Below are 121,954 nucleotides of genomic sequence, written 5' to 3' on the forward strand. Positions count from 1 at the left end.
ACTCGCTAGTCCTATGTCCCCCACTCCAAGTGCATATAATGGAGAGGGAAAATCACATATTTCTCCTCTTTTGCCTTTGATTCCTCTTTTCTTCCTCTACATTAACTTTTTAAACTGTAAGTTCCACAGAAGAGAGACTGTTTATATCCAACAGAAAGCCATATGCATTGAAGGAATGAGGTACAATCTGTTTTAAAAGAAGGAAAAAGGGGGATCTGCAAGTGTTGTAGCATCCAGATTCTGTTACAATATTCTATACACCATTCCTAGTCATTCTGTAGACATTGAGAATGGCTAGTCTGCTTTGCATTGGTTTTCTGGGCCCAGCTTCTGCCAACCTAGCTGTTTGAAAACATGCAAATGTGAGTAGATCAATAGACACCACTCCAGCAGGAAGGTAACAGCACTCCATGCAGTTTTGCTGGACACATAACCCTGGAGGTGTCTACGGACAATGCCGGCTCTTTGGCTTAGAAATGTATATGAGTATCAACCTCCAGAGTTGGACATGACTGGACTTAATGTCAGGGGAAAACCTTTACCTTTACCAAAATTATTTTTTACCCTGGATTAGTTGTTTCCTGCTCCTATGTTACACAAGAGATACATTTTCAGTCGTTCAAGGTTCATGTCTATGTTTTTCACATCAATAGGCCAGAGATTTGAGGAAGCTAATTTATTGGATCACAATTTCCAGAATGCCCCATTGTGCCTGCTTAATTTTTTTTTGAAAGCTGAAAAATGATTCTTACAACAATTCAGGTTCTTAATTGGCAAACCTTGGGTGGAAATATAGTATCTGGGTAAAGAGGAAGTTCAGCTGTAGGTCTGAGGAAACCCTGATCAGACTACTCCCTAATACTTCCCATAATTGTCCAAATGGTTCCCTGTTGATCTCAGGTAATGGTAGCACACTGCCACACCGTGACAGTAGACCACAAGATTTCTTCAGAGAGAGTTTGCCTTTGCCCTCACCTGTGGCTGGCACAAGAGTATGTGACTGGCACAAGGTCACCCAGTGGGGTTTGTTTGTGTGTGTGTGTGTGTGTGTGTGTCAGAAGCGACTTGAGAAACTGCAAGTTGCTTCTGGTGTGAGAGAATTGGTCATCTTCAAGGATGTTGCCCAGATGTTTTGATGTTTTATCATCCTTGTGGCAGGCTTCTCTCATGTCCCTACATGGGGAGCTGGTTTAACCCATTTGAGTAGTTGATCAGAGATTCAAATCTTTAACTCAGTGGTTCTCAACCTGGGGTCCCCAGATGTTTTTGACCTACAATTCCCAGAAATCCTAACGCCTGGTAAACTGACTCGGATTTCTGGGAATTGTAGGCCAAAAACATCTGGGGACCCCAGGTTGAGAACCACTGCTTTTAACTCCTGAGTCGTAGTCAAATACTCTGCCCATATGCTGGCTCTTACACATATTTCATGTAGAATAGCATTGATCCAGGAAACCTGTCTTTGTTTGTCTAATATGAACTAAAAGGAGTTGAGCAAAGCTGGTTTACCAGTATACTTGGCTAGAAATTGCCTGCCACTACTCATCTCAGATGTTAAATAGTTAAAGGTGGCAAACCGAATCCTTACTCACCAAAGAGAGCTCCAATGATAGATGTCTATTGCCACCTACTGGAGCCAACTTCTCACAGCTGATAACAAAGGTCAGAATGCAAACTTCCAAGTTTGCATCCTGACTATTCACTCCTCCTTACTGTTTGTTCAGACATTGAATATGCCCATCTTCTTTTGTTAAGAAGGGTAGTGACTCCAGGAGGACAGAACTGGAGATATTGAGCCCTGGGATCAGTCAAGAAAACATGGACACTCTGAAGCATATAGACTTGCCAGCTAACTTTGGTAGGGTACCCCAGACCATCTCCCTGGCCAGAGCAAAATGGTGAGGATAGAATGACTTAGAAAGTCTCTTGTTCATAAGATCATCATAAATCAAAGTCGACTTGCTGACTATTAACAACCTCAACACCAGCAATTGAGAATTCACAAAGAGTTCTGGTGGCTCACAAAACTACAAACTTAGGTAAAGTGGACTCATATAACAGGGAACTGGGAAAGAGGTCAAGAACTGGTCATAATGGCTTGAGGATCCTGGGTCCTTTCATCCAAAAACCTAATTTTTCAGCCCCTGAAACTGAGTGGGTGTGATGGTGTCACCCTTACAATCCAAACCAATGTATTGTTGAAGGTTTTCATGGCCAGAATCACTGGGATTTTGTAGGTTTTTCGGGCTATATGGCCATGCTCTAGAAGCATTCTCTCCTGATGTTTCGCCTGCATCAATGGCAAGCATCCTCAGAGGTTGTAAGGTTGTGAGGTCCTGAGGATTCTTGCCTTAGATGCAGGTGAAATGTCAGGAGAGAATGCTTCTAGAACATGGCCATATAGCCCAGAAAACCTACAACAACCCCAGTCCAAACCAAGATTTGTAATCCTTGAGGAGTCTGAGGAGTTTGGCTTCAGATGTTTAAGAGCTTAAGATATTTCTCATTGAAAAGGACCAGTAGATATTGAGAGATCCACCTTAGGGCACACCAGGTCCCTTCTGCATTGTTCCATAATCCAAATGATCAAGTCGGATAATCTACATTATCCAGTTTGATTATTTGAGTTTACACTAGCATATATTCCAGTTCAAAGCGGATAAATTGCATTTTATATGGAAGCACAGAAGGAAACCTCACTATCCTGACACCTTCTACTGGGATGGATGACAACCCTCATTGGCCCCATTAGCATGAACACTAGCCTTACTGGCTGGCTGGCATAGTGGCATTTGTAGTCAAGATGTCATCTTCGGATGGGTAGTTTAATATATTCCAGTAGCATGGCTGGCTGAGAACAATTGGCTGCCAATGGCAAAGCAGCATATAGCACTGCACTAAAATTATGGCACTGCCCCCAATAGCTATGGAATTTATTTATTTATTTATTTGCTGCATTTGTAGCCCGCCTTTTTCAGCCTTACAACGGTTCAAGGCTGCTTACAGAATTGGCAGAATTTGATGCCATGCATTCATAAAAATACAGTTAAAACATTCAGCCTAATATTAAAATCATAATCAACATTAAAAACATATCATCACCAGTGTCATCCTGTTAAAATCATTATCCAGCAGCATTGTCTTGCCATTCCGTGTTCATTCTTCCTATTTCATAATTATTTATTCCACTGTATTTCCAAACGCTTGTTCAAAAAGCCAAGTTTTTACTCTTTTCTGAAGGTCAGGAGGGAGGGGCCAATCTAATATCCCTAGGGAGGGAGTTCCACAGCTGAGAGGCCACCACTGAGAAGGTCCTGTCTCTCATCCCTTTCAGACGCACTTGCGAGGAAGGCGGGATTGAGAGCAGGGCTTCCCTAGACGACCTTAAATTCCTATATGGTTCATAAGGAGAAATAGACTTGGACAGGTAAGCTGGGCCGGAACCGTTTAGAGCTTTATAGTTAAAGCCAGCACTTTGGCCCGAGGTCAACAAAACCAGTCTAGAGAAGTGAAGAAAGGGATCATTCCTACTGACATCTCTCTTTCTGTCTCTCCTGCCATCTGTCTATGTCTTGCATTACAAATAAACAAATAAATTCAGGGATATTGAAAAATTATTCATAAATAGTTACATTTTACCTTTTCTTGAAATTAAAATATCTGCTTCCTGAGGCTGGAATTGTGGCTAGAGCCAGTCCTGGCCATTTGGAAATCTAGTGCATTCCTTGGGTTATTCAGTAGTAACCAGTGGATTTACATGGCCCTTCTCCCATCATTTGAAATATGTCTCTGCCTTGTGTACTTCTGCCATCAACGTTTTTTGTGTGTCAGGAGCAACTTGAGAAACTGCAAATTGCTTCTGGTGTGAGAGAATTAGCCGTCAGCAAGGAGGTTGCCCAGGGGGACACCAAGATGTTTTGATGTTTTACCATCCTTGTGGGAGGCTTCTCTCATGTCCCCGCATGGGGAGCTGGAGCTGACAGAGGGAGCTCATCTGCACTCTCCCTGGATTCGAACCTCTGACCTGTCAGTCTTCAGTCCTGCCGGAACAAGAGTTTAATCCATTGCACCACCTGGGGCTCCCTGAATACCTGAATAATGCAAGAATCTTGCCATCTCTTCCTCAACCCATCCTGTGAATTATTTCAGCTTGATTACATATTACCTCCCTCCGCCCTTTGGGTCCTCCAGTTCTCCCCTGCCTTTCCTTTGGATGCTGTCACTTCTCTAAATGTGACAAGGTATACTTCCTGCTTCCCTCTGTGACAGTCAGTAGGAGGGAAAAGTAAAGAAGCTAAAAGTGGATTTAATTATAGAGTGCTCCCCCCCCCCCCTAAAAAAACAAAATTGTAGCTTCAGTGCCTTCAGGTTCCTTGTGTTCCCTGTATTATCTAAATGAGTTATGATTGGTCATATATTCGAGATGGACATCAAGCTTCCTCTGATCTAAATATTATAATGTAGCCAAAAGCATTCCCACTGTTTCCCTTTCTGCTTGATGTGTAGGTGCAGGGAACTATAACTCACTGGCAGGGCCGTAGCCAGAAAAAAAATTCGAGGAGGGTTGACAATTTTTTTTGGGGGGGAGTGAAAAAATTTGGGGGGGGGTTGAAAATTTCGGGGGGGGGGGGGGTTGAAAATTTTGGGGTGGGTGGGGTTGAAACCTGCCTCCTAGCTCATGCTGAAGCAAAGAGCACAGCAGGGGGCAGAGCAACCTTCAATAGCCTGCAGCTCCACCCCTGTCAACCACCTCCACCAAGTCTGGCCTCCTTAATGAGAGCATTCAACACCCCCCCCCCCCAACTTGGTTGCTTCACTACATCGGCTATTGCTGCAAGTAATGACAGTGTGAATAAATTGTCAATATTTGCTTGAGATAGTGCTTACAGTTCTGGAGGGATTCTTATTTTTTTGCATCTCATAGACTTAGCATGGGGATTTGGTTAACCAGTTAAAATTCATGAGTAAACCGGGTTTTTTTTAAAAAAAATCTGAAACATTTCGGGGGGGGGTTGAACCCCTAAAACCACCCCCTCGCTACAGGCCTGCTCACTGGCAAAGTGTTTGTTCTGCATGTAGATGGCATTGGATTCAAATCCCAGCATCTCTGAAACCTGAGAAAGCTACTCTCGGGCCCTTTCTACATTGCCATACAAAATCCAAATTATCTGCTTCGAACTGGATTATGTGGCAGTGTAGACTCATGCAATCCAGTTCAAAGCAGATAATCAGATAATCAAAGCAGATAAAGGGGCCTCAGTCAGTGTTAAAAATAATGGGCTGGATTAGCAAAAGGTCTGAATTAATGTTAATTTTTTTAAAATCACAGGATTATAGAGTATGGCGGAACCTAAGGGCCATCTAGTCAAACCCCCACCATTCAGGAATATAACTAAAGCATTCTTGAGCAATGGCTGAGTAATCTCTGATTAAAAACATCTAAAGCAGTGGTTCTGAACCTTCCTAATGCCACAACCTCTTAATTCAGTTCCTCATGTTGTGGTGACCCCCAACCATAACATTATTTTCATTGCTACTTTATAACAGTAATCTTGCTACTATTATGAATCGTAATGTAAATATCTGATATGCAGGATGTATTTTCATTCACTGACTAAATTTGACACAAATACCCGATACACCTGAATTTGAATACTGGTGGGGTTGTGGGGGGAGGGGGGTTATTTTGTCATTTGGAAGTTGTAGTTGCTGGGATGTATAGTTCACCTACAATCAAAGAGCATTCGGAACTCCACCAACAATGGAATTGAACCAAACTTCCCTCACAGAACTCCCATGACCAACAGAAGATACTGGGAGGGTTTAGTGGGCATTGACCTTGAGTTTTGGAGTTGTAGTCCACCTATATCCAGAGAGCACTGCAGATTCAAACAATGATAGATCTGGACCAGACTTGGCATGAATACTCAATATGCCCAAATGTGAACACTTGTGGAGTTTTGGGAAAATAGACCTTGGCATTTGGAAGTTGTGGTTGCTGGGATTTATAGTTCACATACAATCAAAAAACATCAAGTCCACCAACAATGGAACTGAACCAAACTTGGCACACAGAACTCCCATGACCAACAGAAAATACTGGAAGGGTTTGGTGGGCATTGACCTTGAGTTTGAGAGTTGTAGTTCACCTACATCCATAGAGCACTCAAACAATGATGGATATGGGTCAAACTTTTCATGAATACTCAACATGCCAAAATGTGAATACTGGTGGAGTTTGGGGGAAATAGACCTTGACATTTGAGAGTTGTGGTTGCTGGGATTTATAGTTCACCTACAATCAAAGAGCATTCTAAACTCCACCAATGATGGAATTGAACCAAACTTGGCACACAGAACTCCCATGACCAACAAAAAATACTGGAAGGGTTTGGTGGGCATTGACCTTGAGTTTTGGAGTTGTAGTCCACCTACATCCAGAGAGCACTGCAGATTCAAACAATGATAGATCTGGATCAATTGGCACAAATACTCAATATGCCCAAATGTGAACACTGGTGGAGTTTGGGGAAAATAGACCTTGACATTTGGAAGTTGTGGTCGCTGGGATTTATAGTTCACATACAATCAAAGAGCATCAACTCCACCAACAATGGAATTGAACCAAACTTGGCACACAGAACTCTTATGACCAACAGAAAATACTGGAAGGGTTTGGTGGGCATTGACCTTGAGTTTGAGAGTTGTAGTTCACCTACATCCATAGAGCACTCAAACAATGATGGATATGCAGGGGCGGCTCAACCCATTACGCAAAGTAAGCATTTGCAGTATAGTTGATTTTGCCCAGGGGCACTCTTGAGGCGCTCTTGGGGGAAAATAGACCGTGGCATATGCAAGTTGTAGTTACTGGGATCAAAGAGCATTCTGAACTCCACAAATGATGGAATTGAACCAAATATGGCACACAGAACTCCCACGACGAACAGAACATATATATATATATATATATATATATATATATATATATATAAGTGATTGGTTGGGGGGGGGGGGGCAAAATACTGTTTGCTTACCATTGAAAATTACCTTAGGGCTGCCTCTGTGGATATGGGCCAAACTTGGATTGAATACTCAATATGCTGAAATGTGAATTCTGGTGGAGTTTGGGGAAAATAGACCTTGACATTTGGGAGTTGTGGTTGATGGGATTTATAGTTCACCTACAATCAAAGAGCTTTCTGACCCCCACCAATGATAGAAATAGACCAAACTTCCCACACAGAACCCCATGACCAACAGAAAATCCCCTCACAACCCCCACAAGGATCCTGACCCCCAGGTTGATAAACACTGGAGGGAATTCTGCTTAGCTTCCAAGATTGGATGAGCTCTATGGCAGGAAGCTGCTTTACTGTAAGGTTATGGCATCCATCCCAAATAAGGCCAAAGTCATATGAGGTGGAAGAGTAGCATCAGAACTGAAAAGCACCACAGTGGTGATAGGAATGATTGAACTTGATCCAATGCCGACTGTTCTGCCTGGCTTCAAAGCCAACAAACTGATCAGACCTGACATGTACAAAACATGCAGTTCATTGGCAGAGATGGGATCTCAAAGAAACGCATATCAAGGTAATTATACTGTGCTGTTCTTCGGGCAAAGTTTAGGTTCTTATTCCCTCCATCTATCTCTTTGCAATCTGCATTTTTGACAGTCTAGAGGGAGTGAAGATATATACCTTCTGGGCAAAAGAAGTGCAATCCAGAAGAAATGTTCACCTGATGGAAAAGAGAGAGGAGAGGAAATGGAAATTTTGGGTTATCTGATTTTAAAGGCCTGAATACAGACAGCCAATATCACTTGGAACAAATGTATGACATTTTCTTGAAGCCTCTCCAAACTTTGCAGAGATCTTAAGAACAGAGTTATTCTGCCAGTAATAGAAAAAGGTGTCTGTTTGCCTCATGCAGCAGTCAATTCTTGGATGGGAAAGCATTTCATTCCTTCAACTAGTCTGATGATTCAGGATTATGAACTTTCCATTGGTTTGGGTGCTGCGGAGGATGGTTGCCCCATCCTCAATACTGAAAAAGATTCAGCAGTCAACCCAGTTGATTTTTCTGCATAGATTTGGTGAAGATGCCAATTGACTCACCACTTAATAACAAATTCCATGAATCAACTGTAGGCGGGATTACCAACAGGGTTTAGGACCATTAATGTCCCTCATGAGATTCATTTTTTAGAAAAGCTTGCTGAATATTTCCTATCCACCATCTTCCCCAACATCTCAACAAGATAAAAGATTTTTATCTAGGCTTCTTATTTCAAACTTGTCCCCTCTTGATATTTTGGACGTCATCTCTCATGTTCCCGCACCATTGGCCATGTCAGCTTGAGCCCAAAACAGCTAGTGAAGACTGCTTTATTGTGATGCAAGAATCATCATCAGCCATATTGGCCCATTCAAAACAAAACAAAGCGAAAAATTTAAAAACATAAAATAAAAATAAAGCACAATGGGACAATAAGTTTATTAAGATCAAAATATCCCAAAATAATGTACAAGGCTTTGAGTTCATCTCACCCAACACTCAAATTCTATACTGTACTAGCCATCCCCTGGCATGCATTGCTATGGCCCAGTCTGTGTATATGTGCTTTGTGTGTTTATATGTGTGTGTATATAGAATCATAGAATCAAAGAGTTGGGAGAGATCTCATGAGCCATCCAGTCCAACCCCCTGCCAAGAAGCAGGAATATTGCATTCAAATCACCCCTGACAGATGGCCATCCAGCCTCTGTTTAAAAGCTTCCAAAGAAGGAGCCTCCACCACACTCCGGGGCAGAGAGTTCCACTGCTGAACGGCTCTCACAATCAGGAAGTTCTTCCTCATGTTCAGATGGAATCTCCTCTCTTGTAGTTTGAAGCCATTGTTCCGCATCCTAGTCTCCAGGGCAGCAGAAAACAAGCTTGGTCCCTCCTCCCTGTGGCTTCCTCTCACATATTTATACATGGCTATCATATCTCCTCTCAGCCTTCTCTTCTTCAGGCTTAACATGCCCAGCATGTGTGTATGTGTGTATATATGTGTGTTTGTGTTTTTGCACATGCGTTGTAATGTATTTTTTAAATTTTTGGCTTTTAAAGTCTCTTCCATTGGATTTTCTAGTGTTTTATGAGTGATAGTCACTCGTTGGCCTGATATGTGTATTGTGTCCATATTTGGTATCTATTCGTCCAGTGGTTTTTGAGTTATGTTAATCCCACAAATGAACATTACATTTTTATTTATATACTGTAGATTAGCGGTCTACTCTCAAAGTGACAGATCAGTAGTGTTTTGGTATCATAATATATTTGAAAAATGCACAAAAAAAGAAAAAATTGGACTATTGTACTAGTTTTAAAAATCTAGAATCAGGACAGTAAATAAAGAGGAACACTCAAAAATAGCTAGCACCTCCCAACAGCTAACACTTGCCCATAAATCTTGTACTCCAAGAGTTTGCCTTCCATAATTATTTTACTATTTGATCACTTTAGCATACTATTGTTGTCTCTTTTGTAGTAAGTCTATACTTTTTATGTATTATTCCACCAGGCAGGAAGCAGCCAGGCTTTGAAGCTGCAACGCTCTTCATTGCTATTCAAGGTGACCAATTGCAACATTCACACTTGCCTTATCTGTGGACATTCCACCCTGGACATTCCATAAACCTCACATGCCTAGTTTCCAACAGACCCGTCAACCTCTGAGGATGCCTGCCATAGATGTGGGTGAAACATCAGGGGAGAATGCTTCTGGAACATGGCCATACAGCCCAGCACATTGTACTAGTTGATCACCACTTTTTCAAATGTTTCCAAAACATTTGTGATCATCTATTCTGTACCTATAAACACATAGGCAAAAGCAGAGTGTTTGGCATGAGTGAGAATCGAGTTAGTGGATCTTTCTGCCAAGTGCCCAGCTGGTATTGTCCAAGGCTATTTCACTGTCATCCATCATAAAAATAACATACACAAAAATGAATCTTTGATCTTGTTGAGAAGTGAAGGAAACACATCAAGTTTTACCGAACAATAGATGCTGACAAAGTTTTCAGATTGTTGACATTGTGAGAGCTGAGATACAGTGGAACAAATAAATAATATTGTGTGGGTGGGTTAGATTAGTGTGTGCTTGTAAACATGCACACATCCTGCAACAAAAGTTTTTTTTCCCGTTATGCAATTATAGCCTTTTGAACCCACTGCCATAGCTACACCCTACAGATTGCTACGATTTGTAGTTTTAGAAGGCACTAATAGATCTCTCCATTAACATCACAGAATATTACAGAATTCAGCCATTGCAAGTTAAAGTAGGCTCAAAGTGAAGATAACTGTACAATGCTAAAATCTTGAAACCCATTCAGAACCATATAAGGTGCATTTATACTATAGAATTAATGCAAACGGACACTTTAACTACCATGGATCAATGCTATGGAGTAATGTGAGTTGTAGTTTGGTGAAGCACCAGCACTTTTTCGCAGAGAAAGCTATAGAACTCATAAAATTACAACTCCCATGATTCCATAGCATTGATCAATGACAACTAAAGTGGCAGCACATTGTATTTATTTCCACAGTGTAGATCAGTAGTTCTCCACCTGTGGGTCCTCAGGTGTTTTGGCCTACAACTCCCAGACATCCCAACCAGTTTTCCAGCTGTTAGGATTTCTGGGAGTTGAAGGCCAAAACATCTGAGGATCCACAGATTGAGAACTTTACTTACTTAAGCAATCCCTTGTTGTCCGAGTAGGAATGTCTTCCAGGATCGGTGTACTGGTGGTGGGTCCGTAGGTGACTGATAGCCTTGATATTTGGGAGTTGTGGTTACTGGGATTTATACTTCATCTACAATCAAAGAGCATTCTGAATCCCTACTTACTTACTTACTTAGGCGATCCCTCATTGTCCAAGTAGGATAATCCTCCAGGGTGGTTCGTAGGTGACTGTGGAGCCCTATTCTTGATCTGCATGTTTTCCCGCAGTAAGGGCATTGGTTTCCAGGTGGAAGGCGGCTCCCGTCAGGGTTGGCTTGATGTGCCTTCCTCTTGGCACGTTTCTCTCTTTCGCCCTCCATTCTCTTTCACCCTCCATTCGTGCCTCTTCAAATTCTGCAGCACTGCTGGTCACAGCTGACCTCCAGCTGGAGCACTCAAGGGCCAGGGTTTCCCAGTTCTCAGTGTCTATGCCAGAGTTTTTAAGGTTGGCTTTGAGCCCATCTTTAAATCTCTTTTCCTGCCCACCAACATTCTGTTTTCCATTCTTGAGTTCGGAGTAGAGCAACTGTTTGGGAGACGGTGGTCGGGCATCCGGACAACATGGCCAGTCCAGCGGAGTTGATGGCGGAGGACCATCGCTTCAGTGCTGATGGTCTTTGTTTCTTCCAGCACACTGGCATTTGTCCACTTGTCTTCCAAGAGATTTGCAGGATTTTTCGGGGGCAACGCTGATGGAATCGTTCTAGGAGTTGCATGTGACATCTGTAGATAGTTCACGCCTCACAGGTGTATAGCAGGGTTGGGAGTACAATAGCTTTATAAACAAGCACCTTGGTATCCCTACGGATGTCCTGGTCCTCAAACACTCTCTGCTTCATTCGGAAAAATGCCACATTTGCAGAACTCAGGCGGTGTTGTATTTCATTGTCAATGTTGACTTTTGTGGTTGAGAACCACTAGTGTAGATGTATCCACAATTACAGTGTTATATTCCACTTTAATTGCCACAACAGCAACCTGAGATTTTCAGTTTATGGAGTACTTAAAAGTTAAAATGTTAGTGGGGTCACCAAAGACCATCAGAAAACACAATTTTTGCTGGGATTTATAGTTCACCAACAATCAAAGAGCATTCCAAACCCACCAATGATATAATTGGGTCAAACTTCCCACATACAACCCCCATGACCAACAAAGAATACTGTGTTTACTGATGATCTTTGGCGACCCCTCTGACACCGCCCTCATGACCCCCCCCACCCCCCACAGGTCCCAAACACTATATTGAGAAACACTAGTACAGTGTTCCCTCTCTACTTTGCGGTTCGCTTTTCGCAAACTCGCTGTTTCGCAGTTTTTCAAAATATATGAATTTAAAATATATATCCAATATCTGTGAGGACACCCATGTGGATTTGGTGGTTGTGGTTGGTTAAAATCATCCCCTCCGATGCCATGTTCCCCAGTGCAGCCCCCGGAAGGCAAAAAAGACGCTTGCAAACAGGGAATGAGGAGGGGAGGGGGAGCTAATGGTCTCTAGCAACCCCTCTGACACCCCCTTCGTGACCCCCCCCCCCCAGGAGTCCTGACCACTAGGTTGAGAAACACTGGTATAGGTGCACGAGGAGGAGCCAGTGGGAAGTGTGGTGTGCGAGGGGAGGAGGGAGGGAGGGGGAAAGAGGAGAGGAAACAGAAGGTGAAGGGATTGAGTGAGAGAGGGGGGGAGGAGAGAGGAGTGGGCGGTCTTATACCTCATGTATGCTAAGGCAGTACATATATAGCATTCCTACTTTGCGGATTTTCACTTATCGCGGGTGGTCCTGGAATGTAACACCTGTGGTAAGTGAGGGAACACTGTGTAGGCATTGACACACTGCCTTTTGAAAGATCAGAGTAGTTATATTACACTCCCACTTGCAAACTCTAGATGTCACCGTTGTCATGAGCTTATGTTTTTAATTGAAAAGCTCCTTTAATAATATTTTGTTTTAAGATACAGGTGCATCCTGGCGCATTGATTCTAATATGCTTAATTTAGCTACAGCGGTACAAACAGATCAATGAACTGTTGATTTTGAGCCGTTTCCTAGAGATGGGCTAGAAAGCAAGTGATTAGATTAAAAGCAACAGCAAAAATATTGAAAAAAACAGCAAAGAACACAATGTTCTTGCAGGATAACTTACTTAATTAGCACCCAGTTCCCAAAGCAATTCTTAGAATCACAGTACTGGAAGGCATTCCAAGGGTCATCTGGTGCTATCCCTTTGCCAATGCACGAATCCAGAAGTTGCTCTCTAAACTCTGCTTAAAAGTTTCTATCATCATCCAAAGAAGTCTATTTTAAGGCTTCTCACATTTTCCATTTATGACCATTTGGCCCAAGAAATTTGTTTATGAGCTTATATATATGGGTATGTAAAATAGGCATTGAAGCAAACATTTACTGATAACAAATCAACATTTGCAAGCTTGCTAAACAGGCTGATTTTCCTTTTATGAAGCACAGCTGAAGCATCTTCTGCAGAGTCCACCATAAACACTGCTCAACAGATTCATGTACATGTCTAAAACAGCCATAATGTAACATTTGGAAAACTTACTCTTGCCAATTTTTTCAGGAACCTAACATGAAGGTTTTGGGATTGGGATCCAGAGTTTAAAAAGTAGTGATCGATTTCACTGTTGAACAGTGCTTACCAGTAGAAAGTTCTTTCCCATTTTTACTCAGCCTCCCTTTTTTGGTAATTTGTCTCTATCTTAGAACTCAAAGAGTTTTCCAAAATGAAATTATTCACTACATACACACATTTCTGATTATGTGAATACACATTTCATCTGACAATTGAAGGTGCTACAGTCTAACAGGCCTTGGTGCAGTATGTTCAGAAATCACAATTGTTTCTGCCATCCTACTTCCTCTACTGCTTTTAAAAAGTCCCATTTTCTCTCTCCTCTTTTCTCGTTCATCTCCAGCTTCTTCAATTGCTGCTAACAAAGGCCGGGATTTAGCACAGCAGGTTAACCACCAACTGCAATAAATCTTGCCAATCAAAAGATTGGAAATTCAAAGTCCAGGTTGGGGATGAGCACCCAACCTTCAGCCTAGCTCACTGCACACCTAGCAGGTCAAAAACAGTTGTGAGTAGATCATAGAATTATAGAATCATAGAGTTGGAAGAGACCTCGTGGGCCATCCAGTCCAAACCCCTGCCAAGAAGCAGGACAATCGCGTTCAAGGCACCCCCAACAGATGGCCATCCAGCCTCTGTTTAAAAGCCTCTATAGAAGGAGCTTGCACCACACTTCAGGGTAGAGTGTTCCACTGCTGAACAGCTCTAACAGTTAGGAAGTTCTTCCTAATGTTCAGGTGGAATCTCCTAGATAAATACGTACCACTTAATGCAGGGAGGTATTTTAATTGCACCATAAGGAAATACAGTGTTCCCTCGCGACTTACTGCGGACTCACGGTTTTGTGGTTATATATATATTTATAACATAGCGAGGAACACTGTAGCAAGGAGGGAAGAGGAGCCACCCCCTCGCCCTCTTTACCTTCCTCTTCCTCCTCCTCATCGCCACCTGGGCCTCTTGCTGCTACTGGGCACCGAGCTGCCTCCACAGCAAGAAGCCCTGGTGGTAACAAGGAGGAGGAAGAGAAAGGTAAAGAGGACGAGGGGGCGGCTCTTCTTCCCTCCTTGCACTCTTTACCTTCCTCTTCCTCCCCCTTGTCAGCACCAGGGCCTCTTGCTGCCAAGGAAGCAAGAGGCCCCCGCGACAATGAGGAAGAGGAAGGTAAAGAGGGCAAGGGGGCAGCTCTTCTTCCCTCCTCGCCCTCTTTGCCTTCTTCTTCCTTCTCCTCCTCGCTGCCGCCGTGGCCCTGCTTCCTCGATTGCAGGGCCCAAGCAGCGGCAAGAGGCCCAGGCAGCGACGAGGAGGAGGAAGTGGAAGGAGGGAAGGGGAGGGGGTGTCCCTACTTTTCACTTATCACAGTTGGTCCTGGAACGTAACCCCAGCGATAAGTGAGGGAACACTGTACCAGAAAAATGTCAGTGATTTGATCAAAAGAAGGATGTCGGTGAACAGGACTCTTCGTCAGGGCAGATAGAGCGACAGCACCCCCTGTGGCCAGAATTGAGCATAACCTCAAAGACGCCGAAAATGGGAAAAGCTTAGATACTTCTATCTATATGATGTGCCTGTCCTGTCAGCATGCAACGGCATTGACTGTTTGCCGTATATGTGTTCTGTGATCTGGCCTGAGTCCCCTTTGGATTGAGAAGGGTGAAATATAAATACTGTAAATAAATAAATAACAAGGTTTAAGTGAAGCTGTGAAATGCTGGAAGGTATACTGCAGCTGGCCGCTGGGGCCAGAAGTGTATCCCCTTGAAAACTCCCCGATGCCCCCCAAGGCCCAAAAAGTTAAAAATTAAAAATGGGTGGGTTTTTTTTTCAGACTAAAGCCAGGGTGCCGGTTATCCTCATCTGATATGAGCCCCACAGTGATATAACTGTCCATTTAGAGCAGCAGCTTGAATATTGTGTTCCACCAATACAGCCAAAGAAATATGCCTTTTTTTATTAAAGCCTTTGGGGATGAATTGATTCAGCCAATTTGCACATGTGCTCTGGTTTATATTATAACTGCCTCCCAACTAGAGCCTAGAAAATGTTTCATATTGATTGGTTGGTTGATTGGACAATAACTCCCAGAATAGTGAAGCATTATGGGAGCTACAGCCAAGTTGCAACATCTGGTGAATCTATTAACTTCGCAGGGGGAAAATATAGAAGTAATGTTGACTTTCTTCATATATTTAGACTTAGAGAAAAACGTATTGATGCAATCGGTGTGCTCTTCCTCAATAACTTCTCATCTTGGCCACATTCTAATGTCATTTGGCCACGTGTCCCATGTTACTGCTCGAATAGACTACTGCAACATGCTCTACGTGGGGTTGCCTTTGAAGACTGTTTGGAAGCTTTAAGTGCTCCAACGGGCAGTAGTCAGATTCTTCACCTGTGCGGCATAAAGGGAGCACACAACCCCCGTTATGCTAGCTCCACTGGCTGCCAGTCTGCTACCAAGCACAATTCAAAGTGCTGGCTTTAGCCTATAAAGCCCTAAACAGTTCTAGCCAGCTTACCGGTCCAAACATATATCACTCTATGAACCACCTCATAGGTTAAGATCTTCTGGGGAGGCTCTGCTCTTTATCCCACCTTCTTCACAGGTGTGACTGGTGGGGACAAGAGTCAAGGCATTCTCAGTGGTGGCCCCTCAGCTGTGGAACTCCCTCCTCAGTTAAATCAGATTACCTCCCTTCCTCCTGATCTTTAGAAATAAATTAACTTGGCTGTGGGACCAAGCCTTTACAGAGTAACTCATTGCAATAAGTGGATATGAAGTAAGTACAATCACGACTGGAATGGCTCCTTGGCTGTGGCTTTGGATTTGTGTGGTTTTTAACAATTAGTTTTTTATAAATTGATGTTTTTTCTTTAAAAAGCTGTAAATCACCAGCAATGATAAGATCTACCAACAGGTTCGGATTCAGGGAGAGGCGTGAGTTCCCACTGTTCGCCCAGCTTCTGCCAACCTAGCAGTTCAAAAACATGTAAATGTGAGTAGATCAATAGGTACTGCTCCAGTGGGAAGGTAACGGCGCTCCATACCAGCCACATGTCTATGGACAACAATTCAAGAGAAATATTGACAAGCTGGAATGTGTCCAGAGGAGGGTGACTAAAATGATCAAGGGTCTGGAGAGCAAGCCCTATGAGGAGCAGCTTAAGGAGCTGGGCATGTTTAGCCTGAAGAAGAGAAGGATGAGAGGAGATATGATAGCCATGTATAAAAATGAGAGGAAGCCACAGGGAGAAGGGAGCAAGCTTGTTTTCTACTTCCTTGGAGACTAGGACGCGGAACAATGGCCTCAAACTACAAGACAGGCGATTCCATCTGAACATGAGGAAGAACTTCCTGACTGTGAGAGCCGTTCAGCAGTGGAACTCTCTGCCCCGGAGTGTGGTGGAGGCTCCTTCTTTGGAAGCTTTTAAGCAGAGGCTGGATGGCCATCTGTCAGGGGTGATTTGAATGCAATATTCCTGCTTCTTGGCAGGGGGTTGGACTGGATGGCCCATGAGGTCTCTTCCAACTCTTTGATTCTATGATTCTATGAACACCAGCTCTCTCAGCTTAGAAATGGAGATGAGCACCACCCCCCAGAGTCGGACAGGACTGGACTTAATGTCAGGGGAAAATCTTTACCTAGCCTATATGCTTATTGTTTTTACATCTTTGTTTATATGGCATTGAATCATTGCCAATTTGAAGGGTAGGATATAAATATAGTAAGTAAATAAATAAATGTCTTATTTGTAAAATGTTGGATGAGTGAGGTTGACTATATTTCAGAAGAACCTAACAGCAAACCACTTCTGGATATTTCTTAGCAGAGAAAACCCCACAAAATTCACGAGGTTACCAGACATTGACAGGCAACTTGAAGGCATAAACACACAATTTTGCATCCAATTTTGCTATGGTACTTGGGGAATTCTGGGAGTTTTTTTTTAAAGTAACTTTTTTTATGCTCTGTCTTAGACTTCACATAGCAGCAGATATAATTAACATGGTCTCAGAACTACAATCAGGGTACAATCAATATATTTATCTTTTTGTTGTGTCAGGAGCGACTTGAGAAACTTCAAGTCGCTTCTGGTGTGAGAGAATTGGCCATCTGCAAGGATGTTGCCCAGGGGCTGCCCGGATGTTTTGATGTTTTACCATCCTTGTGGGAGGCTTCTCTCATGTCCCCGCATGGGGAGCTGGAGCTGACAGAGGGAGCTCATCCGTACTCTGTCCCGGGATTCAAACCCGCAACCTGTCGGTCTTCAGTCCTGCTGGCACAAGGGTTCAACCCACTGCGCCACCAATACAGTCAAATTTAATTTTTCACATGTTTAATGAGCACTGATTGTATACCATTCCGTAAACTTGTTTGCTCTTTTGTGTATATATATATATATATATATATATATATATTCCCCTTTTTTCTGCTCTTGTTTTTGTTTTTCTGTTGTTTACTTTGTTTCTGGTTTATACTATAAAACAATCAAAAAATTAAAAAGAACTACAATCAGGTACTTCAGCAATGCATCGAAGTGTAAGAGTAAAGGTGGGCACAAGTCTTGTATGACTCTATCTTGTTCTGGTTCCAAAAGAAACAAAAGGAAAGGAAATAACTTCTGTATATCGTGATGCCAGCATTACAATCCATAGAGATTATCTGGAATGGAGAGGGAGGGGAAACTGATTTGGAGATGATAAACATAACAGGCAGATGAGTGTGTAGATCCAAATTTGGGGATACGATCAAAAATAGCAGGGTCATTGATAAGACTGGGTGGAGCAAAGAAGGCAGCAGAAGACATAAATCGATGCACTTTGCGCTCTGTGGTTGTTAAGCAGAAATAACAGAGATCAAAAGGGAGTGGATAAGGAGAACATCCCTGAAAACCTTTTTATAAAGTGCTCTTGCTCTTTTGATATTCCCCAAAAGCCAGTTCTAATACAGGGCTTCTCTTTAAAGAAATAATGAGTGCTTTGAAACTTCTCTTTGTGATGGCCTTTCTGTGCTTGCAGGTGTTGCGTTTTGAAGGCGAAGCAACTGTCATTCCTGCACTGGAAGAAGAGTCCGCTGGGACAGACCTGGCCCTGAAGGTAACGCTTTGGTTTACTGTTTGCTTTTGAAATTGAAGATGCTTGACTGGGTCTGATAGAGCATGGTGACGGAAACAGAGATGGAAGGAAAAGTGTGACAGTTATTTGTTTAATGCCTCTCTTTTGTTATGCATGTCAGCACCACAGGTTGTTGACAACGGGATTCAGATAGAGCCTTCTCACAAAGTCTACTTTCCTGCTTTGTGAATGTTTGTTTATTTATTACTATGTATTTAACGGAGTCCCCAGTGGTGCAGTGGGTTAAACCGCTGAGCTGCTAAACTTGCTAATGGAAAGGTCGCAGGTTCAAATTCGGGGAGTGGCATGAGCTCCCGCTGTTAGCCCCAGCTTCTGCCAACCTAGCAGTTCAAAAACATGCAAATCTGAGTAGATCAATAGGTACCGCTGTGGCGGGAAGGTAACGGTGCTCCATGCAGTCATGCCGGTCACATGACCTTGGAGGTGTCTACAGACAACGCCGGCTCTTCGGCTTAGAAATGGAGATGAGCACTACCCCCCAGAGTCGGGCACGACTGGACTTAATGTCAGGGGAAACGTTTACATTTACTTTACTATGTATTTAATACCTCCCTTTTTAGAAATAGCTCTTTACAAGGCAGTTGTTGTTTTTGGTCGTGTCAGGAGCGACTTGAGAAACTGCAAGTCGCTTCTGGTGTTTACTAGGCAGTTTACTTAAAACTGTTACTTCTACATAATCACTGAAAAATGTGTGTGCTATAAATAGTTTAGCATGACAATGGGGAAACACTCCCAACAAACCGTTGCAAGATACACAGGTGTAGTTTTGCTTTAAATGATTGTTGATTGAGTTAGTCTTATATGTGGTGTTTATTTGAAAGTCCTCTGAATGAAAAGCAGGACTGTTAGTAAACAAACAAATGCATAGTGTGCTGTGGTGCTATTTTTGTACAGCCACTTATAAAATAATCTTATGTGAAGGAGTACTGAAAGCTCAGAGCAGCTTGAAAAATACCTGGCTTTAGTGATTTTTTATGAAATAGGAAGATGCATACTTTCAGTATATATGTTGGGGTGTATATGTATGTATGTATAATATATATAAGTGTATGTGTGCATATGCATCAATATATATTTAGATGGTCACACACACACATACACACATATATAGATGGTCACACACACACACACACACATATATATACATATATACATATATATATGTGGCGACGGCCTACAGGGAGCTCTGGTGTTGGCTGGTCCACAAAGTCATGAAGAATTGGAAGCGAATAAATAATAACATAAACATATATACACACATACACATACATATATATATATAAATTGCTGTATGGCTCAAAAGTTTACATACTTTGTGTTGAACCACAAAACCCAGCAATAAGCAGATGTATTGCTGTGCCTGTGTTGATTATCAACTAACATGTAAGTGTACGTTGCACAAGAGGGTTTTATTCACCATTTCACAAAAAATGTGTTTTCTTCTTAATTCAATTGACTTTTTCATCTATTTGTTGTTTTGAGTTAGCTACAATGAATCTTCCAATGAAGATCTGATATGCTGAGAGATATTTCTGAGCTGTATGAATGGGAAAACCCTAGAGGTGCAACCCACCTAGCCAGAATTGTTAAATATTTGTGCTTCAAATTTTTATATGCCTCATCCAATAGATTGGTGGTTCAAATCCACGACACAGGGTCAGCTCCCATCAGTCAGCTCCAGCTTCCCATGCGAAGACATGAGAGAAACTCCCATAGGATGGTAACACATCTGGACATCCCCTGAGCAGCATCTCTGCAGATGGCCAATTCTCTCACACCAGAAGCAACACAGTTTCTCAAGTCGCTTCTGACACAATAAAAAAATATCCGATAGATCTACCTGCATAAATCAGTTTCCATGCAAGCCAGTGTTATCTTTTCCCATGAGGACTCAGAAATTGTTTGAAAAATGATATTTTCATTTCTAAATTTTCTAGGAACACTCTCCAATCACAGCTGACAGAGTGCAATATTTGAAAAGATTTTCCTGAATGTAACTCCCTTGAAACATTTATTTACTTCCCTTGTTAAATTGCCATTCAAGACATCCATCACTCAAACTTCTTGGGTTTTCTAGGATGAAGCTCCGCAAAGGAAAGCCTTCCAACGCTTTGTTGATTTGGTGAAGAGAGGGAAGTTCCACCAGTTCTATGGCTTAATGGGGAAACGTGCAAGAGGCAAGTGAAAAGAAGATCAGTTTGTAGAAATCTCTTGCTTTTTGGAATGGAAGTGGCAGTGGCAGTTAATAAAATGGCAGAATAGAACAGACCAAAGCTCTTAGTCTAGAAGAGAAGGTGTGTTGCACATCTCAGTTTTTATTCTTTCCCCAATTTTAATGTCTAATTTACCCAGTTTTCTTTGCAGGAACTACTTGTTGTTCCAAGTTTCCCCAATATTTCATTACTGGGTGTATGTGCCTTCAAGTTTTCTGTTGACAGGTATAGATCTCACACATTTCTTTGGGTTTTCTTAGGCAAGGAATAGTTAGATGTTTTTGCTAGTGCCTTCCTGTGAAAACCTGATATTCATTAGCAACCACAAAATGTGCTAACCAGGGCTGATCCTGCTTAGTTTCCAAAATCAAATTGAATCCTGTGGCTTTAGAGCAGTGAACATTACCTAAGCATCGAGATTCTAGCTGGAATGTGATCCCTAAATGTTCAGGCTTGCTGTTCAGGTAAAGAACCTCTAGATATAGATATTGTCCCCTTCAAACGGTCAGTCTCTGCATGAGTAGCGCAATTATATTGGAGGTATTGGAGGTAATGGTTAATGGGCTCCACTCCTTGTTTATTAACTTAAAATAAATAAATATCTGGGTAATGGAGTTCATTATTTCTGTTCTGGTGTCTTCTATTAGGCCTACCAGAGATCCTTCCAGATAGCTTAATAACATGTGTTGCTTAAGGTGGCACAATGAGCAAAAGCATGTTTTCCCATCAGAACGTCAGCTAAATCTTATATGTATTTACGGAGGTATTCAGTGGGAGAAGTCACATTGAACTGAAGCCTTAGACCAGCAGAAGGCCAAATTTCAAATTCCTGCTGAGCAGGTCTACCTCAAGACCTTTTACTACCAGAGGCAAAGTAGCAAATGGTGATTCCCCCAATCCATCCCCCGAGAACATACGGCAATATCCAACTTCAGCCAAATTATTTTTGGCACATGGGAAGGAAATCCCATAATCTCCCATATCCTTTTTGTTGAAGATACAGTAATAAACCACTGATTGCCCTTTCATCCCTGGAAACGTTGTCTGCCTCAGGCCACAGTTTTACTTTGCCTAATGCTGGGCATAGTGAGTAAATGAATCAATTAATCAATAAATAATGTCTTCTATGGGATGTGAGGCATGTCTGTCATGTTTGGGGGTCCAACCCAGCTCAAATAAGTGTGCAATTTTTGAAAAATGTCCAGAAGTGTCCTCTAAATGGTTGAGAAGGGCATGCAGTTGTTCCATAATGGTTAAGATAAATCACATGCTTTTTCAGTTAGTTTTGACTTCAGATTTCTTTTCCTCACAGAGCCAACAGAGAACTGGACAAGTGGGCAACTCCTTCCATCATGGACATCATAGAAGGATCCATATCACTTCCACTTCAGCTCTACAAATTCAGCTTACATTTTACAACCTGTTTCTTATCACCAGCCATTCCTCTATAAACACTATTATTTGCTTAGTGCTCTCATCACATTGTGTCATTCCTTTGCTAAGCCACCCACCTAAAATATAAATGTATTTGTGAAGCTTTCAGACTGTCTTCTGGTTTGTTTGTTTTTTCGTATCACATTCTTCTGAAACAAAATCAAGATAGAGTAGCAGACGTTTTAATTTTTAAAAGCCCTACCATGACATCTTTCTGTGACTTGGAAGAGAATTTGGGGGGGGGGGGGTATTTTCACCTCTTAAACACTCAAATCCATGACTTTATGCTTAAGCTTATGGAAACCTCCTTTCCTCACACATGGTTGATGTTTTACTGTGTCCATTACTAGATCGCAGCTTCTATCATCCCTCACTTTTGCCTATATTGGCTAGGTTTGAGGATGAGGAGAGGTACTATTTAATAGCAAATGGAGAAGTGCATGCTGTTTACCTTTTCCATAAGTTTGAGAAGAGAGTGCATTAAAGGACATTTGATTGCCACAAGGGCTGTGTCTACCCCAGGCATGGGCAAACTTTTTCACATTGGGGCCACATCGCAAGAAGGGAGAGTTATGTGTTTGATCCCCACTTTAAACTTCTACGGCTCAAGACTACGAAACCCTGCGACTTGTAGTTTTTGGAAGTATTTAGCCTTCTCTGCTAAAGAGTGCAGGTGCCCGAGACGCAGCTGCCCAGGGCTCTTGGGAGAGCCCTGGGCAGCCACATGTGACTTCAGGGCCTGCTTCTCAGCAGGAGGAGACACGGCAGTCTGCAGCGTACTCCTGCCAAGAGGAGGATGTAACATGCAGCTGCACAGAGCTCTCAGGAGAGCTCTGCGCAGGCACATGCAATTATGGAACCAGAGGAAATAGCCCAATGGGTCGCATCTGGTCTCGAGCCAGAATTTACCCATGCCTGATCATGTCAAACTAATGTTTGGAAGTAATGGAAGTTAAAGTGGTGTCAAACCTGGAAGAACATAAGAATATACCACTAATAGCAAGACCAATTAAGCTTCTATTGCCTGAAGGATGGCAATTCCTTTGGTGCAGAAAATGTAAAAATGGGATGTACACAAAGTGTTAGTCCTGGGATATGAACAAGATAGGTTCTGTAGGTTTGTTCTTAAGCCGAATTTGTAAGTTCCAACAGGAGCATTTATAAGGATAAAGCCTATTTTTTAAAAAAGTTTTGGATAGCATAGGGAAGGGTTAACACTCCTGTAAAGTTTTTTTCTGTCTGTGCCCGCTCAGATTTCACCTCACTTTCTGTCCCTGTAGCAATTGGATTTTGAAAATGTTGGCTTGTCATGGAAACAAGAATTGGTGATAAAACTTCTGTGGAGACACACATTTTCCATGATAACTCTTTCAGGAGTGAATTTCCCTCTCTAGAGGTAAATTTCCTCATCTTTACTGAGTTGGATGGGATGTAATGAGATCCGTGATAGGACTTTCATGTCATGTAGCTCATGGGAGGCTGTAGTGGGGGTATTGCCCACAGATCACTGTGGTCCATCCAATTCAGGCTCTTCTTGCCTTCTTCCCATTCCATGATCAATCCATCAAGCACGCTCCTATCACAGTAAGAATGAAGACCAGCGAACTGGACCAGAGAACATGCTTTATTGAGAAGTAGATACTGGTAGCATATTCTAACATCCAAGAAACTGAGATATTTGCTTCTGTACAAGAATGGCCAATTTCAAACACATGCGCAGTGGTGATAGCAGCTTGGTTTGACAGAATGGCATGAAAACCTGTGCGGAGGGATGGAGCTGGGCGCCAAGCTGAAGTAAAGAGGAGGAAGAATTGTGCCATCCCCATATATGAAGTTTGGGGGGGGGGGGTAAATCATTTAGGAAGTCTGTCTCAAAAATTACCCTGCGCACTCTGAAAGGCCAGAAGCAGGTTGTCTTACCCAAAAGGCATATTCCTAAATGCAAAACTTTGGCAGAAACTAGAGATGTATTCCATCATGCTCAAAATGCATAGAGGTGGCCAGCCAGACTTTTAACTTTTCAGCCGTTATAGATAAAACACAAGTTTCAAAGTCTAAAGTGACAGCCTCCAAGCAGGCCAAGCAAATGCTCTAGTACTGATTCGTGGATTGAGATGCTGGACTCTCAAATCTTTACTCCTGCCCTATGCAACTATAAAGATGGAGAAAAACATGGCCCATTTGCAGGAGGAAAGAGAGAGGAACTTCCTTATCCTCTCTAAGGAAACTGGCAGGCTCCAAAGAGAGGTTAAGTAGGAAAAATGTTTGCTGGAGCAGACAGTGAGAGAAAGGAAGCTTGGCAAAGTCCTGGACAAACTTCATAACCAAGCAATGTACCCAATTTGAAGACCGGTACAAGCACTTTGCCACAGCACTGGTCTCAACAATACATGAGCTGCCCCTGAAGGAGGTCTACATGGGATCAATACCTCGCGGACTTAGAGGGAGCCCTTTCGGCAACCATAAATGTTTTGGCCAAAGCCTTGATAGAACCAAGCCTGGCCAAAGAACTAGAGAAAACCGCCTGAGAAATGGATGAGGAGCTGCTCAGGACTTTTTCAGTAGTGGTGGGTCTTTCTGCGGACATCAGCAAAGCAACCTTGCCCCAGTTCCAGAGGGCCTGAGGAAGTGATGGGTCTGGTCAATGTCAAGTAGTTTGTTTTCAACTAGGCTTTTCCATTGGTCACTCAAATGTTTCTTCTCCTATCCTCCTAAACTTGCTTGAAGTAATTCTCCTCACAAAGGAGAATACCACCCCACCATTTGCCAGAATCTAGATGTTAAGGTTGATAGATGTTAGCACATAAAGACAAACTTTGTCGGATTTTGGGTGGCCATGAAAAGAGAACACGAGAGCCAAAAAAACAAGAGGCAACTACTGGAATATTTCCAGAAGGATCAGTACTAGACAAAGATGGGCTTTCCCATCTTGCTGCAAGATGGGGGAAAAAAACAAAAAAAACCCACTCTTTTTTGTTATTTTGAAAGAAGTCCATTTTTAAACAGTGCAGTTTTACATATGCTTCTACTGCCAGGAGTTACTCTACAGAGGCTAAAGGAATGACTACCATGTCTCCCAAAGGCCAGGGATGAAACGAGTTTCCTCTAACATTATATATATTTTTAAAAAATATTTCTACACTGTTTGGAAATGAGTGATGTGCAAGACACATCCAATTGCCTTAAGGCATACTGAAAAGAGATCAGAAAGTTGAGAGAGGTTACTTTTGGGAACAATACCTACTTTAGTTTCACTGCCACCTTAAATTACTGGCTTGGTTAAAGAATTCTACAAGCTGTAATCCAAATGAAACTTCTAATTTTGAAACACATTTTACTCTCTTGCCAGATATTTTCGAGGTCTCATACCAAGGGAATTTTATAGGAGATAATTAGCCCAAGAGGTGCTGGATGGGTGCAAGATGGGATTTTGTGGCTTATTTAGTTGTGAGGCATGTGACCTCACCAGGTACCTGTGCATGTTAATTAACACACCGTGGCCCGTGCTGCTATATAGAACATCTTAGCATTAAGGGTTCTAGGCCCTGAATTCCCAATGCTGGAGTCAGAGTACAGTTATGTAATGCATTTGTGGTCCTGCAAGGAAGGAATAAATTTCATACTGGTGATCAGTGTGAGTTTGAGTCTAATTTATTCAGGAACTTTCTGGATTCAGTCATTTCCATGAACATTTAAAGAAGGGTACTAGACTGAGTTTTAATTTTGCCTTTTTTCTACTTAATTTTGAAGGTAACCTGTAGCCCTCTAGCTGTTACTGGACCGAAACCAATCGTCTCTCATCACTGGCTAGGTCAGATGAAAACTGACTTAAATTGCAATTTACCCATCCTCTCCTTGAGATCACAACATACCCACCCATACCTTGAAGCTAATTGAGTTTAATACTTATATTGCCAAATGAATGCCAAGAACTTTGGTATTTAAGAATTCCTCGCATAATAGTCGCACCCATAGTTCACTACAAAAGATTCCATCTCTTCCTGTTTCTCCTCTGTCAGTCACTCAAGGGAGAGACCAAGATCAAACTGATGCACTAAGTTAGTGGTTCTCAACCTGTGGGTCCCCAAGTGTTTTGGCCTACAGCTCCCAGAAATCCCAGCCAGTTTACCAGCTGTTAGGATTTCGGGGAGCTGAAGGCCAAAACATCTGGGGGCCCAAACACACACACACTTTTGAAAGCCTTGGTCCCATTGTAGGTTGCTACTGAAGAACTGTTTATTCAACTGTCGAATTGAGTATTTGGTAAAAAATATTGTTGGTCTGAGTGAATAGAAAAGCATCTAGAACAGTGGTTCTCAATATGTGGGTCCCCAGATGTTTTGGCCTTCAACTCCCAGAAATCCTAACAGACTTTATCACTTTCTTCTGCTCCATATGTGCACTAGAGCTATATGATGCTGCAGTGGAAGCAGCAGCTTGAAAGAACAAAAAACAAGTGTAGGATACAACACAACCTTTTGGACTACGCCCATGTGGCTAAGGAAGCAGCAAATGGAAAGGGCCAGGACAAGATATTACTGCTCACCCACCACTCTTGGGGTCACACTAACAGGATATCCAGATCAATTCAGCACTGCCCTGTGTACAGAGTATGTGGGTCAAAACATTCCCAAGAATGGAATTTCCTGGGAATATGTGAAAGGAAGGGGGCTGGGATGAACATCAATGGCACGTCCACAATCCCAAAGGCAGTTGGTAACGCTGGGAAAGGAAAGAGGATCATGAAGTGGGTGGCGGCACATGGAGGGGTGTCCACACTCCTTGGAGCGATAGATCAAGTTAAGTGCCCTTGGGAGGGGTCCATTTCAAACAGCTGGGATCCATGCTTTTATTGCTGTTGGATCGTTTGGCCTCTTTGGCTATCCATTCATCAATAAGATCCTGAAGAGAGGGAAAAATAAGAAAATGGTGTAGGTTAAAAGCTTGGGCATAGTTTTCAACAAAAGACAGATCTGCCCTATTTGAGAGATCCATGTTTGGAAAACCAGACAGATAATTATGCAACAGAATTAACAGCTATAGTTTCATTAACGAATAAAAAATTGTGTAATTCCCAAAAGATGTTGTGAGACTCTAGCTCCATTACCACAGCCAAATGGTCAGGAATAATGAGAACTGATGTATTCACCACAAAGCATAATATTGTGAACTCATAATCATGCATCTCTGGTACCCTTACGAAAGCACCACTGGCAAGATTATAATAAAACTTGCATCTTACTATTGGCCAGATGGTTCAAAGCGAACACAGTTCAGTTTGACCAGCTGCTAAGTAAGTCCTTGCCAAGTAAAAGGCGGATTTCCCTTGATAAATCATCAAACTATCCTGGCTTCCATGGATCTGCTCTATGTTTTACTGCAACCCTTCAGAGCATGGAGGGAAGAGTCGTACAGTTGGGTGAACTCCCCACTCCCCCCGGATCGCTTTTCCCTCTGAGCACCTAGATTTGGCATCCTTAAACTACGGCCCTCTAGCCTTTGGGCCTCCAACTCCCAAAATCCCTGACCATTGAGCAATCTGATTAGAGCTTCTAGGAGTTAGAGGTCCAAACAGCTGGAGGGTCACAATTTGAGGATGCCTGTTCTATATGCTTGACCAAGGGCAACACTCCATAGCTCAGAGACAAGAGGCAGTCGGGTGTCTTATATAAGACCCATGAACTATGGGCGCGACTATTATGCGAGGAATTATTTTCTTTTTTTGTCAATTTCCAATTTCTAGCATTTAATATGCTCAAATTAGTTTTCAAATCATAGACTTTGAGGAATCCTTAAATTACAAAACTGGGACTCCCATCATTATGCGACTATTATGTGATAGCAACAATTATGTGATGAAATACAGGTAGTTTCCCTATTCATCAGCTGGTATCCCAATGAGTTCCCCTTTCTTTTATTTGTCATAACTTGATAAACATACCTTTTAGGACTATGATCAAGTATGCTAGTTCAGAGATTCACTGCTAAATGGTCAGGAATTCTGGGAGTTGGAGACCCAAACAGAGAATGCCTGATCTAGGAGCTCAAAGGGAAAAGCAATCAGGTGGGGGTGGGTTCACCCACCCATGATCCAAGGCAATCCACTGGAGCATAGAGGGGAGAGGCATGTGGGCGGGTGAGCCTTCATCTGCCTGTGCCTGCTGACGAGGACTGCAGGGCTTCCCTTTGCTGACGGCAGCCAAGGGAGGTCTATTAGCTCTAACCGGCAGATGTGCGGGTAACTTTGCAGTTACAGGACTCCCCTCGGCTGTCAGACAAGAGAAGACTCTTTTTACAAAAAAAAAATTCCTTGCATAATAGTCGCACCCCCTGCCCCCCAAAGGGGATAAAAATGCAACTATTATGCTATGAAATATAGAATTTGAATGTTGTTTCACACAGACACCTGTGGTATCTACATATTGAAAGTATAATTAACTTCTCTCGAATGAAGCATTGCAGCTGGTTTGGGGGCTTGGGGTTCTCCAACAGTTGAGCTATCACTACTCATCATCCCTGGCACTTGGCTACTGACTGGGGGCTGTTGGAAGTTTCAGCTCAATGTTTGGAAAACCTGGAGTTGCCAACCCCTTGCCGAGAGGGGGAAAAAAGGCAAACTCTGGCTTTTCACCTTCAGCACATCGAGGACAGAAAACTCATTCTCAGCAATGAGAAGAATTTTCTCAAAGAAAAATGGAGTACACAATTCATACACAATGCTAACCCAAGCAAAGATACCGAATCATAGCAATTAGGCACATCCTTACCTGTCTCTTCAAAACCAGATGTTTGCCTTTCCAATACTTGAGCATCTGAAGCGCCTGCAGAGTGCTAACAATGTCAACAGGATTGACAGCTGTTTCCTGGCTGATTTCTGAAAGAGAAATACAGGAATATATTCATTTTTCAGTCAGCAAGGAATCTACCATATACCTGACATAAACTGCTGGAGTTATTCCATTATCTCCTGATATTTATTTATTTATCGTGTCAGGAGCAATCAGACATTTGTGTTACATTTTTAACAAAACAAACAAACAGACAAAACACAAAGTTTGTAAGCTTGGTAGTTGATTAAATGTCCTTTGACCAGTAGCTGGCCACTTGGGCCTCTGGTGTTGCCGCAAGAAGCATTGTGCATGTGGCAGGGCTCAGGCTGCATTGCAGTAGGTGGTCAGTGGTTTGCTTTTCTCCACACTCGCATGTCATGGATTCCACTTTGTAGCCCCAGTCCTCTGTGTGCCCAGGGGGGAGTCTCTCATTTGGTATCAGCCATTGGTTGAGGTTCTGGGTTTGAGCCTGCCACTTTTGGACTCGCGCTTGCTGGGGTGTTCCAGCGAGTGTCTCTGTAGATAGCTCTGGCTTTAATAAATGAGAGGTTGCTTACCTGTAACCGTAGTTTCCCTAGTGATGTGCTGTGAATTCGCACTAATGGTACTTCTGCGCATGCGCAGCATCGCTCCGGAATCTTCAGTTAAAAATTCAAAAGTATCGGCGGTTGGCCCCGCGCACACTCCCCAGTACATTATAAATAGATAGATAGCTCTGGCTTTAATAACTAACACAAGATAATCAGGATCAAATGCGTCATATGATGATTCCACATAGGCAGAAAAAGCAGTTTCCTTATCATTATGACTGCAAAATGAGGCGGAAAGCAAATAGATGAAGCAAGCCAAATCTAGAAAGACAGAGGAAAAGGCTGAACAGAATTTCCTGTCATCAGGAACTAAGTGTCTCCCACATTTTCACAACTACATGCATGGTGAAGTTGAATGAATTGTGCAGAACCAAACAAATGTGAATTTTATAGTTAGGACAAAAGTGGCAGGTCCCAATTATGAATTGTTATCTGGCATGAGAACAGGAGGTTGAGAATGCCTCCTCCAAGATGGTGCTGACCAATAGTTTTCAGAAGTACTTCCATGAAAAAAGAATTACTGCCCAATCAAATCAGGGGCATCTTTTGATCAAAATGTTTTCCTTTTTCAGTTTAGTCATGTAGAAGATGACTAAACAGCTTTACATATAAGACCATTCTGACTCTTTCTGTATTTCTCTAAGTTAGAGAGATGGTGTCTCCAAGAAATAAAGGATCAGTTTACTTGTCACCTTTCCAACTGTGTGTAGCCCCGAGCCCCAGAGCAGCCTTAAGTCCCATTCATACTTAAGCAGGGTCATAAGCACCCCAAAAGCATCTTGCTTTTCCCTTGCCTATGATGCTTTCTCCTGTGATGGGAGACAGGATGATGAGGAGGGAGAAGCTTCCACCCTGTAGAGACCTGATAGAATCAGGCCTTTATCCATTTTGCAGGGAAAGAAAAAATGTTGGCGTAACTGAGACTTTGATCACTTCGTTCACAACTAACTACACATTAGGTTACAATTACTTATTCTCCATCATTTTCATGTTACTTGAAGAAATCCACATTGGCTGATAGTCCAGGGAAGAGGATAGTTATTTGGAGAAAGAGACAAAAGCTCAGAGACTTAAGAACAGATACAGAGTGTTGTTGAAAGCTTTAATGGCCAGAATCACTGTGTTGCTGTGAGTTTTCCGGGCTGTATGGCCATGTTCCAGAAGCATTTTCTCCTGACGTTTCACCCACATCTATAGCAGGCATCCTCAGAGGACCGTTGGAAACTAGACCTGCCCAAGTGTGAATGATGCAATTGCCACCTTGATTAGCATTTAAAGAAGGAAACCATGAAAATGAACAAAATATGGCTACCAGTATTTAAAAAAACTCTAAAATCAGGACAGTTAAAAAAGAGCAACACTAAAACAACAGGGGAATTCCAGACAAGAATCAATCAGGGCCAGCTAACACCTCCCAACAAAGGATTCTCCCATGCAGCAATCAGCCACTCTTTGAATCTGGAAGGCCATTCAATGCTAATTAAGGAGGCCAACTGCAACATTCACACTTGACTTAAGCAGACAAGATTTTTTTCTCCCACCTTGGGCATTCCACAGATATATATACCTCTCTTGCCTAGTTTCCTACAGATCTTGCAACCTCTGAGGATGCCTGCCAGATGTGGATGAAATTTCAGGAGAGAATGTTTCTGGAACATGGCCATACAGCCTGGAAAACTCACAGCAACCCAACCATTACAGTTTAGATGAAAAATATTCATACTTTTAATCATTGGAGATCCTGCTCAGCTCTCTAATTTCTTGGACTAAAAAAAAAGATGTTTAATCCTGTTGTAACAGGGAGGTATGCAAGACCTTATTTCATGCCACTAGTATGAATTAAATCACAGTAAAGCAGGCTGTTGTTTACACACAGAGGCAGTTTACTGTTTGCATGCAATGAATTAGGATTTAGAGTGCCTGAGTTTTCTGTCTAAATGTAATTAACAATAAACAGAAAAGCTACAACTAGGAAGATAAAACTTAGTCACAATTTGGAGGAAGGAGTGTGGAATTTAAAAGACAGATGCAATTTGCTGCTGATATAGAAAAAAAAATGAAGAACTAACCTTTGATGGAGATTTCTTTGCCTTGAAAGTTATGCAGATAACGGAGAAGAACCTCCTTCCAGTAACTACGGTAGCTAATAAGACCCAGATCTGAAAGCGGTCGCTCTGGGGAACCAACCTTCTCTTCCACTTTTGATAGTAAGTAGCCTATTAAAGAGAACAAAACAAATTCTCTGAGATTGAATTAGAATTAGAACCTACCTCTCAAAGACAGATTGAATGGATGCCTTAGTTCAGTAGTTCTCGACCTGTGGGTCCCTAGATGTTTTGACCTTCAATTCCCAGATATCCTAACAGCTGGTAAACTGGCTGGGATATCTGGGAGTTGTCAGCCAAAACATCTGGGAACCCGCTGGTTGAGAACCACTGTCTTAGTGCATCATCACTACAGATGTCAAATACATTGCCTATTCTATATGCAAGTATTGTTGTTGTTTAATTTGTTTTGGTTTTTTTGTTAAAATTTTAATTAAAATATTGAAAAAATAGTGAGGACAAAACACATCCTGTGTTCACACAGAAACATTTGTTGTCCAATTTGGTAAACAATCAAAACTGCAGCTTGCTACATGAAAAAGTCCAGGCAAATGAACATATATAAAGAACATAAACATGTATATTCACATGCAAATAAATATGCATAGACACACATAGCTTTTAAAAATTGGGCAGTGTATTCATACCATGTAGGAGAAGGGCTCTTGTTCATGTATTCTGAACAAGAAACAGGAATTTGTTCCAGAGCTACAACGATGGCAGAGATGGCAGAGATGAAACAGAGACCGTTTATCTTGCTATACTATTTCATACTAGACACTACCCATCTTAGAGTCCCTCAGTGGTGCAGCAGGTTAAATCGCTGAGCTGCTAAACTTACTGACCCAAAGATCAGTGGTTCGAATCAAGGGAACAGCGTGAGCTCCCGCTGTTAGCTCTAGCTCCTGCCAACCTAGAGTTCGAAAACATGTAAATGTGAGTAGATCAATAGGTATTGCTTTGGGAGGAAGGTAACGGTGCTCCAAGTAGTCATGTTGGCCACATGAACTAGGAGGTGTCTACAGACAATGCTAGTGCTTCGGATTAGAAATGGAGATGAGCACCACTCCCCAGAGTCAGACACAACTAGACTTAATGTCAAGGGGAAACCTTCACCTTTACCTTACCCGTCCTAAGTATGAGGTGAGATGCAGTGATGTACAATGACAGACACAGGAAAAACATGTCCTTCCAAATGTCTTGTCCTCCATTTTTCTCTATATGTTGTCTGTTTTATATGATATATAAACCATATGTTAAATGGCTCTTCACTAAAGAAACAGCAGGCAGTGTCACACATTCTGTCTTTCTGGTTCCTACACCTTCACTTTTCTTTCTCTCTAAGACCATCAATACTGTGTAAGCTCACAAGCAGTTTTTTTTTATTCTTTTGCAGTTTTCCTTTGATTTTACAAACCTGTATGTCTGTTACTGCCAAATACCCAGAAAGTCAGCTGGGTATGCAGAAAACATTAACTTATTTTTGGGAAGCTCTTCTATACCAATCAGCACTCAGCCACCTGATTTTGATATCAGAAATATGTTGCTATAACTACTTGCATATGGTAACTTTGAGAATTTGGAAATATGCCAGTACTACACACTTTTTAAAAAGAGCTTAATTCACCACAGAGAGAATGAGAATTCTGTTTCTCACAGCATTCATTATTTCAGCATGCCCTTTCAAGAGGTTTATGTGCAATCACTCAAGAAGAAACTCACATGTCTGTTAAAATGCAGGCAAACTGTAGCTCATAGGCCACAAAAGCCCCTTCCCCTCCCTGGAGGTGATTCTGTGCCCCCTTCCACAGCCTGCCATCCCATCCCAGGGTTCATCCTTGGGACTAGGCTGTGGTGCAGCTAGTTAGTAGCTAGCTGCATTAAATCACTACTGACGGAGACGTCATGAGTTCAAAGCCAGCCCAGTTCGGAGTAAGCTCCTGACCATTAATACTCTAGCTTGCTGTTGACCTATGCACCCCAAAACACAGTTGCATCTGTCAAGTAGGAAATGTAGGTACCGCTTTACGCGGGGAGGCTAATTTAACTAATTTACAGTGCCATAAAACCTTCCAGCAGTGTGCAGAAGAATGAGGAAGTACTCCATCAAAGGACTTGGTGTCACAAGTGGACAGTGAAGCGGCAGTTCCCCTATGACGGGAACCAAGCATACCCTCATGAAGCCAGAAAAAGCTTAAGGTGAAATTGCCTCTGTGTCTGTCTATATATGTTGTATGTCTAAATGGCATTGAATGTTTGCCATGTATATGTGCATTGTAATCAAGTCCCCTGCGGGGTGAGAAGGGCAGAATATAAATACTGTAAGTAAGTAAGTAAGTAAGTAAATAAATAATACTTACTGAAGTCAATAAGCATTTTGCCATAACCCTGTCTCATATACTGAGGCATCGTCAGGATACAAGAAACGTTGTAGTTAAGGAATGAGTTCTTTTCCTGAAAGCAGATGGTATGTCTTGTTATGAGAATTGCCCACTTCATAGCAAAAGCATGATGTCTAGCTGAAGGGAATGATTTTTATGCTAAGCAAAACATGATAGCCACAATCTAAAAAAGCACAATAGTTCTGCATGTCTAAGAAGCCACTACCCCTCTACTTTTCTAGCATCAACAATCAGTAGGCCCTGGTTCCATTGGAGAAATAATTAGACGTTAATTGGTTGTGGGTGGTCCTTTTCCAAAATGCCTACCAGTATGATGAGTAGATTTCAGGTGATTTGTATTGGAAGTGTCCAAAGTACGAAATACAGTGAGCAATCCTAATGTTAACATCTGTCTCGTCTGTAATAAGACGTCCAGACAAAACTGGGAATAGCTACTTTTCCAAAATACTTTGCATACCACAGTTTCCTAAGCAACACTGACATGTAAGTGTTCACGCTACAATTAATTCTTCTAATAGGTTCAGTGCTCTCAGGCATACAATGAATCATGCCTGAATCCCTTTCTTCACTTTTATATCTTCTACGTTAGAGCATTTACGATGATTACCATGTGAAAAGGTGCATCTCGCCCACTCTACTTACTGGCTTGAATTCACTATTGTCATCACTGATCAATACAGCACACTATTCAGTGTTGTCTACACATTGCTCAAGCTTCCTACTCTGGTATCAGAAGAAAAACCAAATGTGTCTCTGAAGCTGGAAAAATTAATTGTGCATCACATATTATGGATTCTGGCCGATGTATTTATTTATCGTGTCACAAGCAAATTGAGAATACAGCTATAATGTATAGAAAAAACACAAAGTTAAAAATTTGGCTTTATACTAAATTTTCTTTGGCCAGAAGCTGGCTACTTGGGAGTGCCTCTGGTTTCGCTGTGAAAAGGTCCTCCATTGTGCATGTGGCAGGGCTCAGACTGCATTGTAGTAACTGGTCTGTGGTTTGCTCTTCTCCACACTTGCATGTCGTGGACTCCACTGTGTAACCCCATCTCTTAAGGTTAGTTCTGCATCTTGTGGTGCCAGAACGCAATCTGTTTAGCACCTTCCAAGTCATCCAGTCTTCTGTGTGCCCAAGAGGGAATTTCTCATCCAGTATCAAACACTGATTGATGTTCCAGGTTTTAACCTGCCACTTCTGGACTCTTGCTTGCTAAGGTGTTCCTGTGAGTATCTCTGTAGATCTTAGGAAGCTACTTCTTGATTTAAAGTGTTGGCTTGCTGGCTGATATCCGTACAGAGGAAGGGCTGGAGATGTCAGGTGGTGCAATACCAGCTAAACAGTATAATTTCTCCAGTGGTGAAGGGCGTAGATATCCTGTGATAATGTGGCTGCTGAGGCATTATCATCTGCAAGGGCCTGAAAGAACTGTGATGTGTTGTCTTCTCCACACACACTAACTCCAATGCCATGAGCAGCATCTCTGTCCTCAACTCTTCCCACAACAAAAGCTTATCCTCAGTTATCCACTGATCAGAAGAATGAAATGACAAGAGCTAGGCCCCCAGAATCAAGCATTGGGATTAGCGTTCCTGAGCAATTCCTCAATGGCTAGGATGGCCCTTGAGATACAGAGCATTATTTTCATGTCTTCTCCTTCATAATGAAAAAGAGTAAAATTGCTTTTAAAATGAATGTTTTGAAACTGTTCCTATAAGTCAAATGAAAACAAGACAAAATTATGTCTTGGCATCGTCGATTTATGGCTTGAACAACATGTGGAAAGGAGAGTTCACAGAGTCACACTGTATTTCACAGCTGAGCTCTCACCCTTCAATCCTCTGTTCAGATGCATATCTTTGTTATGCCTGTCTCACCTCTGTATCTATTGATTTAAATTTTTAGAGCCTGGTTCAGTATGTGTAACAAAGGCAGCATCCTCTGAAAACATTTGAGCAGCAATAGTACCAAATACATTTGCTTTTAACAGCAAGATGGGGGAGAGGGGGTTCTGTTTCTTCAGAATCTGAGGGATATTTGCCCAGAAAAGGGATGGTTTTGCATCGGAAGAAGCTGTCACAATCCGAGTCATGATTGTTTGGTGAGGAACAATCTTGAAAAAAAGATTCACAGTGGCACTCTGCTCTGTCAGTTTGGAAGCAGAAAGAGATGAAATCATACTAATGATTTCCCTTTGATCAAGAGGCCTTGCTTTTCAATATTTCCTGAACTCTGTCTGTCCAGAACTACATGATTTTTAGGGGTTTTGTCTGGCATCATATTAAGAGATATACACAAATTTTCCCTTACATATGTATGTCCTTCTTTGGCATTGAAGGGAATGGAATTGCAATCCTTCCTTTAAAGCAACTAGCTCCACCCTCTCAACCATGCACACACTCACATTCACACCATCTCCTGCTTCGTGGGAAGAAACCAAAAGTAGGGAAGCATCTCCCCATGATGTCATCAGCACAGAGGTTCACTAAGGTCCTCTGGAGGCCTCAGTAACGCACACTCATTTTTCATCTGGCTGTGAGGATGCAGACTGATACTTTTGCAATTCTGCCTGCTCCTCATGAAACAAGGAATGTCTGTTCACTTTTCTTCAAAGGTCAATGCATGGGAATGAGGAGGTAAGTAAACTTAAGGTGTGATGAAGGAGCAAGAGAGGACAGCAATTGCAAGTGGCTCCTGGCACTTAGTTGCCAAAACCTGAATAATCCTAGACTGGATTTTTTAAAACTAAGTCATGATTTGGTGTTAGCTTCATGTTCTGATTTTCAATTATTCAAGTAAAATGTATTATGTAAAAGATGAATACAATAACATTCCAGAAGCGAATTCTCACTTTGATCATAGTACTCCAAGAAGGCCTAACACACATGTAGAGAAAAAGGGTAAATGCCAACGCTTTCCAATATCCATGTGTCACCTGAATGACCACTTTGGGGAACACTCACCCAGAACCAAATTCATGTTGTCCCCTCTACCTTATTTTGGTCACCATGGCAAGCATTAATCTGCCTCAGATGTGAAGTACCTATATACTCGAGTATAAGCCTACCCGAATATAAGCCAAGGCACCTAATTTTACCACAAAAAACTGAGAAAACGAATTGACTCGAGTATAAGTCAAGGGTGGGAAATGCAGCAGCTACTGGTAAATTTCAAAATAAAAATTGATATCAATAAAATTACATTAATTGAGGCATCAGTAGGTTAAATGTTTTTGAATATTTACATAAAACTGTGATTTAAAGTAAGACTGCCCAATTCTGATTAAACTATTATTCTGATTTTCTTCCATGTAAATGTGCTTATGTATCCTTCCGATAATAATGAGAGTAAAATAATAAATCTAATAAAAATAATAGAGTAAAATAATCAATGTAATAATAACAACAATAATGAAGTAAAATAATAAATATAAAAAGAGTAAAATAATAAATGTAATAATAATAATAATAATAATAGAGTAAAATAATGTAATATTAAGAATAAGAATAGAGTAAAACAAAAAATAATTTTGACTCAAGTATAAGTTGAGGGAGGCATTTTCAGCCTTTAAAAGGGGCTGAAAAGTTCGGCTTATACTAGAGTATGTACGGTAATTATGCATAAGATCTTCAGCATATCCATCATGAAGCCTTGATTTTACGAACACTGTTTTCATATGTGTTCTAATATGTGGAATGGTGAACATCCTGCACCTCAAAAATTTCTGACTGTGACATTGACAACAAAGTTTAATTTCTTAAATTAAATCCCCTAGTCAGGTTGAATTTGTTTCTGAGATCAAACATGTCTGTTCTCATACTGGATTGCCTGAAACAACTCTTAGATTGAGTTAGTGCTTTGCTTTTCAACTTCCCAGAATGGTGCAGGGTACACAAAAACACAAAACCTGCCAATTTCAGGAGCAGAGACGAATCCTCCTGACGTGATGCAAAAAAAACAGCCCCACTGTTGATTTGACATAAAAAAAAACACATTATAGTAATTACCTTTCCTATAGAACAAATCTCAGGCGGTTATCACTAACCTTGGAAAAATAGCCTATCAGATGGCAGCCAGTGTTGTCTGCTTCTGTCATGACATAGAAGAGAAAGGGCTCAACATCATAGTATAGAGTCTTGTGGTCTAAGAATAGCTTTGCCAAAAGGCACAGGTTCTGGCAATAGATCTGGAAGGAACAGAAGAGACACTCACACACCAAATGACCAGGAGGCAGCAAAATATTCAATCATTTGTCACAAGGCAGAACCACTGTAAAGTATTCCACAAGATATATGGATCGTTACGAGAAAGGATTAAAGACTAAATTGTGACCACATCAATTGAAGAGCAACCACCAGTCTTCAGAAGACATGGAGAAGTGAATACAAAGTTCATAAAATGGTCAGACAATGAAAGGAAACACAACATTCACACCGTATCCTCTTAAAATAATACAAATCTAGTTCACAAAGATTATTTTAGTGGCTAACATTGGTATAATGCACCAGATGGTCCAGCTGAACAATAAAGAACATAGTTTATGTGCCTGAAACTCCAAGTTCACTTCTTTTCATTCCAGCCTCAACTATCAGAAATGCAGGTAATAGTTAAACAGAAGTTATACTTGGGAAAGTGGGGAGAAGGATGTACCTTGGACAATAATGTCAGTTTTTTTAATTGCCCTCTGTCTGAATATGAATGATATGAGCTGGAATGGCTCTAACAGAATCCAAATCTGAGGACAAAGGACTACTTTTCTAAATAAGGAGGCAATAACCAAGAGGGCCAAAATAAAGAAAACTTTGAGAACTAGATTCCAATTGAGTTACAATAAGCCTCTGAATAAAATATATGCAAGCTACCAAGATATGCTTTTAGTCAGGGAGAACTACATAAGAAGCTCCATAACTCCGGGAAATTGTTCACTCCATGTTAGAGTTAGGATTTCCAGGGCTAGGCAGAAGAGGAGAGTGAAGGACTTCTGAGAAAAAGCACAAAAGGCAACGCAGTACAGAAACTGTCTTCCTATCAGAACTCAGCTCCACATACATATATTACCTTGTTCTTTTTCCCATCTACTTCAAACACCGAAATGGAGCCTTTACGATAAATTTCATCGCCTGGAGGGTGCTTCCAGACACATTTTGCCTACAAAAGCAACAGACGAGTGTTAAGAGTGACAACCACTTACAAAGGATAACAAATGATTTTGAAAACTCCTAGAAGCAGGAGCTTTACTAAGGGAACAAATGGTTAGTTGCCAAAGGACACAATAATTTCAGAACATCAATGCCCTTTTTTCTCAGTAATCAAAAAGACAGAACACCTAATCCCCCTGGACTACTGACCAATACAATCAAATGTAAAGGATCCATTCAGTTCATCCATGAGGCTAGATTGAACGTCACTATTACCATTAGCAGGTAACAACTGAAACACAATTCTCTAGACCAGGGGTCCCTAAACTAAGGCCCATGGGCCGGATGCAGCCCTCCAAGGTCATTTACCAGTGCCCACTCTAATCTTTTGACTTAAGATCATATTATTATTATTATTATTATTATTATTATTATTATTATGTTTATTTCTCTCACAAGGGAGAGTTTTGAACCTGCAGTTTGAAGTGTTAATGTGCAAAAATATCTATTCTCTGTGTTTTTTTCTCCCTTGCATTTACCCTTGTAGAAATGTGAAACAGTTTGCAAGCAAGTAACCAAGTGATTAAAGAAAGGCTTTAACATGTCTCAGGAGATGTTGTCTTCAGAGCTCACCATGTGCCTGCGTAGTATCGTTTGGCTCTTCATGTATTTGAGGCAAAACTCACACATGTAGAGGCGCCCCAGCCGTGCATATTCCTCTGGATAGGGAGAATGGTACCATGTGTCCAGCTCATAGCGGCCAAAAGCAATCGTCTTGATCATGTTGCTGCCTTCTGTGATCTGGCCCTGAAGTCTCAATTTCTCCTATTGTGAGAGAAGAGAATGTTAAACTTATTATGCAAAAGAAAAAAAAATATTTAACACATTGGTTTTTTTTAAATTAAAACCATACTCTAAAATAATCTGAATACTGACAACCAGTATAAAAGAGAGTGTATTTTTGCATTGCAAAAATAACCCACAAGGTAAAAAAAAATACAGATGCAGCTGCCTATTTTCCCTACTTATGGTACTTTGCCAGAAATGGGAACTAGCAAAATGATTTAAAAAGGCATCACAACACCATTCTGATCATGTTAAATATCTGTTAGCTACTTCATACTCTTTTTTTTTAGGCCTGAAGATCTGGAAGCATTTTGCTTAAAAATAAACAGAAAACTGAATTTTTTCCATCCTCTCCAACCATTTCCAAAGTGTACTATTTAATGAATATATAATCAATGAATTACAGCTCTTCAAACTGCCATCTTGTTGGACCCTGGAAGGATACTTTACAGATTAAATGTTTCTAGATTCACTGGGGATATTTTAACATTTCAAGATAGAAGATCTAAAAAAGACTTAACAAAACGTTCTTACATATGAATAAATTAATGCCCTCTGTCTGTTGAAAATATCCTGTTTTTTGTGTAGGTTTGTGAGTACAATAAAACACATACACACATATCAATAGAAGGATGGAAAATTATCAGGAAGAGTTGGAGTCCAAAACACCTGGATGACTGAAGTTTGCCCATGCCTCCTCTAGTCCTAAGAAAACCAGACCTTCTTCCTGATTTCTGGAGGAAGATCAGTCTGAAGCATATGAATTCCCCAGAATCCTTCTCAAATCTTGTACATTTAATCTTTTGGATCACAATTCCCATAATACCCTAGCCAACATGGTCAGTTACCATACTATCTAGAGGAGGCATGGGCAAACTTAGGCCCTCCAGGTGTTTCCCACAATTCCTAAAAGCTGGCAAACTGGCTGGGATTACTGGGAGTTGAAGTCCAAAACAGCTGGAGGTCTGAAGTTTGTCTATGTCTGATCTAGAGGATTCTGGGATTTCCATTCCAAAAAGATAACTTCTTCAAACTGAAGAATCAAAGCATGAAAAAATCACATCCTATCTTTTAAAAATAATTTCAGAAGTGCTGGTTCACTCTGAAGTCATGCTATGGATGATCCCCTACTGGAGAGTACTTGCTCCTTTAAAAGATAATTTTATCCACTCTTTGCTTACATTATTTGAAAGTATCCTCCTAATCTTTCTGCAACCAGCCTGAGGGGCAGCTCACAAATAAAGCATCAAATGAATGTCAATCATAAAACATGGATTCATTCTCTTGCCCCAGGACTTACTGGTTTTTCTGCTCAAGAATGTACTATCCCTGACACCTCAGGATGCTCAGAGGAATCAAACACTGAGGAGAACTGTCACCAGTTGGAGAAATCTGATACCTCTTTCTCTTGATGCCAGCAGGACAAAACCTGATGCCTTTTCAAATGAAAATATTTACGAAGTCTTTTGATTTTGCCACAATTCTGCATAAACCTTCAAGGCATCACTACAGAAAAAAACTTTCTATTTCCTCAAATCAGATATTATGTTAAGTAAAAAAAAGGTAAAGGTTTTCCCCTGACATTAAGTCCAGTTGAGTCCAAATCTAGGAGGTGGTGCCCATCTTCATTTCTAAGCCGAAGAGTCGGCATTGTCCGTAGACTCCTCCAAGGTCATGTGGCCAGCATGACTTCATGGAATGCTGTTACCTTCCCGCTGAAGCGGTACCTATTGACCTATTAAGTAAGACCTGTTTTTTTTTTCCCCTTCAGTGTTTCAGTTTAGCTGTTCTTAGACTCTGAAACTCCCTACAGGGAATATTTATGAAGTCTTTTGACTCAGAGATTCCATTTTTGGTATAGTTTCCAGTCTCTTTTCCTTTTTTGTATATAAGGAATATGAAAGATCAACAAAGACACTTCCTCGTTTTCCCTGGTCAGGTTCAAATGCTCATGCCCTGCTTCCCAAACTCATGATCTGTGTTGGAGCAGGAAACGAGGCCTTCCACATCAGCCATAGCCCACAGAGCCAAAAATGAAAGAACACACTGGTAATAGAACATGGGCTAGTTTTACCCAATCCTCATCCACATGCCCTCATGCCTTAGGCATGGGCAGCAATAACTGAAGGAAACATTCACACTCACATTCATAAAGCCACGACAATAGACCTTACTCCAAGTCTACAAAGTGCAATGATGATGTGAGTCCAACTTTAAACCGTGCCGAACTGGCTACACACAGCTTTGCTTACCAGATCCTCTGATGCTCTTGCTTGCGCTCGTCGGAACAGCTCTAGGTCATATTCGCTGGTCAGGTTTTCTAAAAGGGGCTCTCTTGTGTCTCCATAGGCTTGTCTGTGTTCCTGAAACAACATAACAAGCATATAAATTTAATACAGATTTCCTCTGATCTTGAGGAACAGATCTTCCCATCCGGGGGGGGGGGGGGGGGGCATCAGAAGCCTCAGGCATGGTCTACATAAGGAAATTGCTTATAGAAAGGAGGTGTGGTGTCAGGAAACAGGTGAAGACACATGTGCTATAGTGTAACTATAGTGTAACAATATACTATAGTGTAACAATAGACACTCCACCATAAGAATTGTTTTTAATATTAATGATACTTAATTCTGTTTTTTGTATTTGTATATTTTAAGTTGTACTGTAATGCTTCTAATTGTGAGCCGATTTGAGACTCCGTATGGAGAGAAAAGGCAGGATATAAATAAACATAAGAAGAAGAAGGTGTAAATGTATTGGCACAGGTTCACAGAAGGGCAATGATGATGGCTGCCCCTGTGTTTACAAGTTGCCTGTCAACTTACAGTGACCATATGAATTGCATAGGCCTTTCTTAAGCAAGAAATACTCAAGAGGTAGTTGTGCCAGTTCCTTCCTCTGAAATTCTGTATGAAAGTACTTCGTATTTATTGGTGGCCTCCCATCCAAGTACTAACAAGAGCTGACCCTGCTTAGCTTCAGGATATGAAAACGTATTTGACATGATTAACTTGTAAAGCACTGAGCAAACATTGTTCAACTACAGGAAGAGCCATCACATCGAAGACGTCAAAGACTTTATCTGCTACTTGCAGGACAGAATAATATGTGGATAGATTTGTGTGTGTGTGTGTGTCAGGAGCTACATGAGAAACTGCAAGTTGCTTCTGGTGTGAGAGAACAAGGATGCTGTCCAGGGGACGCCCTGGTGTTTACCATCCTGTGGGAGGCTTCTCTCATATCCCCGCGTGGGGAGCTGGAGCTGACAGATGGGAGCTCAACCCGCTCCCTGGATTCGATATATTTCACTTATACTCTCAGAAAAATTCTTAATGGAAAGAATGCCAATGAAATCTATTATGTACAAGATAATTAGCTCTCTTATACTGGATTTCAAGCAGAGCATAGACAGCCTGGGACACTTCAGAGCGTAGACAGCCATATATTGGGGATGCTGTAATTCTGTATCTTCTGCACTAAGCAGGAACTTTGACTAGGTACCTTTCAATGCCCCCTCTGACTCTATAATCTCTCACAGCATACAGAAAGGATCTGCGTTCATTTTACGCATTAAAACTGAAGACAAACTGCAAGACTAGGATCCATCTATTGGTTCTACATAACCTATTCCAACCACAGTTTGAGCATGTGTGATACAAGCACAAATTCAATCAATGCATTTCTTATTTTAATTCTAAACCAATGTTACACAAACTTGGACCCTAGTATAGGATGAGCCTTGTGGGAACACTTCAATGAGGCAAAAGCAAAAAGGATAGGGAGCCTCAAAGTCGTTGGACTGCAACTCCCATGAACCCTTGCCCATATTTATTATGACAACAGGACATGTGAGTTGCAATCCAAGAATAGTTCTGAGTGTCACATAATTCCCATTGAGTGATACCTTATTCTGCCTTTCACACCCCACTTTATGTGGAAGATAAAGACACTTGAATACCATGTATTTTTCCTTCTGCTCCTTTGTCAACCCTGCATTCCTCTTCTTTCTCATCTCTGCTACTTTCTCTTTGTACCTTAATTGTCTTTCGGTTGGTGCCTGTGAAGGGGATCAGAAACAGAAGCAGTTGTGTAAAAAATGAGACGCTCAAACAGGTCAAATCTTACCGAAATCTTCATATTATTTGCCCAAACCTGAGAAATGATTGTCTCAGAGTGGTTTCATGTGTTCTAACAGGAGTGGACAGGAAGAACACAAAAATGTTTTCTCTTAGAACTACTAGATCATATCCAGACTCTAAAATGAAATACAATGGGCTCTTGATATCCATGAGGTTGATATCCATAATCCCCCATGGATACAAAGATCCATGGATGCTCAAGTCCCACTGTGTACAGTGGTGTAGTAAATTGATGTTACTTGTCTAAAATGGAAAAATTTAAAAAAATGGATTGGGGAGGGGGGGATATTTTCAAACTATGGATGATTAAACCCATACATACAGAATATCAGTTTATCTAGTGATTTTGGAAGCAAGTGAATATATCCATTGCTTGTTTTTCCTAAAACTGAGACAAAGCAATTGCTCAGAGGTTCAGGCCACTACTTCAGGTAGCTATACATACAGATGGACTCATTTCTACACCAACATGGTTATGATGCTACCAAACATTAGTCAAAGACATGTTGAGGACTGGAAACAAACAGCCTGAATTAGATTCAATGGCAAAAAGGTGTTTTTTAAAAAATAATAATAATAAATTAGAATAGACTACCTGATGTCTGGTGGCATGTCTATTATTGTCATCTTGTCGATGAGACAGCATCCTGTCCTCAACTTGTTTGTCCCGGCTCTGGGCTCTTACCTTAAAATCCAGAAAGATAACATATAAATCCCTTCCTTCCTACAACATACAAGTCTTGTTAAGATAAAGGAAACAAGCTTTAGTCAAAAGGCATAAAATGATAGAGTAAAAGCACTGTTGACTTTGAACATGGACATCTCTAGGCCTTGCTGGCAGGAATAAAATGTTTTGAGTCCACAACACCTTGATTCACAATGGTCTGATTAGGAAAGTGGTTCTCGACCTGTGGGTCCCCAGATGTTTTGGCCTTCAACTCCCAGAAATCCTAACAGCTGGTAAACTGGTTGGGATTTCTGAGAGTTGTAGGCCAAAACACCTGGGGACCCACAGGTCGAGAACCACTGGATTAGGATGAGTTCTAGGTCAGAGTCCCAGCTGACTGCCTGGAAATCTGACCCACTATTCGAAGTGAAATATAATACAGATCCAGTTGGTAAATGAATCAAATGAATTCTCAAATAGCATGGTTGGTATTGTGCAACGCCAGCCACACAGCCACTACAAGAAGCATCTATGACTGATTCTGATAAAAATTCTCCACTATAGAGGAATGTATGTTAAAGGCAAGGAACCAGGAATGGACATTAGCGCCTGCATTTAATAGAAAGAGTCAGTATCCCAACCACTTTCCTCCAACAAGCTAGGACACATTGAAGGAACTAAGATCCTCAGAGAATGTAAAGCTGACGGGTCACAATCTGGTGTCTTCCAGAGGCTAGTGAATGTCAATCTCTGCTGCCTCCAAAAAAATGCCAAAAGACTGACCAAAATGGCCAACAGTGAAAGAAAAAACAAAGCGCAGCATTATTCTGTCAATTCCTCACCTAAGAGCTCTCAGTGTCTTGGGAATGGTCAGCAATTACTGATTAAAGGGAAGCTTTCAAAAATATAACCCCATCTTTCATCCTATAGAGATCTGATTGCTGCCCACCCAGATTTTGCTTAAGTATCAAGCAGAGGTTACATATATTTTCACAGTCATTGGAGTTCTTTTACCATCTCTGATTTTTATTATTTAATCAATACGATGGTATATCCAGCTGATGGCAAGATTTCTTGTCACTCTCACTATTGTATCCTTATTGAATCAAAAGAAAACTTGTACAAAAGTAATTTCTCAATCACATTAAGGGAAGAAAGCATTTGCTACTGGGCCATTGCATAAATAGCAGAACCTTCTAAACAAACCAGTTTGTCTTTGCTGTTTGTAAATGATTAGTTCCAAGCTAGGGTCCTTACACCTAACAAGGCGTAATCATAAAACAAAGTTTATTCTTGATAGGAAAGCAACCAACCAGGAATCCCAGTTCGGATTAGAGGGAAAACAAACTACAGTCTCATTGAAAAGGGAGTAAATCTACAGCAAAGCTTTTCAAACATTTCATGTTGGAGACACAGCTTTTAGACTTGAATCATTTCGTGACACAGTAATTCAGTTTTATTAACAAACTAGAGATTAAACCAACCCCTTATGAGAGATACGGGGCGGGGGGGCATAAATTGTGAAAATGAAATGTATAAGGACACAGTGTATCTCATGAAAACCTTGCATTTATATATTTTAAAATATATTATTTATTGTTTAGTTCATATAGACTCAAGGGTTTCTTGTTATGTTCATACGACACACACACTATAGCCAACACCTTAAACTGTCGCGACACACCATTTAGAAAAGTCTGATCTATAGGGTTGAGCAGGTAAAGTGTGCTGAAACTTTTCCATTTCCCTCTTTCCTCTTGCAATTTCCTCCAACTGCTTTCTCTTCTTTCCACACATTTTAAGAGAAGTTATTACCTTGCATTCATCCGCTGAAAGATTATGATATAGCGGACATCCGGATATGGAAAAGTGTCTTTCATGTTTTCCAGTCAGATGTCCTAAGGGAAGAATACATATCATATCATATTTAGTAATAAAAAGGTTAGGCAACGAATTAATACAAGAGATTATAAAAATAGGCACCTTTTCACATATTACAAGAAATTCTACAATACCTAAAGAATTGCAGCCAGGGGTGGGACATTTCATGTTGAAATTGTAGCTTTCATGAAAGCGACGGCGCTTGGGACGATGGGACAGATCACTTCCAGAATCCTTCATAGACATATCCTTGGCAATGCTCTCATCATGAGACATGTTGGGGCTGGAGATATCGATGTCAGATTCCGACGATGGGGCATTCCCTGTTGGCGTGCGGGGTGGAGACTCATCATGGTCGGCTGCATTTTTAGTGTCTGTAACATTAGGAGTGTGTAAAGGCTATGATAATATACTTGAAATCATGAGAAGAAGGAACTTCTACAAGGAGTTCATTTGTAGGTGTTAAGACTAGACCTAAAATGTAACATGGTACTAAATATTCTTTATTGATCACCAAAATTTTTGAGGGTAAACTCAACCAAAAAGAAGAAATGAGAGGCAAACAGGCGATTCAACCATGTTTAATCAACAGAGCTACTTAGATTTCAAAGGCAGACCCAGCTATGTCTCTATCCCCCAAGGAAGCATTCTGTCTAATGCAGAACAATATGATTCTACTGACTCTGGCTCCTCATTCTCCTTGCCCAGTTCACCAACCTCTGTCTGAAAAGTCCACCACTTGCTCTGTTTCTGATCCAGATGAGCGGGTTTGCCGAAGCGGATATTTTTTGGGAGTCACAGGTGTGGGCTGTTGCTGGCTGCGGGTTACTCTCCGAGTAGAATAAACAGGCTCCTCTCCTGCAAATGATGGGGGGTTTCGAACTGGACTGGAATCTAATTTTATAAGAGGGATAAGCACAAAGTTTCATTTGTGAATGTATCACTTCAGCACTTAAAGCCTTTACCACATTAACACTAATTTTGATAGTGAGAGCTTCAATATAGTCAGGATTTTCTGTGTGAGAATACAGATTGTGTGGGAGGCATTAAAATCTTTTGTAAAAAAAACAACTGCACAGCCAGAGGCTTTATTAACTACAGTATGTGTAACCAGTATAATAACATTATAATATGCAGAGTTGAATTATGTCGAAGGCACTTGCAGATCTACCTTGAGAACTCTGGCTGAGTCTCGCAGAAGAGCGGGTCACACGTGCGGACTGGCGTAAATTGCCATCACTTTCCGAACTGTCCGTATGCTCTGGGTCCGTAGAGAAATCGGAGTCCTCAGTCCCATCAGAACTGCTGCCTGCATTTCTCTGAAAAACCAAATACATAAAACAAAAAAGGCAAATGAATTCATTGCCTAGAATCACTTCTTCAAGGCTCACCATAGACACCCATCAAGAAAACACAAACACTTTAGATTAAAAGTGTGATTTCTTTGTAGTGCATCAAACTCCAATTATAATTTTACAGTGTTTGAAAGGAGAGAGATTCTTAGTCTAAAGCTTTGGTGACTATCCATGCATGCCAGCATTTGTCTATCAGGTCCTGAAGTGGAGGCTTTGTATACTGTTAAATGGGAACTCTCATTTCCATGCTGGTAGAAATTAAATGAATTGATGAATTTTGAAAAACTGCAGTAGTATATGGAAAAGGAACGGATGTATTAGGTCAAGTTATCAAGATTTTTCAAGGTTAAAACCTCAAAATTGCCAGAAATCCCAAAAAGTAGAACATTCTCCAAAATGCCACCCATCATCATCATCACCATCATATTTAATTACTTATTAATCGCCCTCCATCCGAGAATGCTCTAGGCAATTTACAGCTAAATTGTAAAAGGTAAAATACATACATATAGAATTTAAAAATTAACAGAGATTGAATGCTCTAGTAAAAAGCCAGGTCTTAAGTGCTAAAGTAAAAGGCCCTAAGTCACACATGGCTCTCATATAGGGCGGCAAGGAATTCCATAAGGCAGGGGCAGAACTTCAAACTATCTAAAGCTAATTAAAAGTTTGATTTTTCTGTCCTGTAATTCATCTCACATATTCCCCAAGTCAACGCTTATAAGGAAGATATCTCCATGCCTCAATGCACAGGGAAGTAACTAAGGTTTGCAGGTATTTAAAGACTCCCATAATCCTCCACCATCAGTCTGATGTGAATTGGAAGTCAGATCTCAAGGCAATGGTCTTAAACTTATTTTTTCATATAGTCAATCAGAAACCACTGACAAACTCTTGCTGTTTTCAGTTTTAGTCCTCACAATTCCTACACTGATCATGGTGACTGGAGTTCTGAGAACTTACTGGTAAATCCAAACAATCCAGAAAGTTGTTTCATCATGTTGCACCAAATGATCATCAGCTCTCTATGCAAGGAACTATGCGCAACACTGTTTCTTAGGAAGACAACATTTCTAAGCATTAGCCTGTTTCATAGCCACCCACACAAACAGGGTTGAGACCTTGCTAACGTTACATAGATTATAATGCAATTTTCAATAATCCACTGCACACATATTGTGATATTAGATGATAAGTATGATTCAAAGTATATGCCTGAAGACTAAATCAAGAATGTGGAGTGTCATTTGTATATGGATGATGAAAAGCTAACAGAGTGTGAGTAGGAGGTGTTGTTAGAATGATGTGCAAGGAAAAGAGAACAACAGGGTCAGGATTCAGAAGTCAGAGAGAAAAAAGAATCAAGTTCCAAAAAGACAACAAAAGAGTGTGTGAGGGTAGACAGTGCTGTACAGTTAACAGATTAATGGTATATTAAAATAAAGGGAAACTGCAGTCACATATGTTTGTGCCCTGGAGGTAAAAAGTGTCGTCCTCTCTCTCTCTCATATATGCATATGTATATATGCTGATTGCACCAGTGAGGTGCCACTTACCTCACAGAAAAGTTTTGTATTGTTTAGTGGCTATTCTAGGGTTTTCTTAGTCATGTATAAGAAGTCTTGGTTTTACCAATGCTAAACTCTCAATTAAACAACAACTGCAAGATGTGACTATTTGAATACATGTGGGATAATTAAGTGCCATAAGATCATCTATTCTTAGTGAATGAATCACCCCCAATCTTCCCATTCTATTTCACTGATACATTATTACAGATTATTACAGATTTTGATTATGAAAAGGTACATACAAAGACGCGTCTGAACATAGTGTCACTTGTCGTTGTTGCTGATTTAATGTCCTCTATGTGGGTAAAGCGATATGTGGGTAAAACTCTTATTGAGCTTTATGGCATTCTAATATTTTGTGTTGTTTGATATGCCTCTGTGCAAAAGCTGTAACGTTTTTCTTTATTGTTGGTCAGGTCTCAGAGTGTACGTGCAAAAACAACCCAGCCTTATTTTCAAACACAGAGGAAGTGGTTCCAGTGGGAATCCTGGGAGCAATAATACGTTAAGAGCAAATGTGGGATTTGAGGTAGGATTAACACAATGACAGCCATGTGATCATCACAGTGGTCCCTTCGCCACTCAAGTTCAAATACAGCTAGCATTTAAAATGGTCTTCACAGACACACAGCAAACAGCTTAACCTATATGTCATGCAGTCTAGTTTATTTTATTTATTATTTATTTACTTTGCTTATATACTGCTGTATCTCAAACCCGAAGGCGACTCACAGCGGTTCAGGTTCAGAAACCTGAAACAACTTCTTTGGGGACAGTTGTCACTGTTGATTTAATAATCAATATAGGAAACACTGTAGAATTAATGTGTTTGACACCACTTTAACTGCCATGGCCCAATGCTACAGAATCATAGAATTTGTAGTTTGCTGGAGCACTAATACTCTTTGGCAGACAAGACTAGACTATTTATTTATTATATTTATTTTTTTCCTATGTTTATACCCCGCCCTTTTCTCCCCGAAAGAGGACTCAGGGTGGCCTAACAAAAGCATCATATGATGCTAGCATCATAAAAACAACCACAATACAATCAAAATATTAAAAATCAAAACAACAATCAAAACAATTAATTAAGACACATCCATTAAAATCGAAATTTAAAAACCAGTCCAGGTCAATTCATTGCCATAAGTTGTGTGATCTTCTTCCACTTGCTGCTCACTGATCAAATGCTTGGTCCCATAAACAGGTCTTGATTTTCCTTATAAAAACGACAACTCCCACAATTCCATAGAATTGAGCCATGACAGTTAAAAGTGGTACCAATCTGCATCAATTCTACAGTGTTGATGCACCTGAAGAAGAACTGTGATCATAAGCATCTTAAATTATTCAATTAGATAACGTTTACAATTGTGTTTTGTGTCGTGACACAAATTGGGTAACAGGTGCCAGGGAAGGAAGAGAACGCTAAGGGGACTCCAAAGAGTTAAAGAGGAGTAGTCTGGGAGAATTTACTCTTGCAGCAATGTTAACACTAAGCAGATATAGATTTGACAAGCCTCAGCACATGTAAAAGCAAATCATTAGTAAGATAAATATGAGGATTGAATGAAAAGTAATGCCTCCAGCTTTGTTACTTGGGTTTGGAAGGGAATATTTTAATAAATCGAACGCAGAAATAATCCTTAGAATGTGCTCTTTAACTACCACTATTCACTTTTCCACATAATCACCAGACAATTGGATACACTTCTGCCAACGATAAACAAGTTTTCTGAAGCCATCACAGAAGACGTCAACTCTCTGTTTCCGCAACCAGCGTCTCACAGTTCTCTCAACCTGGGTACCCATCGTGCACAGATCTTCTGATAGCCAAGCAAAGCAATAATGTGACACACATGTTCTCGTGAAATGCTGATGATGCTTGAAATTTCTCTCTGAGTGATATGACAATCGTCCTGAATCAATCTGTCAACCTTTTGCTTGTGAAACTCGGTGGTTGCTGTCACAGGATGTCCAACTCTTTGTTTATCACGCAAGCCAGATGTTCCCACCTCAACATCTTTAAACTTACTCGCCCAATGACGCACAGTACTCACATCAACACAATCACCATAGACAGCTTGCATTCTCTGATGAATCTCCTTTGGGGTGACACCTTCTGTTGTCAAGAATTCAATAACTGCATGTTGCTTAAGTTGCATTGATCAACCATCTTCGCAGGGTTCCATACTTCGCACATTAACAACACAACCGTTCAATGCTAAGGCTTCCCACCAAAACGGAACTGTAGAGGAGAGTCTACTGAACAAGCCAGTACCTGCCATCTGTTGAGGAGTTACGAAGGTAGAGGCATTACATTTCATTCAACCCTCGTACATACTTAAAAGATGCACTTGAAGAACTGAAAGATACAAATGTTTAGAATATTTTCCAACGATGTCTGTATACTCAATACATAGCAGCAGAGTACAAATGTGCTGTGACTCTTGATTCATCACTTTATAATTGAAAAACAAATACTACCGCTCAATCAAGCTAGTTAAGAAAATTATTCTATTTATTCCAGTAGGAGCTATGTATATGAACTAGGAGTCTGAAATTATAATCTCCAAAAGAATATCTGGCAGTTTTGGATTACAGCAGAAGTTTCCAAACATCTTCTGCCATGGAACCATTCAGAAGGCATTCCTATCCCCACCCTCCATGGTACCCTAATTCTATCCTTGATTTTTAGCTTGTGAACCCACAAAGTTTTTTGGATAATACCAAAATACTTTAAATACTTTACTTTGGAAATACTTTAAATATAACCACAAACCTTTATTTCAACCAAGAAAATATTGGATTATTTCATGAATTAGAGTGTTTAATTTTTGTACTAAGAATAGTTCTGAAACTGGTCTTTATGTCCAACAGATAAATTTGAAGATCTGGGGTGGAATCCAACTTACTTCTGTATTTGTTTTTGATGTAAATATACACTGGAAAACCTAATTCACATCGACAGGTGGACACAAAGGGGAGCAGAGCTTGGATGGTCTTTCTGGCTACTAGTCCTACCCAAAAGTCATTCAGTGGTACAGATTCAAAAAGCTGAGGTACACTGAATTTAGCCATCTCTCCACAAAAGTTGACATTGATGCCAAAATACACCATTCGAGCTTTGTGAGTGCAGCATTTTTTCAAATGAAGCCCTGTTGAGGATAAGGGCATTCATAAGGATACCAAGATGCTTGTTTATAAAGCCTTTATACTTCCAACTCTGTTGTACACATGTGATACATGGAATGTCTACAAATGTTACTCTCAACTTCTAGCACAATTCCATCAGCGTTGCCTTCAAAAATGTCTTTGGACAGGTGGACAAATGTCAGCATTCTGGAAACAAAGACCATCAGTACGGAAGAGATGATCCTACACCATCAACTTCGCTGAAGCAGCTGTGTTGTCCAAATGTCTGATCACCATCTCCCAAAGCAGTTACTTTACTCTCAGCTCAACAATGGAAAAGGGAATGTTGATTGACAGCAAAAGAGATTTAAAGATGGGCTTAAAGCTAATCTTTAAAATACGTGGAATAAACACTCCATGGCACTTGAGTGCTCTCACTGGATGTCAGCTTACCAACAGTGCTGTAGCTTTCAAAGAAGCATGAATAGAGGACGAAAGGAAAAAAGGAGTCAAAGGGAAGGTGTGTCATGCAAAACCTTGTCGGGACTGCTTTCCATTTGGAAATATGTCTCCTCGAAAGCCCATGTGGATCTAGAATAGGTCTCTAGTCACTAACAGGCCCACCACCAAGACCATACCTGGCCACGAGGGATCACCTATAGCGACAATGAATTTCAATAAGATCTTCATACGCTGGCACAGACAACATGTGATGTTTATTCCAATTGACAAATGAGTCTTTCGTGCACTCAATGTCTCAGCTGATGTCTGGGAAATATGCCTTGTGTGGTTTTATATTAAAATCCATCTTAAATTTCTCTCAGTCTCAAGGGAAGGCAATGGCTAATCACACCTGGACAAATTTCGCCAAAAAGCCCCTGTACTGGAGTCACCTTGGAGTGGAAATGACACAATAACAAGTTAACAAAATTATATCAGTTTCAATGTATCAGAGGATCTTTTGCTGTATGAAACTATGTATGAAACTAAAATGAATCTAACCACTTGAAATGGAAATCTCTAAGGGCTCTTTCCCACAGCCGTGTAATCTTTTAACTTTATTGAATGTTTAAATTGTGTTATCTATTTATTATGTCATCACCAGTTTTATAATTTATTAGATATGTATTGTCAAAGGCTTTCATGGCTGGAATCACTGGGTTGTTGTAGATTTTTCGGGCTACAGGACGATGTTCTAGAAGCATTCTCTCCTGACGTTTTGCCTGCATCTATAGCAGGGATCCTCTGAGGATGCCTGCCACAGATGCAGGCGAAACGTCAGGAAAGAATGCTTCTAGAACATGGCCATATAGCCTGAAAAACCTACAACAACCTCTTATTAGATATGTTTGTGGTGTGATGATTATGCATAATTTTATGCTCTGCAATGTTTTTCATTACATGTTTGTTTGCCACTTTGAGTACCAATTGGGAGAAAGGCGGGATAGAAATAAATAAATAATTAAAACCCAGAATATCATGGCAGATAATCCACAATATTGGCATTGGACTGGGTTATCTAAGGGTCCTTCCACACAACCATATAACCTAGAATATCAAGGCAGAAAATCGCACAATATTGGCTTTGAACTGAAATATATGGCAGAACACAGTTCACAACAGATATTGTGAGATTTTCTGCCTTGATAGTCTTGGTTATATGGCTGTGTGGAAGCGCCCTTCCAGACAGGCCCTGTATCCCAGGATCTGAACCCAGGTTTTCTGCTTTAAACTGGACTATATGAGTCCGCACTGCCTGATAATCTGGGATAAACATAAAACCTGGGATCAGATGCTGGGATCCTGGGCCTGTCTGGAAGGGCCCAAGTCCACACTGCCATATAATCCAGTTCAATGTGGAGTTTGTGTAGAAGAGGCCTTAACTAGATTGATCAAAAGGAAATGATACCTTTGCAGGTTTATCCTGCAGTTAAAATGGTTCCATGATGAGAAAAAAATGTAAGAGTATAACCATATTTAATCAAAACTGATTCCTGTTCTGCAACCCTGCCTGGGCCATCTTGCTTGCTCTGTTTTGAACCATCTCAGGCATTTTCTTCCTCCGCCAATCACAACATCAAGGAGGTGGGCGTTCGGCTGCCTGCCATCCAATGAGGAGCAAGGGAAGGCTAATTCAGAGCAGCCAATCAGCGCCTTTCCTCAACACATACAGCCAAGTCTGAAGCGAGGAAGGAGGCGGGGAGAAGAAAACCGCGCCAGTAGGAAGTGATAGGGAGGCCAACCAATGAGAGGACGGCAACGGAGCCTATCAGGGCGGGAAGGAGGCGGGACACAACAACCACCCAAAGGGAGGAGGGAAACAAATAACCGTCGAAGGCGGGGCTTGCCCTAACTGATGGCGAGGGCGGCCATTCAAGTGGCGGCGGGAGGCAGAGGGAGCCAATCACGCCGCGAGCTGAAGCAGGGGCTTGAAGGCCTACGTTTTTAACTGGTTTTCGAGCCTGGCGGTCTAAGCGGGCGAAGGAGAAGGCGAGCGGAGGGGCTTGGCTCCTTCTGGCGCCGCTTACCTTTCGGCGAGACATCCTGGGCGGAGGCGGCGGCGGAGGCAGCGAGGGTGGCTGCGCCCCGGCCGCCGCGTTGGCTCCGGCGGTGTCCGTCGTGACTGGCGTGCCTCCGGTCCCCCAGCGCCAGGCCGCGCCGCCCTCTGGTGCCTGATTCCCCCCAGCGGCGACCTTTCAGCCGACTCCCTCCACTCTTCCGCCGGGACACTCGGCGGGGAGATACACACCCCCGTCCTGCCCGTCACGTGACGCAGACAAACCTCACCTCACGCCGACGGCCGCCCGCCATCTTGGAATGGGGAATGACGTCTTCCGCGCGTGGAGCGGCGGCCATTTTTGAGCCGGGCAGGGCCTCGGGTCGAAAGAACAGGGGCGGCCATCTTTGAGCCGGGCAGAGCTTGGTTCTTACCCAAAAGTCTAAACTGACCACAGTTGCATCGGGAGTTTGAATTCAGAGCGGTGCTGAATCCGCCATCTTTGTTTTGGGAACCAGCCTCTGTTCCTCATAATAGGAGCATCCATTTTTGGTTTGGGCAAACTGGGTTGTAGCTATATACATTTCTCTATTATTATTATTATTATTATTATTATTTATGTTGCTGTGGCCCACATGGGGGTTCTGTGTGGGAGATTAGGCCCAATTCTATCGGTGGGGTTCAGAATGCTCTTTCACTGTAGGTGAACTATAAATCCCAGCAACTACAACTCCCAAATGTCAAGATTCTATTTCCCCCAAACTCCACCAGTGTTCACATTTTGGCATATTGAGTATTCTTGTACAGCTTGGTCCAGATCCATCATTGTTTGAGTCCACGGTGATCTTTGGATGTAGGTGAACTACAACTCCAAAACCAAAGGACACTGCCACCAAATCCTTCCAGTATTTTCTTTTGGTCATGGGAGAATTGTGTGCCAAGTTTGGTTCAATTCTATTGTTGTGGGGTTCAGAATGCTCTGTGATTGTAGGTGAACTATAAATCCCAGCAACTACAACTCCCAAATGGCAAAATCATATGTTTTTTTGAGTGAAGGACATACATTGGGTTGTTAATTGTCTTGTGTCCAAATTTGGTGTCAATTTGTCCAGTGGTTTTTGAGTTCTGTTAGTCCCACAAACGAACATTACATTTTTATTTATATAGATTTATTTATTTACAGCATTTCTACCCGCTCTTCTCACCCCCGCAGGGGGACTCAGAGCAATGGCAATGATTGGATGCCGCAATAATTACAATTATAAAAGCAAAATAAAATCATGCAATATAATACATTAAAACATTGGTTATCCATTCATAAAGGCATTTCCATTATACCAACCGTCTGGTCCAATTCACTGTCAGGTGCCGTTATATCCATTAGCCAAAAGCCTGGTTCCACAACCATGTCTTCAGTTTTCTTCTGAAAGAAAGGAGGGAGGACGCCGATCTAATTTTGCTGGGGAGCGAATTCCACAGGCGGAGGTCACCACTGAGAAGGCCCTCTCCCTCGTCCCCACCAGCTGTGTTTGCGAACCTGGTGGGACCGAGAGCAGGGCCTCCCCGACAGATCTTAGAATATGAGGGAGATAAGTTTGGACAAGTAAACTGGGCCGGAGTCATATAGGGCTTTATAGGCCAAGACCAGCACTTTGAATTTATTTATATCCCGTTTGTTTTCTCTCCATAAGAAGACTCAAAGCGGCTCACAACTAAAAGCATTGCAATACAACTTCATATATACAAGTATTAAACATCATTTAAAAGCATATAAAACAGGCAAGGGCAAACTTGAGCCCCCCAAGTGTTTTGGAGTTCCTACCGGCTGTTAGAAACTGTTGGAGCTGAAGTCCAAAAGAGCTGTCACTTCATCACACTAGAGAATGAATCCACTTTATATCCGATTTCTGCCTCCTGCAGAATCCTGGGGTTTGTAGTTTAGTGAGGCTGTTAAAGGCTCGTCCCCAAACTACAAACCTCAGAATTCTACAAGTGGCAGAAACCAGTTTTAAAGTGGATTCATTCTCTTGTGCAGTGGTTCTCAACCAGACAAACCACGAAATGAAAAAAAAATGCAACATATTAAATCAGCATTGTGGGATCAACATAAAAGAACTGGGAAAATATATGTGCATTATTGCATCAAAAGGTTTCCACGTATAGCAGAATTTGCCACCTTCCAGTGTATATAAACTATTAATATATTTATGGGTGCAGTTAGCTTGCAATGACAGGTAAAGAAACCTATAACTGTAGTAAAAGTAGTGCTGGGATGCCAAATTGAAGCACCTGGCAAAATGTATAGTTCATAAAAAAAAGTACAGATGGGAGCTCTCAATATGACAGGCAGGTTGGCAGTCCTGTATTAGGACTACTCACTAATGGCCCACTCAAGTACTTTCTACACTGCCATATAATACAGATTATCAAAGCAGACAATCTAATCCACTTTAGCCACTTTCAAGTGGGTATAATCCAGTTCAAAGCAGATAATCCAGATTTTATATGGCACTGTAGAAGGGACCTCACACTAACGGATGGGCTACTTCTTAAATCTTAGGTATGGTGTACCATATATTAGTAATCTTGAATCATAGAGCTGGAAGAGACCCCAAAGCCATCCTGTCTAACCTCATGCGATTAATGAACAAATGATCAAAGCACCCCTGACAGATGGCCATCCACCCTCTGCTTTAAAATTTCCAGAGAAGACTCCACCAACCTCAGGCCCTTTCTACACTGCCATATAATCCAGGTTATCAATGCAGATTATCCACACTATCTGCTTTGACCTGGATTATATGAGTCTACACTGACAAATAATCCAGTTCAAAGCAGATCATCTGGATTTTTCTGGCAGTGCAACATATTCCACTGTTGAATAGTTCTTACCATCAGGAAGTTCTTCCTAATATTAACGTGGAATCTCTTAGTATACTTTATCTGTTAAAAGCTGAAAGCCTCTTTAGATTTTGATGGTGTGACCTCTGATGTAGGCTAAAAGCATATGTCATGTTTACTGTAAAAGTTTGACCCAACCTGGTAGAATGCTGTTGTGTGGTCTTGTCTCAGAACCAGATGCTGCTGTGACCTTGCTTCTGGTCATTGAGGTTCCACTTTCCATGAACCAGTGCTATGAACTTTAATGCTATGAATTGTACAGGTGGCAGGAGATAACATTGTGTAGGAGAGGGTTATCTATGTTATAGTCATAATATAACAATTTGGCACTAAGCAAGGCCACACTTCAAACAGAACTCATGGCTCACGGTGATGGTTAAGAGACAGCACATACATGCAAAATACAAAAATTTCCCTAGTTACATGTGGGAAAAATATTAAGTTATAATTTCGCGATTCCCCTACTAGTGTGGCCAGTTGCTTACAGAAGCCAAAAAAAACCCAAAAAAAACCATATTTTCCAAGTTTTGCAAACGACAGTAAATACACACAATATCCTCATGTGCCCTTCAACCTGTCCAGCATTGCCCTGAACACTCCCTATAGAACAAGGCTATCTGACTAGCTTTTTATATTAGTATTTTAAAGATTTTACAGAAACAAATATAATCAGCCAACAATGCATTTGAAATCCACTACAATGAGGTGTATTGAGTTTGTATTTCCTGACTATCCAGCTAAAAATGTCCAGCTGACACAACAACAACTATAGCAGAGTATCTTTCCAAAAATCAGCATGTGATGAAGGGGGATAGAAAAGCCTGGCATTTTCATTTGAGTAAACTAATAAATTTGCCCCATGTTGTATAGAATTTGGAAATGCCTTGGTTACCCCTAGTAGATTTTACACTTTCAGTTTTTCCATTTGCTTGATGTTCCAGACTCTTTACTTAGAAAGTGGTGGGTCATTTAAGCCTTTTGGATTATATGCAATCTCTAAATGTCTTATTTGTATATCTCAATATAGACATCTCCATGCATTCATTCCAAAGTAATTTTCCACCTGCAAATATAAACTCCCATATTCATTGTTTTTGTGTGCCTTCAAGTCATTTCTGACTTATGATGGCTCTAAGGCGACCTATCTCATGATTTTCCTAGCAAAATTAGTTTAGAGGGATTTGCCTTCCCTCCAAGGCTAAGAAAGTGAAGACTCGTCCAAGGTCACCTAGTGGGTTTCCCTGATCATTTGGAGATTTGAACTCTGGTCTCACAGCTTTCTTATCAGACACTCAAACCACCACACCATGCAATGATTTCCCGTGGCAAAGCCTTACTGGATGAACAAAGAGGACACAATTGGAAAGATACTGAACATTTTTAAAATACGTATTTTATAGCTAGCATCTAGGTGAGTTACATGGAGATGGTGTCTTCCACTTTGCATAAATATAATTTAAAGTCTAGTAGTGGCCTCGGGCAAGTGCTGCTCCTTAAAAAGTTCTTCAAAGGTTTTAGAAAGTACTGTAGAGTCTCGCTTATCCACCATAAATGGACCAGCAGAATGTTGGATAAGCGAAAATGTTGGATATTAAGGAAGGGATTAAGGAAAAGCCTATTAAACGTCAAATTATGTTATGATTTTACAAATTAAACACCAAACATCATGTTTTACAACAATTTGACAGAAAAAGCAATTCAACACACAGTAATGTTATGTAGCAATTATTATATTTACGAATTTAGCACCAAAACATCGCAATGCATTGAAACAGCTGTGGATCCGGGGGGAGGCAGACTGTATTGGATAATACAGAAGGTTGGATGGGTGAAGGTTGGATAAGCGAGACTCTACTGTACATGCATTTAAACATTTGCCAAGTGGCAACTGACCACAGTCTGCATATAACCATTTTGAGAGCTGTTTATTGGCCTTCTAAATGTCTTTTTTCTGCTTCCTACATCTGAGATGCAAAAATGTAAGCTTTTCCTTAGCACCTGGCAAGATGTAAAGATGAGATTTTCCAAGTGTTTAACTAACCTCTGAGAGAGTTTTCTCAGCAAACCAAAGTGATCATTTTTGCCCTACAACATGAGACTACAATATCTTTTCCCAAGTCCAGATCAGTGCTTGGAAATATTAAACTTTGGGATTTCCAAGTGTCATCCACATCACAGGTCCTTAAATTCTCAATTTTGGTAATAAAACAAACTGATGCTGAACAAGTGTAGTCCTATGTATTGTCGAAGGCTTTCATGGCTGGAATCACTAGGTTCTTGTGGGTTTTTTCGGGCTATAGGGCCATGTTCTAGAGGCATTTTTTTTCCTGACGTTTCGCCTGCATCTATGGCAAGCATCCTCAGAGGTAGTGAGGTCTGTTGGAATTAGGACAATGGGTTTATATATCTGTGGAATGGCTGGGGTGGGGCACAGATTCACACCTAGCTCCAGCAGAGAAGAGCTCTGTGCCCCACCCCAGCCATTCAACAGATATATAAACCCATTGTCCTAATTCCAACAGACCTCACTACCTCTGAGGATGCTTGCCATAGATGCAGGCGAAACGTCAGGAAAAAAAATGCCTCTCTAGAACATGGCCCTATAGCCCGAAAAAACCCACAAGAACCAAGTGTAGTCCTTCTTGGAGTTTTTCTTACAATCCTGGGCATCTGGATTTTGCCGGTATCACTGTCCTTTCTCGCTGCAATTTGTTGGCATAGTCCTCATCTTGATGTTAAACATATATCACGTCACCTGAGCCTACATCCAATCATTATTCCTTACTAGAGGGAATTAATTGAATCACTGGGAATCTGTTAAATTAATACTTTGGTAAGTTGGTCTTTACATGACCTCGGAGGGATATACGGACAACAAAGCCGGCTCTTTGGCTTTGCAATTGAGATGACCCCCCCCAAGAGTCATAGAGTTGGAAAAGACCTTGTGGGCCATCAAGTCCAACCCTCTGCCAAGAAGCAGAAAAATCGCATTCAAACATGACTAGACTTAATATCAAGGGGAAAGCTTTATCTTTAATTTGGTCTTTAGTAACTTTCTGGTTACTAAAGAGTTTAGTAACTTTCTGGTTACTAGTCATTCCCTTAGAAATATATCCATAAAAAAGGCAATGCATTGGATAGTACAATAGTACAATATTATACAGTTCTATTAAACTACATTCTGCGTTAGTAATCGGTTCATTATAGACATCCCAAAGTGTACTGTCATTTAGAATTCAGTTTAATTTTATTAGTGGTCACTAATGAAGCAAAGTCAAATGCATATCCTACAACTGTCCCATGTTGCAAGGACAGCCCCAACTAAAGCTGATTTCACACTTTGCTTTTAAAATATCTCTTTCTCTCCTCCCCCCATCTTTATCTTCTGTTTAATTGTACATTATTATTATTATTATTATTATTATTATTATTATTATTATTATACATGTGTATTTATACACTTTCGTATTACACAATTCAGAAATATACATAAGGGTTGTTGGAATGTTTTGAGTTCATACAGATGGTGGGATTAGATCAACTTTATTATTATAGTGGTGGGACTGCTCACATTTGGTGGCAGATGTGGCAACAAGTGGAAGCTTACAACATAATACACAGAACTATAGCAATACAATAATGGCAATTACATAAATAAGACATGACAGCTGAAGTCATGCATGAGTGCAAGCATAATTATTTAGGTGCAGATTTGCATTAAATTATCCTGTATAGCCTAAAGGTGGAGCTCTTGGTGGCACAATGGGTAAAACTCTTGTGCTGGCAGAATTGCTGATTGATAGGTCAGCGCTTCGAATCCAGGGACAGTGGGTTGAGCTCCCTTTTTCAGCTCCAGCTGACAAAAAAAACATCAAACATCCAGGCATTCCCTGGGCAATGTCCTTGTGGATGGCCAATTCTCTCACACCAAAAGTGACGTGCAGCTTCTCAAGTTGCTCCTGACACAAAACAAACAAACAAAATCTAAAGCCACCAGATCCTCTCGGAACTTGGAAGCTAAGCTGGGTTAGTACATGGATGGGAGACTGAAAGTGAATACTACATAGATTACATTTCAGTAGAAGAAAATGGTAAAACTATTTCTAGTTATTCGAAATGTATGGGTCACTGCAAACTGGCAGGCCACTTGAAAACACACGTTCATACATCAGTGTTGGAAACCAGTCACATCTTGGTGCATAGGAAGCCTAAGGTATAAATTCTCAATATGTACCAAAATTAGTTGCATTGAAATAAGTCTTACATCCAATCAGATAAGATAGAACTTTGGTGTGAAAGCATTGGCCCTTAGCACTATGTGTAAGTTGGTCTGAAACCAGTGAAGAATTAGATCATCAATCATTCCGCAAGGTTTGTTATCTGACACCTGGCTCTTCAGAAGCTACTGGTGGACAAGGTTGTCATGCTTTCCTGATAAGCTGGAGTTCAGCCAAAATACGGAAGCCATCTTCCCACCTTATCCATCTCTTATCTACTTAGGGCTTCAGTCTGTTTGCTGCAACTTCTGTAGGAGATATGCTCACCACACCCATTCCTTTGCCGACATTGCAGACTGAACAATTTTGACACAATATTGTGATCTTTGACTGTTTCACTTCCTTGAAGATGCCTTCAGAACACTTTATGGTTTGTAGGTTTTGAGTCCCGTCCCCTCCCCCACCCCCAAAGCCCATTGGTTAGCTGTGTAGAATAGCCTTCCCAACTTGCTGCCAAGTATCTGTGCTGGACTAGAACTCCCATCATTGATCACCAGCATGGTCTTCAGATGGCAGATTTAGACTTTATTTTTAAAGTTGAGGTAAAGCAAAATGAAGAAATCAGGTGCCTCGTTACATTTTAGGCTGATCTTACCTGTTTTCAGTATTGCCCCCATAACACTCTTCAAAAATTGTCTCCTTTGCTCCAGTTTTTGCCATTAAAGGTCTATGATAATTCTGATCTGCCAACTCTATCAATTTCTTAATTATAGCACTTTTAATCCACTCTGAATACCATGTCACCAGCCAACAAAGTGAATTGCAGTTTCTCAAGTTGCTCCTGGCACGAAAAACAAAATGCCAACAAATATTGGGATATGTAGTTTCATTTGATATTTAGAATTCTGTCAGAAATCTCTGGTGCCTCGTTAAACCAAATAATTCCATAAGATGCAACCATGATTATTAATGAAGTAATCCTCTGCCATCCCAGTTTTTCATCTGGTTTCAAAATGTCACTTATTTCCCTCATATGTCTTGAGCTGCTGCAAACTGAGTTCAATGTGCAAAAATGGATTGTGCTCCGTCCATTAAGGGCCCTTCCACACAGCCATATAACCGAGAATATCAAGGCAGATAATCCACAATATCTGCTTTGATCTGAATTATCTGAGTCCACACTACCATATAATACAGCTCAATGAGGATTTTATACAGCTGTGTGGAAGGGGCCTAACTCTGTGAGAAGAGAGGAATTTTGCTTTTCCCAATAGGCTCAGACAAAAGTTAATTTCTACAGCATTTTTTAGTTTGTGTGCGCTTCCTCATTCATAATTTTTGCCATCTTGGCCACACTCTGATGTTACTTAATAATATGTGTCCTGGTTTTCATCTGTGAGATGTTGGAGGGAATAGCAGGGCTCGAATCACAATTTTTTAATCTCTCCTTCTTTGTCACCCAACTCAGTAGAACGATCTAAGCACTGTTGAAGGCTTTCATGGCTAGAATCACTGGATTGTTGTAGGTTTTTCGGGCTGTATGGGCATGTTCCAGAAGCATTCTCTCCTGATGTTTTGCCTGCATCTATGGCAGGCATCCTCAGAGGTTGTGAGGTCTGAGGATGCCTGCAACAGATGCAGGCGAAACGTCAAGCGAGAATGCTTCTAGAACATGGACATATAGCCCGAAAAACCTACAACAACCCAGTCTAAGCACTCATTTTTTACTTCAGGCATCATCATCACCACTGTTATCATCCTGGATGTATGTTTGAGATTGGATTAAAAGTCGTTTACAATAATTTTAAAAGAGTTAAGCTAAAGCATTAGTTTACACACACCATTGCTCCATAATTAAAGCTCAAAGGTCTTCCTGAATATACGAGGTCTTTGGCCTTCTTTGCCAAAAAGTGTTGATGCCTCACCAAACTACATCTCCTTGGACCCCATAACATTGAGCAGGCATGGGCAAACTTCAGCCCTCCAGGTGTTTTGGACTTCAACTCCCACCGGCTGTTAGGAATTGTGGGAGTTGAAGTCCAAAACACCTGGAGGGCTGAAGTTTGCCCATGCCTGGCATTGAACAGTGACAGTTAAAGTGATGTCAAACTGCCTTAATTCTACACTGCACATGCACCCTAGAGAAAGCCCCCCCCCCCAAACCCCCACCCCGGTTGATTGTAAAACTCAAACTATGGTATAGAATGGAAATCAGATGATATTTGCATTTTGTCCAGTATAGGCATGATTGGAGTCTTACATGCATGGTATCTGAGAGAAAGGAACAGGCCAACAGAAAACATATATGTCTTCACTAGCTGCACCTTGACACACGTTGCTGTGGCCCAGTCTGTGTATATGTGTTTTATGTGTATATATATTTGTGTATATGTGTTTTTGTACATGCGTTGCAATTTATTTTTTGTTTTTTGGCTTTTTAAGTCTCCTCTGTTGTGTTTTTGTGTTTTTTATGAGTGATGGTCAGTTGTTGGCCTGATAGGTGTCTTGTGTCCAAATTTGGTGTCAATTCGTCTAGTGGTTTTTGAGTTATGTTGATCCCACAAATGAACATTACCTTTTTATTTATATATATTCCTGCCAAAATTTAAAAGCTAAGTGCCAGTTTCTGAAAACTGATTCTGGGCTGACATTATCCAGAGATGAACTTTACTCATATCTCTTGTATACTCCTTGGCCTGTCAACTATGGCAAAGCAACTAAGCAAATAATATAAACCGAGTAGCCATGAGTCAAATAGATACTAATTTTATGCTCCCTGCATGTGCTGGCCAGCAGTTTGGATTTGGTTTAGAAGATGTAACTTTCCTGGCTGCCCAGAGGAGGAGAGCTGGGACACAGAGAATATTGTACCAAATCTTGTCATGAATAGCATCATGAAAGTGTATAAGACAACTAGGTTACTATGGGTGAGAAACCAGGTGTTGGCATTAGTCATGCACCGAGAAATGCTCTACTGATGTTTATGAATTTTTAAAGTGTATATTTTGTGGATTGTCAAAGGCTTTCATGGCTGGAATCACTGGGTTGTTGTAGGTTTTTCGGGCTGTGTGGAATCCACAAGCATGTGGACAATTTCAACAGAAAGGAAGAAACCATGAAAATGAACAAAATCTGGCTAAAAAGCCCCCTCTAAAAATATAACAGTAAACAAAGAATAACACTCAATCACAGGGGAACTCCAGACAAGAAACAATCAGGAACAGTGAATCACCTCTCAACAAAGGGTTCCCCCAGGCAGGAATAAGCCACAGCTAAAAACTGTCAGGCCATCAAATGCTAATCAAAGTGAGCAATTGAAACATTCACACCTAGCTACAAGAGACAAGAGTTCTTTCTGCCACTCTAGACTTTCCACAGATATATACCCAAGTTTCCTAGTTTCCAACAGACCTCACAACCTCCGAGGATTCCTGCCAATAATAGATGCAGGCGGAACATCAGAAGAGAATGCTTCTAGAACATGGCCACACAATCCTACAACAATATTTTGTGGATTTTGAAATATTATAAACCAATGTGGTCCCAAAGTAAAACATGCATCTCCATTGATTGAAATGTTTTCTCAGATGTTTAATGAAGTAGGAAATGTTTTGGCTCAGTGTTAAGAGCACATCACCGTAGACAGAATTTAGGGATTCGAAGCTTAGAAATACTACAACTCTCAGAATTGCCAATCGGGATGTCCAGGTTGCTTAGAAGTTCTCAACCTATGGGTCCTCAGGTGTTTTGGCCTACAACTCCCAGGAATCCCCGCCAGTTTATCAGCTGCTAGGATTTCTGAGAGTTGAAGGCCAAAATATCTGGGGACCCACAAGTTGAAAACCACTGTTAGAAAGTGACTTTTCCAGGTTCAGTTTACTCTTCTAACTCAGTGGTTCCCAACCTTTTTTTGACCAGGGACCACTTTGATCAGGGACCATTCTCCAACATTAGTACCAAAAGGGTTACGAATCACTTTTTGGTCAGTTTTAGATTTGGTTTGGTTATTTGGGGTGCTGATTTAGAAAATTGCATTGGATAGACCACATCAGCTCTAGCTTCTGATACAAAACACATGCCATCCAGTAGCCACCATCTGCTTGCCCACAGAAAACCATATTTAATAATCTAGAGCCACAGACCTTATTTTAGGTCTTGTGGCCCACCAGTGGGCCGCAGCCCACAGGTTGGTAACCACTGCTCTAACTCAATATTAAATACTGACAGGAAGCCGTTCTCTGGCATTTCTGATGGGCCTGTGCAGAGACATCAGAGACTGAATCTTGGATGTATTGTCGAAGGCTTTCATGGCCAGAATCATTGGGTTGTTGTAGGTTTTCGAGCTATATGGCCATGGATCAGAAGCATTCTCTCCTGACATTTCGCCTGCATCCTCAGAGGATGCTTGCCATAGATGCAGGTAAAACGTCAGGAGAGAATGCTTCTAGAACATGGCCATATAGCCCGAAAAACCTACAACAACTCAGTGAATCATGGATGTTTTGAATAAAAAGGGCCACGGTTCCTACCCATATAATCCAAAATATCAAGGCAGATAATCCACATTATCTGCTTTGAGCTGGATTATCTGAGTCTACACTGCCAGTTCAAAGCAGATAATGTGGATTTTATACAGCGGTGTGAAAGGAGTCCTAGATAATCTGCCCTGGTATTTGTGGGCCCTTCTAGGACCCTTCCACACAGCCATATAACCCAGAATATCAAGGCAGATGACCCACAGTATCTGCTTTGAACTGGTTTATCTGAGTCCACACTGCCAGTTCAATGTGGATTTTATACAACTGTGAGGACCCTTCCAGACAGGCCCTATATCCCAGGATCTGATGCCAAATTTTCTGTGTTTCCCAGATTATCTGGCAGTGTGGACTCAGATAATCCAGTTTAAAGCAGGAAACCAGGGATCAGATCCTGGGATATAGGGCCTGTTTGGAAGGGCTCTGAGAGATGAAACTGAAGCTGTTTGACAATGTATTGTGAGACACATCCTGTAACCTCCAAGATATCTCATGATGTGCATGTAAATATTCCCAGATTTGAAATATTTCTGGTCCCAAACAGAAGAAGGGGTGCTTAACATGCAAACCAAGTGGGCATTGTTGCTTTGAGTATTGCACTAGAGGCCCTTCCACAAAGCCATATAATCCAGAATATCAAGGCAGAATAACCCATGATATCTGCTTTGAATTGGGTTATCTGAGCCCACACTGCCATATATTGCACTTCAAAGCAGATGATGTGGGATTTTATTCAGCTGTGTGGAAAGGGCCTGAGGGCCCTTCCACATAGCCCTATATCCCAGAATATCAAGGTAGAAAATCCCCCATTATCTGAGTGTGGACTCAGATAGCCCCATTCAATGCAGATGTTGTGGGATTTTCTGCCTTGATATTCTGGGATATAGGGCTGTGCGGAAGGGCCCTGTGTCTTCCCTTATCAGACAAGTCTTATCCCAAATGTTTGGGAGAAGGGAGTCAGGCCAGAGAGAGGGGGGGCTCTTCCACACAGCCATATAAAACAGAATATCAAGGCAGAAAATTCCACAATATCTGCTTTGAATAGTGTTATCTGAGTCCACACTGCCATACATTCCAGTTTAAAGCAGATACAGTAATCCCCTGGATTTTGTTTTTACGGTAAAGGAAAGGGTTATGTAGTGTATAAGTGTGTGGGGAGGGTTTATAAAGACTTAAAATAGTGTCTAACTACTAAAATAATGTATAAATATTAAAATAAATATAGCGTCCCTACTTCATGGATTTTCAGTTTTTGTGGGTGGTTCTGGGACGTAACACCCGTGATAAGTGAGGGAACACTGTAATATGGGATTTTACTCAGTTGTGTGGAAGGGGCCTAAGCCTCTAGAGTTGTTGTTGTTGTTCATTAGTTCAGTCGATTCCAACCCTTTGTGACCTCATGGACCAGCCCATGCCAGAGCTCCCTGTCAGCCATCACCACCCCCAGGTCTTTCAAGGTCAAGCCAGGGAATTCAAGGATGCTATCCATCTTGAGGAAGAACTTCCTGACTGTGAGAGCCGTTCAGCAGTGGAACTCTCTGCCCCGGAGTGTGATGGAGGCTCCTTCTTTGGAAGCTTTTAAACAGAGGCTGGATGGCCATCTGTCAGGGGTGATTTGAATGCAATATTCCTGCTTCTTGGCAGGGGGTTGGACTGGATGGCCCATGAGGTCTCTTCCAACTCTTTGATTCTATGATTCTTGCCCTTGGTTGGCCCCTCCTCCTTTTTCCTTCCATTTTCCCCAGCATAATTGTCTTCCCTGAGCTTTCCTTTCTTCTCATGATGTGGCCAAAGTACCACCTTGATTAGCATATAATGGCCTGATAAAGTTTGCTCCAGGCACTGTCAGGCCAATATATGCTAATCAAGGTGGTCAGTTGAAACATTCACACCTAGCTCCAACAGACAAGAGTCCTTTGTCCCACCCTGGTCATTCCATAGATATATAAACCCTTTTTCCTAGTTCCAACAGACCTCACTACCTCTGAGGTTGCTTGCCATAGATGCAGGCAAAACGTCAGGAGAGAATGCCTCTAGACCATGGCCATATAGCCCGAAAAAACCTACAACAACCCAAGTTGTATTACATTTTTAACACAACAAACAAACAAACAGACAGACAGACAGACAAAACACAAAGTTTGCAAGCTTGGTAGTTGATTAAATGTCCTTTGACTAGTAGCTGGCCACTTGGAGTGCCTCTGGTGTTGCCGCAAGAAGGTCCTCCATTGTGCATGTAGCAGGGCTCAGGTTGCATTGCAGCAGGTGGTCTGTAGTTTGCTCTTCCACTGGTTGACTTTGGCCAAGTTACACTCTCCCAGCCTCAAAAGAAAGCAATGGCAAAACCCTCCTGAACACATCTTCCCAAGAAAATCCTGTGATAGATAGGTTCGCCTTTGGCTTTGACAGCACAGAAACAAGAGAAGAATGTATTGTCGAAGGCTTTCATGGCTGGAATCACTAGGTTCTTGTAGGTTTTTTGGGCTATAGGGCCATGTTCTAGAGGCATTTCTCCTGACGTTTCGCCTGCATCTATGGCAAGCATCCTCAGAGGTAGTGAGGTCTGTTGGAACTAGGAAAAAGGGTTTATCTGTAGAATGACCAGGGTGGGACAAAGGACTCTTGTCTGTTGGAGCTAGGTGTGAATGTTTCAACTGACCACCTTGATTAGCATATATTGGCCTGACAGTGCCTGGAGCAAACTTTATCTGGCCATTATGTACTTTGGCCACATCATGAGACGAAAGGAAAGCTTAGAGAAGACAATTATGCTGGGGAAAATGGAAGGAAAAAGGAGGAGGGGTCAACCAAGGGCAAGAATCATAGAATCATAGAATCAAAGAGTTGGAAGAGACCTCATGGGCCATCCAGTCCAACCCCCTGCCAAGAAGCAGGAATATTGCATTCAAATAACCCCTGACAGATGGCCATCCAGCCTCTGTTTAAAAGCTTCCAACTGGGGTGGGGCAAAGAGCTCTTCTCTGCTGGAGCTAGGTGTGAATGTTTCAGCTGACCACCTTCATTAGCATTTGAAGGCCTGGCTGAGCCTGGGAAAATGTTCTGTTGAGAGGTGTTAAGCTGTGCCTGGTTGTTTCCTCTCTGCTGTTTTGCTGTAGTAATTTTAGAGTTTTTTAATACTGGTAGCCAGATTTTGTTCATTTTCATGGTCTCCTCCTTTCTGTTGAAATTGTCTACAATAGAAGAAGCAGCCACAATGGGCTTGCTCTTCCTCCCCACTCTGCACACACTGAGCAAACGTGTATGCCAGGAGGGAGAAGGAGGAGGAGCCTGTGCGGGCCACGCGAGAGTCTTCTCCCAGGCCCCGCCTCCCCCAATTTGTGCGGACCAATCAGTGCCGGCAAAAGGCCCAGGCCACGCCCCCTAATCTTTGGGAACGCCCCCCACTAGGGGGGAGGCAGCGTCCCGTGAGCGAGCCTCTCAGTTGTCGCCAGGAGGGCGAGGGATGAGGAGGTGTTGCCTTGCAGGTGTCTACCTGGCCTGAGGGAAGGGAAGAGGCAGATGGCAGCAGGGACGTCTTCTTACTGCCGGGGCGGGCTGCAGCCCCTCAAGGCCACCGTCCCTTTTCAGCTGCAGCACCGACGGAGCGGAGATGGGGGCCGGGCAGGTAACCGGAGTGGAGCAGGAGTGTGTGTTTGCGTGTGCGCATGCGCGTGCATAAGAGCTCTCTCTCTCTCTCTCTTCTCTGAATAGATATAGATACCTGCGCATGAGGGGGAGTTTACTTCAGAGGAGTTTGGAGGCCTCCATAGGTGTAGGGAGAGAACACCGAGGGTGCATCTACATTGTGGAGTTAATGCAGTTTGACACCACTTTGAAACGATTATTTATTCATTTATGACATTTATATGCCGCCCTTCTCATTATATATATATATATATATATATATATATAACAATATATTATATTATTAGCATAGTATAATATCAGTATTAATTCTTACTATATTGTGTGTGTGTGTGTGTATATATATATATATTACAATATATTATATTATTAACAGTACAATATCAGTATTAATTCTTACTATATTGTGTGTGTATATATATATATATATATAATACAATATATTATATTATTAGCATAGTACAATATCAGTATTAATTCTTACTATATTGTGTATATATATATATATTACAATATATTATATTAGCATAGTACAATATCAGTATTCTTACTATATTGTGTGTGTGTGTATATATATAATACAATATATTATATGATTAACATAGTACAATATTAGTATTAATTCTTACTATATTGTGTGTGTGTGTGTATATATATATAATACAATATATTATTAGCATAGTACAATATCAGTATTAATTCTTACTATATTGTATTAAACCATTATATAGTAATATTGTTAGTAGTATTACATGTAATATAAATATATAATTATAATATATTATTAGTAGTAGTATTATATTGCATAATATTATAAATATTATATGTATATACAATATATTATATATTATATTACATTATATTATTAACATAGTGCAGGAGACAAGATGGAACTGTCCCCTGGTCCCTCTTCTCTTCACTCTGGCCCAGAGCGGCAGTTGGTGCTGGGGGGTGGGTCATAGAGTTGGAAGAGACCTCATGGGCCATCCAGTCCAACCCCCTGCCAAGAAGCAGGAATATTACATTCAAAGCACCCCTGACAGATGGCCATCCAGCCTCTGTTTAAAAGCTTCCAAAGAAGCAGCCTCCACCACACTCCGGGGCAGAGAGTTCCACTGCTGAACGGCTCTCACAGTCAGGAAGTTCTTCCTCATGTTCAGATGGAATCTCCTTTCCATAAGTCCCCAACTGATGACTTATGGAATCCTGGGAGTTGTAGTTTTGGAAAGGTCTTGTAGTTTTGGAAAGGCAGAGCTACAATCCCCACAATCCCATATTGTGGAGCCATGGCAGTTCAAAGGGGTGTTGAAACGCATCAGTTCTTAATTGTAGATACACCCATAGGCAAACCACAAGCAAAGGTTTCGAGGGCTTAATATTTTTTATTATATTATATTTATTTATTTATTTATTTATTTATTATTTTTAGGGAGACTACAAAGCCCAGAATTCCACCAACTTTGCTGCCAAATGGGGGTGGATTCTGGTCCTTGCAGTGTCCCAGAACTAAGGTTTATCCACCTTTCCTCACAACCCTGCCCCAAAGCTTCCCTCTAGGCCAGGCATGGGCAAACTTTGGCCCTCCAGGTGTTTTGGACTTCAACTCCCACCATTCCTAACAGCACTCCTTGGCAGAGAAAGCTAGAGACCTTGTAAAACCACAACTCCCATGATTCCATAGTTTAGGCCAGGCATGGGCAAACTTTGGCCCTCTGGGTGTTTTGGATGCGTCTGAGAGGAAAAAGGAAGGGCCTGAAGCTGTATGGAATGGTGGGAGTTGAAGTCCAAAACACCTGGAGGAAGGCCCAAGTTTGCCCATGCCTGCTCTATAGGAAAGGAATACCTTGGAAAGATGTTGTTATCCACTGCTAATACTCACACTTGTATTATTATTATTATTTATCATTATATTTTCTTTTTTTCCTTTATTTTTTATTAATTATTTGACACAATCTCATATATAATCAGAAAATATACATTCAGAAATAATTTATTTATATAATATCATTATATTTTCTGTTATCACTGTTTTTAATATGAATTTTTACTATTTCTTTAAGCTGATTGTTTTATTTTATCTCTTTATTGAGAATATTTCTAGTTCCTTAAATAAATAGCAGTATAAAATGGGTAATAATTCATAAATACATGCATACATATATTTATATAGCACAGTGTAGCTATATGAGGCCTGGGTAAACTTGGGCCCTCCTCCAGGTGTTTTGGACATCAACTCCCATCATTCCTAACAGCCTCAGGCCCCTTCCTCTTAAGCAGCTGAGGGGGAAAAGGAAGGGGCCTGAAGCTGTTAGGAATGGTGGGAGTTGAAGTCCAAAACATATTTGCCCATGCCTGGCCTAGGCAGAAATACCGTTCTCCTTTACTGTTTCCAATGCTGAATCCCCACAAAAGAGTATGAAAGGCCTGAAATGCAGATGAATGTAGCCTGACACCACTTTAACTGCCATGGCTCTAGGCCAGGCATGGGCAAACTTTGGCCCTCTGGGTGTTTTGGACTCCAATTCCTAATAGCCGGTAGTTCTTCACATTCCCTTCTTTGGTCCTGCCATCTTGTTCCCCTTGTTTTTCATACAATTGCAAAAATTGTATCATTCCCCCTCCCAGTTCAACGAGGCCCCATTTTGATAGCCCAGGCCAATCCCAAACAACTACAAGTATCCCCATCCTACTTGACCCATTTTCTTATACATCAGTTACCTGGCTGCCTACCTTGGGCATATCAACTCATTTCAGCCATCTCCCTCCCTGCACTTTTGCCCAGCTACACAAAAGCCTTTTCCAAAAAGAGGCTCCATGCTGCTATGCTTGTGTGCTAAATGGTAAGTGCACCATACATTTTCTGCAATGGCAGCCATGCTATTTGGAGCCTCTTAATTTCCATGGCTGTGTTGCTTTCCCCCTCCCCTCCTCGCACTCGGGATCAGCAGGAACTGTCAGCCAAACCCCCTTTCTTTTGTGAATCTAGCTAGTTCAAGCACAGTCCACATACTCTTAAGAGTTCTTATTTTCTTTCTAGCCCCCATTATATACAATCGCATTCACCTAGAAGAAAAGGGCAATGTGAGCTCTCTGCAGTGTGCCAGGAACTACATAATCCTAAATAATGCAGACATGCAACAAAAAAAACCCATTTTTAATACTGTAGTTGTTGTTTTTTGGTTGCTGATTTTAAAAAAAATGTTCATTGCTTTCATTCATTAAATTGTAAAAACATCAAATTGTGAAATAATTGCACACAACAGAGCAAATCTGAGGTCAACTTTTGGATGTAAAATTCCTTGAAAACTAGGACATGTTTTTAAAAGGGGCTTTATGACCCGCAAATAAGTCTTCCTTGGTATGCTAGGAAGACTTCGCCTTCCAAACCTTTATCTTTCCTCAGTCTCATATATGTTTGTCCCAACTCCTTTGACTCTCCTGTCAACTTCATGGCTTTGAGAGGGTTATCTTAGATAAGGAATACTCAGAAGTGGTTTTGCCAGTTCCTCCTCTGAAACATAGCACACATTCATTGGCAGTCTCCCATCCAGTTGCCAAAAGTGATAAAAATAACAAAAACACACAGACCAATGTTATATCTTCCTTTAGGAAGCTTTTCTTTGTAGTAAAATAATATGGTTGCACTATTTACGAAAATAGGTTTTCCATAACACAAATGCATAGTAGCTTTATACACAGCAGCCTTCATACTGGAGCTTTCTCACATAGGGGCTCCTCTCACATGCCTTAGGACAGTGTTTCTCAACCTGAGGGTCGCAATGGGGTGTTGGAGGGGTCGCCAAAGACCATCAGGATACACAGTATTTTCTTCTGGTCATGGGAGTTCTGTGTGGGAAGTCTGGCCCAATTCTATCGTTGGTGGGGTTCAGAATGCTCTCTGATTGTAGGTGAACAATAAATCCCAGCAATTACACCTCCCAAATGTCAAGGTCTATTTTCCACAAACTCCCAACAGTGTTCACATTTGGGCATATTGAGTATTTGTGCCAAGTTTAGTCCAGATCTCTCATTGTTTGAGTCCACAGTGCTTTCTGGAGATAGGTGAACTACAACTCTCAAACTCAAGGCCAATGCTTACCTAACCTTTCATTTTTTGCTGGTCATGGGCGTTCTGTGTGCCAAGTTTGGGTCAATTCCATCTCTGGTGGAGTTCAGAATGTTATTTGATTGTAGGTGAACTATAAATCCCAGCAACTACAACTTCCAAGGTCCAGAGAATGAAAATGCATCCTGCCTATCAGATATTTACATGACGATTAATAACAATAGCAAAACTCCAGTTACGAAGTAGCAACAAAAATAATTTTAGGGTTGGGGGTCATCACAACATGAGGAACTATATAAAGGGGTCGCAGCGTTAGGAAGGTTGAGAACCACTGCCTTAGGATGACACTAGCTTTGGCCTACTGATTCTAACATTTTTGATATCAAAAATACCTAGTTAATTTTGAATATTTCTGATATTCCTTTGTTATTATATATAAAGCTTCCTTTACCAGTGGTAGTAAGAGTTGTAGTCCAACATCATGAGGGGAAGGTGGCATCACATAATATCCATTTTATGATAACGGGGGGGGGGGGGGGGGGGGAGAGAGAGATAAAATTGTTTTTTGTATGGCCATGATGATATATGATGTAGGAAGCTCAATGTAAGTTGACAGAGCAGGAGTGGTCAACTTGTGGACTTCTGGGTGTGGTTGACCACAACCTCCACCTTCTTTGTTCTTAGGGAGTTGAGAATTTCAGGCCAACCTTTGGATGGTTCTACAGTACCCCATGTAATTTAGTATCTGGATGAGGTTTTTGAAGGTTTTTTCGTATCAGAAACAACTTGAGAAACTGTAAGTTGCTTCTGGTGTGAGAGAATTGGCTGTCTGCAGAGACGTTGCCTAGGTGACGCGCGGAGGTGTTACCATCCTGTTTGAGGCTTCTCTCATGCCCCTGCATGGGAAGCTGGAGCTGACAGATGGGAGCTCACCCCTTCAGGAGCCCCCGGTGGCACAGTAGGTTAAACTCCTGTGCCGGCAGGACTGAAGACCGACAGGTCGCAGGTTCGAATCAGCTCCAGCTCCTCATGCGGGGACATGAGAGAAGCCTCCCACAAGGATGATAAAAACATCAATTCATCCAGTCATCCCCTGGGCAATGTCCTTACAGACGGCCAATTCTCTCACACCAGAAGCGACTTGCAGTTTCTCAAGTCGCTCCTGACACGACAAAAAAAAAAAACACCCTTCAGGTCAGCAGTTCAGCCAGCACAAGGGTTTAATCCATTGAGCCAACATGGCTCCTTATTTGAAAGGGTGAGCTGTATCTATTCTGTCTCCCTCTTGCCCTTATGTTGCATTTTGGCCCACTTCATTCTTGTGTCATGCAATATTTCCACTGTGTAGTTTTCTTCTGAGGGCCAGCCTTATCTGGGTCATTTGATTCAACGTTCACTCTTTATTTGCTAGTGTTCCCTTGCAGAGAAAATCATTAGCTTCTTTAAGTGATCTCATACAATCAACAGAAAAACTATCTCTCCAATTGCATGATTGGTTGATGGGTAGAAGTCAGAAACTGAAGTGAAGGATTTCATTCGGTTGTGGCTACCTCAAGTTTGCAGTTTGTAGCCTCAGAATTCGTCAAGGTTTCAGACATTGCATGTCATGTCAGAGGAAGCTGGGTTCTATTTCCTCTATGGGGAGATGCACACATTTTAGTAATTGTGCTTTGCTTGACTTGCATCTGTTTTAAAGGGGAGGAGGGAAAGACATCTGTTTAATCACACTGAGGTCCTCCTGTGCCGTAACATTTTTTTTCTCCTTGAGCCCAGAGTTTAAACATATCCTCCTGTGTTTGAATTCCCCAGCGCATAACAATGAAAACAGTGAATAGTTCCCTCAAATTGTACTCCTACAGAAATGTATGCATTCATTCAAGCATACACCCACCAAATAATAGAGGCTAAGTTTCTTTCTGTTGCTGCATTTTAAATGTCGGCTAGATAGTACACTGAAGTCTATCTGATTGTTCATCTGTGTATATTAGTCTTGGCGCTTCCTTCTTGGTTTGCTGGCACAGAGAGTTGAAGGCCTCGTGAAGAGTTGTATCTTGATCTAGCAGCTGAGACTTCGCAAGGCTTTTTAATTAGCTGTCAAGTCCAAATCTCTGAGACAGCATTTGCATCTTTTTAAAAAGTCACCATATAATTGTTTATAATCTTGGTGAACTCTGATCTAATCATGTCAAAATGCAGGGCTAGGATCTATAAGCGTGGGAAGATGCACAATTTATTAGGAAACTTGAATTTTCCACAAGTTTATTTTACTCTCATTTTGTGACTTGGGAAAAATTAATAAAATCAGATTGATAAAAGGCAATTATTTGTTCTTCTTGATCTACAACCATTAACAATAACTTGGTTGAAACTCCAGCATCCAATATAGCCTCTGATGGCTACCCGTTAGTAGTTGACACATGGATCATTTTCAGTAATTAGTAAAGTGTAGTGTTATGTCCAGAATTCATATATGATTGCTAAAAAAGCTTTTTTCTCTAAATATACTGATGTTTTGGGGGCCCTGGTGGCACAGCGGGTTAAACTGCTGAGCTGCTGAACTTGCTGACTGAAAGGTTGGTGGTTCGAATCCCGGGAGCAGGGTGAGCTCCGTCTGTTAGCTCCAGCTTCTGCCAACCTAGCAGTTTGAAAAGATGCAAATGTGAGTATATCAATCGGTACCACTTTTATGGGAAGGTAACAGTGCTTCATGCAGGCCACATGACCTTGGAGGCGTCTACGGACAACACCCGCTCTTCAGCTTAGAAATGGAGATGAGCACCACCCCCAAGAGTCATAAAATCATAGAGTTGGAAAAGACCTTCTGGGCCATCAAGTCCAAGAGTCAGACATGGTTAGTCTTAATGTCAAGGGGAAACCTTTACCTCTTACTGATGTTTAGTAAAACTCTAAAAAATTAAAACCTGCACAATTTGAATTGTGTACATTCTTCTATAAAAGTAAGCATGCTTTGAGGAAGATGAATGTTGAATAGTTCCTTAGTGTTTTACTTTTAGCAGCTGTCGCACATTTACTGCCCTGATCACATCCTCCTGTTCATTCCAGCGAGGATGTGTCCCATAACGTTTTGTAGGGTGGATGATTGCTAGAAAGCTCTTCGCTTTCCATTAATTTCCTTGCAGACCTTTGTCGACTGCATATAATGTCTTGCTGTTTTCTAGAGAGACAGTACTGTCTTCCATCCTTAGTGTGAAATGCCACCATCTCTCTTTCTTGTAGAGGATGCATTCTTGGAAAGTCAGCAAAGGACTCTTGGAACTGATGTTCCCTTGCATAAATAGTTTGAATTAAGGTCATGTGCTTATTTGCTTACAAGGGGATATGCAGATATGGATTTTGCTTGTCATTTGTGACAAGGAAAATCCAGAGGACCTAGAGCAGTGGTTCTCCAGCTTCCTAATCCCATGACCCCTCAATACAGTTCCACATGTTGTGGTGACCCCCAAGCATAAAATTATTTTAGTTGCTACTTCATAACTGTAATTTTGCTACTGTTATGAATCGTAATGTAAATATTTGATTTTTAGGATGTATTTTCTTTCATTGGACCAAATTTGGCACAAATACCCGATACTCCCAAATTTGAAGACTGGTGGGTTGTGGGGGGGGGGGGTTGATTTTGGCATTTGGGGTTGTAGTTGCTGGGATTTAAAGTTAACCTGTAATCAAAGAACATTCTGAACCCCATCAACGATGGACTTGGCACACAGAATGCTCATGACTGGTGGGGTTGTGGGTGGGGGGGATTGACTTTGTCATTTCGGAGTTGTGGTTGTTGGGATTTATAGTTTGTCTGCAATCAAAGAGAATTTTGAACTCCTCCAACAATGGAATTGAACCAGATTTGGCACACAGTACTCCCATGACCAACGGAACATAGTGGCAGGGTTTGGTGGGCATTGACCTTGAGTTTGGGAGTTGTAGTTCATCTACATCCAGAGAGCACTGTGGACTCAAGCAATGATGGATCTGGACCAAACTTGGCACAAATGCTCAATATGCCCAAATATGAATGCTAGTGGTGTTTGAGGAAAATAGACCTTGACATTTGGGAGTTATAGTTGCTGGGATTTATAGTTCACCTACATTCAAAGAGCATTCTGACCCCCACCAATGATAGAATTGGGCCAAACTTCCCACCCAGAACCCCAATGTCTTGAAGGGAGTTGCTGGCACGAGCCTCCCTCCAGCCTCATGCTCTCCCTCACCCATAAATGTGCACCACGTTGCCATGTGCCAAGCATGCCTGCTCTCCCCTCCCCACTTGGTGTTTCAGAAACAAACCCCCTCCCCTTGGCTGAGAGGCCGACCAATCACAGCAGAGGAAGGCTTTTGGTTGAACAATTCACTGTCAGTTTCCAAAAAGGAAGAGAAGGACAGGTGGAGAGACCTTCAGCCTTCTCTGCCAAAGGGGTTCCTAAGACCATTGGAAATATATGTTTTCTGATGGTCTTTAGCGACCCCTCTGAAACCCCACGTGACCCCCCCCCCTTCCCCAAGGAGCTAGAGGATGAAAATAGGGTCAAACTAGACATCTTGCCTTCAGATGAAGCAACAAACATTGCATGTAAGAAAAAGTGGTCTTCTTTGAAGAATGGGGACAATAAAAAGTGGAGCAGTTGCCTGTATTCTTTCTGTTCCTTAAGTTGCTTTTTTGTAGTGCAAACATTTGCTATGATTTATTCTTTTACATATCAAACTGATGGAGGTGGTGGTAGAAGGATATTAATTTAGAGATCCGTGCAGCTCTGACAAAAGAGTACTGTTTTGTAAGATGTAGATCCCTAGAGGCTGGTTGTCTGACTGCCTGTTAAGGTAAAGAGGCAAGTAAGAGCCATCTGTTTTCAATGAGAAAAGATCCCTTGGATTCAGAGTCTTGTATGCCCATTTTACCCTTTCATTATCAAATTCCATCACCACAGCTTATGTTAATGCACTAGTTCAGAGCTGAGATTTTGTGTTCTTTATTGCAGGGGATCTACCCTGCTTAGTTAAGGGCCTCCACAAATGACTATATTTGCAACAAGTTTTTTGTTGCCCTGCCAGGGAAAGTATGTGAATTGCCTTGGAGGCATGTGAGGGTATTTAAATTTCAGGCTTAGTGGGTGGGAATGAGGGGATATAGAGAGATATACCGGGAATTGGAAACTAAACTCTTAAATGAAGTAGGTTTGCAGCTTCGTTTCTCTATGCAGGTTGTTACAGTCTGTCTTGCTTAGAGTATGTGCAGGCAGAGCTTGGGCAAGATCCTTCACGCTACAACTCCTATAATCTCTCACCGTCTAATGAGATTCTGGAAACAGTGGTTATATTTGTATATGGCTACCAAATCATGTCCCAAAGTAATTACAGTACCTGGGCAAAGTTTTGTTGACCTTATCTCAGTGTTTCTCAACCTGGGGGTCGGGACCCCTGGGGGGGGGAGGTCACAAGGAGCTGTCAGAGAGGTCACCAAAAACCATCAGAAAATACAGTATTTTTTTTGGTCATCGGGTTCTGTGTGGGAAGTTTGGCCCAATTCTATCGTGGGTGAGTTTCAGAATGCTCTTTGATTGTAGGTGAACTATAAATCCCAGCAACTACAACTCCCAAATGTCAAGGTCTATTTTCCCCAAACTCCACAATTGTTCGCATTTTGGCATATTGAGGATTTGTGCCAAGTTTGGGCCAGATCCATCATTGTTTGAGTCCACAGTCCTATCTGAATGTAGGTGAACTACAACTCCAAAACTCAAGGTCAATGCACACCAAACCCAGTATTTTCTGTTGGTCATGGGGTTCTGTGTGCCAAGTTTGGTTCACTTCCATCATTGGTGGAGTTCAGAATTCTCTTTGATTGTAGGTGAACTATAAATCTCACCAACCACAACTCCCCCCCCCCCCCCCCCCAACCCCACCAATATTCACATTTGGACGTATCGGGTATTAGTGACAAATTTTGTCCATTGATTGAAAATACATCTTGCATATCAGATACTTACATGATGATTCATAACAGTTGCAAAATTACAGTTATGAAGTAGCAACAAAAATAATTTTATGGTTGGGGGGTCACCACAACATGAGGAACTGTATTAAGGGTTCACGGCATTAGGAAGGCTGAGAAACACTGCTTATTACAGAGCAAGTATCAAGTACTTTCTGTGCTGAGATATGTAAAAGGCTCAGGTTGTGTGTTTGTTCCAGTATGGGCTGAAGGAGCTGTGCAGGAACAGGGAGGGGTGTGAGTAGTCCCCACAACTTCCGCTACTTACCAGCTGCTGTGCCTGTCTTGGATTGAGAAAGCCTGTGGTGTTAGAGAAAAAGCAGATCCGTGTGTAGAAATGGCGAGTTATGATTGAGCTCAACAGTCTTTCTCCATAGTGAATATGTTTGGGTTCTGCAGTTTGACCTTGCAGACATAGAGGAACTGAGGCATTTGACCCCTGGGTGAATTCTGCAGTTAGCTTTCCAAATCCGGATGGCCTCCAGATCTTTGATTGCTGTCTGGGTTGTGGTGATTGTTTCCCCAGAGTCTGGAAATGTTAATTTTGGGCCATGGGTTCCAGAATCCCTTCCTACTCACCGTGCTAGTTTGGAGATTCTGGGCATCATAGTTCATGCTTTGAGTTCTCTTCCTTTTCCTCATTGATGATTAATGATCATGAACATGTGGAGGGATAAGGATGGAAAAGAGGAAGAGGAAATCCCAGATGAATTTTAGAAACTGTTGGCAACAGGTCTTCACTCTCATAGGATAACTGGGAGGTCCCTCTTACATAGGCAGAGGAAAGGTAAAGGTTTTCCCCTGACATTAAGTCTAGTTGTGTCCAACTCTGGGGGTTAGTGCTCATCTCAATTTCTAAGCCGAAGAGTAGCATTGTCCATAGACACCTCCAAGGTCATGTGGCCTGCATGAAGCGCCGTTACCTTCCCGCCGGAGCTGTACCTATTGATCTACTCACATTTGCATGTTTTCAAACTGCTAGCTTGGCAGAAGCTGGGGCTGACAGCGGAAACTCACGCAGCTCCCCGGAATCGAACCTGCGACCTTTCGGTCAACAAGTTTAGCAGCTCCGTGGTTTAACCCACTGCGCCACTGGGGTTAAGAACCAGCTTTCAAATTGGTTCTCCCAAAAGATAAGGGCCTGCCCTAATTTGATAATGTTTCTAGCCATAGGAAACCGTTATATTGCAAAAGGTAAAATGCATGAAGGATACGAGGAGTGAAGTGAGTAACTTGTTAGTAACTTCAGTCCCAACTCTTTTTTTTTTGTCAAAAAACCAAAAATATATTTGGATGATGATCATGATTTAAATTATGTAAGTCCAATTGCTCAACATCTTCCAATTCTGTTCTTCGTTTATTAAATCAGTTTTGCTTTCCAACTTGTCCATTTCTTGCTACCCTGATTTTTGGAATAGTTATTACTACTCTAGACCAGAGCTTTCAAAATGGTGTGTCGCAAGATGTTAGCATGTTGGCTACAGTGTGTAGGTGTGTCGTGCGAACATGATGAGAAAGGACAAAAATCTTGGTATTGTATGTTACTATCTTACAGATCATACATTCTGAAAAATTACGAGAGTGGGTCAAAAAGTTTTGCCTCCTGTGTCATACAATCGTTATGAATGAACATATAACTGCAGAAGTTGCTACAGATCATAGCCTGAACTGTCCTCTACTCAAACAACCATTCAACATTGTCATCATCAATTTGTACACATTTGTGCCATCCTTTAACCCAGGCATCAAAACCATTTTGGAAAAATTCAGGGTTTTACTTCATGACCCATGATTCGAGTCATTGAATCTGAAACCACGTAGGTTCTTCACCCAACGACACACATTGCTGATGTTGATTACAGCATCCCTATAAACAAGCAATGATGGATTTCCTTAAGTGCACAACCTTCTTTTGCCAGAAATTCAATGACAACTCTTTCTTTTTGCTTCATATTCATGGCTATACAGTCAATGGGAAAAAGAAAAGACTATATCAGTAGTGTAAGGTTACCTCTGTCATATCATTCATAGATAGTCCAGTAGCTGTGAAAGAAATCAAAGTTAGAGCGATGGAGGCATGACTTTTTGACCCACTCTCGTATATATGAAATATTTTCATGAGATATGCTGCGTCCCCATACTTTTCATTATTGCCATTTATGTATGTGTTCTTATCTCTTATAAGGGACTAGCCGTCCCCTGCCACGTGTTGCTGTGGCCCAGTCTGTTGATCTGGAAAATAAAGTAACGAGAAAGTGCTGGTTTCTAATATATGTAATTTCTTTATGTTTGTCGGTAAACAGTATTTCTTGCTGTTTCTTTGTCAGTATTGATGTGGAGAGTGTCTGGTTTGCCACCCTGGAACACGCAACATATCATTATCCTTCTTTAAGGATTCCTTTCAAATCTATGATACTATATCTGCGTGTGTGTGAATAATATCTATCTATCTATCTATCTATATGGCTGGATGGCTCTTTGTCAGGAGGACTCTGATTACGTTTTCTTGCCCTGATGAAGGAAGTTGGACTGGATGGCCTTAAGTATTTTCTGTTAGTCATGGGGGGTTCTGTGTGGGAAGTTTGCCCCGATTCTGCTGCTCGTGGGGTTCAGAATGCTCTTTGATTGTAGATGAACTGTGAATCACAGTGACTACAACTCCCAAATGTCAAGGTATATTTCCTCCAAACTCCATCTGTGTTCATATTTGGGCGTATTGAGTGCTTGTGCCAGGTTTGGTCCAGATCCATCTTTGAGTCCACAGTGCTCTCTGGATGTAGGTTAACTACAACTCCCAAACTCAAGTTCAATGCCCACCAAACCCTTCCAATATTTTCTGTCGGTCATGGGAGTTCTGTGTGCCGAGTTTGGTTCAATTCCATCGTTGATGGATTTCAGAATGCTCTTTGATTGTAGGTGAACTATAAATCCCAGCAACTACAACTCCAAAATGACAAAATCATAATTTTTGGAGTTATGGTCACTCCTTGTGTTGTGAGACGTTTTGTTGCCAAATTTGGTGTCATTTCGTTCATTGGTTCTTTTGTTTTTAAGGTACTCGTTATGCACAGAGCATTTATATATATATATATATATAGAGAGAGAGAGAGAGAGAGAGAGAGAGAGAGTTTTAATCTCCGCTTCGCTAATAAAATAGTGTTATTGTGTTGTGAATTAATGCATATGTCACCAACATAAATGTTTGGAAAGCTCTGTTCCAGACCCTTCATTCCCTTCTTCTCAGGTGGAAAGTATGCTTTTAAAACTCCTGTTTTAATTCTGGAGCTCTGCAGCCGAGAATCTCATTGCATTTTTTTAATCATATGAGAAAATACAATTTTCCATATCCCTTTTCTGCCCACAGCTCACACTCCTTTTCTCCCCAAAGACATACACACTGCTCTCATCTATAAATAGTAGAAAAGCCTGCCTTATAAAACACTCGGGATAAAAATGGTCTCAAAAGCTTTCATGAAAGACTTTCCCATCTTTGGTGCCCTTCCTTCACTTCGCTTTCCAGCAAGCAGCCCTGCCTTCCCTGTGGTGATGCTGGCCCTTCCGATAGTCTGAAAGCAGAAAGATAGGCATTCACCAGCTGCCTATCACCAGATGATAAATGCATCTTGTCAGCTGCCAACTCCCACCTCAAGCCTACCATAAAATTGGTGAAATGCTATGTTATGGCCAGATCATAAAGAAATTACCTGTACTCTAATATTTGACACAATTCTGGCCAATTGCCACTCGGTCATAAATACTGCTATTCTGCCCATCTTGCCTAGATGTGCAGTGTTTGTTCAATTAACCTTCCAGGAGTGTTATGTTCAGAACTCCATGGCTGTTCCTCTCTCTCCGCAGTTGGAATTTTTATGGCTGCGAATTGAAGGCACTCTATGAAAACAAGAGGCCAGATGGCAGCCTGTATATTTGTGTCTGCATGGCATTAGTGTAGATGAAGATGAATTACATACACACTTTTATTTTCAGCCTGTGTACTTACAGTAGTTTGCATCTCTGGTGTCAATGTTCTAAAAACAGAACTCTAGGCAGGTAGAGGGGTTTCTCTTCACCATACATTCCATAAACAGCAACAGAGAACAAATCTAGCCAAATGCTATTATGGTGGTGTATGGGACAGTTCTGAGTTCTGACTCTTAATTTGAAGAGCAAATGAGATGGAGCATCCAGACTAAAGTGATGGCCATCAGTCCACGTGTTCATTTGTCACCTGTCTATCTGTTTATCCATTATATATCTGTGCATCTGAAAACCCAGCATGGTGTAGTGGTTTGACACTGGAAGACCAGGGTTTTACCCCCTGTTCAGCTATGGAAGCTCAGTAGGTAATCATAGGCAAGTCACACTTTCTCAACCTCAGAGAAAGACAAGGGCAAGCTCTGTGATATAGTCGCTGTCAATAAGAAATTACTTGAAGAGACATATAATAATTATTATTATAATAATAATGATAATAATGTACTTTATTTATTTACTTTATTTATTTACTTCATTTATATGCCGCTATTTTCAGCCCTCGGGCGACTCAAAGCGGTTAACAATAGCAAAAATTCAATGCTTAACATCATAAAAACAATTAAAAATGATTAAAATAATAACGTAATAAACAGTTAAACATCAATATAACATCTCATTAGTGTCTCAAGTAAAATCAAGATCCAATCTCATCATTCGTTGTTCCATATTCCTATGCTCATTACACTGCTTATTCAAATGCCTGCTCGAACAACCAGGTCTTCACTTTCCTCCGAAATGCCAATAGGGAGGAGGCCGATCTAATTTCGGTAGGAAGAGCATTCCACAGCCGAGGGACCACCACTGAGAAGGCCCTGTCTCTCGTCCCCGCCACACGTACCTGTGATGCAGGCGGGACCGAGAGCAGGGCTTTCCCAGATGATCTTAATGTCCTAACTGGTTCATAGGAGGAGATGCGTTTGGACAGATAAGTTGGGCCAGAACCATTTAGGGCTTTATAGGCCAGTGCCAGCACTTTGAATTGTGCACGGTAGCAGACTGGTAGCCAGTGGAGCTGGCGCAACAAAGGAGTTGTATGCTCCCTGAGTGCCGCTCTTGTTAGAATCCTGGCTGCTGAACGTTGAACCATTTGAAGCTTCCGAGCAGTCTTCAAAGGCAACCCCATGTAGGGAGCGTTGCAGTAGTCTATACGGGATGTAACCAGAGTGTGAACTACCGTGGCCAAGTCAGACTTCCCACTTTCTCCCCGAGAGGACTCAGGGTGGATTACAGAATACATATATGGCAAACATTCAATGGCGTTAACCTTTGTTTTTAACTTCTCTGATATGAAGTTTTATCTTGGCATTTTAATGATGATACTTTTAAGTACTTCTAACTTAATCAAGTTCTAATGTATGTTAGTTCACTATTACAGAAGTCTTAGGATATGATTAGTGTCTATTTGTGTACTTTTTCGTTTTGTCTTTACTGTTGATATGGTGAGTGGACTAATCAATAAACTTTGTTGCGATTCAATGCCATTGCACAATTAGCAAAGACAGACAATACATAGATAGAGGCATGGCTTTCCTCTTTTTCATGTCTGGCATCTGAAGGCTGTGCTTGACTCGGTCATGAGGAGGTGCTGTTACATTTTTCTACGCTGAGGAGCCTATTGTCCACAAATGCCTTCCTTATCAAATTTGTCTTCAGGGCGCCTTTTATCTACCCGCCAAAGCAGTACCTATTTATCTACTCATATTGTTGTTTTCGAACTGCTAGGTAAGCAGGAAGCTAAGGCTGATGGTGGGAGCTCACCCCATCCACGGCTTGAACTGCCAACCTTCATGTTGGCAAGATTTTCTGTAGCAGTCGATTTAACCTGCTGTGCTAACTGCGGCCCAACAACATTTGCTTGTCTATAAATAAAATTGTTTAAAACTCGTTGCTGAGCACTTAGTCACAGACTGACCTGCCGCAGGGCTAAACAATGCTCACAAACATTGCAATTGTACACTTTTGCTTCTATCAGTTGGCTTGGGCGTACAGATATATACGTGCAAGCCATTCTCAGGCTTACATATAAGTTGTTTTTGTTTATATAAAAGCCTGACAGCATTTCTCTTCTCTTTCTTCTACCCATGGTTGGATACATTGACCAGGGGAGTTGAAGTACTGAGGGCAAGGTATGCTTAACTTTCTCTCTGCAACTGCTAGGATTCTTATTCTACAGCTGCTTTGAAATGTTTCTGGGCCTCTCCTGCTCCACACTATGGAACTTCTGGGGGGAAAACAGTTTGGAGAGCAGCAAGTGGAGAAACAGCTAGGAAAACAGCTCTCTTTTCCCACAGCTCCCACCCACCCAACTCAAAATACTAAGCTTCCATAACTTGGCTCTCTGTAGAACTTGTAGTTCTACTTTCATTCATTTTAGATAAGGAAGCTAGGTTATCATTAGGTATATTTAAAGAAGAAAAAAGGTGAGCAGAGGATGCTAAGCAATCCTTTGCTTTTTGCTGAGACATTTGAGTCTGAGTAGGCAAATTGGGTACACAGCAAAAAACCAAAAACCCTGAAATAGCTGTAATGAAGGCTATAATCTCAATCATGATCTTGTTTTTCACCAAGTTGGAAAATGTAGGCCTTGTCTTCATCTCAGTTGCAAAAATGGCTCCATGAGCCATTCATTAATTTCCCTCAGTTCTCTAAACTGGAAAAAAATCTGTCAACTTATTTCCTGCATCTTGCATCCAAGTCATTTATTTCTTCTTGGAGTACCCTCCAGTGTACTGGGGTAAAAACCAAGTCGTCTTGTCTGGCACGATCATTGCACAGATGGCTTAAAACCTGGCTTACGGACAGTTTTAAAATACAGAGTTGAGATCCTGATCGGCTATTCGTGCCAGAAGAGTGGAGAGCTTAGCTGTTCCATAAAGAAAATAATTCTGTCAGATTTGGTGGGTGAACAGTTTTTGTTGCATATACTGGTTCTTTTAGCTAGTTAGCTCCAACTGCCTCAGCCCTTCAGCAAAGGAGGTATTGCAGGTGGTATTGTTGTATGCCTTCTTTCAGGGACCTCAGCATTTGGGGACTGAAGTAGGAAATCTGTTCCTACCACCCAAAGTTTGGATTACAACTCTCAGAATCCCTAACTCTTGTCTATGTTGACTGCAGCATTTGGGGACTAATAGTCTATACAGTAAAGTCTCGCTTATCCAACATAAACGGGCCAGCAGAATGTTGGATAAGCAAAAATGTTGGATAAGGAGGGATTGAGGAAAAGCTTATTAAACGTCAAATTACGTTATGATTTTACAAATTAGGCACCAAAACATCATGTTTTACAATAAATCGACAGAAAAAAAGCAGTTCAATATGCAGTAATATTATGTAGTAATTACTGTATTTATGAATTTAGCACCAAAACATCACAATGTATTGGAACAGCTGTGGATCCAGGTGGGAGGCAGACTGCGTTGGATAATATAGAACATCAGATGAGTGAAGGTTCGATAAGTGAGACTCCACTGTATATGCAAAGCATCAGCTCCTTTACACCTGTTCAATGAAAAAAATAGCAAGTTCTGTGGAAACAAAGATTCTAGTACTCAGATTTCTACTTTGTGATTCAGAAAATGGATGTGCTTCTTTAGGAGGGTACTTGGCACATGCTCAGGATAAACTTCTCATGTTGCTCGAAATGGATTACCAGGCTTAGCCCTGTCTATTTCCATTCTTAAATTTGATGCTTTAACTTATGGGTACTACAGTTCATTACTTTCATATACTACCATTTTTCTGAAGCACTCAAGGCTGTTTGTGATCTAACACAGTGTCTTATTATCTCAGAGACATACACAATTAAAATGAGGTTGAGGTGTTAACAGCCTCCCAGCTCTGGTAGACTATTTGTGGAATATTTTTTCCGCAATGTACTACTTGTCGTCAGTGCTGACATTTATGCCCAATTTTCACACCAAATTAAGGCACATCTATTTGCCCAAGCTTTTGGGTTTTAGTAATATGCCTTGTTTCTGACTTAACTTTGTTTATTTGATGATGGCTTTGGGTTGGTGGCTTTTATTTTAAACTGATATTAAACTATGTTTTTTAAAGTCAATTGAAGCCAAATAATGAGTATGAACTGACCACCAGATTTTTGCCCAAAAAGATATTCTTTACTGCGGGTTCCATCCTTTTCAACCACAGTTTGGCTTCACTTATAACAAATAATAACAACATTTTACTTCTAACCCACGCCTCTCTCTCCGAAGGGACTCAGTTGACTTTTTAACCAGTGCACCAGTAAAAATTATCTAGTTTTGCTTGTGTGAAGACTGTCCTGTTTCTTTGTGTTCACGAACCAGTATTTTTCCACCCAAAGCTTATGGATTACAACCTTTGAGCTTTTAGAAATGGCAACTTATCCTTCATCCTAGGATGTGTTGCCAGATATAACTGCATAGTTATCTATTCATCGTATTAGTGAATTGTTCATTCCCAAGTCACTATCTTTGGAATTTGTTTATTTCATGTCAAAAGCATTGCATAAAATAAGTTTAAAATGGATAAAATAAAGGAATCACAACTAGCTTAAATCGTTTTAGACCAAAAACGGGCAACCGCGACTGCATTATCTGTAGCTTTAAACAGTTCTTTCTCTGTGCATGAGGCAGGGCATTGTGGGCAAGCATTTAGATGCAGAGTTGTTTGTTCTGCTCCACAGTCACACAAGGTAGAGGATTCTTCTAAATCAGTGGTTCTCAACCTGTGGGTTCCTAGATGTCTTGGCCTATAACTCCCAGAAATCCCTGTCAGTTTACCATCTGTTCAGATTTCTAGGAGTTGAAAGCCAAAAATCTGGGGACCCACAGCTTGAGAACCACTGTTCTAGGTAGTGCCATTTTGCCATGTTGCCTTTTGATCTGCCAACTCACTTCTAAATCTGTTCAGGGACTTCCAAGTTGCTCATTATTGGTTTGCCCCTGGAGGAAGACCCTCTTAGGGGGCCAACCAGTTGGAATTGCCTGATTTTGCTGCCCACAGGGATATTCTTGCTGTTTTTGGAGGAACATTAGGTGGAGTGGTGGTTCTCATGAAGCTTTTCCTTGATTTAAGTCTACTGGGAGGAGGCTGGTAGCCATCTTTGGAATGAGTCTAACCGAAGGCTCTATGGCCACAGTATCTGGCCTAACCTTCAGAGTTTTTTGGGGGGTTGGGCTAATTTTCCCTTCTTCTACTTTTTTGATACTGCATAGCCTAAAAAAATCGGGAGAACTTGAAAGTATACCTGCTTTAGTTAGAGTTTGATTGATCTTAATATAGGCATCACATGTGCATTTAATTTTTTTCTTGATTGTATCTTGACCTGAGTTTGTTTTAGAAATATATTTGAGAAATAAACTCTTTCCCAATGTTGTTTAATGAAACATCTTAATGGAATTGCAGGCGACTGGCTCCTTCTCTTAGAACAAATGGCAGTTGATCTGACACTTGAGGCTGAGCTGTCTCGCTTTTCCTGCTGACTTAACCGGGTGGAGTGGCTTTGGATGGAGACAGTTCTTCAGAGGAAAAAGTCAAATAGCATCTGGTCCCAGCCAGGTCAATGGAAGGAGTTTCACTGTTCAGTGAGGTAGCCATATGTGCTTGTTCTGGGATACAGCCTGATCCTGCTGAGAAAAAGATAAATCATCCTTGCTTCATTTGCTGCCCAGTTTAGGATTACCCGTTTGAACTTCTCTATTCCAAGGAGGGTTACCTTTATGTGTTTTTTATTCAACCCGTTCTGCTGAATTTTATATTCCTAGTAGTAGAAAATTGAATCTCTGATGTAGTAGCCATCACCATAGTCCCTTAGCATCAACCAACAGTGCCTTTGGGGCCTTCAGGTTTCTGACTCCATTCCAGTGATTCTGTTACAGAGCAACCAAATTGTCAACATATCCCTGCAGGGTAATAAGCTGGTGGAAAGTAGGTTATGGAAAACAGTAAAGAGTTGAGACTAGGACTGACCAATAACTGGCAGCTGTTTCCCTTCTCACCGGGGCGAATAAGAATTTCTTCCACTCCCTCAAAGTTTATAGAACTTTGAGGCGATATTTCACTTTTCAGGAACTTGCTGTTAATTTTGAGTTGACTCATCCATCTAGAGCCAGGGCTTTTCGTTGAAGCATCTCTGCCAAATAGTTTCCTTGCTGCCTAGGTGCTGCGCACACCCACCCAAGTGCTCTGCAAGGAAAACCCTTTGTTTTCTAAAGTGCCAGGCAGGTTGGCTGTTTCTTCGGGGGATGGAGGGGTGTGTGGAGTAGGTTGGGATGATCTTTGATAAATGGAGCACACTGGGCGTATTCTTGGCAGAATGAAAAATGTTTGGATGCTGAAAGACAAAATTCCACTCTGCATCAGTGTGGGTGGACATAGCTGCATGGAACTGGTGGAGTAGAGCTTTTATGTTGTGAACAAATGTTGGCTCTTCTCCTGCAAAGAGGCTTTAGAAAGGGAATAAAAGACAAAATAGTTGGTCTTTGGGATGAGCTGGATTTTTCACAATTGCATAGGCAGACAACCATTGGGTTCCCAGGTGTTATGGGCTACAAATCCCATAAGCCCCAGTCATTAGCCATCTGGAATTACATTAAAAATGCAAGTAGATACCTCCAGGTTAGGGTAGATTGGCCTAGAGCAGTGAAGGGTAAAGATCTCTCCACCTGTTCTTCTCTTTCTTTTTGTAAACAGAAGCAAATCCTCCACCAAAAGCCACCCTCCACTGTGATTGGCTGGCCTCTAGGCCAAGGAGAGGGCTCTTTCAAGACTCAAAGCAGGGAGGTGACAGCAGGCATGCTCAGCGTTTGGCAGCATGGTGTGCATGTGCGGGCGAGGGAGAGCGTGCGAGGCTGGAGGGAGGCTCTTCAAGGCATGGGGGTTCTGTGTGGGAAGTTTGGCCCAATTCCATCGTTGGTGGGGTTCCAAATGCTCTTTGATTGTAGGTGAACTATAAATCCCAGCAACTACAATTTCCAAATGTCAAGGTCTGTTTCCCCAAATTCCACCAGTGTTCACATTTGGGCATATTGAGTATTTGTGCTAAGTTTGGTCCAGATCCATTATTGTTTGAGTCCACAGTGCTCTGTGAATGTAGGTGAACTACAACTTCAAAACTCAAGGTTAATGTTCACCAAACCCTTTCAGTATTTTCTGTTGGTCATGGGAGTTCTGTGTGGGAAATTTGGTTCCATTCCATCGTTGGTGGAGTTCAGAATGCTCCTTGATTGTAGGTGAACTATAAATCCCAGCAACTACAACTCCCAAATGATAAAATCTGCGCCCCAACCTCAACAATATTCAAATTCAGGTGTATTGGGTATTTGTGCCAAATTTAGTTCAGTGAATGAAAATGCATTGTGTATATTGTATATTTTACATTACCATTCATAACAGTAGCAAAATTACAGTTGTGAAGTAGTAATAATTAGAGTTATGAAGTATGGTTGGGGATCCCCACAACATGAGGAACTGTATTAAGGGGTCGTGGCATTGGGAAAGTTGAGAACCACTGGCCTAGAGTTAAGGACAAACCACAGTCTTCCTGGAATTTGTAGCGTCTGAGCCCACTGCCATTTTTCCCTTCAGCCTTTTCAGGGTAAATTTAGGATTATATCTACTTTTGCTCTGAGTATCAGATACAGAGTTTTCAATTTTCTGATAATTATCATACCCAGTTCAAATAGGCAAAATGTTACCAAGTCATTAATGCTTGTGAGGTCTTTGCCTACCACCAGGTTGTTGAGTTTCCTTGTGTATTTGTGAATGTGTCTTCGTAACTGATCAGAATGCTTGCTCTGTCTTGGGATTTTCAATTGCTGGCTGCAAACTCCATTGTGTCAAGCTGCAGGTTCATAGAAGTTAATAAGGAAGAAGACCCTTTATCCTTCAGAGACTGTTGATCCCAGAATGCAATTCAGAAACCGTTTTTGAGTGCTATTAATCCTCAGCTGTATGATCATAATTTAACATTTTATCTGACAAATACATAGACCTCGACCTGTTTGGTCCTTAAACCTACGAGACCTAGTGGCATACAATATGAAACTACCATAGAAGAACCATCTGGCATTTGCTGTATTTCACTTGGTGACAACTTCCTTAGGTTTCTAATTGTAGCTGACTTTGGGTTAGGGCTCCTGGTTGTCTTAATATAGTTTACTGAAACTAATAGTTCTCGTGACCCATTGTCTAACTTGTGGTTTCTGTAAGATTTGCACCTTTATGTTGTTGTGATGACTATTTTTTTTAAAATGCAACACTTTATAAGTGCCAACCCACAATTGCATAAAACAATGGGGGAGAAAAACCCTCACAACCCACAGGAATAGTCTTGTCAGATCATTGAGTACTGCAATATCTACCAAGATGTTTTCTCTACAGCTTCTGAACTACCTCCAAGTGCAAGAGAGTGTCTGGATTTGTAAAAACAGATGTTTCCAGACTGTAATATTACATGCCTGGGGTGGGGCTGCGTGTTATAAACATGCAAGAGCTTGAACATATTTGTGTCCTAAATGTGAACCACTCCTGGTGCCAACCTTAGTATACATGCTAAAAGTATTCATGATATATTCACAAAATGTGGATCAAGGTAAGTTTGTGCAAAAGTTGTATACTTACACCCTGACTATCACTATTTGTAGGAGAGTCCCCCACTCTGAAATTGGCACACCCATATTTTAATGCAGTGAGAACCCAAGGAAACTATTCATTCTTGGCATGAGTTTAGAGAAGCAGCACCAAGTTAAATACCTGCTTGTGTTGACAGTGTAAACAGTGAAGAAATGAATGTGGGAATTCATCAGTGCTCCAGCTGTACCAAGAATGTCCAGCTGTTCTTAACAGTATTTTCCATCACTTCCATTTAGGATGACCAGTTGTGAGAACTAATGGGAGCAGTTGTTCCATAACTGCATGGAGGTCCACAGATTGCTTATCACGACTCTACACTGCATCAATAGGAGCATAGTATCTAGATCAGGCATCCTCAAATTGTGGCCCTCCAGCTGTTTGGGCCTTCAACTCCCAGAATTCCTGACAATTGAACAAGCTCGTTAGGGCTTCTGGGAGTTGGAGGCCCCCAAACAGCTAGAGGGCCGCAGTTTGAGGATGCCTGATCTAGATTGAGGGAAGTTATGGTGCCTCTCTATTCTGCTTTGGTCAGACCTCGCATGGAATACTGTGTCCAGTTCTGGGCACCACAATTCAGGAAGGATATTGATAAGCTGGAATGTGTTGGAGACAAAGCTGTATCAGGAATGACTGGGGGAACTGGGTATATTTAGCTTGGAGAAAAGAAGGCTGAGAAGGGACATGACAGCCATATTTAAATAGTTGAAATGATGTCACATTGGGAAGGGGGCAACCTTGTTTTCTGCTGCTCTGGAGACTAGGACACGGAGCAATGGATTCAAATTGCAGGAAAACAAAAAAGATTCCAGCTAAACATTAGGAAAGACCTCCTGATAGTTAGAACTGTTCAATAATGGAATATGCTGCCTTGGAGTGTGGTGGAGTCTCCTCTGAAAGTTTTGAACCAGAGGCTGGACGGCCATCTGTTGAGGATGCTTTGATTGTGCTTTTCCTGCTTTGCAGAATGGGGTTGGAATGGATGGACCTTGTGGTCTCTTTCAGCCTCATGATTTGGTGATGAAAACACTGAGAGATAATATATTGAGTATTTAGAACAGTGGTTCTCAATCTTTCTAATGCAATGAACCCTTAATACAGTTCCTCGTGGAAAAAAATGTTGTGGTGACCCGCAACTGTAAAATTATTTTCATTGCTACCTCATAACTGTAATTTTGCTACTGTTATAAAACATAATCTAAATATCTGATATGAAGGATCTATTTTCATTAACTGGACCACATTTGGCACAAATACCCAATACACTGGAATTTGAATAAAGGTGGGGTGTGGGGGGTTGATTTTGTCATTTGGGATATGTAGTTACTGGGATTTATAGTTCAACTACAATAAAAGATGCTTTTGAACTGTGGTGCTGGAGGAAAGTTCTGAGAGTGCCTTGGACTGCGAGAAGATCCAACCAGTCCATACTCCAGGAAATAAAGCCTGACTGCTCACTGGAGGGAAGGATAGTAGAGGCCAAGACGAAGTACTTTGGCCACATCATGAGAAGAAAGGAAAACTTAGAGAAGACAGTTATGCTGGGGAAAATGGAAGGAAAAAGGAAAAGGGGCCAACCAAGGGCAAGATGGATGGGATCCTTGAAGTGACTGGACTGACCTTGAAGGAGCTGGGGGTGGTGACGGCCGACAGGGAGCTCTGACGTGGGCTAGTCCATGAGGTCATGAAGAGTCTGAAACAACTGAACGAACGAACAACAAAACAATAAAAAAGCATTCTGAACTCCACCAACAATGGAATTGTACTAAACTTCCCACACAGAACTTCCATGACCGACAGAAAATACTGGAAAGGTTTGGTGGGCATTGACCTTGAGTTTTGGAGTTGTAGTTCACCTGCATTCAGAGAGCACTGTGGACTCAAACAATGATGGATCTGGACCAAACTTGGCATGAATACTCAATATGCCCAGTGAACACTGGTGGAGTTTGGGGGAAATAGACCTTGATATTTGGGAGTTGTAGTTGCTGGGATTTTATAGTTCACCTACACCGATGATAGAATTGGGCCAGACTTCCCACGCAAAACCATCTTGACCAATAGATGGTCTTTAGTGACTCCTGACACCCCCTCACGACCCCCCCCCCCGAGGTCCCGACCCCCAGGTTGAGAAATGCTTATTTAGATGGAGAAAGGGTACATCATCGCCCATCCTTTCCTTATGACTTCCCTATCAAAATGTCTATGCTTCCTTCTTGGGTCTGGAAGTTAAAAAGGAGCAGCCCACGCAGGGGGAGGAGGAGGAGGAGATGTGAGACAGCTGCCAAACTGGTGGGCTGAGATAGCAAGGTTTCTATTATCTCAGAGCGGTTCCATCTTGACCTCCCAGCCAGTCCAGATGGAGGATGCTTAGAGAGCGAACAGAGCTTGGGCCGATCCCAGGACACACAGCCAGGTGGAGCTGGGTCGGTCCCAACCCTAATGGTCTCAGCTGATAATTGAGCTGCACTGTAAACAGGACGCTCCACCCTGCCTCTGCTTTTCCCACAGGCCATCTTTGTCTTGCAGCAAGCATTGTTTTGCTGCCTTGGGTGTATTTTTAGCTGCCTCGGTTTGACATGAGCAGAAAAGCACTTCAGTGTAGCTGTGGGGCTGCAGTGTTTTCAGCTCTGCTAACACTGTGCAGCTGCTGGTTCTTTCCCACATGACTTCAGCAGAGGCAGTGAATTATAGGAACCAGGGTTTGCTTTGTCAGTCCCCGGCTAGGATTGTGGGTCTGTGCGGCTTGTGCAGGTGGTCTTGCCCAGAGAATAGCCGGATCTCTCTGGTTAAAGGCCAGAGCCTTGGAAACAGAACTTTCCAAGTGGGTTTAAGCCCAGGCACCTCTTTGGAAACACTACAAGCTGCATATTCCTCAAATAGACCCTCTTCCACAATCAGCAACCAGTCAAGAGAAGCCTTAAATAGCTGCTGAACTGCTGTGAGTCAGGAGCTCTGACTTGGGAGCTGCCAGCATCTCCTCCTTGGCAGCACACCAGGAGGTCCCGGCTTTATGAGCACATATTAATTTACATTTAAATAAAAAACAAACAATCCCCAGCCTTGGGCTGCATTTGGCATTTTTCTCTCTCTACTTAAGTGCAATGGCCTGGAGCATCGTGGGTGAGAATGATCTAGGGGAGAAATCTTTGCTTCAGAGCTTTCCTGCTTGGTAGTGGGTTTTGTGACTCCCACTTTTGTCAGTATCAGTCCCTGCCCCACAGTATTTGGGTTATGTTGATCCATGTTACCGGGGCAGAAAAAATGGTGAAAGGTTTAAATAATAATAATAATAATAATAATAATAATAATAATAATAGTCTGGTGTAGAAGGGGCCTCACAGTAACTAATGGGCTACTTCTTAATTCTTAGGTATGATGTACCATTTATTAGTAATCTTGAATCATAGAGCTGGAAGAGACCCCATAGCCATCCAATCTAACCTCATGTGATTCATGAAAAATGATCAAAGCACCATTACCTTCCCTCTGGAACGGTACCTATTGATCTACTCACATTTGCATGTTTTCGAACTGCTAGGTTAGCATCTGCTAATAAATGCTTCATTTTTTAAAATTGTGTCAGAAGCAACTTGAGAAACTGCTAGTAGTTTCTGGTGTGAGAGAATTGGCCATCTGCAAGGACATTGCCCAGGGGACCCCCAGATGTTTTACCATCCTGTGGGAGGTATCTCTCATGTCCCCGCATGAGAAGCTAGAACTGACAGATGAGAGCTCATCCGGTCTCACGGATTTGAATCGCTGACCTTGAGGTCAGCAGTTCAGCTGGCACAAGGTTTTAACCCATTATGCCACCGCAGCTCCTATAAGTGCTTAATAAGAAATGCCAACTTATCAAAAAATATGAATATGATATTGTGTTCTCATATAAGACATGTAGTTAGTATTCTTCCTGCAAGGTGTTTGGCTTGTTGTCATTAAATAGGGAAGTGGATTAAGTTTGTATTCTGCTGGCAAGCTATAGAGTTTTGAAGAGCTAAGTGAAAAAACTGGAAGGCCCAAGAAATGTCAGGGAATGACTGTAATAGAGCTTATAGCGACATTCCTTGCAATCTTGTAGTTGCTCCGTGGTTTTGGGGGGAATGAGTGTCATGGGATGAATAGCTGTTGAAGTTTATTTTCAATATCTTCACTTTCAAAACACATTCCTATGATGTGTTAAAGGTGTGGTGGAGAGACAGTTGTAATCTTGCATGATGTCATAAGCTTTTACCAGCATAGATTTTGTGGATTTCCATTCTATTTACCACTTGGCAGCAAAGTGGGGTAGGAGGGTAATTAATGTGATTAATGCAGCATTTCTCAACCTGGGGGTCGGGACCCCTGGGGAGGTTGCAAGGGAGTTTCCTGGGGTCGTCAAAGACCATCAGAAAACATATATTTCTGATGGTCTTAGGTACTCCTTTGGCAGAGAAGGCTGAAGATCTCTCCGCCTGTCCTTCTCTTCCTTTTTGGGAACAGATAGTGAATCTTCCCACCAAAAGACCTTCTCCTACTGTGATTGGCCGGCCTCTCAGCCAAGGGGAGGGCTATTTCTGAGATTTCAAATGAGGAGGGGAGAGCAGGCGTGCTCGGTGCATGGCAGCGTGGTGCGCATGTGCGGAGTGAGGGAGAGCGTTCGAGGTTGGAGGGAGGCTCGTGCCAGCAAGTCCCTTCAAGGCAGGGAGGTTCTGTGTGCTAAATTTGGTCCAATTCTATTCAGAATGCTCTCAAATGTCAATTTCCCCCAAACTCCACCAGTGTTTGCATTTGGGCATATTGAGTATTTGTGCCAAGTTTGGTCCAGATCTATCATTGTTTGAGTTCATAGTGCTCTCTGGAAATAGGTGAACTACAACTCCAAAACTCAAGATCAATGCCCACCAAACCCTTCAAGTATTTTTGTTGGTCATGGCAGTTCTGTGTGCCAAGATTGGTTCAATTCCATCATTGGTGGAGTTCAGAATGCTCTTTGATTGTAGGTTAACTATAAATCCCAGCAACTACAACTCCCAAATGACAAAATCAACCCTACCAGTATTCAAATTTGGGAGTATTAGACCTGGGATATGGCATTCTCCAGAGTGGAGAACGTAATATTTCACTAATATTTCCCATTGTCAGGCCCCAAACTTGTCAAATTAGTTCTGGTGCTGGAATGTGTTTCTGCTTGATAAGAGAGTAACTAGGGAAAAGGCAAATGTGCATCAGGGTGAAGGAAGAGAATTTCCAACAGGAAAGAAAATTGAAAGGCAAGGGGATAAAGAGAAGAGGAAAAAAGAGAGAATACAAGAATAGGAAAGGGCCTCACAGCTTTTGTAAACTTTGGTACTTCTGTAAATATATTAATAATATATTTTGTCGTAATTGTTAGGCATATTATGTCAATGTAAATAAAAAAGTAATGTTCGTTTGTGGGATTAACATAACTCCAAAACCACTGGACAAATTGACACCAAATTTGGACATAATGCACCTATCAGGCCAACGAGTGACCATCGCTCATAAAAACTCTGAAAAACACAGCAGAAGAGACTTTAAAAGTCACAAAACAAAAAATACATTACAATGCATGCGCATTATATACACAAACACACAAATATAGACACACACTTATATACACATGTATACACACACAAAATACATATACACAGACTGGGCCACAGCAACGCGTGGGAAGGGATGGCTAGTTTATAATAAATATGTAAACTAAGCTTAAGCATTTTAACTTGCCCAACTTCCTAAGGAAAACATTAAAGTGAGATGGGGCATTGGTTTGTCTTAACTCAGGACATTCCCTAAGAATCATTTCTCAATCTGATGCCTTCTTGGAAATATAATGGATTGAGTTCTTTTGCATCCACAGCACATGGCTCATGGCTGAGCAAAGCTTACATTTGGGGTTTTTGAACTGAAACCTACCCTAAAGTTTGGGTTCCAGAAATGCTTTTGTCAATATGTGTAGAATATTTATTTATTTACAATATTTCTATCCTGCCTTTCTCAGTCCAAAGGCAGCTTACAAATTGGCAGCAATTTGATGCCATAGAAATCCACAATATACAATTAAAACGTCTAAAACAACATTATAAAATCCATACAAAACTATTAAAACATATAATAACTAATGTCTTCATGTTAATCTCATTTTCCAGTAGCATCGTCAAAGTCGTTCCATGTTTCAATCTTACATAATTCCGTGTTTGTCTGTTGCACTGCATTTCCAAAGGTTTTTAAAGATTTTCAAAGAGCCAGGTTTTTCCTTTTTTCGGAAGGTCAGAAGGGAGGGGGCTTATCTAATATCTCTAGGGAGGGAGTTCCACAGCCAAGGGGCTACCACTGAGAAGGCCCTGTCTCTCATCCCTACCAGAATACTGGGAGAAATATGCTTTTGCAATATATGACTATGTGGCTGCTACCTTTGGCATTGTAAATCATATGCAAAAAATACTTGTGCTTATACTTTGAGGAAATTCTAATAATTGTATTGAGGAGCTCTATGTTACCAAGCCTTCTGCAGTGGTAAAGGGGCTCCAGGGTACAGGGCCCAATCTATGGCATATAGCCTAAAAATAAGGGAGGTGAATACATTCTTTTCAAGAAGCTGTTGGGAAATGAATATATTAAAAGGCAATTATATTTCTATCCCAAGGGTTGAAAGTTATGACATCTCATTTTATATTTCATCTTCATCCCTGCAAGGAAGATTTTGGGGGAGAGAAGACAGTCAGTTGCCCAAGGCTGCTGAGTGATATGGGGCGAGGAAGGGAGGAATGTCTTCTCACACTTTTAAAGTTTTGTATTTGCATTTCGGGTGCTGGAGGCCAAAAATGTATTTTGAGTCTTCAGTTGCTAGGGGTGCCTGATCATTTTCCCTTTCTGAAACCCAATGGAGTCATGCCCAACTCTTTCTCCCACTTGTTGCTTATGTGTACTGTATTTTAAAGTGGGAAGTGATAGCCCGTACAGAAGAGCATACTTTCAACTGATCTGCATGTGGAGTGGGTTTAGCAAGGTTGGAGACGTATTTGTGGAACCTTTGGCGAACTTCAGTCCTTCGGGTGTTTTGTACTTCAACGCACACAGTTCCTAACAGCCAGTAAGTTAACTGGGATTTCTGGGAGTTAAGTCCAAAACACCTGGAGGGCCTGAGTTTGCCCATTCCTGGTCTAGATGTTTTGAGTCAACTCTCTGAAGCCTCATCCAGCATGGCTAATAGGAAGGGATTGTGGGAGCTGTAGTATATGCCAGGGTGGCTTGAATCTTTTTACTAGGCCCAAGAAGTTTGTAAGTGAACCCATATATGGGTATATAAAATAGGTATAAAATCAGACATTTACTTGATAACAAATTAGAATTTGCAAGACTTGCTGAACAGGGTAATTTTCCTTCTTATGAAGTACAGGGTCCACTATGAACACTGGACAACAAATTCATGTAAATATCTAAAGCGGCCACTAGATCAGGCATGGGCAAACTTTTTAACTTGGGGTCTGCATGATGGGCCGATGTGGGGTGGGTGGATTCCCTACCCTTTCCTCCCCTTCCCTTCCCTCCCCTTCCTCTTCTCTTTTGGAGGATGAAAAAGATGGGAAATGTTTGAATCTCAAAAAGGTTAGCCTTGGTCAGGATGAGATGGTGGATGGGAGAGGAAAAGGTATATCCATTAGAATCCATCTTGCCTACTCCTGATCTAGAATCCCAGCACTGGAAGAGACCCCCAAGGGCCATCCGGCCCAACCCCTTGCCATGCAAGGAGGCACACTCAAGCACTCCCGTGAGACTGCCTCTGCAGAAAAGCCTCCAGAGAAGGAGGCTCCATCACACTCCAAGGCAACCTGTGCCACTTTCCAGCAGGAAGTTCTTAATATTTTCAGTCAAATCTCTTTCTCTACCATTTGAAACCATTTCTGTTGTGTTGTTATTTGTTTTATCTGATGTTTTGATTGGTTAAAGTATTTTACATGTGTGTTTTAATCTTGGGCGTGTCCCTTGTAAGCCGCCCCAAGTCCCCTAGGGGAGATGGTTGGTGGGGTATAGAAATAAAGTTGTTGTTATTATTATTATTATTATTATTATTATTATTATTATTTCTCCCTTGTGCCCTGGTCTCTAGAGCATCAGAAAGTCACACACCCCCTCAATGGGACACCATTTTAAATCTTGAAATACAATTTTCATGTTCCCTCTGTGCCTTATCTTCTTCCAGCTAAACATCCTCCAGGAGGAAGGAAAAAGAGAAGAAAGGGAGGAAGAGAAGGAGGAAATGAAGGAAAGGTGGAAGGGAATTGAGAGAGGGAGGGAGAAAAGAAAGAAGGAAGGAAAGACAAAAGGGAAGGAAGGAGCAAGAGAGGGAAGGAGGGAGGAAAGAGGGAGAGAAGGAAGGACAAAAGGGTGAGAAGGAGGTAGGGAGGAAGAAAGATGGAGGTAAAGAAGGAAGGAAAGAGAGAAGGAAGGAAGGATAGGATGGTGAAAGAGAGGAGGGCCTGAGAAAAGAGCCCAAGGGGCTGCATCCAGCCCCTGGGTCTGGGTTTACCATACCTGCACTAAGTGATGTTCAGAGAATAGATTTTTTGGGACTCCCAACACTGAGCTAAGGGAACTTTGTTTGACATTGGGACCCATAGTTTAAGAAGCAGTGGCCATTAGGTTCCACAGCTCATGGGACCTAACTGCCTGATCCTAGTAAAACATCCCTGCTCTAGGAAGAGATCATGCTGCCTTCTAACAAAGTAGACTTATATCCTACCGTTTTATTTCTGTTTGTTTGACATAAAACTTCAGCCTTGAAGGGGGAAGCAAAAACAAAATTCAGCAAAACAGTAAAGTAGACAGATACACCAAGAAACCCAACCATATCAACAAACAAGCAACAAGAAACAGACAGGAAGTTGAGGGCTATTTTTGAGATGAAGGGTGAAGTATTTTGGTGTGAATCAATGCATCCTACTAGCAGTGTTTAGCTTAGACATCTAAAAATAATTGAATAAAGCATCAATTTGATGAGATACACCTCTGTTTCCCTACTTATTTGTATCCCTATTTACTGTATATTAAAATGTTCTGTGAAGGGAAGGCCTTCTTTCAAAGACCTAAGCAAGTGGAGAGTTTTGTCTGTGAGGGTTTATAGATTGAAATCAGCACTGAATAGAGCTAGGAAATTCAAAACGAGTGAATATGGCAGAACATCAAAGTCCTGTCATCCAAAAAGTGGGCTCCAGTGAATACTTGAGCTGCTGTATTCTGAGCCAGTTGATATTTCCAACCATTTGTCAAACACCCTCCATCCCCCCATTGCTAGGAGTAATCAAAGGCACATGTGAGAGTAAGCAGATAAAGCTGCTGCTTCTGCTGGAAGAGATTAGATAGTTACTCTTGAACGAGCTGACCAGCATCATGTATTTCTCCTTCTTGAACAAGCTGACCTGCTTCATGTGTTTCTCCTTCTTTCTATCCAGCTAGTGTTCCATGTGCTGCTGGCCCCATCGAGAAGGCCAGTCGAAGTAAACCTCCTCGAGTGCGACGGACATCTTCCCTGGACAATGTCCTTGGATCGTACCTCTTGGGTCAGTGGCCACGGGACGCTGATGGAGCTGCCATAGCACATATGAGTGACAAATCTACCCAGGTATCACAACTACCTTACAGAGGGTCAAACACTGGGGCAGTAGCACAAGTCACAGGTACAGTGTTGAAGCTGGATGAAGGCGAGTTACAAGCTGATTGAGATTCGTTTTTTGTGTGTGTGGAGTTATATCCACAGAAGGCAGAGAAGAAGAAACCAGCATACATTGCTGTGTAAATACTGTCAGACTCTGGGCCCTTACACACAGCCCTATATCCCAGAATATCAAGGCAGAAAATCCCACAGTATCTGCCTTGAACTGGGTTATCTGAGTCCACTCTGCCATATATCTCAGTTCAAAGCAGAAAATGTGGGATTCCATTCAGTTGTGTGGAAGGGGCCTCTGGCCCCATGTTTTGCTTCCTTAGTCCTACTTAGAACTTACTTGCTGAATCATAGTGAACATCTATCCCATCAGATAACATGCACTATGTTCCTTCCCAGAAACTTCTGGGAAGTCCACGAAAAGACCATGAGCATGTTAATACTCTTTCGTACATGTTTGCTAACAATTGGTATTCGGATGGATACTACTTCCCCTGATTTAGCTATTGATTATTTTATGCTCCATGGATGTGTTTAACCATCGCTTAAAGGCATAATCCTGTGGTGGTGAGTTCCATAGTTCAGCTTGTTGTTGTGTACCCTCAAGTCATTTCTGACTTAGGATGACCCTCAGGTGACTTTCCCCAGGTTTTCTGGGGCTAAGAGTGTGTGCCTTTCTCAAGATCACCCATTGTGATTTTATGGCAGAGTGGGGATTTGAGCACAAAGCACTACACTACTCTGACCCTGAATGCTGTGAAGCATTCAATTGCACACTCTGAATTAAATTACTTTGTTAGCCCCAAATCTCCTGCCATTTAGTTTCGGTTGATACTCATTTGGAGTATTTTTTTAAGGTGCAGGAGGAATTCCTTGATGTATTTTCCCCCCACTATTCCTCCTTTTAAACATCTTCATCATGTAACTCCTCACCTTTTTTGAGTTAAAGAGCTCCAAACATTTCTTCATAAGACATTTGCTGCAGCTTCTTGATTGGTTTTCAGCATTGTCCTTAATCTTGGCACATAACTTGTAAACTAAAGTATCCTCAAATTGCAGTCCTCCAACTATTTGGGCCTCCCAACTTCCAGAAGCTCTAGCCAACTTGTTCAATGGTCAGAAATTCTGGGATTTGGTAGCCCAAACAGCTGGAGAGCTACCTCCATCTCTGTTAACTATTACATATGCTAACATTTAGGATAGATTATTTTTATTAGAATCCTGGAGTCTACCTGGAACCTCTTGTGAGTACCAGAAATGAAAGATATAGTCACTCATACAGGAAAAAAATGGTTACTCCAAGCTTTGCTCATTTCAGGAGTATATCTTTAGGAAATGTCTTTTCATTTCTGCTGTAATGGAGTAACTGGGTGCTGATCTACAGACTATCTAGAGCAGTGGTTCTCAACCTGTGGGTCTCCAGGTGTCTTTGCCCACAACTCCTAGAAATCCCATCCAGAATACCACCTGTTAGGATTTCTGGGAGTTCAAGGCCAAAACATCTAGGGACCCACAGATTGAGAACCACTCATCTAGTGCTAACCCTCTACTTGCCTCTAGAGCAGTGCTCACTTTGTCAAATGGAAGGCAATGAAGAGGGCTACAGACCATGAAAGTTTCCCGTGATATTTGTTAGTTCTTTCATCTATTAATGATTTTGACGAATAAGTGCTATGGTGCCCTTCCCAGTCCGCCCAGTCCACTTGCGGATCTCAGTGTCCTCTTCATGCTGGTTATCAGTGCAAGAGATGTGTATTCATTGCTCTTATTCAGATGTGCACAAATTCTAAACCTTGAGGTAGCTAACAGTTTTTGGATTGCAAGTCATTTCATCTCTGGACCACATAGCCAGTAGTGTAGAATTCTAGGAGCTGCAATCCAACATCTAGTCAGTCATTTCCCTTGTTCATCCTTTATTAGACACTCGAAACAGATTACAATAATTAGTAAACAAATGTAAAATATCGTTCAGTGCCCTGATTTCTAAAATGTAATAACATCAGTGTATGTAAACAAAAATATCATTACTATATTGATCTTAGTTGAAAGATAGAAGAGACATTTAAACAATAAATAGCTAATCATATTTGATACAGGTCCAGCATAATTGAATGCTCTATACCAGTGTTTCTCAACTTGGAGGTTTGGTCCACTGGGGGTGTCACGAGGGGATGTCAGAGGGGTTGCCAAAGACCATAAGAAAACACAGTATTTTCTGTTGGTCATGGGGTTTCTGTATGGGAAGTTTGGCCCAATTCTATCATGTGGGGAGGGGGTCAGAATGCGCTTTGATTGTAGGTGAACTATAAATCCCAGCAACTGCAACTCCCTCATGCCAAGGTTTATTTTCCCCAATCTCCACCAGTGTTCACATTTAGGCATATTGAGTATTTGTGCCAAGTTTGGTCCATATCCATCAATGTTTGAATCCACAGTGCTTTCTGGATGTAAGTGAACTACAACTCCAAAACTCAAGATCAGTGCCCACCAAGCCCTTCCAGTATTTTCTGTTGGTCATGGGAGTTCAGTGTGCCAAGTTTGGTTCAATTCAATCATTGGTGGAGTTCAGAATGCTCTTTGATTGTAGGTGAACTCTAAATCCCAGCAACTACAACTCCCAAATGACAAAATTAATCCCCTCCCAACACCACCAGTATTCAAATGTGGGCATATTGGGTATTTGTGCCAAATTTGGTCCAGTGAATGAAAATACAGCCTGTATATCAGATATTTACATGATGATTCATAACAGTAGGAAAATTATAGTTATGAAGTATCAACGAAAATATTTTTTATGTTTGGGGGCCACCACAACTTGAGGAACTGTATTAAGGGATCCCAGCATTAGGAAGGTTGAGAAGCACTGTTCTATACATTAAAAAAAAGAAAGAAATAAATTGAAAGAAGCTTAATGATCATGGTATCCCTTTGCCTGGTAAATACTTTGCCCAGCCTTCTGTTACTCCTGTGGTTCTTGGCACTATAGCAAATCAAATCAGACAAAAAATCTTGGAGAAGTCCTATAACAGTCCTCATAAAATATGTGCTTCCAACCTTAAACCCAAGAAAGTTTATTTCATCCTAAGTGGTAAATATAACTTCTATATAAAGTAGATATTGGTCATATTTCAGAGTAACTCTCCTGATGCCCTGCACATGAATATATCACAGCAGGAATGTCTTTTTCTTTTGTCTCTAGCTTTCTAGGGAAGGCTTTCCATGTGGTGTTTGTGTCAGTTTCAGGCAATGCTTGACTTTCCCTTGGCTTTTGTTACAGAGGCAGCTGGCCTTTGGCACTTTCTTTCTGGAATGGGCTCACTGCTACAGGCTTTATTTTTTCATCTTTACTTGCTGCTCTGGGCCAAACCCCTTATATAACGTTCGTGGGCCCGGTGCCATGCGCTGCTTTAAAAATGACTCTTGCAATGGAAGAGCTTGCTCAGCACAAGGCATGTGTGCTCCCGGATGAAATGGGAAGCCTCCAGCCATCGAGGAACCCTTAGCAACCTCTAAATATTTCTAGAGAGCAACAAACAGTCCTTCTGAGACAATAGGATGACTTCAGCTATTTAATTAGGAGACAAATTTAACATTTTTAATTGCACTACAGAGATACACGCATGGAACAAAACTAGGGGTGCGTGATCAATGGCCAGATAAGTCACGTTCGCAGTTGTAGTGTTACTGTTTCTTCTGTGACTTTGGATGAAGAGAGGTGCTCTAACTAGTTGCAGCTTGAAATGCTCTGAATACCTGTAAAAAAGTTAACAGCACCACTAAAATGTATAATAGCAGCATGTTGTTAACACGGCACATCCAGACTGATGGCATGCTAGATTGGAAAAACAAATGTGTATTACTTGGCAATCCGTAGCCATAATGTAGTCATTGGGCAAGCTTCCCTGAGGATAGAATTTTAGAGCTGTGGTGCCATCACCAAAAGTACTTCTCATTCACTCTGGTGACAAATCTGCACCTAGGCTCTATTATTTCAGACTATATGTGGTGGCACATGTGACTGAATAAGTATGTCTTTTTTCTGTTTCTCTAAAATAATTACATATTTATCTGAAATGGGAGCATGTATCTATCTGTCAAAGACATTGTGAGACTTGGCTCTGACATCATCCTCAGACTATCCTGTGACTATGTACCTTGGGATTGTTGGGGTTTGTTAAGGCATTATATCAACTTAAATGTGATGGTATATTTGAGTTTGACTGCTACCTTCAGTTTCTAGGTGGCAGGTTTCACCAATCATTGCATAGGTTTCCTGTTGATACAGTGTGAAGAGCATTAGAGAGTGGTCCAGGGTACTGTAGGGGATCCACCACCATAGGCCCATAGTTGGAAGTGTCATCAGCCTAGTGTTTATCCAGATAGGTAGAAATAATCTAAGATGATTAACTGCATTATCTGTTTCATGGTTTGGATATTAGACTAAAGGACTACTCCAGTCTTTTCAATCTAGCTTTACTAATACATATTTTAAATCTTCCTCAGGTTTCCCTAGTCTTTGAGAAAACATTACTTTCTAGCCATTCTGGTGAGGTTTTGTACAGTGGCATCACATCCATGTTGCTGTTTGTCCCTAGAATAACAATTGATTTAGACCAGCCTTCCCTAGCCAAGTGCCCTATGGAAATGTGGGGCTGTAGTTCCCATCATGCCCAGTCAACATGGGAATTATTGAAGAAGGCTAAAACAGATTGTAATAAGCACAGGCCATAGACTCCATTCAGAAGGCATCAGAGTAGCTAGAAATCCCAAGATTTCCCTGACTTGCTAAAGAAGTAGTAGTAGTAGTAGTAGTAGTAGTGGTAATAATAATAATGACAAAAACAACAACTTTATTTCTAGACCGACCTCTCTCCCCAAAGGGACTCAGGGCGGTTTACAGACACAAAACAAAAGGCAAACATTCAATGCCTCAAATGAATACAAACACACCAAAATAATGCACGATAATGCACAGAAACAACAGTAAACTTACAACGAAGAATTAAGCTACGAGATGAAAATAATAAAAAACAATCCAATAAGACACCATAAACTAAAACATGAGTAAAACATTACAACATATACCCTAAAAGCAATTATGATACAATTACATCAAAATGGCTTTAAATTAGCTAACACCAGTATTCATTTAAGATGTATCGTAGCAGCCATAAAATACAACTGGGTTACTATTTCCCTCTTGTGCAATAGCAAGGTAAATGTCAGCAGACCCATCTCAATATCTTGTGTTTTGTGGACACCTTGACTCACTTTCTTGTGTGAACAACACAACCTTGAAAGAGATTTGAGGCACATCTTCCCTACACTTTGCCTGATCTTGTGATTTCAAATGTAGCTATTTCTCAAATAATTTTCCTCTCTTTTCTGACTTTAATCATATTAAGATTCCACCAAAACATTGAGAAGAACTATTCTGGCAGTGGAATAGATTGTCTTGGAGGGTAGTTAAAGATCTCTTCAGAGGTCCTTAACAGAAATTGGATGGGCATCTTTCAGGGTGCTTTAGCTGTGTATTCCTGCATGGCAGTTGTGGTCCTTTCCAAATGTAAGATTCGGTCATCCTGTGATTCTCTCCTCCTTTCTTGTTAGGAGGAAGCTGTTTGAGTGCAATCAGAATCGTGCCTTTGTAAACTGTCTACCACTCTACTGAAGTCTTGTTCTTGAGGACATAGTACATGATACAGAATAAAGAACTTCTAAGACTAGCTTGAACATACCTTAAAGGTTGAAATCTTGCACCCATATATATTCCTGTTGAGCCAAGTTCATCTAAGAGATTTGCTGCAGTAGAGTTTCATGTACTGATGAACAAATAGAACGCCTTTATATTGTTTTCTATGGAGTTTGCTGAAAGAAATTGCTGGAAGAAACATTAACAACCTTAGATATGCAGATGACACCACTTTGATGGCCGAAAGCGAGGAGGAGCTGAGGAGCCTTCTAATCAAGGTAGCTGTTGATTAGAAGCGCAAAAGCTGGGTTGCAGTTAAACATAAAAAAGCCCAGGATTGTGGCAACAATAATGATTGACAACTGGGAAATAGAGGGAGAAAACATGGAGGCAGTGACAGACTTTGTATTTCTAGGTGCAAAGATTACTGCAGATGCAGACTGCAGCCAGGAAATCAGGAGACGCTTTCTTCTTGGGAGGAGAGCAATGTCCAATCTCGATAAAATAGTGAAGAGTAGGGACATCACACTGGCAACAAAGATCCGCATAGTTAAAGCAATGGTATTCCCCATAGTCACCTACAGATGTGAGAGCTGAACCATGGGGAAGGCTGAGAGAAGGAAGATAGATGCTTTTGAACTGTGGTGTTGGAGGAAAGTGCTGAGAGTGCCTTGGACAGCGAGAAGATCCAACCAGTCCATACTTCAAGAAATAAAGCCTGACTGCTCATTGGAGGGAAGAATAGTGGAGGCCAAGATGAAGTACTTTGGCCACATCATAAGAAGAAAGGAAAGCTTAGAGAAGACAATGATGCTGGGGAAAATGGAAGGAAAAAGGAAGAGGGGCCGACCAAGGGCAAGATGGATGGATGATACCCTTGAAGTGACTGGATTGACCTTGAAGGAGCTGGGGGTGGTGACGACCGTCAGGGAGCTCTGGTGTGGACTGGTCCACGAAGTCATGAAGGGTCGGAAATGACTGAACGAATGAACAACAACAACATGGAGTTTGCAGGGCTGTAGCAATCACTGATTTTCCTTTCAAGCAGTAGAGAGATAAACTGCAAACTTAACTTGGTTTTTCATTGCAGTGTGATGGAGTTTTCCCATTAGGGCCTGAGGTATGCAACAGCAAGCTCTTCACAACCCAGTCTGGTGGCAGTTTTTGGGGCATTGTGGTCAGGGGATTTCTCTTGCAAATAACATGAAACACCAATTCTGTATGGCACTTCCATTCTGTTATAAGTTTCATTACCCCCAGGACAAAAACTCTATAGTTAGAAGGCATTTTCACCCCACAAATTTGAAGGAGCTACCTTCAAATTACCCTATTCTGGGTTTTTCCTCTTGCCTCCAAAGCATTTATTAAATGTTAAAGTGATAATTCTTCACCGAGAATTAACCCAACACATCTAGCCATCCTTTCTTCTCTTGGCATGGAAAGGTGAGGGCCTTTGGCATCCTGCATTGAGCAGGATGTCTGAAGAGCTTCTCCAGGCAGCTCAGCTTCCAGCACGTGCAAAGTTGTGCCAGTTGCTAAGTGATTTTTCAAGGCTCTGTACTCTTTATTATGGGAACATTCTCCCGGAGGGCTGTTTTTAAAGAGCAACGAGACTTCCATTTTCCTAAAGCTTCTCCAAAGAGGCCTCTCTGGCTGCTTGGAAAGCAACTTAACATTGCCTTGGCAGTTTATCTAGTGGAGGCCTAAACTTTGTCACTTAATAGCTCTGTCTATATTACATCTTGTCCAACTGAAGCTGATCTTGAAGGCTGCCTGGAGAGAGGGAAGTACACTATGTTTTAGGAACTCATCCACCTGGACTGTCAGCAGGCATCTTTGGTTTGTTTCATCTTAAAAGCTTCTTGTAGATTGGGAGATTTGTTTGAGTTACGTTGGCTTGGGGATTCAAGGTGGAGGAATTCAAAAAGTAATATGTTGAAGCTCGACCAGGGATTCTCAAACTTTTAAAGCCTTGGGTCGGTTCGCAGTCCCTCAGACTGTTTGGACGACAGACTATAGTTTGAAAAAAAATTGAAAGAATTCCTATGCGCATTGCAGATATCTTACTTGTATAGCAAAAACATGAAATAATACAATATTTAAAATGTAGAACAATGTTACCCAACATAAACATACCAGTATTTCAGTAGGAAACATGAGTCTGCTTTTGGCTGATGACATAGTCAAGTTCAATGTATTGTCGAAGGCTTTCATGGCTGGAATCACTGGGTTGTTGTAGGGTTTTTTTCAGGCTATATTGCCATGTTCTAGAGGCATTTTCTCCTGACGTTTCGCCTGCATCTATGGCAAGCATCCTCAGAGGTTGTGAGGATGCTTGCCATAGATGCAGTTGAACATGCTTGCATGCTGTAATGTATGGACAATTGGCAAGATCTCCTTTGCATTGAGCTTTTCATAAATGTAGTCAAGATTGGCCAGAGCTTCCTATGTGGCATAGGGAAGGACAGGGTATAAATCAAATGAATGTTGACCATAACCATGTGCATAAAACTGTATTGTCTTTCTTATGTGGAAACGAGATAGATTTTTTTAAATTTAAATTGCAGTTCTTGGCCATGAAGTTGCTTGTTTTCAGAACGACTCTTTAAGGGCAAAGCTGTCATGTTGGTACTACCTTTTATTTAAGGTTGTAAGAGTCATGAAATAGTCAGTAATCAAGGAACCTTTTTTCTGTTTTGCAGACTCCTGTATCCTGGCATGACACAGGGATGGGGAGAGCAACGGTCCATAAGCGTTCTGCTTCATGGAGTAGTGTAGATCATCGCAGAGAGGTGAGAGGTCTGATTGGCAACTCCAATAAAATTGGTCTTCAGTTGCACAATCTGCAAATGAAATAAAACTGCCAAAAGACATGTTGCCATAGTGCTTTCATTGTGATTATCCAAGAAATGCCAGATCCACGATATAATACAAACTGGCCAATCATTTCATTAGGGAGGTTGGACCTTTGTGTCGGCAGGACTGAAGCCCAACAGGTTGCAGGTTCGAATCTGGGGAGACCGCAGATGAGCTCCCTCTGTCAGCTCCGGCTCTCCATGCATGAAATAAGTTTTCCACAAGGATGGTAAAACATCTGGGTGCCCTCTGGGCAATTTCCTTGCAGACAGCGAATTCTTTCACACCAGAAGCAACTTGGCGTTTCTCATGTTGCTCCTGACACGAAAAAAAAAATCCCTGGAGTGGGGAAATGTGGAAGCAAATGTTATGAAACAAATAATGTTGCTTAGAAAGATCGCACATGGCGATCAAAAGTACCAGATTTGACGGTAGCAGAGAGGATTGATACTTGAACTGAACTGTCACTTATGGTTCCAGTAATAGGAAATGCACAGGGTCAGAATCATACTTCTTCAGCTGTGCCATATCAGAGCAATATTGACGCTGCCACTGGATACCTTTATTTTAAAAATGGGGAATGTTTCATGTTGCCCATCTGGAGTACAATTCTGGGATCATACCCTCCTCCCCACAAAAAAAAAAAAACTTTTACATATGAATTTTTGTAACATCCTTTGCAGGATGCACAATGCAGTAAATTTCTAATAAGAGCACTGCAGAGGTAGGAAGATGTTTCAGGACTTTCTGTAGGAACCACCATCTTCTGTGCTGGTAACAGATGTATTTATTCATTTTAATGTATTTTAGTAGTTAAAATGAAATCCCACACTTCCTCCAGTGAAATCCAGACAGCATTTATGTGACTTTTTATAACCCCTATCGTGAGACAAAGTATTTTGAGAGTGTGTGGTTCAAGACGAGTTTCCAAACTCAACGGTAAACTAAAGCCTGAATCCCCCAAGCTCCAATCCCCTACTCTATCACAATTAAAGTTGTTAAGTGAATTTGTTGATTTTTGCTTTGTAATCATCTAATTTGACAGTTAGTTTAAAAGGCCTGTACCCTTGCAAAATTACCACCAACACCGGAAGGCAAAATTGTGAAGAATAGATAGCTGTTAAAAATACTAAACTCCCCCAACTTCTTATTTCCTAGATTGCTAAACTGAAGCAGCAGCTCCAACGAACAAAGCTGGGTGCCTACCACAGCAGAGAGAAAGACCAGAGCTCCCCAGTTCAGGGGGATCATACTCTGCTTTCATCGGCCAAGGTATAATCGAAATCTTCCTTTTCTCTTACTCTTATCCAAAGAGGTAGTTATAAAGTAAGGTTATATGTGTGTTATCCCTGGAAATATGTTGTGTGTTGTTCCAGTCTGTATGGCCATGTTCCAGAAGCGTTCTCTCCTGACGTTTCAGCCACATCTCTGGCAGGTATCCTCAGATGTTGTTGGAAACTAGGAAAATTGGGTGTATATATCTGTGCAATGTACAGGGTGGGATAAAGGACTCTTGTCCGTTGAGGCAAGTGTGAATATTGCAATTGGCCCCCTTGATTAGCATTGAATGGCTTGCAGCTTCAAAGACTGGCTGATTGCTGCCTGGGAAAATCCTTTGTTGGGAGGTGTAATAACTGTGTAGATGATTCCAGGCTTTTTTCATTGGATTATCTCCTAGTTAAATGGGCTTAGAATATACCTTTTCCGGGTTTTTTTAAACAGTGTATGTGTGTCTATGTTATCAGGGGAAGGGAAGGAATTATCCTGCCTATGTGGACCTCAATACTAGGCAGACCCCTTTAACCTTGTAGGGTCTAAATTCTTTATAGATTCCAAATTTGACCACTAGCGGCAGAGAGTTCTGGGCTGGGCAGACCAATACAACTTCTCAAGGTACCCTTATGTGTTGATAACAGGCCTCGGGCTGGGACTAGCACACTAAGTCCTGTTTACTGCTGAGGGTAATATTTTTTTTCTCTTTGCACAGAACTATCAGTCACTTCTTTACCAAGATATTGGATGTTCTTGTTTGTAGGCTTCACCACCAGCATCCTTTCCAGTCTTTGCCACTGTATCGGCCAGCCCCTGTTTGCACAACAGCTTTGATGCTATCAATCAGGAATTGGAAGAGGTGTTTGTCAAGGAGCAAGGAGATGAGGAGCTTCTCAGAGTGAGTTATGGCTGACAGGAGCAAGACATCCTGAGAGAAGCCAAAATTGTGCCTAATCTGAGATGCCACTTTTGCTATTCAAGCCACCTTTGCATTGCTAGTATATAGTGTGATCTCGCCTCACTTTGCACTCATTAAAATGCAACATCTTGAAATTTTCAGACTCTTTTAACAAGGGCAGAATCTGATCAATGGCATGTCATATGACTGCACCATACATTGTCAGTTCAGAATACATTTCATTTGCTTTTGTTCTGTCAAACTAGAAGATGAGGTGTGTACTCAAAAAGGCAAAAAGCATGCTGTCATCTTTTCCTAACCCCAAATAGTAGACATTTCTATATGAGGAACTCATAGAGGAAATGCTTTCCTTTGCTTTTTCCTTTTCTCCACATGCTGTAATTTTCACCCATCGTTTCAGGCTGCCAAAGAGAAAGTGCTAAAAAGTGGAATGACAGTATAGGCTTATCCGGCCTTCGCTTAACCGACATTCCATCTTATCCGCCCCCCTATCCTCCAGCATTTCCTCTTCAATTAAAGGAGCGCTCCCCAACTCTCTCTCCAATCCCAATAAAGGAGGGAGGAAAGGGGGGGGGGGAGGCAGAACCGGAAGCGTCCTCCCTCCTTCCCGCTGTGATTTCCACACTCCTCTTCCACATCAGGGCACTTCCTGCTGGACCGCTCTAGCCCTGAGGGGTTGCCTTGCCTTAACCCTTTGAGTCTCTGTTGTTAGTATTCTAGGTGTCTAGTGCCATGTCAGACAGGTAACAGGAGACTCAGTATTATTCGACATTTTTGCTTAACCGACATTCTGCCAGCCCGTTTATGTCGGATAAGCAAAACTTTACTGTATTAGTTTTTGATAAAACACCATTCACATTTAGGTTCTCTTTTCTGTTAACGTTTTCTATTCCAGCTGTTCAGTATTCATTGACTGTATGAGAACTGATAACAGTGTGCTTGTTCTAATTCTTTTTTATGTTATGTTGTATTCTGTTTTTGGTTATAGGTGTATTTATTTATTTATTTATTTACGCCATTCATATTCCACCCTTCTCACCCTGAAGGGGACTCAGAGCAGCTTACAAGTAATATATAAATACAATATATTATATTATTACCATAGCACAATATTAGTGTTATAAATTACTATATTGTACTATACTATTATACTGTAATATTATTAGTAATATTATATGTAATATAAAATATTATTCTTAGTATTATATTGTACTACATTATAATATCAATATTATATGTATATACAATATATTATATTATATTATTAGCACAGTGCAGGAGATAAGATGGAACTGTTTTCCTGGCTCCCTCTCTTCACTCTGGTCCCAGAGTGGCAGTTGGTGCTGGAGGGAGGGGCTCCCAACTGATGACACAGGAGACAAGATGGAACTGTCTTCCTGGCCCCTCTCTTCACATTCATATGGATAGGGAATGTCTTGTGAGCTTATGTGAAAGCCTTTCTAGCCAAAATACAGGAACCAGTAGTCATTTTTATCCCGTTCTCTCCTTTGGTCTGAGCACTCCTCCTTGCCTCTTCATCCTTAAGAGATATCTTCTTTTCTTCTAGATTCTGGATGTCCCTGATGGCCACAGAGCCCCAGTCCCACTCCAAGGAGCCACTAGAGACTCATTGCTGCCACCAGTGGAGCATAGCAGTAGCAGCTGCAGCAGCCTTTCTCTTTCTCCGTCCCCTTCAGCCACACATAGACGATCCCCACATACTCCTGCTCGCACAGCAGCTGAGGAGCACTCCCCTGGTGTGATAGAGAAGCCATTGCTGGAGACAAAGGCAAAAGGTAAACCTTATTGGGGCACCACTAGCTTTCAAGGCTTTGTTGCTCCAGATTGCCTTTGATCTTCGGCAGCATGAGAAGTCGTCTGGGGTCTGGACGCTATAAGTTATATTTTCAGAAACTTGTAAAGTTGCCATTGAAACAGTAAAGAGGGTGATTGAAGGCAAACATCAGAACACAGCACACCTGATGTATCTTACTTTCATATGAGGTATGAAATAAAATACCGTATATACTCAAGTATAAGCCAAGTTTTTCAGCCCTTGTTTTAGCCTGAAAAATCTCCCTCAGCTTATACTTGAGTCAAGGTTATTTGTTATTTTACTCTATTATTGTTATTATTATTATTATTATTATTATTACATTTATTATTTTTCTCTATTGTTATTACATTTATTATTTTACTTTATTATTATTATTATTATTATTACATTTATTGTACTCTATTTATTATTACATTTAATATTATACTCTATTTTTATTATTACATGTATTATTTTACTCTATTGTTGTTTTTATTACATTTCTTATTCTACTCTATTATCATTTTTATTATTTTAGATATTTTTATCCCATCCTTCTCAATCCCCGAAGGGGGACTCAGGGTGGCTCACAATTGGCAACCATTAGATGCCGACACACAAACAATAAGTAAAAACAGTTTGACATTAAATAAACAAGAATTATAAATGCATTAAAATAGTAACGATTAAAATATTACGACACTACCAAGCCTGTGTCCTCAAATCCATATTGCATTTACTATTTTACTCTATTATTATTATTACACTTATTATTTTACTCTATTTTTATTATTTACTTTATTAATATTGTTATTACATTTACATTATTTTACTCTATTTTTATTATTACATTTCCATTATTTTACTCTTATTATTATTATTATTATTATTATTACATTTAGTATTCTACTCTATTATTATTGGAAGGATACGTAAGCACATTTATATACAAAAGTGTTAGAAGAATGGTTTAATCAGTTGGACAGTCTTTTCTTAAATTACAGTTTTATGTAAATATTAAAAAAAATAACTTACTGATGCCTCAATTAATGTAATTTTATTGGTATCTATTTTTTATTTTGAAATTTACCAGTAGCTGCTGTATTTTCTTCCCTCACCTTACACTCGTCAATACGTTTTCCCAGTTTTTTGTGGTAAAATTAGGTGTCTCGGCTTATATTTGGGTCAGCTTATACTCAAGTATATATGGTAAATATAAACTAAAATAAACCAGCCCACCCTACTTTAGTTTTTCCGTGCATGATTGATCCTTCCTTGGTTTCCTTTGGAGCGAGAAGGGTGGCATATAAATGTCATAAATAAATAAATTACTGGCTTTGAAAAGGAAAGAAAGCATTACGAATATGTAGTGAAGCGGTAAATCTGATACAGGAAGTAGAGATCAGAGTCTGCAAAGGAAGCTGTAATTTCTAATGCAGTGTGAGCTATTTTTTTCTCTAGACAATGATTCACTGACTATAATCCTGCTCTAAAACTGATCAAAGTTGTGAGTTTTTTTATTGCTTGAGGGCTGTTCTAATGCCTGAAGCACTGTTGGAGATTATCACTGTGCGGGTTGAACTTCAGATAAAACCTTCTGCCCTTGGGCTGTAATGAGGCTCTTGGGTAACCAAATCAGTGGTTTGTAAAGAATTCATCGGATTATTTCTTGGCTAATACATTTCCACAAAGGATGTGTTAGATTGATTTATAGATTATGCTGCTGTCTAAAGTTCCATAAATCTTGACAGTGTCAGATATTGATACTTCATTGTATACGAGTTTCTCTTCACTTCTGCATTTGGTTAGTGTCTCATATTGAATACAAGTCTTCCTGTGCTTTTTCTTTGGGCCAGAAAACAGCAGTACTTCACCAGTTCTTGCCTTCGCTCTCTCTCCTCGTCCAAATCATACCTATGTCTTCAAGCGAGAACCTCCAGAGGGTTGTGAAAAAGTCCATGCCTTTGAGGAAGTGGTGTAAGTAGGACATTTAGCTTCTGTCATACCACAGCGAGCCTAAATGCTGAAATTGATTTTTTTACAATGCTAACTTCCTCCTATAAAAGTTGGTAGATATCATTATAGAAAAGGTGCAATTCCTAAAGTATTTTGTTGCAACTTGCTTATCCCATCTCTTCTCCAAGGAATTCATGGAATTCATTCTTTATTTAGACATCAACTCTGTGAAATTAGTTTCGATTGAGTGAGAAACTTATCTAAAACTGATAAAATAAGGGGATAACAAGCTTCTAGATAATTTTAGCCCAAAAACGGGCAACAGAGACTGCATTGTCTGTAGCTTTAAACAATTCTTCCTCTGTACATGAGGCAGGGCATTGTGGGCAAGCATATAGATATGGTGTTGTTTGTTCTGCTCCTCAGTCACACAAGGTGGAGGATTCTTCTAGGTCAGTGGTTCTCAACCTGGGGTCCCCAGATGTTTTTGGCCTTCAACTCCCAGAAATCCTAACAGCTGGTAAACTGGCTGGGATTTCTGGGAATTGTAAGCCAAAAACATCTGGGGACCCCAGGTTGAGAACCACTGTTCTAGGTAGTGCCATTTTGCCAGGTTGTCTTTTGATCTGCCAACTCCACTTCCAAGTTGCCCAATCTTGGTTTGCTCCTGGAAGAAGACCCTCGTAGGGGGCCACCCAGTTGGAATGTCCTGATTTTGCTGCCCACAGGGATATTCTTGCTGTTGCTGGTGGAACATTTAGAGAACTGGTGGTTCCCATGAAACTTTTCCTTGATTTAAGTCTACTGGGAGGAGGCTGATAGCCATATAGTGGGTGGCTTTCACACTGTTCAACTTTAGAGACTGACTGATACAAAGTTACCTAATCAGTTTTATGATTCCATGGAAATTTCAATTTGCGTCTTTCAAGTATTAAATTTGACATGCCAAAGGCGAATTCCTTTTAATAACAAATATTACCAATATGCTTGACACAGTAAAGAAAGGCCAGTTCAGAATCCTTTGTGAAACTCAAACTTGTCCAGTTGTGACAGCCAGGTGATACTGTTGAATATCATCTGACTATTTCTGAACAGGGCCTGAGATAAACACTTTCTGCCACCTGACTTTCTGTTTGCCCGACTGCAGGCAGGTGTAGATGTTATGCACAAAAACTGATACTGGTATATCCGGGTTAAAAGATTGTTACTAGACATGATAATTGCAGGTTTTTTTGTGCACTTACATCAGCCCAGTGATAAGCCAATGGGCATTGATTGAACCCCTCACAGAATAGGGTTAGGAAGTTGTATATTGTATAACGATTGTAGCATTTCATACACTGACAGGTTCCTACTTTGGAAATATTTGTTGCATAAAATGCTTATATCTTCCTCTTTGTGGCCTCCTCCACATTAACATGTTTTCCCTTACACCAGTGGTTCTCAACCTTCCTAATGCAGTCACCCCTTAATACAGTTCCTCATGTTGTGGTGACCCCCAGCCATCAAATTTTCGTTGCTTCTTGAGAACTGTCATTTTACTACTGTTAAGAATCTTAATGTAAATATGTGATACACAGAATGTATTTTCATTCACTGGACCAAATTTGGCACAAATACCCAATACACCCAAATTTGAATACTGGCGGGGTTGTGGGGAGATTAATTTTGTCATTTGGGAGTTTTAGTTGCTGGGATTTATAGTTAACCTACAATCAAAGAGCATTCTGAACTCCACCAATGATGGAATTGAACCAAACTTGGCACACAGAATTCCCATGACCAACAGAAAATACCAAAAGAGTTTGGTTGACATTGATCTTGAGTTTTGCAGTTGTAGTTCACCTACAGCCAGAGAGCACTGTGGACTCAAACAATGATAGATCTGGACCAAGCTTGGCACGAATACTCAATATACCCAAATGTGAACACTAGTGGAGTTTGGGACCAACAGACCTTGACATTTGGGAGTTGTTGTTGCCAGGATTTATAGTTCACCTATAGTCAAAGAGTATTTTAACCCCCACCAACAATAGATTTGGGCCAAACTTCCCACACAGAACCTCCATGACCAACAGAAAATACTGTGTTTTCCGATGGTCTTTGGCAACCTCTCTGACACCCCCTTGTGACCCCTCATGAGTCCCAACCCCCAGATTGAGAAACACTGCCTTACATGTACTATCCAGAAACACAAAGGACTTATAAAGGGCCCATTCCCAGCTTTTGAAAAAGCCATTGGCCATTACAGCTGAGAGATTTTGGGAACTGTAGCAAAAAACACTTTTATGAATATAACCTCTACTAATATTCCTGTGTTTCAGTGCAGCAGATTGTACCACAATCAGTCAAAGATTTGAAGCCCTGGATGGTAATAATAACATGTATTCCTAACTCCTTTTCATTGTGATTTCTTCCTGTAGGCCACCAAGCCCAGACCAGCCTTTCCAGCCCTCTTGTCCTGATAAAAACAAAGTCCATTTCAACCCAACTGGCTCTGCTTTTTGCCAATTCAGCCTTGTGAAACCTCTTATTCCCAGTGTAGACTTCCTCTTCAGAGACTTCTCCACTTCTAGTCCTCTGCCTGCAGGTACATTTTCTACATGCCAGCCCACTTCCACAGTCCCGGTCCTTAGTTTGCAGAAAGACTCAAGAGGAGACAACTTCAATGAAAATCCTTCATCACCTCCACTGGGCTTGGAGTCCTGGAAGCGGCATCAAGCCGAAGACACCGTCCTCTTCCACAGCTCTCTGGTTGCCTGAAATTTAGGGGAATGGGGCAGAGCCAAGGCAAATCTGTGGTCCCTCTATGACTGGTGGAGAAGAGTGCCTTGAAACTGGGAAATTGAGCACCCCCAGGTTACAGGTGCTCTCAGTGACAGCCTTAGAAGTGTAGATTGCCACTACGTTCTCTTGCAGCCACAGCCGGCTTTTCCTTGGACTCGCCATTCTGATAGCACTTCCTTTCCCGATGAGTTTGTGTCAGTTGTCCTTCTGCTACTGCAATGTCCAAAGAGCATCTACGCTTCTCTAAGGGGATACATGCACTATTCGCCACCAGGCTTTGTCTTTCTCTGCTTGCTTGCTAAAGCAAGAATTCACTTATAGATTTTTTAAAAAGAAAGATCTTAAAGAGTGTCTCTCAGGCTTCCCACAGGATAGAAAATATGAAAGAGTTTACATATAGTCAGAGCTAGTGCACACTAGTTTGACAGATGACTGCAGGGCAGAAGTAGAACAAGGCAATCAGTTTCCAGTGGTACCAAGTCTGCAATCTGTGTTTAAGACCCTCTTTTTCTCTGCTGCCCTTACAGTTTGTGGGACTGTTGTCACTGGAACACAGTCACCGAGATTTAGATCCTAAGTGCTTGAAGCATTTTCAGGTCTAATGATCAAGTTGTAATAGATAGTTGAACAAGCCGAAATTCAACTACAGTGTGCCTTTTTGTGAGAGATGTCTTTAGATAGATTCTCATCTTTTGTAAGTGAGGAACAAGGAATCCGCAGAGGACATTCATTGTTAACTGTCTTCTGCAAAGGGAAACTGAATCCCAAATTGGAATGTCTAATCTTTTCTACTAAAGCGCAACTATTTATGTAACTGGTATACGTTGCCTTTTTTAAATGATTATAATTTGGCCAGTTCAGCTGTATCTTACACTATTACTATTCTAAACATTGAGTTTGGGGAAGCTGCTCAACTTTAACCCCACTTTTAACGCACAAAACACCCCAAAGATCCCACTTTCACTTCAACATAGATCTTGTGCTTACACTTCCACTAACATCTCATGTTCACCCCCTCTACAACTGAAAGGCCTTAAAGCTGGTGTTGCCTTGATTGCAAAATGTATTGGAAACAAAAGTGATTTTTCTTGGTCTTGTTAAGCTTTTTATTGTATTGGAAAGTTTTCTTCAACCCAAGATAGAAACTCTATTTTCTTTGGAAAACAGTATTTTTGCAGCTACTTTTTGAAGTTTCGTAAATTTTAATGTAAGTATCACAAAGGCTTATGGAAGAATGTTAGCCTGAGGTTCGTTGCCTTTTCTTGAGTTGAGATATTTTTTTGGCAGATCTTGGTGTTTAAACCAATTAAAAATATAAAAAATGTTGGGCATTTGAGATTTATTTATTTAGAAGTTTGTCAAAGAGGCTATTTGGGTGGGAGGGAATGCTGGACACACTTGGCATTCTAGCCACTGTACCAGTTGAGGCTTTCACCTCAGCACTAACTCTTAACTGGTAGTATATCAATTGGTGGCCCAGCAATGAACTAATCATCATATCTCAACATTCAGAATAAACAATGGTATAATTTCATGAAATTTGGCTTGTGAAGTGCACACCATTTCAGTTTGCAAGCCGTGACACATCAACCAGCCACAACCTGAAACCATTATATTTATATTGGCACTTGAATTGCCTTATTTAAACAA

At 41.3% G+C, this 121,954-nt stretch overlaps 2 protein-coding genes and 1 long non-coding RNA gene across 5 annotated transcripts; 2 read left to right on the forward strand and 1 right to left on the reverse strand.

Annotated features, from left to right (window-relative positions):
• Positions 1 to 18,119: 18,119 nt before the first annotated feature.
• LOC137097253 (uncharacterized) lies at positions 18,120 to 22,265 on the forward strand. Its single transcript, XR_010910085.1, has 3 exons — positions 18,120 to 18,471; positions 20,588 to 20,687; positions 22,036 to 22,265. It is a non-coding gene; the product is annotated as an uncharacterized lncRNA (long non-coding RNA).
• Positions 22,266 to 23,760: 1,495 nt separating this feature from the next.
• Positions 23,761 to 55,616, reverse strand: KAT7 (lysine acetyltransferase 7). 3 transcript variants are annotated; one of them, XM_060780828.2, is made up of 15 exons: positions 55,352 to 55,616; positions 47,931 to 48,078; positions 47,477 to 47,653; positions 46,894 to 47,133; positions 46,694 to 46,776; positions 44,807 to 44,896; positions 44,031 to 44,129; positions 42,325 to 42,435; positions 39,860 to 40,051; positions 39,147 to 39,236; positions 38,134 to 38,274; positions 34,043 to 34,136; positions 31,647 to 31,793; positions 28,925 to 29,031; positions 23,761 to 27,059 (listed from the first exon to the last, which is right to left on the reverse strand). In XM_060780828.2, the coding sequence occupies exons 1-15, from the start codon at positions 55,364 to 55,366 to the stop codon at positions 26,958 to 26,960; spliced, it is 1,836 nt and encodes a 611-aa protein (XP_060636811.1). In that variant the 5' UTR covers positions 55,367 to 55,616; the 3' UTR covers positions 23,761 to 26,957. The 3 variants fall into 3 exon arrangements, with proteins under 3 accessions (XP_060636811.1, XP_060636810.2, XP_067326100.1); XM_060780827.2 differs by lacking the exon at positions 55,352 to 55,616 and adding an exon at positions 51,749 to 51,827; XM_067469999.1 differs by lacking the exon at positions 55,352 to 55,616 and having other exon boundaries at positions 47,931 to 48,096.
• A 14,762-nt stretch (positions 55,617 to 70,378) lies between these two features.
• Positions 70,379 to 121,628, forward strand: FAM117A (family with sequence similarity 117 member A). Its single transcript, XM_060780835.2, has 8 exons — positions 70,379 to 70,598; positions 102,795 to 102,964; positions 111,401 to 111,490; positions 112,713 to 112,826; positions 113,590 to 113,724; positions 115,313 to 115,541; positions 117,418 to 117,538; positions 119,941 to 121,628. The coding sequence occupies exons 1-8, from the start codon at positions 70,493 to 70,495 to the stop codon at positions 120,278 to 120,280; spliced, it is 1,305 nt and encodes a 434-aa protein (XP_060636818.2). The 5' UTR covers positions 70,379 to 70,492; the 3' UTR covers positions 120,281 to 121,628.
• The last annotated feature ends 326 nt before the right edge of the window (positions 121,629 to 121,954 follow it).

The sequence above is a fragment of the Anolis sagrei genome, chromosome 6 (genome assembly GCF_037176765.1).
Source record: "Anolis sagrei isolate rAnoSag1 chromosome 6, rAnoSag1.mat, whole genome shotgun sequence".
Lineage (NCBI taxonomy): Eukaryota > Metazoa > Chordata > Lepidosauria > Squamata > Dactyloidae > Anolis > Anolis sagrei.

Coding starts and splice junctions, on each gene's coding strand:
- KAT7 (XM_060780827.2), bottom strand. CDS start 51,778: ATGCAAGCTGTCTATGGTGATTGTGTTGAT. Junction 29,032..31,646: donor CAAAGAAATCTCCATCAAAG/GTTAGTTCTTCA, acceptor TTTCTCTTTCAG/AAATCAGCCAGGAAACAGCT. Junction 27,060..28,924: donor ATCTGGTTTTGAAGAGACAG/GTAAGGATGTGC, acceptor CCCTCTCTTCAG/GATCTTATTGATGAATGGAT.
- FAM117A (XM_060780835.2), top strand. CDS start 70,493: ATGGCAGCAGGGACGTCTTCTTACTGCCGGGGCGGGCTGCAGCCCCTC. Junction 102,965..111,400: donor TGAGTGACAAATCTACCCAG/GTATCACAACTA, acceptor TCTGTTTTGCAG/ACTCCTGTATCCTGGCATGA. Junction 111,491..112,712: donor GTGTAGATCATCGCAGAGAG/GTGAGAGGTCTG, acceptor CTTATTTCCTAG/ATTGCTAAACTGAAGCAGCA.